General features: G+C 44.2%; 2 protein-coding genes and 1 long non-coding RNA gene across 3 annotated transcripts; all 3 read right to left on the bottom strand.

The window, feature by feature from the left end:
- Window positions 1-77,466: 77,466 nt before the first annotated feature.
- LOC310710378 lies at window positions 77,467-110,692 on the bottom strand. The gene is made up of 3 exons (XR_014528007.1): window positions 110,538-110,692; window positions 79,568-79,644; window positions 77,467-77,569 (listed from the first exon to the last, which is right to left on the bottom strand). It is a non-coding gene; the product is annotated as an uncharacterized lncRNA (long non-coding RNA).
- Window positions 110,693-112,413: 1,721 nt separating this feature from the next.
- LOC310710295 (pancreatic alpha-amylase) lies at window positions 112,414-121,489 on the bottom strand. The gene is made up of 10 exons (XM_083511158.1): window positions 120,996-121,489; window positions 119,079-119,225; window positions 117,499-117,696; window positions 116,933-117,163; window positions 116,621-116,754; window positions 116,387-116,509; window positions 116,163-116,262; window positions 113,316-113,437; window positions 113,031-113,156; window positions 112,414-112,710 (listed from the first exon to the last, which is right to left on the bottom strand). The coding sequence occupies exons 1-10, from the start codon at window positions 121,161-121,163 to the stop codon at window positions 112,521-112,523; spliced, it is 1,539 nt and encodes a 512-aa protein (XP_083367284.1). The 5' UTR covers window positions 121,164-121,489; the 3' UTR covers window positions 112,414-112,520.
- A 6,174-nt stretch (window positions 121,490-127,663) lies between these two features.
- LOC310710284 (pancreatic alpha-amylase-like) lies at window positions 127,664-143,835 on the bottom strand. Its single transcript, XM_083511126.1, is given in 12 exon segments — window positions 127,664-127,984; window positions 128,462-128,587; window positions 128,727-128,848; window positions 130,222-130,321; window positions 131,958-132,080; window positions 133,460-133,593; window positions 134,703-134,933; window positions 135,677-135,874; window positions 136,166-136,312; window positions 139,638-139,859; window positions 143,743-143,802; window positions 143,804-143,835. Coding segments are annotated over 12 exon segments (1,683 nt in total). The 5' UTR covers window positions 143,834-143,835; the 3' UTR covers window positions 127,664-127,794.
- Window positions 143,836-144,179: the final 344 nt, after the last annotated feature.

Raw genomic sequence — 144,179 nt, 5'->3', positions numbered from 1 at the left:
AAAGATAAAATAAATATCCAATTCTGCAAGGGAAGAAGCAGTAACATGTGAAAGTAGTGATCCAGAGACACAGAGGCCCATGGGTCTGTTTCCAAAACTTAATAGTCCATTTTTCTTGTCTACTGTGAAACAAGAGGGGCAGATATGTTAAGAAGGTAAACAACCCAAGCATGAGGACTGAGCATGTTCATTGGCTGCAAAAATACTGTGTGTCTGTTGTGGGTGGGCAGGGAGTTAAATTGAAAACCACTGTGATGGAGAATGAAATGGAGTTTCTTGGGGAAAGGCATGGCTGGTTGGCTGGATGTTTGCTGCAAGTCCCAGATCTACCTTTAAACTCAAATATATCAGCTTAACCTAGTAGAGCCTACACAATGCATTATAAAGGTCAGCAGGCACATTCAGCATTTCTTGAGATGGTTTAGAGTTGGAGTTTGGAGTAAGAACCAGCACCTGAATATTGTTACAAAAGTTAGGTGCCACCCCCCGCCAAGCTGCAGAAAGTATCCGTGGAGTTCCAGGCACTCACCCGGGATCTCTGGTCCTTTGGAGAACTGAGATACGGCGGAGACTGTCATAGCTAAGAAATAATATGGTTTATTCACCTATTTATACCTTCAGTCTGCACTGGACTCCAGACCTTACAGCGTGGTCATTTCAAGAGGAGCTTGTCCCCCATAGCAGTGCAGGCAGCCTTCAGCCAGCCTGCCCAAGATATCCATCCCAGTCCTTTCCTCCTCCCTCCTTCTTCCCAGCTACCCTTGCTTAGGACTCTCTTCCAATTACCGCACATCCAGTTACCATGGGTAGACAGAGACATCCTCTGTTCACACCTCAGGGCAGGGGAGAAGAACAGTTCACTTGCACTGCCAATGGTCTTCATTGATGAAATATACTTGGAGTCGAGAGTGGATTCCATGCTCTTTATTCAGCTCATACTGGTGAGGAGGAATGAAAGTTCCCCCAAAGTATCTGCTTTATATACATTATTTACACAATGGGCTGCATGTGATTGGCCAATTCCGGGATTTTCCTGTAGGCCAATCAGGTTGTGGATTCACTTCCATCTGGAGCTGGATTGGGTGGCTCCTGCGGACCAATCATACTGCTGCATTGTTCTAGGACCAATCAGACTGATGCATTTTGGATCCTATTGTTCTAGGACCAATCAGACTGATGCATTTTGGATCCTATTGTTCTAAGACCAATCAGACTGCTGCATTTTGGATCCTATTCAACTCAGTACATAACAATTGACCCTGTATTGTTTCTTAATTGCCCTCCCAAATCTATAATACCATGTTATGGGAGGTGTCAGATGACCCTTTGAACTTGTTCAAGGAATGTGTGAGGGGAGTTGCAAACAAAGACAGAGAGTGGGGGGAGACGGAGAAAGAGAAAAGAGAGAGAAATCCTGCTCCAGCACTGTCCACACCATCGATGGACTGTGAAGGGGCTCTCTGTGTTTTCCAACGGTGCATAAAGGTCCTCCAAACTGGTCAAATACACAATAGGGCGCATGGCCAACACACACACCAGCAGCAGATCATACAGCCACCATCAGTGCCCCACCCATCAGTACATAGGACCAGTGCTTTCTTTCTCGGGGGGGGGGCACAGGTTTACGCATACCCCTAAACATTTTGTGAAACCAAGTTTGGCCTCATTGAGGGGCAGTATTTCAATGAGTAGGAAAATGATAGTACAACTAAGCAATTAGTATAGGATCATAGGATTGTAGAGTTGGAAGGGACCCCAGGGATCATCTCGTCTAACCCCCTGCTCAAACCACCAGCCTTCTGGTTAACAGCCAGACGCATGGACCCATTGTGCCACTGGAGGCTCAATGGTGTTCTTGTGCGAACGACACCCTTACCATTAAATGAATGTGTAGCTCTGAATCTTTAAAGGCATAAATGATGTATGGCAATCTTTCCCTAGCCATATTTCAAATTTCAAGCCACTTCAACACATGACATCTCCAAAATGAAGAAACGTCACCTAGAAACGATGGCAAAATAAAAATGTATCATAATCATATGAGCTTATGGACATGGATGTATGTTTGATGTGCTTCTAAGGCAGAGAGACTAGGCAAGTTCATTGCAGATTTAGACAAGCAGAGGCTTGGGTTATTCATAATGGGTGGATGGGGCGGGGCTGGGGGTTGGAAAGGGTCTTTTCTGCCTTCATTTCTTCCAAGCCTACAGGAGGGGAAATGCCCTTTTCGTAATAATTTATGACATGTCAGTTTTCTCAGGGTTCAGATCTATCCCTGTTTCAATTCCTCGACAGTGGAGGACCTGGAAACAGCTGTTTTGCATGACAAATTACACTGCTATAGTGAGCCTTATAATTAGGCTAGAATGTAGATATGCTGGATCCACAGTTAGGATGGAGGAAGAAAGAATTACAAAAGATTAATGGCAGTCTATTAAAATTCCAAATTCATCATCCCTTGAAATTTCCTCCACTTTATGGCAGAATGGAAGATGCTTGATGCATATGTGAGACAAAAGCCAGTCGAGGCTAATCTGCAATGCTGACCTCATTGAAACTTAAGGAACCAAATACATTATAAATCATAATTACTTTTAGAGGGGGAAGAAACCCCTAACCCAAGATTTTAAGAGACCCATGCCTGTGAAATAAGAAACTGAAATTGTCATATATTATGTGTAAATAGGCAGTTGAATCAAGGTGATTCCAAATAAATAAAAAAATTCCTTCCAGATAGTATCTGAAGAAGTGTGCATGCACATGAAAGCTCATACCAAGAACTAACTTAGTTGGTCTTTAAGGTGCTACTGGAAGGGATTTTTTTATTTTGACTATGGCAGACCAACACGGCTACCTATCTGTAACTGGAACCAAATAAATAAGTCCCTGTTTTTCTCTTAAACAGCTTTGAGTAGCAAAACATGAAGAAGCAACTTTAGAGAATACACATTTATACTACATTTGAACATTACTAGTTCTTTCTTTTTTAAATTAATTTTAAGGTCCCCAGTGTTACGAAGGCTTCCATGTGTTTCAAGCTATGCATTTTTAATGCCTTTTATATTAGCTGGCCAATATCACAATGTTCAGTCTAATTACATAGGCAAACATGCAGCATTTGGGAAGAATGTTGAAACTTCTAGGTACCCACTATTTTTATTTTATTGTAACAATTTAATTGCATAAAAATCTACTTAACATTATTCCTATTTTTAAATAATAGTATGCCACTCACTAAGTACAGCAGATGACATAAAGGAGATACTAGTGCTCTCATAGGTGCACATGGTAGAGCATGAGACTCATAAACTTCAGGGTTGTGGGTTCAAGCCCCACATTGGGCAAAATGCTACCTGCACTGCAGAAGGTTGGACTTGTGGTCCCTTCCAACTCTACAGTTCTATGATTCTATGAAAACATTTTTGCTTCTGTGGTCCCAACTAGCATTGCATGGTTATGCAATGGTCCTACTAACAGCCTGTCCCTGCATTCATTCTAAGGGGTGAATTTTGCACATTCATCCAAACCCAGAATTTCCTTCTTGTGTACATTCAGTAGGGAACTGCAATCAGGCCCCCTGATGAATGCAATGCAAGAAAAAAGGGGCGAATAATAACCCCCCCAAAATAACTCAAAGCAGAAGCAAGAAACAATGTGATATATACAAGAGATATGTATTAATCCAACACATTTTGAACCCTACCGGTCCTTCTTCAGAGAATATTGGTTCAGTATTCAGATGTGCTGCCTCCTCTGTTTCTTAGTCATCTGAAACACGTTGGAGTGTGTGTGTGTGTGTCCCTCATTATTACTGTTTTTACCCTGGTGAATGTACCTGTATAATTACTCTTTACATTTTAGCTATATACTTAAAACATCTAGAAAATTTAACAACTTGTGAAGTAACTCTTCACACGATAATGACGCTCACCGGATGACATTAGAAAAGTCATCATATTTCTGCCAACCTCAAAAATTAAAATGTAAGAGAAATCAGCCATGCATCCTATGCTGATCTCTTTGGAAGAAAAGCAGGGTACAGTGGTACCTCGGGTTAAGTACTTAATTCGTTCCGGAGGTCCGTACTTAACCTGAAACTGTTCTTAACCTGAAGCACCACTTTAGCTAATGAGGCCTCCTGCTGCTGCCGCGCCGCCGGAGCACGATTTCTGTTCTCATCCTGAAGCAAAGTTCTTAACCTGAAGCACTATTTCTGGGTTAGCGGAGTCTGTAACCTGAAGCGTATGTAACCTGAAGCGTATGTAACCCAAGGTACCACTGTATAGTTATTTTTAACACATAGTGAAAAGTAGTAATACATGTATAATAAACTAAAAGATGTCAGGTGAGCCTAAGCTGGTCTGCAACTTATAACTATGTAGCTTCCTATACGACCACATTGACTTTTAAAACCAGCACTTAGTGAGAAACCAGGCTGATTGTGATCCTATGAATGATTCAGCACTCAAATAACAGGTCAATACAACTTTTTCAGGCTCCAAGAATCAAATTGGCTGAACTTGTGTAAGGCTTTGATTTATGAATGTGTGCCGATCGTATATGATGCTGATGAAAAATACTCTGCGAGTTTGTTCAAAAAGATGAAGACGAATGATACTAATCCTAGGAAAGCCCTAGATATACCTTTTGTAACCAACAGATTGAGGCTGGAGGTGCAACGTTCTTCCTGGGAACTGGACAATTCATGTTTACTTATCAGATACAAGTCAGAGTTGAGCTCAAAGTATGCCTGTGAAATATTCTTTCATGTCTCCTCTATGTACAGCCAATGTTAAAAAGAAAAGGAGGGGGGTTGCCAACCTCAGTGCATTGAATTTCTCTAATTCCCACAGCCTAATTTATCCTGAAGTGATTATAGCTTGATGATTGACTAATTAGGAATACTCATTATAATTTTCATCAGCTGTTTGTAAAGCATTATGTCTGAGCGATTTAATATAAATTGCTTGATGAACATTTGCTCAAAAGCAACATGCAAACAAAATGAGGAGGGAGAGGGAGAGGCACACGATATTTTTTTCCTCTCGTGATGATGCAAGTGCTTGTATTTTGTAACTATATTCATCTGGTTATATCTCTGTACAAGGAAATTTCAAAGGGAAGCTTTAAACTTCAAATACACATTATCTAGGTTTATGAATACATTGACGTCTTCCTCAATACCATTTCACCCTGCATATGTTCTTTGTCTCTGTGAAGTGTTAAGACTGTCTCGATTTGTTTTATGTGCAGAGAATTTACACAATGCAGAACTGACGCTGTGTGAATGATTTGTGGGGCAACTTAGAAAACATGAGCCCTGGTCTTCACAACATAGGTGCAGAGAAACAAGTTGAAAAGTGTGAAATATTTTTGAGTCAGATTAACACAGGGTCACTACTAGTTTCAGCTGGGCCAGGCAAATCGACCAAGAAAGGTTGTAGTCCCATGTCTGTGAATGAAGCAATGCATATTCAAGCCTTTTGCAGACTAGTCAAATCCAGAATCTGAAAAATGGTTCTGCCACACACTGATTCGTCAGGGAATAGGATGTGTTATTGCTAATCCACAAAAGGAAATCTCTTTTGCATGTTAGCATGGAAGTGGCCTCCACATCTCTAAATATATAGTGTATGAATATATAGATACTCTGTATCTCACTGTCTGCTTGTAAACAGCTCATGTCTCTGTAATTGCCATTCCAAAGCTGTTTCAAATTCAGTTTTTATACCAGGTTGGTGGAGGCCTTGAAACTATTTCTTTTAAAAAAGGTCTCTTTTACACATGAGACTTCAAGAGGGTCTTGCTTCCCTGGGTTTGTAATGCAAATGGCGACACTTCCTCTGGCATGATGGTCATTCATATTGCAAATACTTCAACCAATCAGACATTTGCATGAATAATGTGGGAAAGGCTCAAAGGTGAATCTATTGCATAGATACTTCCTTAAATTATCCTAAGAGGCGTTATACTTTTCTTTTTTTAAAAAAAAGCCACATTCCAGCTTTCTGGCACCCTGGGGATGCTTGAAAAATAGCACAAGGGCAGAGCGGATGGGTGGAAAGAGGGCTTAGAAGAAGCAGAAGCACCAGAAAGCTTTAGAGGCCAGCTCCTGCATTTCTTCAAGATCAAATTGTCAAAGAAAGTAAAAGTAGCTTGTTTTCAGAGCATTAGTTGATTGCTTTTTTAATACACCCCCCATGACAACTATAGCACTGTTACCAACACAGGTCAAACTCTTCCATCCTTCTATAAGCAGAAGGATCTGTTCCTTTGGCATGCTCAGGCCCATGCAGTAAATTATTTCAAGTCTCTGTGTGTACCATCTCAGACCCTCCAAGTGTCCTTACTTTCCAGGGACAGTCCTGGATTTACAGGAGCTGTCCCGGTTTCTGATTTGATCCCAGAATGTCCCACTTTTCCTTTGTTGTTGTTGTTTAGTCGTTTATTCGTGTCCGACTCTTCATGACCCCATGGACCAGAGCACACCAGGCACTCAGGTCTTCCATTGCCTCCCGCAGTTTGGTCAAACTCATGTTACTAGCTTCGAGAACACTGTCCAACCATCTCGTCCTCTGTCGTCTCCTTCTCCTTGTACCCTCAGTCTTTCCCAGCATCAGGGTCTTTTTCAGGGAGTCTTCTCTTCTCATGAGGTGGCCAAAGTATTGGAGCCTCAGCTTCAGGATCTGTCCTTCCATTTCTTCCCCTTCTATTTGCCAGGAGGTGATTGGATCAGTGGCCACGATCTTAATTTTTTTGATGTTGAGCTTCAGGCCATATTTTGCACTCTCCTCTTTCACCCTCATTAAAAGGTTTTTTAATTCTTCCTCACTTTCTGCCATCCAGGTTGTGTCATCTGCATATCTGAGGTTGTTGATATTTCTTCCGGCAATCTTAATTCCGGTTTGGGATTCATCCAATCCAGCCTTTTGCATGATGAATTCTGCATATAAGTTAAATAAGCAGGAGACAATATACAGCCTTGTCCACTTTTCCTTAGGACATCCCTATTTTCATCAGAGAAATGTTGGAGGGCATGGAATCTGCTGCAATCCTACACCCACTTTCCTGGGAGTAAGCACCATTAAACTTAATAGGGCTTACTTTTGAAAAGAAATGTCTAGGATTGCACTGTTAGTCTACTTGCCAAAAATAGAAGCACTCATGAGAAATAATCCTGCCAGGTATGCTTCTTGAAGGATAAACAGATGGACTCATAGGTTGAATGATATTCTAGAGCAGGACCTCTTTTTAAGAGGATCAGGAAAGCCAGGTGAGTAGTGCATCTCCCACTGTCTCATTCTCTGTCTCCCTGAACATTAATATATCATTCCTGGCAGAAATGACAGATCCCTGCAGCTCAAATGTATTTTTTGCAGAGCAAACTTTCCCGCCCCTATTGTTAATAGCCAACATGAAACCAACAGACTTGTAATTTTTTAACTCCCATCTAGTCTGGCCATGTGTCCTGCTTTGCAGGGGACAGTTTCCTATTAGGAAGGTTTCTCTGTTGTTGTTTTTTATGGCTATCCTGTCTGGTTTACAGATCAAGAATAGTAAAAAGGGAGAACAATGCCCTAGCCCCTAGACTTCCTACATGTCCTTTGAACCTAATCCTTGTTTGAATAAAAATGTCTTTGCCTGCTGGCAGTAGGTCACCACAGAAAGGTCTCTGTTGGTGCTGAGAGAAGCAGTCCTCTAGAATTACGGAAATATTCTTATAACTTCAGAATGGCACTAACGCATAATGGATATTAGTTTATCGTGAAATAACTTTACTAAAATCAGTGGGGATTTAGCCATATACAGCTGGTGTACAAACTAAAAGTGCTTTTTAGGCTGAAACTATTTAAACTCAGGCCTGCCCCCATATTGTAAGTGTGGGGAGGGTATGCTACTGTTTTTGAGAGCAAAGGAGTATGTGAATAAGGGGGATACCTCCAACCCCATCTGCCTCACCTCTGCATAGCCTGCCTCAATGTTCCCTACAACTGGGCTCCAAAACTGAAGTGAGCCCATGTGGAAGAAGAGCACCTGTGTGCAGTGATATCTGGTGCCTATTGGGATGGGTGGTTCAGAAAGTAAGGAGTCCAACAGTAGATGGAGCCAAAGCGAATGACAGGCAAAGGCAACTAATGCTAGTTTTGCTGCCATCTTCCTCCCTGCTGAGTTCTACAAGGGACAACACTGAGATAAAGAAAGAGGAAGCTGACCAGTTTGTAAACTTCTGGACCATTTGCAAAGGAGAAGACAGATGGGTGCGGACTGGTTGAGGTCAGGCCAGAGGTTGTTGGGCAGTAACCCACTGGCCCCAATAGAGCAGCCTTCACTGCTGGTTGGGAGCAGCTATGAGGAATTTAGCTGTAAGAGCAGGGAGGATGTCCATTCATACCATATGTTCTAAAAATTGTATGTGACTTGGGCAGACCTGAGTTTAAACAAGCAGTTCCCTGAACATCACATGTCCTTTGAGCCTAACCCTGCTGTAACTCTTTAATCAGTTTGAGATGGAGATGGAGATATATTTAATCAGTTTAAGATGGAGATATATATCTCCAGTGCTATCACAGTGCTATCAGAAGTAAGTCCCATTGATTTCACTTGGTGCTAACTCCCAAAGGTTAGTGAGCATAGGATCACAGCTTTAATCTACAAAAGTCATGTTTTACTAGGATGCTGGAAGAGAATATTTTATAATCTGTTGAGAGTGTTGAGAGCTGTTACGGAAACCAGTTTCATTAAATGCTACATTTCAGAATATTTTATTCTTCATTTGTACTGAATCTTGATTTAATACCATAATCAAAAAGAAATAAAGGGATTGGCTTCTTAAGCTGTGTGCCACTCTGAGAAATGGTTTGTTTCAAGCCAAGATGTTAAATTCCTAAAGCCAAGTTGAGACGAAGTCTCTCAAGGGCATATAGGGCAGGCTGCAGCATGAGCTATTTGACACTCTGGAGCTCATCCAACAGGATAAAATGAGGCAAAAAGAATATTCTGTACACTTTTGATCTGTACAGGATTTCCCATATATGTGTGGAGAAACAACTATTTCAGGATGTTGTATGAGAGGCTAAAAGGAGACTAGTTGAAGTGTTCCCACAAAATAATTTGTGAAGTCACTAGGGATCGGACTAAAATGATTTTTCTACTGTGGAGATGTAAATAGAGGTCTTGGTGCTAGGGTTTGCAATATAGATTTATAGGCAGACAGTTTCAATGCTCTAGAAAGCATCAGCATGATTCAGACAGCTTCCTGCTCTCCAACCTTGCATGTGTAGACTCCACAGATATGTACCTCTTAGACCAGTTTTCTTCAATCTGGTGTCCTCCAGATGTTTCAGACTACAACTCTCATCAGCACCAGACAGTATGGCCACTGGTCAAGGATTATGGGAGTTCTGTTCCCAAACATCTGGAGGGTGGGAAGGGGGAAAGCTGGCTTAGACAACTAACAACATTCTAGTTTATAAATGATGGCTGTGGTTCGGGGAAGCTGGCTTAGACAACTAACGAAATGCTAGTTTATGAATGATGACTGTGGCTTCCTTTACCAGGTGAGCCCTTTCAGAGAAGTCAGTTTCACTTTATTCCTACACTTTTTTGATAGCTAAAGCTCAACAGTTGGATTGAATTGATTGTCTGAATCCACTGAGTGTCTTTCTTATTTCTTCCTGGTAGACAGGAGTTTTCTTCAACTGGAACTTTCTGGAACTTAGTTCCAGAATGCCTCAGGTGGGCACCATTGCCATTCTAAGAGAACAAGGGAGGCGTTCGTGCTGAGTTCTGGCACCTATTTTTCTAGAAAAACAGCACTGCTGGTATAGATATTTTTAGCCTGGAGGTAACTTTCACTGTTCTAGATCCTAGTTTGGCTTTTCTACAGAAGATTACATGAATTAACTCTTTCCAACATACATTTCCACATTTGTTTTCTCTTGGAAATATCTTATAATGTGACCAAATGTAAAGCAGCAAGAAACATTCAAATATTGAAACTTGAAATTACATTTTGAAAATCTGTAAGACAAATTTCTCCCAGAAGTGCAAGGTTCCACCACTAACTACCTAGCAGTCTATTCTATATCAAAAGATACATTAATCTAGTTCAGTACAATCCAAATGAACATTGCAGTGAAGGTGCAAACAGCTCCCATTGAATATAAAACCAGAGAGGAAGGCCACAGTGTGTAATCCTGCAGCTGAGACAGGACATACATATGTCATATTTGTCCTGAATCTTTATAGCTTGAACTAGGTATTAATTGACTAGAGGCCACACCCCTGAATGCTATATCTGACCAATTAAAGGGATGGTAACTTTCTGAAATGTTTGACTTCTGCTAAGCCAGGCTTCCTCAACCTCGGTCCTCCAAATGTTTTGATACTACAATTCCTATCATCCCTGACCACTGGTCCTGCTACTATGGATCATGGGAGTTGTAGGCCAAAGACATTTGGAGGGCTGAGGTTGAGAAAGCCTGTGGTTTTTCAAGCTGTGGTGGTATGTCAGTCATCTTCTGATCCTCTGGGGAGTCTGTGGACCAGTCATCAGAGTCTGCTGGTAAAGGCATCTCTATGGGATTCAGACAAGCAGATGTAGGCTCTGGTACCCTCAGCTCCACATAGGATGAAGTGTGGTGGGCCCATCTCCTCCTCAGGGTTGCTATCATCGGAGGACTCTACCTCCAAGAAGTGGGCCTATGACAGTTTTGAGAATTAGGGAGGGCAAATGGGGAAATCGAGAGATGAAAGTCAGGAATTAAAGCTACAATCCCTATCTCAAGTCCATAATTGTTTGGAACTAAATATAATTGAAACCAATAGGACTTACTTCAAATTAAGCATGGATAGCATAAGGCTTTGAATCCTACAATGGATGTAACAAGTGGCTTTTCATTATTCTCTATCTGCTGCTATAGTGAGTTATCACTAGATATGGTTGTCCTTGGCAAATTGAAGGATGTATTTCTTTAAAAAAAAGATTATACTGAAGTATCTCCACTTAAAGCAATTATTATATTGGTCCCCCCTACACTGCATCAACCTTCAAAAGCACGTTTGAGCTCCTCATTTTGGAGTATATTGCAATTTAGTATCAAATGAAAGGTGCTTAATAGGCTTAGGCTCTGGAAAACACAGCGGGGTTTAAAAACCTTAAGGAGGGAAATCTCAGCTAAAGACCTAATTTAAGAAAATGTCATAACTAACAAATGAGTGTCTCACGTATTAAGTCTTGCCAAATGTGGTCTCAAGAGAGTAAATGAGGTTCTGCAGGATGCTCTGTGGCCATCATTTGCAAAACTTCAGGAGATGGGTAGTGTTAATACCCCCATGCTGCAATAGAGAGAAAGCATTGAGGTTTGCCAATGTTTATGAAATTTTCACAGATTTTACCATAAACAGACAACTGAGAGTAAACAATTTGTCACCCCGATCCAAATCTATCCCCTGCAGCAATACTACCTAGCGTGTCAGTTGCCCATTCAAGAAGCGAAATTGGGGTTTGAGCAAGCAGCGTTTGTGTCAATGGCAAGGATGATAGAGAGATTCTATTCCATCCACATTTAAATGGAAACTGACCTAATTTGCACCTTCCAAAACAATACCAGAACTGAAACACTGCCACCTTCACAATTTGCATGGCTCCAAATTTTGCAGTGCCAAAATAATGCATACAAAAAGGCAAATGCCAGGGGAAAGTGTACATAAAAATGCATATATTGGTAAAAAAGACATTTAAGCATGCATTAAATTCAGGAAAGCTGCTTTGCAGAAATGCATATTATGGGCAAAATTGCATACAAACATGTATATCCCTGATGAGTTGCATAAGGATGATGATGGTGGTGGTTGTTATTATTACAATGTGATGTGGAAATGTAGAACCTGACCTGATCTTGACCTGAACTCAAGATAGGAAAAAGAGCTGAGAGAAACCATAACTGACCTATGCTGGTCAGTGGTGATAAGGGGAGAGATGGCTTTGCCCTACTGTCCATCAGTTTCTCAACAAAGTGGTCAAGACAGCTTGCTAGTGCACACCATATTTTAGGGATATTTTTTATTAAAAAAAAATCCTAAATGATAAAAAGAAGAGGTATGTACTGCATTACAGCACAGTGAAGCTTCATTAAGCTATTTATATTTATTACGGGGGTAGAGAATGATGCCCCGTCAATTTTATTGACAGCAAAGATTTGGCAGTTATATATGTATGTGTAAATGGTGGAGTTCCCAGGGTGCGCAAGTGTTTGCTGCTAATGGTAAGTAAAAGATTCAGAACCTCATTTTGCTTGATTGACAAGGCAGATCAGAAAGGGAAAGCACAGGATGCTACAGGAAAGGAGCGAGGATGCTGAAATGGAAATAATGTTTCCTGAATGCATCTCTTTCATCTATAAGAGCTGGTTCAAAGTAAGGGAGGCTGTGAGGAGGAAGTCAAAGGATCATGCCAGACTTTGAAATGCAGTCATTAGCCTCTTGCAAATTTTGATTTATGAGAGGGAAAAGAGAGGGACTCCTTTTTAATAGGTCAGTCTTCCTCTCTTAGTGCAGGGTGTATGTGTGTTAGCAACTTTGCTTTTATTACTTATTGGCGACAGGCTTGAATGACAGTGCTCACTGGTACATTTAATCAAGCGATTCAGTTCTTAGCATAGGATCTAGTAGTTATAAATAAGTAGTCAAGTGTGCTCCCCTGCCGCGAGAGTGCTAAGGAGAGAAATGGTAGTCTGTTTACACACACTCTCATACTGGTTTGTGAAGTGCTATAATTTGCTGCTCATATAGAACTGTGTATGATTTCATTTCATTACCTTAGACCGGGGTAGGCAACCTAAGGCCCAGGGGCCAGATATGGCCCAATCACCTTCTCAGTCCAGCCCACAGACAGCGTGTTTTTACAGTGGTACCTCAGGTTAAGAACTATATTCATCCTGGAGGTCCGTTCTTAACCTGAAACTGTTCTTAACCTGAGGTACCACTTTAGCTAATGGGGCAACCCGCTGTCGCTGCGCCGCCGCCACACGATTTCTGTTCTCATCCTGAAGCAAAGTTCTTAACCCGAGGTACTATTTCTGGGTTAGTGGAGTCTGTAACCTGAAGCGTCTGTAACCTGAGGTACCACTGTACATGAGTAGAATGTGTCCTTTTATTTAAAATGCATCTCTGGGTTATTTGTGGGGCATAGGAATTCATTCCTCCCCCCCCCAATATAATCTGGCCCACCACATGGTCTGAGGGACGGTGGACCGGCCCATGGCTGAAAAAGGTTGCTGACCCCTGCCTTAGACTCACATCTCCATCTGCAGAAAACATGCAATTCACTTCATGACAGTGTTGGATCCGTATTGGACTCACTTCATAGAATAGCCATAGAATCATAGAATTGTAGAGCTGGAAGGGACCGCAAGGAACATCTAGTCCAACGCCCTAGATGTAGGAATCTTTGGCCAATGTGGGGCTGAAACCCAGAACCCTGAGTTTAAGAGTCTCATGTACCAGCTGAGCTAGGTTGAAGAGCCAATGAAAGTAGTGCCCCTCTTTCAGCAATGTAGGAGTTGGGGGCAAGTGACGTATGCCTTCACCCCCAAAAAAGGTTTTTATATTTGCATTTCTGTGGTCCCTTCTCTTGGATGTGTGATTATAGCACATTGTAGCAGTAAACTCCTGTGCCTCGAACCAGTTTCTGCTTATTGATGTAAATGCTGAGGCGGAGGCACGATTTCAGGCTGAAGTGAGAACTGGTAGTCTACAAGGGGGAGGCTTAACTCTCTTCCAATTTGTTGTTGTTGTTGTTGTTGTTGTTGTTGTTGTTAACAACGTATTAAAAACACAATATAATATTAACAATCAATAACTTCCCTGTACAAGGCTGCCTTCAGATGTCTTCTAAAAGTCAAATATAGTGGTACCTCAGTTTCCAAACATCTTGGAAGCTGAACAATTCGGTTTTCAAACGCCGAAAACCCGGAAGTAGTTGCTTCCATTTTCGAACGCTTTTCGGAAGTCGAACGGCTTCTGCTGAGGTTTTTTTTAAGTTTCCCCACTGAAATTGCAAACCGCCCTCTGTGCCTCGGTTGTCAAAAGTTTCGGAAGTCGAACAGTCTTCTGGAACGGATTGCGTTCGGAAACCGGGGTACCACTGTAGTTGTTTACCTGTTTGATGGGAGGGCATTCCAGAGGGCGGGCGCCACTACCAAGAAGGCCCTCTGCCTGATTCCCTGTAGCTTCAAGTCTCGCAGTGAGAAAACTTTGAGAAGGCCCTCGGAGCTGGACTTCATTGTCCGGGTTGAACGTTGTAGGTGGAGACACTCCTTCAGATATACAGGGTCGAGACCGTTTAGGGCTTTAAATATCAGACCAACACTTTGATTTGTGCTCAGAAATGTAGTGGGAGCCAGTGTAGATCCTTTAGGACCAGTGTTATATGGTGCCTTATAAATTATCCCTTATCTGTTCCAGCTCCTATAGCTGGGATTTTTCTTATCTCAGAGCCTGACTGGGGAGGGAACAGGTTTTTTTATTTTAAAAAATCCAGAGTACAGTTGCAAAAGTGTTGGCTGTGGGAAGGATTAAGCATGCACTCCTGTTCACTGATTCTTTCGTACAAATCACCTCTCCTGACCTCTGCATAACCGTTAAAAGGCAAACACAAGGTTGGGAACTTGATGCCTGCTTTGAAACATGTAATTTTTACCCTTTAAGCATGTCGTGCCTATGCTGTTCAGTTGAATGATAAGCCTGTGATAAGAGGAAAAAAAGGATTCAGCCAGCCGTTTAATTTTTGTCTTGCCTTGGGGTGGATTCAGAATACCCATTGACAAACTCAGGAGGGGCAAATGAATGGTTTTCCTCCTGACGTGACACAATGAAAACCTCCCAATGCCTAGATGATGATGTGAAGATTGTAATGATCAAGTGTGAAAACACGGCCATGCAAATATACTCTTTGAGTTATCTTGGGAGAGTCTTAATCTTTTTGTTTCTCCTGCAGTTAAAAAACAACACTACTTCTGGAATTCTTTGGCCATAAGGTGTGATGCCCACTGGCTTAGACGGCTTCTTTAAAAGATTTGCCGAATGATTCCCTGCTGGACAACTTTCTGGGGGCCACATGGCAGTGCTGTGTGGGGCCAGAGGCAAAAAAATAGAGACAAAAGAGGACAGAGCAGCAAATGCTAGTTTCTACACACCTGCATATCCCTCTCTGTATCCTGTAGCCAGGCAAAGAAGAAGCCTGATCAGAGACACAACCCAGCCAAGCAAAGAGCCATCAAGGAGAGAGCAGTATGATGTGTGGGGTCAGGAAGGTGTGTGGCCTGGGGGAGAATCTCGAAGGTCAGATAGAGAGGCCCTGATCTGCATCAGTGGACCTCACCTATCATTGGCATAGAGCAGAGCTTTCCAAACTCTGTCGCGATACATTAGTGTGTCGGCTACAGTGTGTAGATGTGTCGAGTGAACGCTCCCTGTGCTCCTCCCAGGGCTGGATAGGGGCTGATTTAACCTCCGGTTTGCGAATAAAACTGTGTTGCGAATTGATGCATGCCTAAAAAATGTATCACCAACATGAAAAGTTTGGAAAGCTCTGGCATAGAGGGAAAGCTCCCATGGATTGAGGTGGCAGAGCAGCTTACAATGAGTAAAAACCCTTAAACCAGGGGTGAAACTAGGCTTTATTTCACCTGGGTCAGAGGGCCAGTTTGGCACATGTACACACACACACAGGTTGTGAGCCTCAGTGGTGCCCCCTCTGGAGGCTTCACCCAGGCCAAAGCCCCCGGCTAGTGCCCCTTTAGCTACAGCACTGATTACCCCCCACCCATGTGAGGGTTCCAGGGTGGATCAAGGACCACCACTGGTGATTTGTGAAGGAAAAATCCTGCGCTTAGGGATTTAGCATCACATGCCATTTGGCCCTGGCACATAGCTAATGAGAGTGGCAAATATGTGGATGTCTCAGCCCTGGGGCAATTCTGCCTTTTTAAAAATTCTGCATGTGCCTCACAAGACTTCCGTGTTGATTATTACATCTATTTTCCCCCACCCCCAACAAGGACAGACATATTTATTTAATGAGATTATCACGTCTCCAGTTCTTTCCCTCCCCCTACACACACACACACAATTTGTAGCTTTTATTGTGCTCAAATTCTCCCCGTATGGCTGCTGTCTGTGTCGAGAAGCACAACTGGTGGCAGTCATTTTTAACAACGAGAAACTCCTTCATCTGTCATTGCAGATGGGTCTGGTGCAAAACCTCCGCTTTTATCAAATGCTATGGCAAAGCTTTAATATCCCTTGCACAGGTTTAGAGCTGAATTGCTGAAATTCCTTGACGTGCTACAAAAAATGTATTCATTTTATTTTAAATGTGGAAGGAAGGGACAGATTTTTCTTTTCTTCTTTCATTTTTTAAGGCTATGTTCTTGATAGGTTCTCTCCAGGAAAAGAAAAGGGGAAAAAATTAAATATGCAGCTCCAATTAATATGGCACTGTCTGTGTTAATGAAACTTCATTAACGACTGATGCTGATATAATATACATCATACATTTTCACTGAAGGAGAGAAGTGTGTGTAATAGCTATCTATTAACTGATAATTTAAACTGACTCCAGAAAAGCACTCAAGAGCCAGAGCTTCAGTGATATCTTCCTTCCCTGTCAGCTGTGCCAGGCTCTTCGTTGCTTGCAATGGACATTTAATTGGAGAAATACAACTCCCAGCATGGAAGGATTATCTCTCTAATCTTCCTTAAGGCTTCTCTTTGATATCCTACCAATGTGAGTTTGTGGGTAAGAGCAAAGTTAAAATAAGCCTGTTGGAAATTCTGGGGTTCGGAACTGGAACATGGGAAGGTAGGTTTCATGAACCATGTTGCATTAGAGAAAGGGATGTGACATACATGCACCAACAGTGAACTAGACCAATACTGGCAATCAGAAGAGCAGAAGAAGAATCATAGAATTGTGGCGTTGGAAGGGACCCAAAGGTCATCTAGTCCAACCCCTTGCAATGCAGGAATCTCAGCTAAAGCATCAATGACAGATGGCCATCCAACCTCTGCTTAGAAACCTCCAAGGAAGAAGAGTCCACAACCTCGCAGTGGAGTCTGATCCACTGTTGAACAGCTCTTACTCTTACTGTATGTTTAATCGGAATCTCCTTTCTTTTAACTTGAAGCCATTGGCTTGAGTCCTATCCTCTGGAGCAGGAGAAAACAAGCTTGTTCCCTCTTCCATGTGAGAGCCCTTGAGATATTTGAAGATGGCTGACGCAGGTGGTACTGTGGTCTAAACCACAGAGCCTAGGGCTTGCCGATCGGAAGGTCAGCAGTTCAAATCCCCACGATGGGGTGAGCTCCCATTGTTCGGTCCCAGCTCCTGCCCACCTAGCAATTCACAAGCACATCAAGTGCAAGTAGATAAACAGGTACCGCTCCGGCAGGAAGGTAAATGGCATTTCTGTGCGCTGCTCTGGTTCGCCAGAAGCAGCTTAGTCATGCTGGCCACATGACCCAGAAGCTGTCTGCGGACAAATGCTGGCTCCCTCGGCCTACAGAGCGAGATGAGCGTGCAACCCCAGAGTCGTCCGTGACTGGACCTAACGGTCAGGAGTACCTTTACCTTTATCATATCAGACCGCCTCTCCTGGTATGCCCCACAGAGGAACTTACGGTCTTCAAACAAAAACATCCTGAAGGTCCCAGGTCTCAGAGAGGTTAGGCTGGCCTCAACTAGAGCCAGGGCTTTCTCGGCTGCGGCTCCAATCTGGTGGAACGCTCTGTCACAAGAGACTAGGGCCCTGTGGGACTTGACATCTTTCCGCAGGGCCTGTAAGACAGAGCTGTTCCACCAGGCTTTTGGTCAGGGCGCAGCCTGACTCCCTCCTTTGGCAATCTCCACAGAATTTTAGCTTAATGGTTGCCAACAATTTGATTTTAATTAATTTTTATAATGAAATTTTTTATAATGAAATGTTTTTAGAATCTTGTACTATTTTATTGTTGTTAGCCGCCCTGAGCCCAGCTTCAGCGGGATATAAATAAAATTTATTTTTTATTATTCTCTGTCTCCTGACTAAACATACCTAGCTCCTTCAACTGTTCCTTGTAAGGGTTGGTTTCCAGACCCTTCATCATCTTGGTTGCCCTCCTCTGCACACATTCCAGCCTGTCAACAACCTTCTTAAATTGTGATGCCCAGAATTGGACACAGTATTCCAGGTGTGGTCCAACCAAGAGCCCTGCTGGATCAAGCCAATGGCTCATCTGGTTGGGTATCCTATACTCACAGTGGCCAACCAGATGCTTGTTTGAAGCTCTCAAGCAGGACCTGAGGGCAACCAACTCTGCCCACCTGCATACCATTCCCAGCAACTGATATTTAGAGGCATACAGTAATGTGTTCAACAGTGGCGGTAGAACATAGCCATTGTGGCTACTAGTCATGGTCACTACTAATTTGTACGATTCTCTCTTAAATCCTTCCAAGGTGGTGGCCATCACTGCAGTTCCATAACTGAAGCAATTCCATAATTGCAGTACTCCTGGATCCTTTGCTGTCGCTTGAGGCTCAGGTGGCCTCAGTGGCCCAGAGTGCCTTCCATCAGCTTTGGTTGGTGGCCCAGCTATGCCCTTATCTGGACAGGGATAGCTTAACTACTCTTGTCTATGCTCTGGTAACCTCAAGGTTAGATTACTACACTGTGTGATATGTAGGGCTGCCTCTGAAGACAGTTCAGAAATTTCAGCTGGTGCAGAATTCAGCAGCCAGGTTGCTCACTGCAGCAAGAGGTTTTGAGCATATTACACCAATCCTGGTACAACTGCACTGGCTACCAGTTAGTTTCCGGGCCCAATTCAAAGTGCTGGTTTTGACCTATAAAGCCTTAAATGGTTCAGGACCACAATACCTCAAGGACCACCTTTTCCCATATTAACCCACCTGGACCCTGAGATCATCTTCTGAGGCCCTTCTTTGTGTGCCTCCTCAAGATGTTAGGAGGGTGCCAACACGAGAACAGGCCTTCTCTGCAGCGGCTCCCCATCTGTGGAATGCTCTCCCCAGGGAAGTTTGCCTGGCACCTTCATTATACACCTTTAGGCGCCAGGCAAAAACATTCCTTTTTAACCAGGCCTTTGCCTGACCTGATCTACATCCTATACCCTTTTTAAAATGCTGTCTCTTTGGGGTTTTTTCATTGGGTTGTTGTTTGTATTTTGATTTTATGTATGTGATCCTTTATGTGAACCACCTTGAGACATTCAGGTATAGGGCAGTATAGAAATTAAATGAAGAAGAAGAAGAAGAAGAAGTTTATTCAAAAGTACATCCCATTAAATTCAGTGGGACATACTCTCAGGTAAGGCTGCAATCCTAACCCCAGTTACCTGGGCGTAAGATCCATTGAATTAAATGGGACTTCTATGTATACATAGTTAGGATTGCAGCCTATGTGGGTATAGGATTGCAGTCTTATAAGGCTCTTTCCCTCTTATAATTTAGAGCCATATTTGCTACAGGTGTCTGTATTATTCTACCCCAAAAAAGTGCTATTACATATCCTTTCAATTGCTTATTTTTAATTCCTTTTGAGTACTCCCAGGCTGCTATCATGCCATCCTTTATTTCTATAATGTAACTTGATCTGGCACTTCAAAGTCTTTTCACAAAGTTGCTCTTATTTGACATCCTGCCATTTCATTCTTGCTTCCCAGAATCTGATGTCCAGCTCTAGCAGTGTTACTTATATCCCAGAGCCCAAGATTTCATTGCTTGTTTTTCTTAACTTTTTTTTTTTTGTCCTGCTGTGGAGACTAGGACCCGAACCAATCGATCCAAGTTACAAGAAAGGAGATTCCTACTAAACATCAGGAAGAACTTTCTGACAGTAAGAGCTGTTTGATACTGGAACAGACTCCCTTGACAGGTGGTGGACTCTCCTTCCTTGGAGGTTTAGAGGTTGGATGATCGTCTTTCATAGATGATCAAGTTGAGATTCCTGAATTGCAGGGTGTTGGACTAGATGGCCCTTGGGGTTCCTTCTAACTACCATTCTATGATTCTGTGATTTATATGCTGCCTTTCAATGCAAATATTTTCAGTTCAGCTCACAACAAAATGTACTAGAAAGATACTACAAAATGCAAAAAGTTAAAAATGAAGGAATTAAAAGCCTGGGGTGAGGAGGCCTTTACCTGGTGGCAAAATGGCCTCAGAGAAGGAGGAAGACAAATCTTTTGGAGAGAACTCCACAATCAGGGCACCACATCTGGAAAGATCAGTCTCCAGTTGCCACCACCTCACCTCTGATGGTGAGGGCGGCCAGAGAAATCCCTCCAGTGACAATGAAGATTCCCCAAGGGGTTGAACCCCAACCCACATCAGGTCAGTAAACTCTTGTGCATGATTGGCCTAGACATACTCTTACACAAGCCTCTCAGCACTGAAGGGAAGCTGTACAAGAGCACTGCCATTACTACAGTACAGTGGAACCTCATGTTACGTACCATCCTCCTTACCAATGCTTCGGGTTACGAGCTCCGCTAACCCGGAAGCAGATGCTCCCGGTTGTGAACTTTGCCCCGTGATGCGAGTGGAAGTCGCGCACCGGTGGTGCGGCAGCAGCAGGAGGCGCCATTAGCGAAAGAGCGCCTCATGTTAAGAATGGTTTCGGGTTACAAACAGACCTCTGGAACGAATTCAGTTCATAACCGGAGGTACCACTGTATGTTAATGGTTTAATTCACAGAGAAAAGAAATGAAAAGTGTATGTGTATTAATGAAGGTTTAAAATGGAAAATGACTATATGTGTATTACTAACATTGTTTTTTCCCACAAGAGTTTTTCTAAAGGATTCTGAGTATGATTAACTGACTGACTGCTGTTCTCTGGTAGCTAAAATGTGAGGGTTGTAAACCTGGGATCATGTGAGAAGTATTGGGTTGCGATCTCCATTTTGGAAGGAGTTGTCTTTGTTTTTTTGCCTCCCAAACTTGATGGAGTGAAGATGCAAATGGAGTTAAGTTGTCTCTCTGAATGGCACAGGGAGAGCAATGCAAGTAAATGGCTCAGCTGAAGGGAGAGTAAGCAGCCTGGAGGCTGAAAAGTAGGCCTGAGGGAAAGAGACCTTTGCTTATAGGTCTGTTCAGATGGTTTCATATTTTGTAAGATGCTGGACAGCGCAAGATACAGTAAGGATGTTTTTGATGTTTTAATTTTGTTTTGAAGGGACGTTCTGCCAGGAAAAGTTTAAATGATATTTTCTATGGGCCTGAAGAATGTTTCATTTCCAAATGAGTCCGTTCTTATGCTTCCAGTCACTTCAAACTGTGCAGTGTTTAAGATCTGCGACACAGTACATTCACAATCAAGCTGGTGCAGGAGAACAATCCAGATGGACCATGTCCATTATCAGTTAGGAGACTACCTTTGACACTGCTACTACCATAGCCTTATCCAGACATCATGATAGAACAGAGAAAGGAAACAGGAGTAGGGGGCACCAACACAAGTCTTCATCCAATGCCGTTGCATATGCTGGTCCCTGCATGTTTTATCCCCCACCATCCCACATGTGTTGACTGAATACATTTAGAAGCCTTGACCTGACTGGGAACACTGCTTCTCCGGGGCTCCTGACTATGCAGATTCTTTTAAGCATACATGCTTCCCCACTCCCTATTCATCCTTACGTTCCCTGATCATGTATAAAACCTGAAGGACGCTTATAAGAGAACAGGAAGTGTCAAAAGCTCCTAATTCTCAATGAGTTATCAAGTGAAGGGAAAGTGTTATTTAAGTTGACCATTATTCTTTTCTTCTTCTTTGCATTCATATATCACATTTCTGCCATACTCCAGGTTCTGCTTGCATACTTGCCATAGACATCTGGCTGGGCACTGTGAGAATAGGATGCTGGACTAGATCATAGAAGCATAGAATAGAATCATAGAATAGAAGGATCAAGGCAGGAATCTCACCAGATGGGCCTTTGGTCTGATCCAGTAGAACTCTTCTTATTTCTTATGCTCTGGGTGGCCCCTGTTGATGGCTTTCAAATGGATTTATCTTCAGTCTTCCCTTGGGGCAAACAGGTCTTAAGTATCCCCCAAAATGGTGCATCTCAGGCTTACGTCATTTGCAATCAGTAGTGCACAGCATGGCAGGTGGGAGGTCACATGACCTACTGACAGCTGAGTCACTGCTGCTTGCTGGGAAGGGTGAGGTAGTGGGGAGGTTCATGCAGTGCAAGTGCGCTGGCAGAGCAAATGTGATGCTCCTCCCAGTGTGTTTGCACCGTGCTGACCTTCTACCACCTCCCCCACTCTCTCTTCTAATAGGGAGGTCAGGCAAGTGGCATTGCCCCACCATGTCATCTGCTACTGTTTGTGATCTACCAACCCACAAGGGATTGGATAGAGCTGGTTTTGCCGGCTGGCTGGGACTGCAAAAATAGGAGACAGGAGGGTGCTGTGAATAAGTCGACGCATCACAATTTGTGGGTGGTGGGCTGCAATGAGATCAGAGGGTCACAGGTTCTCCATCTCTGAACTGAGTAGCTTTTGAACAACAACTTATTTTTAAAATATCATCACATTATTTTGGTACCCAGCATAACATTCCTCCGGTATAATTGTTTTCTGGACCCTAAGCTCTCCTTCAATGTACACCACCATGGCTATAACCTGACACTCTGTATTGTGCTCAGACTCTGCAGAAACTGAGCACAATACACATAATGTCATGTCTTGTTACCTGATGAATGCATCACTTTCCAAAACAAAAGCCTTCCCTAAATACAGGTGAAATGACTGAGTATACAACCAAGTTTCCACTTGAAAGAGTAAACAGATTTGGAGTTGGAATTAAATAGGTCTATCAATGTACGGTCTAGACAAAAAACCTACAGCAGATAAAGCCTTATTCTGCTTTTAAATGGAAAATGGGGGATGCTTACATTTGTATACTTTATTTGTGCAACCTATTTTCTTTTTTAAAAAAGCAAACATTTTCAAACATATGTATTCAAGGTTGCTGAAAATAAAGGGGAAAGATAATTCATATAAATATATAAAACTTTAATTAAGGGCAGCTGTAGAAGGTAAGCATTTCTGCAAAAAATTATTCAATGTTGCCACCTATAGGCCTTAGCCTATACTCGCATTTTTATAAATGGTAGCATTTTGAGAAAAGCAGCCTGCAAGAATTGTTGCATAATTCAATTTTTATTTGAAAGCTTCAGGTTTAAAAGAGAAAGGGGGGGCGATCTATTCATACAACTGTGCATATATATTTTCTTCTTCTCCCAGACTTGTATAAAGAAATTAAACAGCTGATTTGATTATATCATCAGTTAATTTTACAGTAACCCCTTCTATATTAACTGTATATCTGAAGTGCGTTGCTGCAAATCTTTGTGGTTTGTATGCATCAGATTTCGGTGGGTGAAGAGGTCAAAAAGTTGCTAGGCACCCGAGCCTTGCGGAAGGCCTGCTATACCAACAGTTCTTCCTCCCTTCTCACTTTATACAGAACACCAAAAAATGTCCGAGACAGCATGAGAAAAGTATCTCCCAGAATAGAGGGGTCCATTGAAGATGCTTTGCCCGAAGAACACCCCCCTCCTGCCACAATCTTGAAGTTGGCACTGTGCATTTACATCTTCCGTTAACTCATTACACTTTGCCGAACAGATGTCAAAACCATGACAGGTTTTCATCAAATTCTCTACCCTGAGGTAGTAGCAAGCCAGTACAACTTCAAATGAATAGAATTAGTTTTACCGAAGCTTGGAGGATTGTGAAGATGGAACTTATAATGAGAAACTAGCCACAGTCCTAACGGTATGGAGACGGAAACACTGTGCCTCTTGGAAATTGCATTGTCTTAAGAGTAATTTCCAGTTCCAGCTAGAATGCTGATTATTGCACAATGTTGGCTCAGCCTTATTAAATAAATAATAAAAAACTCCACCATGATCGATGAAGTGATATAAATAAAGGGGTGAGTACGCATCAGAGGTAAACACAAGGAACAATTATTCAAGTGTCCCACTTTGAGAGGCTTAGAGGTGGTTTTCAAGTGGGGATGGGATGAGGCAGATTATTTCTGGGTCCATGTCAATTTTATGTGTGTTCATTCATAAACCTGTTCCCCCTTTCCCTTTAATAGGTGGCTCTTGTTTGTTTGTTTTTAGCAAAAAGCAAAGCATAAAAAATCCATATTTAATTCATATTCTAAAACAAAATACATTTATTCCAATTTCTAAATGTATTTTGTACTAAAATGCAAGTTTTAATGCATCTTGGTACATTGTTTTGAGCTGAAAATTACAGGCGGCAACCATTTTATGTGGCACATGATCGTAGACGCATGGGTCCCTTTGGACCTGGAAGGTGATGGGTTGGGCACACTCATGCATGCTCCGCTGATGCACATGGGGGCTGGGAACGGAACCCCTACACAAAATAGTCACCGCCTGTATATTGCAAAATTAGGAGTGGAAAATCCACAGGATGGTTGTGTTCTGATTCCTTTATTAATCTGGGAGCTGCAGAGTATGGGATTTAACTAGAATTGTGGACTAAATGAATCCCACCCCACCTACTTACAAGTCACCATTCCCACATCACTGTCATTTGAAAACTCCATTGGATTCCATAACATCTCCAGAAGTGGCTTTGTGTCATGTGAAAGATTATATAAAACATGGAAATTACCAGAGAAGGAAACATTGGAAGAAAGTGCTGTTTGAATGCAAACCTAGTTTGACCTTCAGGAAAAGGAGGCATGAAGTCCTCACTGTCTTGACTTTGGGCAGGGGTAACCTATGTAGTGCCATCCAGATGTTGGTGGACTAACAGTCTCCATCATCCCTGACCATTGCACAGGCTGGCTGATGTAGCAAAACAACTTCTGCAGGGCACCACATTGGCGACCCCTGCCATAAGAAGACTTGCTGCTTCATAATTTGAGAATTCGTGCTTCCTGAAACAATATGCTAACCGAAACACAGCTGTCCATCACTGTTTGCAGCTCCCTGAATGTTGTGGTGTAGTTCTTCAGCCAAAAGATGGGTACAAAGATGTGTAGGTTGAAGGAAAGTCGGGAGCAAGAGTCAGGGTAGGTTAGCAATAAAACACCTGGTGCCACCGAAGTTAGCTCTTTATTCAAAGAAACCAAAAGAGTGCAGGCCTAGTGATCACAGCAACACTTCCCAGTAGGTCTTGCCCCAATGAGGCAGTTGCAAGGACAGAAGGTCTCTGCCTTCCTACTGCTCCTCCCCCCGCTCCTCCCCCAGCATCCTAAGGCTCCATTGTCTTATCTCTCTTTGCTCCACCCTCTTTATTCCTCTTTGTGTTCTGGGAAACCAGGGGGAAGGGAAGCTGGCCGCAGCAGGAGTGGGAGACCCCCTGTCTTTAGCAGCCTGCCACATCTCTGCCTCTTGGCACCCCTCCTCTCCAGCCTCCACTTCCACCTCTTGATTCTGGACTGCCCTCTGTCACAGCCTCCTCCTGCTCACTAAACCCTGTCAGCTCTTCAGCCTCCAACATCTCCTCCTCCCAGTCTGCTCCCTCTTCTCCCTCTGACCCCTCATTGTCATCCCACCATTCCTCTAAACATTCATCCCTTAGGGGGTCCCATTGGGGGTTCCCCAGCGGCTGCCTCCCACCATTCCTCTGCATCCAGCCAGTCCAGGACAACACATTAATAAAGACAGCATAAACACACACACACATACATACATTATATTAGGGAAACTGCTTGCAAACGTGTAGATTAGACAAAACGTCATACAAAAATATTATATTACATGTGTAGTAAAATGCTGATTATTTTTGTGATTATGTATATATGTCACTGACAGAGGTGGAACTGCAGTGAACTGAACTCCCTGAACAAGAGAAGGGACACAACATTTTAAGTAGGGCCTTTCCTTTGCTGCTACGTGAGTTAGGGTTTAGGTTGTTGGGTGGAAAGTGTGAAGTCATTTCACCTACCACATGCTAAAATAAGCTTTCTGAGATGTAGTACCAGACTAACACTGCCTTCCAGCAAAAGGGGAAAAGAAATCATGTGTCAACAGCACCAGTAGCAAACTTTCCTCATGGACCCTGGCCTTACACTTTGCTTGAGGCATAAACAGTTGTGCAGCATTGCACTAAAGAACTTGCGTGTCACATTCACATTTCGGTGATGGGTGAAAGTGGTGCTCATTTAAATTCTTGTCCTATGAGAATTTTGTTTTTAGTTAACTGACTCCAACAGCTTCAACCACAATTGAAGGCGACACCTGGCTTCCACTGCTGTAGCACATAGGAATTCACCCACACCAAGTATCAGCAAATTAAAAAACTTGGGAATAATAAAGACCAATAGGCTGAACTGCACAGTACAGATAATTAGAAATGTTAGAATGGCAGTGTTCTCCTTTCTAAAACTATCCTCTGAGGTTTGGCCTTGGTCAGCCATTTGCTTATTTGGGGCCGGTGACTGAACTATGGAAACCTTTCTAGGCTTCATTTTGGAAATAATGTCAGCTGTATGCAAAACAGAAGATTGTACAAACTGAATGACTATAAGAAAAACCTCAGAGATGGTGCACAGGAAGTTGAAGAAAAGACTGAAATTATTTAAGAAAATCTACAGTTCATTACTGAAGTTGCTGAAATGGTCTTGATCATTGCTCCCCTAGTCCATAGGGTAAATATATTTTTTCCAAACTGTATGTTACAAGTCTGGATTTAAAAATTGTGCACCAATGTATCACCATCTTAAGCAACACTCCATTTGTCACTAATTGCACCCCCATTAAGTACCTGCCAATATCTCCCTGATTAACTAGCAGTCACCACCATTTATTGCCATCTGTTTCCTTCATGATAACCCCATAATGCTGCCGTCCCAGTTCCACGTTGTCCAATTAAGTGCAGCCTGCCAATATATAACATTTTGATGGACTGCCTTCTGAGCTATAATCCTAGCAAGATTATATAGAGCTCAGAGAGGTAACCATGCTGATGAGCAGATCACTTATGCCACCTGGATGAACTGCATCATGTTCTGGAAGCAAGGTTTAGAACAGGAACAGTCAGACCAAAAGGTGTGTTATTTCCATTTTGATCGGCATACTTCTGTTTCTTCCCCTTTATTATGTATACTCCTTTTGAACAAACTGTTGAGCTAGATTTCTGGGCTTTCTTGGTTTCTGGACACACTCAAGGACTAGTTGTTCTCCCATGTTGCTCAAATGAGTTGGGCTGTGCTACTGGTTGTTAAAGTGCCTGTGAGAGCAGTGGGGAGACAGGTTGGAGTTGTCAAGCAGGAGATCTGGAATCCCTGTTTCCAGGGAGATCACTGCAGGGCAGTGGAAATTCCACAGCCAGTGCTCTAGGTGACGTATCAGTGGATAGTGGTAGCAGAAAGAACAAGAAACACAGTGGGACATCCTTTCTTACAAGCCTACCCCATATAGTTGGCACTGGAGCAAGCAGTTTCCTTCCATTACAGACCACACATATAGAAACATAGATTCGTAGAATTGTAGAGTTGGAAGGGACCCCAAGGGTCATCTAGTCCAACCCCTGCAAAGCATGAGAGATGGCCACCCAACCTCTGCTTCAAAACCTCCAAGGAAGGAGAGTCCGCCACTTACTCAGGGAGACGGTTCCATTGTTAAGCAGGTCTTACTCTCAGAAAGTTCTTCCTAATGTTTAGTCAGAATCTTTTTGTAACCATTGGATTGAGTCCTACCCTTCAGAGCAGGGGAGAACAAGCTTGCTCCATCTTCCATGTGACAGCCCTTGAGATATTTGAAGATGGCCATCACATCTCCTCTCAGTCTCCTCTTTAAGGAGCTGGGTCTGTTTAGCCTGGAAACTGCTCCTCACAAGGCTTGGTTTCCAGACCCTTGATCATCTTAGTTGCCCTCTTCTGCACACATTCCAGGTTGTCAATATCCTCCTTAGGTTTTGTTACCCGGAACTCTGCTTAAAAACCAATCTCTGCTTAAAAACCTCCAAGGAGAACTAAAATTTTCAGAAGTTAGACTGCAGCAATATCTCTCCCCAGCTCTAATAGCACAACCCTTTGTGTGTTTTCTCAGAAGTAAATCCAACTGAATTCCAGGTAAATGCACATAGGATTGCTCCCCGAATAACCTTCAGGATAGCCAGATATTCATCTCTATTTTTCTACATAATGAAAAGCATTGATACTATTTTTACATCCAAATTAGCTTGGTCTGCTAAATTGTAATGATTCTTACCTACTTTCTGCCCAGATTAAGTTCTTTGAAATTGCATTCCTCTTGATTTACATCGGAAGGCTGAATTTGGCTCAGTGAATTTAGCAGCTCCCAGCCTCTTAGAACATTAACAACAAACAACTTGGTTCTGGACCATTAGACAACAGACTGCTTGTTAGTGGCGGGTAGCAATCAGTTTTCATCGGCTTGTTAATTTATTGCATTTCACGTGATGGATGCGGCAAACTTGTGATTAGTTTTGTTTTCTCTGCATTTTTTAATGCTGAAGAATGGGATACAAGGGATGTTTAGATGATCGGTGGATATGGGATCACAATTCTTGGCTCTTCCCACCCTTTTGTTAACTGCAGAATGGTAGAAAATATATGTTCCCATTATTTTAGAAGTAGGGGATAAACAAAGGAGATTTCAACAAACAAAAAAACCACTGCCACAATGAATAGGTGAAAAATACAGAAGTACTGGGGTAATTCACTGCTGCTACATAAAGGCATGGAGTTAGAGCAACTTGTGCATGTCTGCTCAGAAATATGGGATGCATGACACTCCGAAATCAGTAAGCATTTCTCACTGAAATCAATGGAGGTAATTTAGGCTGGGTCTCAATATAATAATAATAATAATAATAATAATAATAATAATAATAATACAGTGGTGCCCTGGTTACGAACTTAATTTGTTCCGGAGCTCCACTTTAGCTAACCACCGCACAATTTCTGTTCTCATCCTGGGGCAAAGTTCTCAACCTGAGGTACTACTTCCGGGTTAGTGGAGTCTGTAACCCAAAGTGTTTGTAACCCGAGGTGTTTCTAACCCAAGGTACCACTGTAGTAGTAGTAGTAGTAGTAGTAATAATAATAATAATAATAATAATCCAGTGAAGTTCCTCAGCAAGTATATTTTTCTGGAACTCCACAGCAGACTTGAGTGGGGCATTGGGGGGAGGAGAGAGGGGGAAAGTTCTGTTGTGCAGATGAAAGTTTGGGATGTACACATATTTATTAGATGGACAGTGCGTATGCTTACAGTTTATGCCCAGTTCACTCTGTTGGGAGATCTAGGACCTCATTTTATTTCAAGAGTTCAGATTTCTCATCCCGCAGATTAGCCCGTGGCACTATTCATAGGAGGTTTCCTCAGAATTCCCACCAAATTTCAATGAAGTGAAATCTTGAGGCTCGCATTGAGGTCCCTCAGTAAAAACAGCAACGTGAGAGTGATGCTCAGGGAAGAGAGGCAGGTTAATTTTGATGAGATTTATAACATTTATCAGCAGAGTCTTAATACTTGGGGCACTCAGAAGATCTTGATGAAGCCCCGCTAATCTACCTCTTACCTACCATGGATATCCTGCTGAGTGTCTGGGGCTGGCGTAGAAACTTGCCTTGCACTCAGAAGAGCTGATACAATCTGGGATTAAAGTTGTCAGTGATATTCACTTAAAAGCAAAATGTCGAGGCTAATCTGGGCTTTCTGCTCAGGAGGGGAAAAGAAGAGCTCTGACCTGACTATCAAAATTTATCGGGGCAGGGAGGGGGGGCAGGTTCCGTACATCCAAAGATTTACTGAAGGGTGAAGGGCATAGAAACAGAAATGACTGCAGCACTTTCAAGTATGCTTTATGTGCTTTTTAGGATGGCACATGTTTCATCTAATAAGAATAATAATAAAAATTGTTGTTACCCTAACTCTGAGGAATAAGCTATTAGAAATGTGAATACACAAGCGGCTATGGCCATCGTAAAGCTTATTCATGGCGTATGTAAATCACAAATCACCTGGAGAATTATAAAGGGAAGGAAATCAGCCGCTTGAAACGTACTCAATAGTTTTCTTTCAAGCCATTTGCTTCTACTGTTAACAAAAAATATTTGGAGCATTAAAAAATTTTTATTGTTATTTGCCCAGTAGACCGTAGCAGCTCTGAAGCCAGTTGCACTGTTTATTCAATATACCAGCTCTGTTCTTTCAGTTTATCGTGTTAAATAGTTGTCTGAGCAATCCTTACAGGGCATATTTTGTGTAACCGCCTATAGTAGTTCTTTCAGAACCAGTTAGGTTGTTGAAGAGGGTGTGTGTGTGTGTGTGTGTGTGTATCATTGTGTAGTACGGTGGTTTCAAAACTTCCCCCCACCCTTCAGACCACTTGAAAATTGCTGAAAGTCTTAGCAGGCCACTTAGTGATTTTTCTGCCTGTTATAGCAATTGCAGTGCACTGTGCTAGATGCTGTATGGTTTTCCATTGCTTCTTTTATTTCTTGTATAGTGTATTTTATTGTGTTGCAATTAGAATACCATAGAATACAAGACAAAAATGCAATAACAATAAAAAGGAGTAAAAGAAGCAATAAAAATAAAATTAAAAATCAATGTGAAAGCTGTACTTAATGCAGTTTATGTGCTGCCTCCCGTCATCAGCCACAAATCCACAGACATGCCATAGGTAACCTGAATGAAACTCTTGCACAACTGGTGGTCCATGGCAGAGGCAGTTTTAGGCTAGCATAACCAGTGCAAGAGGTGAAATACCAATGCTGTAGAATGGAGTGTGAGAAGAGGGGGGTGTCGAATTTTAGAGTGCCACAGATATTGAGAGCCCAAAGTCTTCCACTGCCTATGGATCACAGTTTCGGAACCCTTGTAATCATGACTATATATAGCAGTTTAGAATTGTAAAAGTACTTCACATATATTACCTGTAATCCTTACTGTCTGCTGTTCACTCCTGTATCCATTCCACCCTCCTCCTCAGTTGTTTCCCTGTATCTTAGCTTGCAAATCTCTTAGGACCAGAACCGATCAAACCTCTTCTTTGTAAAGCAATGTAGATCAATGGTGCTGTGTGAATAATAATGTCCCCATGTGAATGATGGGGCACGAGGCCCAAAACCTGGGAAGAAACAAGATAGGGAGCTGCCTCATACCAAGTTAACCTGATTAGACCATCTAGCTCAATACTGTCTGCACTGATTGGCAACTGCTCTCTGGGATTTCAATTAAGACATCTTTCCCATATCTGTTGTGAGATGCTGGGGACCGAACCTGGAAAATTCTGTATGCGATGCATGGGCTCCACAACTCTGTTACAGCCCTTCCTCAGTAGAAGATGGTGACTTGCCTAAGCCCATCCTAATATGTACAGGCCCCTCCTATTTTGCATGCATTCAAAGCACACACAATTGTGCATGCGTGGGCAGTTTTCAGACCTGGAGGCAGAGCGGGCTTATACATGCCAACGTGTGAAATAACCAGGAACATAATCCCCACAAAAGTTGGGGGGGTTGCCTGCCCATGGCAAGATTTGAACGGTGGCAATTCCATGGCTTAGTACTATATTATAGCTGTGCTCTGTTACCTGATGGTTTCCTGGCATTAAAAAACAGAAAGAAGGGCAGAAAGTGGTGGCAGATTCACGTAGCTTACTCAGCATTGCTTCGGTTGCAACGCTTTTCCTGCGACTACTGCAAAGCCATGTGCATTGGACCTGGTACATATTCCATGGCTGTACAAAGGAGAGAAATTCAGTTCCTGAATCTAAATACATCTGCTGGCCTTGTAAACTGCCTGGATTAGGTGTTGGGGAACTGTGGCTCCACAAACGTTCTTGGGATTCCAGCTCCCATCAGCCCCAGCCAGCATGGTCAATGGTCCAGGTTGATCAGAGTTGTATGTCCACCAAGGTCTGAAGAATTTAATGTTCCACATCCATTCCTGGATTGAAGCCTACCCGGAAGCCACGTGGAAGCTTATTTGAGCTCTTTGGAGGAAGAACTAGCCATAAGGGCCAAACTAGCAGCAACAGAAAGACAAGGACCTGAATCAGCTCAGGAAATGGCACTGAGTAAGAAGATACTTCATTCATCCCACTTCCATCGTGCTGTTTCCCCAGCCTAAATCATCCCCATCTCCTGGAGCTGCTACTTTGCATCACAAGGAAATAATATCCTGTTGGAACCTAACATCTACCCCTCCCTCTTCTCTGTCTAATTCCTTCCACATGTCCAGAATTGGTCTCTTAAATTTCAAAGTGCAATAAAGCACCTCCGCAATTAACAAAGTTACGCTTCTCTCTTTTTTCCCCATCAGTGCAATGAGGAGAAGAGTATGGTCCTAAACGCTTGCAATATTTTCAGGAATGTAGTTCTGGCTGATTGCTGTAATAAAGATGTTCATGGGGAGTTTCTTGCTGCATAAGATTTACTATACGTGACTCAGTTTAACAACAAAAAGCTAAAACAGCTGCTTTGATACAAGACTACAAATTAATTTAGCTACAAGTCCAATTTTCTCTTTCTTCCTGTTGCCTCCCAGTCACTGCAGTAATATGAAACCATTTCTAACCAAGGATCGCTCTTGAGAGCCAATCCAGTTTAAGGGATTGGTAGCTTATGCTATGATCCAGTGGACCTAATTAATAAACATTGCCTCCTCCAGGAGAAACATTCACATTGCTTATTTACGGAGCCAGGATGGTGTCTTTCTGACAGCTGCAGCACATTTTTTCCTGAATTAAATGTGGAGATTGTTAGAATTCCTGCTCCATGATTGTTACCATGGGATTGTTGTCTATCACATGATGGTGTGTGTTTTGACTCCACAGAGTGAAAAGTGACGAAGACAGGATGTTTGTGTTACTGTGTTCCGTGAAGTGGGACTATTGTCCTTTGTTCTTTTTCTCTTTGCTGTCTGATGCTAGAGAGAGAGGGAGCCATGTTGCAGTGCTCCGTGTGTATTTATATGTAAATAAAGTAGATTAGCCAAAATGCTGAGTTACTGAGGTCTGTCACGCAAGCTGCAAAGACTTTGTGGATCCCTAAGTGTGCTGATGTCTGTTGGCATCAGTCGCTGTGATGTCCAGGCAGAAGAAAGCTTATGAAGCTCCCAAACGAAAGACCAGGAGGGAGAGAACATGCCAGTCGGGCATGTGTCTCTGCCAGAGCCTTACTCGAGTGTAGCACAAGCTCCTGACAGAGATGTGCTTTGGAAGGAGCCAAGTCCAGAACAGGAACTCATGCAGAGATTCACTGAAAAGCTTCCTCTGTGGGTAATTCTGCTCAGACCTTCACAAGCAGCAACTCAGTGAACAGATCACACTCTGCAGAATTGGCAAAGTTAACAGCTAAAAATAAGACGACCTAATGGCGAAGGTTTTGTGGAAGAATGGAAACCCCCTTTCAGATTATTTAAAGAAATAGTATCATACGATGAACAGGCAAGCAGGATTTGAACTATGAACAACAGAAGGGATTAAAGATTACAGTAGTTTTGTTAAGCTTTAAGAGATAGAAGACAGGGTGCAGCAGAAACAGAAACACCATGGAAAAGGAGGTGGGAAGTTAGTGGGTTTTTAAAAAGTTTTTATATATTGAAATATATGTGTGAAATTTTGGAAAACTTAATTTTAAAAAAACTTTGAAAAAATGAACGAATCATACACAATTGCACAAATGCAGAAGAAATTATCTTCAGGGAGGCCACTTGAAGTGCGTAGAACAAATCATGCCGATACATAGTGGGCAGACTTCTGTGGGTGGATGCTTTCAGGATAAGGCACCACTGATTTATTTAGTCCATAAATTCTTAGCAGTTCTTTCGTGACAGACTTTCTATACTCTGGCACAGTTTAGAAATTACTCAGAAAAAGTATTGGACTTGAATCCCTGCTCAGGCATAGGTGACCCTGGGTGAGTCTTTCTCTCTCTCTCTCTCTGCTTCACATCCCTTGTTATGAGCATAAAATAGGAGAGCCGCTGTGTATGAACCTGAGAATGCTCCTCTGCTTTGGAAGAAGGGCAAGTGAGGCCATTCCAAGACATTTTGCTGCCTGAGGCAAAGAATAAGACAATGTCCACTTCCACATAGAGAATACAAATGGGCTGGCAATTGAACTGGGAAGAATTCAAATGGGATAAACCGATCTGTGAGCTAACTTGCGGAGGACACTGGTTTTACAACTTTTTGTGAGTGGTAACAGCTTGATTCTGGAGGTCCCAGGCCACTGTGAGGCAAGTTTATGTACTGTATGTGCCACTCCATTTGGTTATTTTATTCAATTTGTGCACATTTATGAACAGATAAACTGGTAAAACTGCAGTGTTTTCTCTCCACCTCCTCACACCTTAGTATTTAATTTGAGGTGAAATAGATGGTTTGAGGTCAAATTTAGGAAGCAGTGACATTCCTTCTGGCAGATGATGGTTGAGAACCGCTGGACATGTGTTGGATGAAGTACAGGCCCCTCCAGCCCATTTGAGTTAGGAGCCTCTGTACGAGAGAGTCGACTCCAGCAAAAGTTCCAAGTGCAAAATGGCCACCGGCATGTCAGACAACATCAACGAAAATGGCAGTGGCAATGCTCTGACCTCATCGTCTGGCTCTAATGATTCTAATCTTTGACTACAGCTTTCACTTATCATCTCGAGTTCAGCCTCAAAACATGCTGAATAATTTAACAAGTACAATATGTTCCAACTCGGCAGCTTGCAAAAAGTTGCAACCCCTACTTTTGTTCAGAGGAGTCGCCAAATGGTGGAAATGTCATGCTCTTCTTAAAGCACATCTTCCCCTGGATTCCCTTGGTAGACGGCACTGATTCCCCCACCCCCAGTTTTTTTCCTAAAGATGTTTTGTTTTTCTCCTTTTCATCAGGGTGGGGTTGCCATGGCAATAAAGTAGGCTGCCTTAGTGGATTTCACCTTTGCTGTCTTGCCTCATATGGCTCCGTCTCCTCAGAGCAAATATGGTGGATGCAATGTACATACAGATGGCTGATTTCAGACCTCTTCCTTGACTGCGCTTGGCAGTCACTCTCCTGAGACTCCAAAGGCAGCACTTCACAAACTAGCATTCATCCTTCCTCCCTTTAATGACCGCCATCACATGTCTCAATTGCTTTATGAACTCGCTTTTAAGATGGACAAAGCTTTTCATGAAAGGCTCCCTCTTAGTACAAACAGACGCATTTCGATTAAGGAAATTGTCAGGCTGTCTCTACTTTTCTCTTGGCATGACTTTGGGCTAAATGAACAATGAAGTTGCTACAAGAAAAGGATTAGGCACCCAGAACTTTCAAGGCAAATGCCTTGGAAATGCCATCACAGAAGTCCTCTTACACAACTCTAAGGTCTTCTTTCGGGTTACGCCTAAAGTGACTCTCCTTTAGATGTGATTAACTTGTGTAAATGGGGACAAAGTGAGGACAGTGGATAACTTCATAGACACAGGAACTCATCAGTACATGATCTGACCTTAGAACATCACCTGGCCTCCCCAAAACAGCATTCCACAGGTAAACCTCCATGATCCACACTACAGTGCACAACAAAGAGAGATCAAGTGTCAGGATAGTGCAGCAGATCAAAGAGTTCTTCTGGAGGAACTATATTTTTCTGAGGGCTGGCTCACATCTGAATGTTCACCATCTGCTATGTCATTGATTACAGGTGGGTCTTCTCCCAAGTAGACTCTTTCGCCGAAGGAGATGCCTGCCAGCCCAGTGGAGACTGCTATGCCAACTCTATGATTCTGCCATGGAGAGACCTGGTCTGAACAGAGACATTGGATTCTTATCTCATTATACATGACTAAGCCATTTTTCACCTTCTCACCCCTTGCCTTTTCCTGTAAGACCTATTGCAGTCGTTAAGAGTCGTCAACAGGCTCATCTCAGCTATCTGCCAATCACCCATTCCCACCACCCTTCTGAGTAATACCCCTCCCCACCTTCTCACTATATAGAAGGATCTGGCAACTTCTGTTTCAGTGTAGCTGAAGAAGTGTGCATGCACACGAAAGCTCATACCTAGAACTAACTTAGTTGGTCTTTAAGGTGCTACTGAAAGGAATTTTTTTTATTTTGACTATGGCAGACCAACACGGCTACCTATCTGTAACTGGATCTATGATTCTTAGTGGGTCCCACTGCCACCTCTTTCCAATTTCTTGTTTTTAGTCTTCTTAAAAAAAATAAAAATAAAATCCTTGCAGCTCAAAAAAGCAGCTCTTCCTATAATAACACAGAAGTAGGAACTCCCCTGAGAACTTTGCTGAAATTACCTCAGAATATCTCAGCTGTATTGCATGAAGGAAAGCCTATTTCCTTACTTTACTTTGCAATTTGCTTCCCCGTGAAACATTACTGGCACAACCCTGCACAGGAAAAACTGGCCCTTGCTTGAAGTTGTGAGGAGATTTTATATCATGGTAGCCTGAGAGACCCAGAATGCCCACACTTGCTTGCTTTGAAGTACTGACCCAAGCCTGGAGGGAGGACCCTAAATCTATCATTCTGAATTTTTCAAATGCTGGCAGGGCTTTTTAACAAATGGAAGCTTGATTTGGCAGCCACAAGGCATCCTGCTTCACCTTGAAATCAACCATATCTCCGTAGCCTTAGGCCCCAGTCCAGCAAAGCATTATAAACCCACGCTTAACATTTCACTGTTCCATTTGGGACTGTGGAGGCATTGAGCGGCTGAAAACTCAGTACACAGTGAAGTGTTTTAATGGATCGAAATACCGGTTTCCACATCTAAAGAAAAGGGTAATGATAGGCCCAGAGTAGTGCTTAGCATCGCACAAAGGAGGCGTGAGGATAACGTCTTAATGACATTCTTTGAGAATCTTGGATAGAAGGCAGCACAGGAATGCAAACTAAACTCCTATTCCTACAAGCAGAAAGTTATGTGGGCAGAAAATTATGTGCTCAAAGGTGAAAGCTCCATTAAAAAGCAAGGGTAGCATTAGGGTTTGACAACCTGACCATTTACACTGTATTACATAATTTTAATGTGACATGCATGGACTACAAGCTCCCACTTTCCTACTGGCCACAAATGAGGTGTTTGGGCAGCTGCCTTGTCTTGCTTGGCCTTGGAGACATTACAGGTCCTAGCGTACCATTCGCTCATACCTCCCATGTGTCCGGACTACCTATTTTTAGGCATCTCTCCATAGTAGATTACTGTCTCACTTTCCCCCCTCTTTTCCCCTTTTGGGAGTGCTTTGTTAAAATGATGTTTGTGGCTATATTTGTTACCCTTTGATGTTCTACTTCCTGCCCAAGATCTCTGGACAAAAGCGGGGTGATACGTATTGTTTCTAGAGGCTGATGAAGAGGCTAATGCCATTCAACAAAATGGATGGCATCCATATCAGGGATGGCATACCTCTGATCCTAGGGTGATATTTAACTTACAAGGCTGTTTCCACCAGAACCACACACATCTGCCCCACACCTGGTGTCATTATATATGATCAGCTGATCTAGGGGGAGTTCAGTTCTGCTTGATACAGAAAGCTGGATGGAACCCTTGCTCAGCATAAGTGTTTGTTCAGACTATGTTGAAATAGGCTGCTTTAATTTTAAAAGTCTGGATTTTATTTCTTTGCTTCTGTACTCATTTTAGTCCTTACATCTAAATTACATTTCCTTCTTGGTTTCTTGCTTTTGTTTTTTAAGAAGCATTACGGTCTCTTTCATCACTGTAACATTTGCCACCTAAGTCCTATCATTGCCTTTCCAACCTTTTTCTCATTATGGGTGAGGCACTCAGCTGATTGACCCAACTTGCTAAGGCATAAAAGCTTTCTGTTTTACTGAACTTTGATTTATTGTCTGTCTACTGATAATAGCAATGACATCCCAACTTGTTCTAGCCTCTTGTTGTAAATGGCTTGCCTGCTTTGTAATAGGTGAATAGGTTACATTTAGTTAACTATTGAGATATATATATATTCTCTAATCTGATGAAGTTGGAGAAATTGAAGGCTTGCTCACTCTTTTGTTTGGCCTAATAAAGGTATTTATTTTGGTTGGCCTAATAAAGGTATTGCCCTAATATGAATTATGGGCTTTTGTGTTCTTCACTCAAGGAATCCTAGTATAATTTGATGTCTGTAGAATTATGAAAAATGAGTCCCAGGCTGCATTCTGTTTCACTTTTATGAAGTTTTATGTGTGGCTCTTGTTGTACACCACCCTGATATTTTGCATGAGGGGCAGTCTAGACATAATTTTATATATAATTAAGAATAAGAAAATTCTATGCCCATTTATCTGGGGATGCGCTTCTGCATAGTCAACATATAATTGTGATGGTCGACGTGTGCCAATTCCAATAAGCTACTCAAAATATATCTGAAAACTGCTGTTTTAAGCTGTAGTGGGATAAAAGCTGAGAAGTCAAAATATATAATAGGTTTTAATGCAGTAGACAATAAATATCCATGTTGTAAGCATTTCCCCCCCTTTTACTACTTCTCCAGCTCACAAACAGCCAGTTCACATGTGCAAGTGTATCACTTTACCTTTTGAGAGCTTTTAGATGAATGTAGGCTCTGACTCCCTTTTGTGTTTGAGAGGAAGTGAGGTGAAAGGAAGCCTGCCATGTATGCAGTTAGACCTATGATGGGCATCAGGTGTATTGACCATACATGTGTGAAACAGAGTCATCATGGTGTGGTGGCAAAACATCTCCCTTACATGCAGAAGGTCCCAAGTTCAACCCAACCTTCTCCAGGTAGGACTGGGAATGTCCCCTGCCTGGAGCCTTAGAGAGCCACTTCCAGTTGATGTAGAAATACTGAGTTAGATGGACCAATGGTCTGACTCAGTTGAAGGCAGAGGGTAAGAGTCAGGAGCTTAGCCTGTGACTTAGGACTTGAGAGCCCAGAGGTCAAATCCCTGCTCAGCCATGAAACTCACCAAGTGACCTTGGACCAACTGCTGTCTTTCCATCTAACCTCCCTGTGATGATAAAATGGACAGGGGAAGAGTCATGTTCATCATCTTAAACTCGTGAAGGAAAAGTGGGACATAGATTAAATAATAATAATAAATCCTAATGCTCTGTGTATGGTCCTAGACATAGAATCTGTGGCTATAGCTACAGATGAGGAATACAATGTTTTTGTTTCTTTACTTCCATGTTGGGATTTAGATGTGCCTCCATTATTCATCTTTCCTTTTCTTTGGATGCATAGAAGAAGATATGGCTGCTGGAAAATGCCTCCCTTTTCGGTAATCTAATGAGGTTTATCACTTTGCTGAAATATGCTTGTGAGTATTTTAATCATTATTGCTCATTTGACGGCTGTGTGCAATCAATAAACAAGCTCAAACATCTGTTGCCCCGAAAAATGGATCAGATTAATTAAATGATGTTCCATATACATTTATTAAGGGAATGCTGTCAGAGAACCTTCACTAATAATTGGGAGGTGTCGAGGGTGGAGAATGCTGATGGAAAATAATGCCAGTCAACTCTCAAATGAAATAAAGAGAAAGCCCACACTCCCACTCTTTTGTTGTAGTATTTTAATATGCATGCAGGCATGCATATGCTCTTAGGCTGAAACCATTATGCCCCCACCCAGAAAAAAACACCCCACCCCTATGGATTTTGTAGTTTTCTGCATATTCTTCCATGTGTGAAAGCTGGCAAATGTTTGGTATCAAGCAGCGTTTGACATCCAAGGATTTTTCAGAAGCATGCAACATTTGACTGCATCAGGCTTGCAACAGAATTTAGATGACTGTTGTCTAAACTTGTGTGATTAGGCTTTCAAATTTTCTGCAAAGCCTGTACTTGTACTTCAGGCTCCCTGCCTCAGACCTCTCCTGCCTCTTACCCACCACATGAATGACAGTGGGAGATGCAGGCCAGATTACTTGAAGGCACTAAAACCTCAGAAGAGGAGGGAGGGAATGCGAAAATAGGGCTGAACTGGCTGAGACATGGGGAAAACCCTTCTCAGCCCTGCCTCTATAGATCACTGTCTGTTAAACGAGATGAGGTGAAGATTCAGGTTCCTGAAGCTTTGCGGTAGGGTGGAATGTTGTGGATTGAGGACCCTGAGCTGGCAGAGATGATGAGCACCTAGAAGATCTTCCTGCTTTCATTAGAAATTCAGTCCTATCCAATAGGCCACCTGTGAGCACCATGCTTACGCCACAGAGGAATAGAGCAATAGTGAGAGCTGGGTTTGATGGCTTATGAAGGGTGGTTTACATCTAGGTCTGCCATGTGGCTGCCAGTTTCAAGAACTGTTGATGGGATCACAGTTTCTGGAACAAATGGTGCTTAGAAGTCCTCCTCTTAAGGGGCTTTGGCAAAGGTCTCTGCATAGGATTCCTCCCATGGAGGTGTCCTGAATCCCTGCTTATCTCAGAGATAAGAAACCTCAGGCCTTGGGGCCACACTCTTTCCATAACACCATGTAGGATCATAGAGAGCTAGAGAGTTGCATTGAGTTAGTCCATTGGTCCACCTGCCCCAGTGGACCAGGGGTAGATGGACTTCAACCTTGTGGGAGCTACTTACCACCACCACCATGACCCCAAATACCTCCCTGAGGTCCATCATCTAGCCCCAAGTGTAAAATAGAAGAAGGGGCAGATATGCATGGTCATTTGTGTATCTCAGCCAAGATTGCTATCCTTGCACAAAAAAATCCATTTCTGGGTTCCCCTCTCTGTCGTAGCAAAGATGGGGGTAGTGAGTTGTTGCTGAAAAGGAAGAGTCAGAAATGCTTCCTGATCTTCTGCAAATGTGAGTGTTTGTGTCAAGGTTTATTCACAGGAATATTCACAGCAGCGCAGACCTTTGTCCCCCATGGCAAAATCTGTAGATCCAGCACTGCAACAGCTCCCATTGCTCCTGACCATTGACCATACTGGCAGTGGCTGATGGTCCAACACCATCTACAAGGTACTGCCTTGGCTATCATGGCATAATATGTGCAAAATGTGATGTGTGCCTATTTGGGAAACACATGCATTTTAAACCGGGAGATCGTTTTAAATGAACAATTTAAATGAATGATGTAGAGACAGGCCTCAAGGCATAAATTTTTTGCGGGGGGGGGGGTATTGTATGCTCTTAATTATTGTTTGATGTTTGTGTTTGTGCAGCAGAGCTGCTGTGATAAAATCTCTCTCTTTCATATACAGATGGGAAATAATAATAATAATCTCAGTAGCCCCTGCTTCTGAAATTATTTTGGGAGGTGTTACAGTGGGAGAGGCAATCGTTCCAGACCGTATATCTAAAATACCCACAAGTCTAATGCATGCAAAAGGGCACCTTGGGTTGAATTTATTATGGATTCAGAGCTGTCATCACTCTCCCTGTGATTGCTTCTTCACTTGCTTATATAGAAAGACAAGCAGAACACAAGGTGTACTCACCAGGAGTTAAATTAAGAAGTGGATATAGCGGGGATGGAGCCCTTATTTATTTATTTTAAAAAAGAATCTTGACTCACTCCTCATTCCCCTTCTCACCCAGCCGCCTATAGAAATCAGGTAATTTAAATTCAGGGGCTCAAATCTTTATTTAGAATGGTAAATGGCTACCTTTTATCCCATGGGCCGGGTGCTTTTTACTGTGATTTCCCTCATCTTTTACGGCAAAGAAATGATGAGCCCTTTTCCATTGATACACCAAAAAGAGCCACATGAAAGGCTTAGCATACCTCAGAAAGTATTCTGGAACATCTAATGTCTGGAATATATGCAGAATAGCAAAGAGAGGGGGGTAGTGCTGGGGACCCTGTTAAAAGCTGTTCTCCTGTGTATTTAAGAGGAACAGATATAACAGTGCAGGCAGCCCTGGAGCAAGAGTGACTCACTGCATAATTTCAACAGATAATGTAAAAAATTCTGTACTATATTATCCAGCCATACACAGGTGCTGTACTTTACCTCATGATTTGGTGATATACTCCCCTCTTTTCCGACATGTCAATTCCAGATTTGTTCCTGCCCCTTTTTATTCTTAATCAGTTGACTATCCTGCTGCATCATTTCACCATTTTGTAATGAAATGTGGAAACTTTTGCAGGGTTGCCAGATTTCCAGTACAGTGGTGCCTCGCAAGACGAAAAGAATCCGTTCTGTGATTCTCTTCGTCTAGCGGTTTTTTCGTCTTGCGAAGCAAGCCCATTGACGGATTAGAGGATTAGCGCTATTAGCGCTATTAGCGGCTTTTAGCGGCTTATCTGCTGATCGGATCAGCTGATAAGTGGCTTAGCGGCTTAGGAAAAGGGGGGGGAGGAAAAAAAAACAGCAGGAACTCGCAAGACATTGTCGTCTTGCGAAGCAAGCCCATAGGAGATTCGTTTCGCGAAGCACCTCCAAAACGGAAAACTCTTTCATCTAGCGAGTTTTCCGTCTTGCGAGGCATTCATCTTGCGGGGCACCACTGTATCTAATGTGCAGGGCTTGGTGCATACCCTCCAACATCCTGCTGAGGCAAATTGGGACACGAATTTGATGGAGACCCTGCCCCTCTCACTCAGGCCTGCCCCTTCTTATTTGTGTCCCCCTCTCTCTTGGCTCCTCCTCCCTCTCTCAGGGCTCACCACTCCCCCCCCCCCACTGCACTATCCTGCCGGCACCATTTCTGGAAAGAGCAAGAGGAGGGGGCAGTGCGCGGGCACAAGGTGAGAGTGTGGCACCCAAAAATGTGCATGTTTTGGTCTTGCATTCTTGTGGGAACCAACTGACCTGCACCAGAGCATGGGACCCAAAAGCACATGTCTTTTAGTCCTGTACTCTGGTGCAGCCAGAACATAGGAGCCCAAGTGGGACATCCTAGAATACAATCAGAAGCCGGGAAAGCTCCTGTAATTCTGGGATATTCTGCTTAAGACAGGACAGCTGTGCAGTATGTTGATGGTGTCTGTCACATGGCAAGGCTTAATGATATAATGCCATGAGGTATGGCCTGGCAATATTGAATTACCTACATTGGCTCCCAGTATGTTTCCGAGCACAATTCAAAGTCTTGGTGTTGACCTTTAAAGCCCTAAACGGCCTCAGCACAGTATACCTGAAGGAGTGTCTCCACCCCCATCTGCCTGGACGCTGAGATCCAGCGCCGAGGGCCTTCTGGCGGTTCCCTCGCTGCAAGAAGCCAAGTTACAGGGAACCAGGCAGAGGGCCTTCTCGGTAGTGGCGCCCGCCCTGTGGAACACCCTCCCATCAGATGTCAAAGAGATAAAGAACTACCTGACATTTAGAAGACATCTGGAGGCAGCCCTGTTCAGGGAAGTTTTTAATGTGTGACATTTTAATGTATTTTTAATCTTTGTTGGAAGCCGCCCAGAGTGGCTGGGGAAACCCAGCCAAATGGGCGAGGTACAAATAATAAATTAGTATTAGTATTATTGCCAGTTCTCAAAATACCTGATATGTGGGTTGAACCCGGAAGAATAATCCAGTGGTAAAAGGACAGAAGTGTGAAGGCCTAGAAAAATAGGGAAAATCAAGAAAGTAGCTGTGGCCGGGGGACAGAGGGGTGTGGTTTAGAAAGATTTATAAGAGCCAGATAGGGAGACTTTGAAGGGCTGCACTGGCCCCCCAGACCTGAGGTTCCTCACCCCTGCAACAGATCTTGTATCCAGCCTAGACATTTTGACATATGCCAGATACAGGAAACAGCATCCTGCAAAGCTTTCCTGGATTGAATGTTAAATGCCTTTTGCCAACTTCACCTCACGCTATGAAGATGAAGAAGCAAATTGTTCTTTCTCTCTCACTTTTCTATTTCCTTACTTGGGAGCGGAGACGTGCTAATGTTAGTGTATGGGTTGGTGCAACAGTTGAGCAAATACAACATTTTTGAGGTAAAACTTAGACTGTTTCAATGCATCCTTTATGCAGCATATTACAAGAAATACAAATACAAATAAATCGGAAAACAAGAGGGAAATATACTTAGAGGAAGGCACAAAACAAATATTTAAATGATTTGTGACTTCATTCTTGCCTGAAGGGCTGCTGTATCTTTTTTAGAATTCATAAAGGAAGTCCCCCAGGATATTTCACAGTGTGACGGTACACAGCCTACTTTCGTGACAGGTCATTATTGCATATCATGCTGGGATCCGGTACCTGGCATGTGAGTCGCTGCTCCACCTGCCTCTGTCTCGGTGTCCTCTGTAAATACAAGTAGAGGACATTGCCTTTGGAATCCTAAAAGTCCAAGAGAGCTCAAAAGCTGGCGAGTGATTGATTTGCCCTATAGGACTCATGAAAAGTTAAGTTTGGGCTCAGATTCCTTGCCAAAAACTAAGCAAGGGTCCAAGGACTACCACACAACATACCACTGCAATCCTTTCTGTTTTTTATTCAAGTAATATTCATACTATGTCATTTTCCCTCCATATGTAAGTACTCTGCTTAATTTTAAAACAATGCAAACACAACAGGGGCCCTGCTCATAGCTATGGAAATAGAGTTTGGAACGGCATCTTCATACTAGTCTATAAGTCCCATACAAATTTGGATTTATCACATGGGTCATGAGCAGGCATAGGCAAACTCGGCCCTCCAGATGTTTTGGGACTACAACTCCCATCATCCCTAGCTAACAGGACCAGTGGTCAGGGATGATGGGAGTTGTAGTTCAAAACATCTGGAGGGCCGAGTTTGCCTGTGCCTGGTCGTGAGGATTGAACACTGACGTTTTCTTCAGGAACACGTATGCATTGGACTCTCCATGAGCTACTAGTCATGGTTCCTACATGCTTCACCCAAAATCAGAGGCAATGTGCCTCTTGAGACTTACTGGGCTGCAACTTGGGAGGTGGCTATTGTTCTCATGTCCCGCTCATGGGCTTCTCAAAGGCATCTTGTTGGCTGCTGTGGGAAAAGGGAAGCTGGGGTAGATTTTTGTTTTTACACAGCAAAATTGCAACTATACAAAAAAGATGCAGGTTCAATCCCCGTATGGGAGACCTGCATTTTCCTGCATCGCAGGGGGTTGGACTAAATGATCCTCAGGGTCCCGTCCAACTCTACAGTTCTTTGATTCTGCGATTCTAAGATTAACACGGGTATTGTACAAGGCTGACAAAGAAACTCCCGATCTGTGCAGTAGTTTTCAGCGGCAGGTGATATCACTCTGGTTTAACAGTCAATCATTTTTCCTATAGCACTTGGGGAATTGTAACTGTAGAGAGTCTCAACAACTCTCACCACCCCTAACAAACTACAGTTCCCAGGATTCTTTGAGGAAACCCACGACTGTTTATAGAGGTATGGTGCTGCTTTGCATCTATGGTATGGAAGGGCCTCAGATACAGCTCAAAATGCAATCATCCTTTGGATTCTGCACTTCAACAGAATTTTGTGATAAAGTTCTCAGCTCATAAAGCATGCCAAAAATTAATAGTCCAGGAGGTGTGAATTAAGTTGCTTCGTCTCCTGTTTCCCTTCTCTATAATATGCCAAAACACCAGAAAACCAGGGCAGACTCGGATGTCACATTCTTTTGTTTTCTTTGTACCAGTTAATTTATACTGGATAGAAAGGAGATAATTATTTGCTAGCATTCCAGGCAGAAAGAAGAATGAAGAAACCTGGGACTGTTTTAATCCTTTTCTTGCATGAATGCATATAAGCAAAAGAAGCTCTTTTTTATGAATTAGTAGGTTAAGGACTCCTTGGTCCATCATCAAAACAGGAGGCATGGCAAACACAACCTTAGCTTGACCATAGTCACAATCAGAATCAGTGGGCTGTAATCATAATGTGATAAGTGGTCATTATGTAAAAAGTGAAAACGAGGTAAAATGGGACTTCACCCAAGCAGATTCCTCCCACACAGCTGACTAATGTTCTTCTGTGTCTCTTTTGTGGGAATGTATCTGTGTTAAGAGCCAGCATTCTCTTTCATCCCCTCCACGCTTACACGGCTTAGCTGTGGGTAGATCTGACTCCACATTGTGCTCAGAATAACTACAGTTTTGTACCCGTTTACTGACCTGACACAATTAGTGTTCAGAGTAATCTCTGTTCTCGGATAACCAATGCACAACAAATAACACTGATCTGGTAAGAAGCTAAAAGGTTACACTGAAAATACTTCACTTCTGATCGAACATAGTAGGAGAATTGTCACGATTAAAGATATGAAATTCACACTTTTAAAACAGAGCATTGAATCTCTGTTGAGATGTGTGAATAATGCAGTATATCAGCCTCAAAATTTCCCACACCCACCCTTGAAACACAGAATAAATTGTCAATGAATTCACAAGTAAGTTTGCTTTTAAAAGTTCCAAGGGTGTGCTTCACCTAATTAAAGATATTTGGGTTGTGTGTTTTTTTTTGTTGCTGAGGTGATTTTTCTTGACTAGGCCTTGCAGATGTGCAATACATAAAAATCATGACAATGAGAGCATAAATCATATGATAAAAATACCTGCTTGATTGTTAAGAGGATAAGAGGCATAGTACGTTACGGTGCCCAAATAAAAACACCTTTCTGTGTGACTGACAGGGCTGGCCTCTTTTCAACAATCTGCAGAAATAAATGCAACCTTCAGCTCTCATTGCAGAGTATAGATGCATGTTTTAAAAAGTTAAATCATTTCGCTCTCTTAGGAACATGTAATGAAAACAATCGATAAATTAGTGGTATGCTATTTTACACAATTTCAGAACAGCAAATGAGTTTAAAAGCATTCTCGGGGCTGTCTTGTGGATGTCACCGATCTGCCTTCTGAAATCTTCACCTCTGCCCCCTCCGTCTTTCTTAGTAATAGCTTCAGTCATTTTATTGATTTGTTTTTACCCCCGGATGTTAAAGCAGTAAAAGTAGCTGTGACTCTCAATTTGACCAAGCAGCATCATGCTGACAGCACAGTGAGGCTTGAATCACAACATCCTGCTAAGTTTTAAAGTCCTTATGCTACCAAGGTAATCGGTAGGAATGATGGCACAAGGAAGAGTCGCAATTATCTTTGCAATATACATTTGCAAGACAACAGGGCAGACCAGTGGGATTTGAAACTGCCATCATTATCCGACACAGAGTGGATGCAGCTCCCACTGAATGTCGGAGCCCTCCAGGTAACAAAGTTCCGTTTTCACTACTAGGGGTGAGTTTACAACAATGAGCTCCTCACAGAATGATAGCAAGATGCATGGTTAGGTCTAGGGGTTAGCAAGATAGGGCAGGTGCAAGGGTCCTGAGTGTCTCAGGACAGCTACCGACTCACTTAGGAGGTTTATGAAAACTAGACCAAACCTTCATGCAGACTCTCTGTGTGGTCTTTGCTGTCCTCTCAATTTTCACTTTCCTTATAATTAAAGACATCACCGGCGTGCTAAAGCTTGGAAGCTGATATTTTTATTTTTAATATTTTAATGACACATGGCTTGGCTTGCTTGCGCTGGAGCTCCTCCACACTTCCGTTTGCCCTGTCACGTTCCCCTGGGGAAAACCCGATCACTAGCACTGATTCAGAGCAAACATCAGGGACGCGGCTGGCGCTGTGGGTTAAACCACAGAGCCTAGGACTTGCCAATTAGAAGGTCGGCGGTTCGAATCCCCGCAATGGGGTGAGCTCCTGTTGCTTGGTCCCTGCTCCTGCCAACCTAGCAGTACGAAAACACGTCAAAGTGGAAGGAGATAAATAGGTACCACTCTGGCAGGAAGGTAAATGGCATTTCCGTGTGCTGCTCTGGTTCGCCAGAAGCGGCTTAGTCATGCTGGCCACATGACCCAGAAGCTGTACGCCGGCTCCCTTGGCCAATAAAGCAAGATGAGCACCGCAACCCCAGTGTCGGTCACGACTGGACCTACCTTTACCAGAGCAAAATTCTATCGGGTTTTCTCCAGATGGGCATTTGCTCCAATTTAGTGCTACAGACTGGGTTTCCAAGGGGGAAGCTGCAAATCCGCTCAGACACATGCCTAGAAATCACAGGATGGGTGGAAAACTGTTTAGACCCATGCACGGAGCAAGTATGAATGAGTCCCTTGTCACCTTACTTTTCAAAGGTGGTATGCTGTCAAAACTCTGCTGGATGTATCAAAAATGACTGTGCCAGGGGGAAATAGCAAACTGGAGGCTGCAATCTTATACCCACTTCCCTGGGAATAAGCGCCATTGAAATCAATGGGACTTACTCCTGAACAAAGACGAATAGGATTGCACTGTAATATAAATTCTCCTGAACAGCTTGTACAGGTGAAGGTCTGCAGCTGAGCGGTAGCTTTGTATGCAAAGGGTCCCACGTTCAATCCTCAGCATCCAGGTGTTGACTCAATCCATGGGTTGACTCCTGTCTGAAATCATTGTGGACAGTGCTGCGTTAAATGGGTCAATACCTTCCTTTGTTCCTATATACTTACTTCAAGTAATGATCATGCTATTGTTTCCATAACCACCAGTCCTTAAGCGAAGCAGCAATCTCTCTGGAACCCCTTGTTATCCAATGATATGTTTCCTGACTTTCAGCTTGCTTCAGCATCATATTAACCTTAATGATGTTAATGGAATGCACTTGCTGCATTTCTCCACCTTCCCCCCCCCCCATACTAGAACCAAATAGAAACCACATTTTGTCTCTCTTTTGTCCCACGTACCTGTGAGTAAACCCCACACTTACGTCTGAGTAGACATGGTTAGGACTGTGCTGTAAGTCAACCACATCTTTGTAAACTGGGACACTTTACATGGAACTGTTGGAAATCTCTGTGGACTCCATATAGGCTGCAAGGGTTGGTAAGTGGATATTGCCCCTGGAAGCAAATGCAAGAGTCATCTGCATTTGAAAGATGCTCTTGGGCTCCATGTTGCCTTTTCTAATCACCAGGCAAGGATCTGGTGGAAAGCATTTCAGATGCTTATCAACACTGTTGAACTCTGCCCAGAAGTCTGATGTCTTATCAGTAGTCTGGAGAAGGTTGCCTTCCATATCTACCTCCTGCCTAGAAATAGTAACATGTAGGTGAAAACAAAAAATGCAATGCAACAAAATAGGGAAGCTTTTAATGTTTGATGCATCACTGTATTTTAATATTTTGTTGGAAGCTGCCCAGAGTGGCTGGGGAAGCTCAGCCAGATGGGCAGGGTATAAATAATAAATTGTTGTTGTTGTTGTTGTTGTTGTTGTTGTTGTTGTTATGCACCTGGTGGTGGTTATTGTGGTGGTTGTTTAAAAGAAAGGTACTGCTATCTGCAGCAGCCATGACACCCTTCCAATTTTGTTGCTTAACAATGGGATTACTAAACAGATTTGCTGACATACTTTGTAAACCTTGTGCCATCACATCATTTAACAAGATTATGAACAGCAAATTCTTGCAATCAGTGGCAGCCAATAACAGTTTCCTATGTGAACCTGCTGGCAGCTCCTGCCTGGTGGGAGAGAGGAAGGGGTGGAATTCCTATCATTATTAAGTGCCAGGGCAGATTGTTGTGGTGGGTCTGCTACAGCTGGCACCATCTATGTACCTAGCTAGTTGCTGAGTTGATACATCAGCAGTCTGTTCTCCCAGACCATGCCAACTACTCACTTAACAGCTGCTGACTATAGTAGCGCCATCCCTGCCTCCACTGCAGCTCCTGGCATCTAAGTAAATTGCCCTACCTACTCTATCACTACACAGTGGCTTCTGGTGGTTTGACCCAGTAGACCTCCTCACTATCTGTCACTACCTAGAAGTGCCTAGAGAATTCTTTCAAAAGATGGGGGTCACTAGGATTGCCAGTAGTACATGTGAAAAGGATCTAGGGGTCTTAGTAGACCACAAGCTTAACATGAGTCAACAGTGTGATGCAACAGCAAAACAAAAAACAAAAAATCCCAAAGCTATTCAAGGCTGCATCAACAGAAGTATAGTGTCCAGACCAAGGTATGTATTAGTACCTCTCTATTCTGCCTCAGTCAGACTACCACTGGAGTACTGTGTCCGGTTCTGGGTACCACAATTTAAGAAGGTTATTGACAAGCTGGAATGTATGCAGAAAAGGGTAACCAAGATGATCAAGGGTCTGAAAACCAAGCCTTACTATGAGGAACAATGGAAGGGTTGGGTATGTTTAGCCTAGTAAGGAAGAGATTGAGAGGAGATATGATAGCTATCTTCAAATATCTCAAGAGCTGTCACATGGAAGATGGAACAAGCTTGTTTTCTCCTGCTCCAGAGGCTAAGACCCAAACTAATGGATTCAGTTTCAAGAAAGGAAATTCTAACTAAACATCAGGAAGAACCTTCTGACAATAGAGAAGCCCCCATTTTGGCACACTGTTCCTCTGTGTTGGACTGGGTGAACTCAAAGCATTGGTGGGAGATTCTCTCCCCGCCCCACTTTCTCCCTCCAACCTCATGAAGTCTATAACAATATTGTCTCATACCGAATGTAAACAAACTGTGAAAAAAACTATGAATCAAAAATAGAGACCCTGAAGGAATGGGTTTCTGTGCAGTAAGTTTAAAACTGACCCAACCCCCCTTTTGTTCTTTTTTTATTATTCGAAATCAAAAAATTTGATTTTGTTAGCCCCACCTAACAAAAAATGCTTTCTATAGAGCTGTTCCATCACAAGATCGTTGATCCGATAATGAAGGTTTCCTGAAATTTAGGAACTACATCATAATTATCCAAGTGAACTAAAAAACACAGCAAGGATTTCCTACAAATGCTGAACACATCCTGAGAGTTTTGTCTTGCTTCACCAAGAGACACTTGCTTGTCTACCCCTGTTGTGTATGAAAGAAAAGCTGGAATTAATGGTGTCTGTTTTGGGGGGGGGGGGTTTAAGAATAATGTTTGCCTTGTAAAATATTGTGTGTGAGAGTGTGTGTGTGTGTGTGTTTGCAGCTTCTCTCTCAGTGGTGTAGTCACTTCATTTCAAATGACTTTTTGGGCAGCAGGCTGACAGGATGAGAAAACACACCATCTTGGGAGAGAAGAGACTTCAGCGTGTGTTGAGCCAAGTGAGTTCAGGATCATTTAATTCAAAATCTCCACATAATTTCCTGTTATTTAAACCATTATTAAGAGATATCCTTCAGCTTATCGCATGTGAAGCGTAAGCTTCCCTCGGTATTAACTTTGACACATACTGTGCACTTCAGGGATTATATTAATTTAGGCAGCAGTACCTGGTAGTGAGCATTTGATTGCACACGACACAGACGGATTTACTCTTGTTATTGATTTGTTGGCAAATATATTGGGTGAAAATCCCTCGGTATTGCTGCAAGCTCTGCCTTCCACATATTATTGGATTCGAGAGCTATTTTCCTCTGTGTTTAAACTTGGCGATATCTTTCCAGAAAAAGAAGGGCCCAGGTGGAAGATGGAAAGGGAATGTTTGCGAGGAGCTTGATGAAATGGAAAGCTCTGTTTGTTTTTTATGGTCCCATTTACAAAGAGATTTTTATTGCATTAGCTTGGTTTTAATGTGGGCACATGACCTCTTTTTCTTCCCATTTCCAGAGACCAAAGCAGAAGACATAGAAATGCTTTGCTAAAAAAAATACAGGAAGTCCCTCTAACCCTATTAAGTTCATGCAATAGAAGAAATGGGGGGCAGACAAACATTCTTAAAGCCCGAGCACAATTAAAAGGTAATGTTTGGTTTTAAAGAAGAGATGAGTCCCCATCAATCCCTTGGTTTTCAAATGCTCAAAATTGGCACTCCTGCCATTTTCCTTCCTTCCAGATGGTTTATATTTTTCTACAGCCATCTGCTTCTCATTTGTAGCACTTTTCTTACGACTTAGTCATATGTGCCTCAGTTGGCCTTTACCTGTTTAAAGTTAACCTGAATGATTCAATTACACATTTCTCCCTGCTGCTTTAAAGCAGATTTTGCTCTTCTCCAGAGGTTGCCAGAACATTACAGACTCTAGTCAACTAAGCTTCAACTACTTCCCTCATCTGTAGAACAGATTACTCCTCTGCCTTTTTTTTTTATCTTGCTGGCTATGAATGTTTCTTGTCAATTTAGCTATTTGCGAAGGAAATGGCAAACATCTGTCCTCCTAGCACACACCACATTGCATGACAGTTTTGTGGTTCTTCACGCCATGCTGCATGATGCTTCTACAGCCTCCTGGACTCAGCAAGGAGCACACTTGCACAGCTGCTGGTGCCCCAGTACTTCAACAGCGCACACCAACAACCCATACCTGCCTCTGCCCCTTACCTGCCTCTTCATTCACACCGAGTCAGCTTTTGCAACCCTCTGGTGCATGCATGCCTGGCACTGGTGGGTCACACTCTGCCTCTGCTTACCACTTCCACCATCCATTACAGGCTGACTGCTGCTGGTGTTTAAATACAGTGGTACCTCGGGTTATGGACGCTTCAGGTTACAGACTCCGCTAACCCAGAAATAGTACCTTGGGTTAAGAACTTTGAGAACAGAATTTGTACTGCGGCAGCACAGCGGCAGTGGGAGGCCCCATTAGCTAAAGTGGCACCTCAGGTTAAGAACAGTTTCATGTTAAGAACGGACCTCCAGAACGAATTACCGTATTTTTCGCCCTATAGGACGCACTTTTTCCCCTCCAAAAATGAAGGGGAAATCTGGGTGCATCCTATGGGGCGAATGCAGGCTTTTGCTGAAGCTTGGAGAGCGAGAGGGGTCGGTGCGCACCGACCCCTCTCGCTCTCCAGGCTTCGGGAACACATCCACAGCCTAGACAGCCCTGCGGGACCACCAGAACGGACCTCCAGAACGAATTACCGTATTTTCCACCCTATAGGACGCACTTTTTCCCCTCCAAAAATGAAGGGGAAATCTGGGTGCGTCCTATGGGGCGAATGCAGGCTTTTGCTGAAGCTTGGAGAGCGAGAGGGGTCGGTGCGCACCAACCCCTCTCGCTCTCCAGGCTTCGGGAACACATCCGCAGCCTAGACAGCCCTGCGGGAGGTCCCACAGGGATGTCTAGGCTGCGGATAGCAGCCTGCTTCCCGGAGCGTCGGCGCCCTGAAAGCAGAGCTCCCGATGCTTCGGGAACACATCCGCAGCCTAGGCAGCCCTGTGGGAGGTCCCCGCAGGGCTCCCCATGCTGTGGATAGCAGCCTCCCGCCCGGCGGGGCGCCCTAAAACAAAGCACCCTGCGCGCTGGACAGACATCCGCAGCGTCGGGAGCCCTGCAGGAGTTCCCCGCAGGGCTCCCCACACTGCGGATAGCAGCCTGCCCCCCGGCGGGCGGGGTGCCCTGAAGCAGGGCGCCCCTCATGCCGGGCAGACATTGGCCAGCCCCACAAGCTCGGGGAACAGCAGGGAGGCGCAGCGCCGCCATCCCACTGTTCCTCGACCTGGTTCGGCTTTTGGGGGGGAAATAAAGGAAATTTTTTTTTACTTTATTTCCCCCCAAAAAAACTAGGTGTGTCCTATGGGACGGAGCGTCCTATGGGACAAAAAATACGGTAAGTTCTTAACCCAAGGTACCACTGTATATGGTATTAAATATACCAGTACTTTGAGTATTAAATAAAATATCAAAGTTGTTCTGTCTGATGTTTAAAGTATTGATTTCTTAATTTGGGGTCCAGAAAAACAAGAGTCGTCTTAAACATGGAAGCATCCATGAGCCCTTGCAAAGGGGGGAGGGGAAAGCCTTTGTAAAGCCGCTTTCCATGGAGTTCAGGGCCATTTTGCCTTGAGAGCTTCCCGCCAGCCCACCCTCTGGTTAGAGCCTTCACTGAGCCATTTTAGCTCGCTGACTGACAGGGCCAGAAAGAATTTATTCTTCTCTCAACCTGATTGGCACTTGGTTGGGTTTTTTTCCTGATTTTCCCTCAGTATAATTATGGCCTTCCTTTGTTAGGTGGAAGAATAGAAGGATCAACATAGCATAGCGGGGACCCGATAAGGGGCCGGAGTGGAGGATTGACTGAGAGGCCTAGCTCAGTGGTACAGTATCTGCCTTGCATGCAGAAGGTCTCAGGTTCAATCCCTGGCATCTCCAGTAGTCAATCCTCCCAACCCTGGGATATCTGCCTGTTTGGAATCTGCACCCTGGTTGCCTAGTGAGACCTTGCTTGCTTGGCTTGTACCATGGCAAGGTTCAACACTAGCCGACTCCCATGGAACAGGTTTAGGCTGGTCCAAACCCGGCAGATCCATTCCACCAATAATAATAATAATAATAATAATAATAATAATAATAATAATAATAATAATAAATTTATTATTTATACCCCACCCATCTGGCTGGGTTTCCCCAGCCACTCTGGGCTGCTTCCAACTGAATATTAAAAACAATACAGCGTCAGACATTAAAAACTTCCCTAAAAAGGGCTGCCTTCAGTTGTCTTTTAAAAATAAAATAGTTGTTTATTGCCTTGACATCTGCTGGGAGGGCGTTCCACAGGGCAGGCACCACTACAGAGAAGGCCCTCTGCCTGGTTCCCTGTAACCTCACTTCTCGCAGCGAGGGAACCGCCAGAAGGCCCTCGGTGCTGGATCTCAGTGTCCGGGCTGAACGATGGGGGTGGAGACGCTCCTTCAGGTATACAGGACCGAGGCCTTTTAGGGCTTTAAAAGACAGCACCAACACTTTGAATTGTGCTCGGAAACGTACTGGGAGCCAATGAAGATCTTTCAGGACCGGTGTTATAAGGTCTCGGCGGTCACTCCCAGTCACCAGTCTAGCTGCCGCATTCTGGATTAATTGCAGGTTAATTGCATCAACGTGGGGCTTGGGGAATAATGAACTGATCCTGGGACCCAATGCCATGCCAACCCTTGCCCTGCCTGCTGCTGTCAGTAAAGATTTGGCCTGAATTTATGCCATCACTGTTGTACAGTCTGGTTATTTTGCTGCACTCATGGGTCATATAATGCGCCTGCCCAGGCAAAAGGATTGCTTTTGGCTGCCTACAGGATAGAACATGTGCCAAAGAACTAGGCTTGGCAGTGGCTCCATCCCCAATCCCATATGTACAAAGTGTGGGGAAACTAGGCAGTGGTTGCTACATATGTGAATTGGCCCTGAATAGCTGGAGAGTACCTTGTTATGTCACTAATGAGATGTCCTTCATATTGTCATTTTATGGTTCCAATCACATTAAGACGTTTTTCACTTGAAACTAGATGTTTAGCTTCTTCACAACAAGAAGGATGTCACACACACACACACAAACACATATCTGACTGTGGTAACGCTGGATTTTTAGAACTTTTCATATGGAAACTATTGGACCTCTACTCTGTGGAGGGCAGGGTTCATAAGTCAATCAACAAATAAGTGTTTCAGCATGTCGTATGTCTTTGCAGCGTCCTGCTCTGAAGCACATGCCTGGATTAGCAGATAAGATATATATTAATCTGCGTATTTATGAGTGTTTGGAAAACACTGCAGAAACAACAGGCGTGTTGTTCAACATAGAGCAATCCGAGATTAACACCTACCAGGGGAAATGTAAACATTAATTCTCTTTTGCTTTCTCCAAGTGTCTTATGACATTTCTTTATTGTGTGTAGAATAAACAATTAGGAGAAGATAAGATGGAGCAACAGTCTATGGATGTGTGCTTATGAATTTAGCTGTTGGGAGCAAAACACCCAGTTAGTAAGCCTACTGTCACCAAGCATAAATAGAACGGATAATATTCAGAATTATTTCCAAAATTATTTTTGCATGTTGTGCTTTGGATGGGACCATGGTCAATCGTTGTGTGGCTGTGAATTTTGACCCACACATGGCTAGCCCTTCCTCCTGAACAAGGGCAACTGAATTCCAAGGACAGAATTACTATTAGCCAACTAGGTGGTGCTATTTTTCTGTGATCTTTCTCAAATTATGCAAATTGCAGATGGGTACAATGTTTCTTATATGGTGTTCTTCATTGACTGGCTTCAAAAAGCCTTGGTTACTTTTGCAACCATTTTTATGATAATGGCTTGTTTGTTTTATAACCTTGCCAGATGAGCCTCTTTGGGGGGAATTTATGTTTCTTTAATGTATTCTGTTTGATTTTATTTGTTACTTTTTGGTGTGTGTGTGTGTGTGTGTGTGTGTGTATGGGTCATATCTGCAACAGCAAAACAGCTCTGAGAACCAAGTAATAAGGCTTGTGCTCATAATATCCACATAGTGTCTATTGGACCAAGCAAGAGATGATTTACCTGCACTTCTTGTTTACAGTATGGTAGCCATGAGGATATTCACATGAAACTGAGCCTCCTCCTTTTTTGTTTTGAAAAAGTTCAACGTGTGTTAGGCATCCAAGTCATCATGTAAACAGTAGCACTCCAAATCCAGAAAAAGCTTTTTTGCATGAATCACCCGTAGCTTCGTGTGCGCCTGGGAGAGAGGTATGTGCCACAAACAATAGTGAAGAGAAGACATCTGTCCATGTTCTTTTATGCCAATGAATATTAAAATCCCATTTAGCACTGGTATCCTGTTATATAGTATGGTGGTACCTCTAGTTACGGACTCGATCTGTTCCAGGGTGCTTTTCACACCCCGAAAAGTCCGCAACTAGAGTACCGCTTCTGCGCATGGCGCGATAGAGTGCTTCTGTGCACATGCGAGGTGCACATGTTTCTGTGCATGTGCAAGATGCGCAGAGCACTTCTGTGCATGCGTGCATGGTGAAACCTGGAAGTATACACTTCCGGATTTGCCGCGTTCATATCCTGAAAAAATGCAGCTGGAGACTGACGTAACAAGAGGTACGACTATACAAAATAGTACATTAGGGAAGAGCAAGGGTCTCAGCTTCTCTGGTGCATAGAGTTAGGCTTGGCAAATATCAGCTGTTTGGTGGTTCCTCTTGAAATTGTGGTTCATTTATGTTGTTTGAGAAAATGTTTTTGTAGGAAAAATTACAGAATTGCACATGGAAAGTAACTGGTGAAGTGGTTAAGGTTGCAAGCTGTCTACCTTGGGAATGGTGCACAGTCGCTTTTTTTGGAAAAGATGCATTTCAAAGATATCGAGATCTGTGATCAGTGCCACCGCCAGGTTTGGATTGTGTTTTAGGGCGCTATCTATGGTTGAAGAGAAAATAATGGGCCTTCAAATTGAAACACAGAAAAAGAAGTGAAGTTTGGATTTGATATCCTGCTTTATCACTACTGTAAGGAGTCTCAAAGCGGCTAACATTCTCCTTTCCCTTCCTCCCCCACAACAAACACTTTGTGAGGTGAGTGGGGCTGAGAGACTTCAAAGAAGTGTGACTGGTCCAAGGTCACCCAGCAGCTGCATGTGGAGGAGCGGAGATGCGAACCCGGTTCACCAGATTACGAGTCTACCGCTCTTAACCAATACACCACACTACTACACAGGTTTGCAAGGACACGTGGCAGTGCTGCAATATCCCCTCACTATTGGATAAATTCAAAGTAAGGACAAACACTGAACCCAGGCTACAGGCTGTGAAAGTTTCATAGCTATTGAGAGTTAGAATTCTAGTTTCAGTTGACTGAAATGAGCCATCGCTATTCATTGGCTCAGCTATTGAGATATTACAGAATGTTTTATAAATAACGGGGTGGGGGGACAAAGGACAGGCTAGAGAAGGTGACAGCACTGTGATGACAAATTATCAGGGCAAAACTAGGCAACATAGTGGAAGATCTCTCATAATATTTTAAAAGGGTGAATGGGAGGGGTGAGCAAGGGCTTTGTGTACCTGGCAAATTATAGCTAAATTTTGCATGGTGGTCCCTGTGATCAAGGAGTAGGTTTTCACTGAAGTTTGGATATAATAGGAAGCCATTTTGAATCAAGCAGAACCTTTCAGAACTGCATAAATTTTAACCATTTGAAAGTAGCATTGATTTTTCAGTTTCTTAGAATTCCTGAGCAGCACTGGTTATGAGACTGTTAGCGTGTGTAGTTTTCCACTCTAATGTATGCACATTGTTTTCATTGGTACAAAATCCAGTATGTTTTATGTGATACACACTATTTATTTTTAAGATTTCTCTCCCTCCTTCCCTTCCATTTTTACAATCCCGCACCCACTTCTAATACTTGCATTATGTAAATATATGCCCTTTGATTACACTCTACATTTCTTGGCAGCAAGTCCAAGCTGTCTCCCCCTCATCCTAGCAATATTATTTGTCTTTGTGTAAAACATGTTATGCAAAAGAAATTTCCACCCATCTAAAATTTCCTTGCAGACACAGGAACAAAAGTGTACTCACCATCAAAGTGTATTCAGATACATGGTGGGACGTGGGGGCAAATCCTAAGCAAATGGAAGGAAGCTCACATTCTGGAAAGAAAGCTTATCTGATCTCAAGCCTTGTATTCTTCCTATTCAATAAGAATGCTGTTTTTCTTTTTAACACAGACAGTTGCTTTTACAGTATGAGGAATCCAGCACAATAGAAACTAGGTTTAGTTAAAAAAAAGAAAAGGGTGGGAAAGCCCATTATACTGGCAATATATATCCATGAGAGCCAGCAATAATTATTAGAGTTGTGTGTTGGATGCAAACTTTTCACTGAGCAAATCAAGCACCCAAACTTATGAAGACAAAATATCTGATTCATCACTTTGTGCTAGTAGAAGAAACTTGCTGTCCACCCGCCCAGTTCTTGGACACATGGAAATAAAACCTACAGCAGACTTTGTGGCCTGAATAATTTCCCCAGTCTTTCTATTGGCAAGTAATGGCAGTACTTGCTTCAGGAGTGGGAAACCTCCGGCCTGCAGCCCAAACTGGGCCCTCCAACCCTCTCCATTTGGGCTGAACAACCTGTTCAGGGAAAGTCAGGCCTACCCATTCTGTACATGACATCAGGACATATATGGGCTGCATAAGGCCAAAGCTTCAAAGGAATAAGCATAGAATTGTACAATTGGAAGTGACCCTGGGGGTCATCTCGTCCCTACAACGCAGGAATCTCAGCTAAAGCATCCATGACAGGTGGCCTTCCAGCCTCTGCTTAAAAACCTTCAAGGAAGGAGAGACTACTACCTACTGAGGCAGACGGTTCCACTGTCAAACAATCTCTTACTGTCAGAATGTTCTTCCTGATCTTTAGTCGGAATCTCCTTTCTTGTAACCATTGGCCTTCTTATTCAAATAAAAGAACAACTGAGGAAGTGTTGAAACACGCTCATCAATTGCCTGTGCCTCTTTCCAGCTGACAGTAAATTGCTAGAAGGAAAGTTTCTAGAAAAGTAATCTGTTCTACTTTTCTGTACCACTATAGAATGCCCAGTTAAGCTTTGAATCAGGCCTAACATCAGCAGCTTAAAATCAGCTCCCAATTGTTTTTTCACTGGAGCAAATGGATTGTGACCCATTTAGTAAATAGTGGTGATCCTTGCAACATAGATGAAACATTCATTTTGCAGTGATGATAATTAACTAGTGATATGTTCTTGGCATGCAGCCAAAATCCTAACTACTACTACAACTATTTATTTAAAATGTTGGCTTAAATATCTTGTATTTGATAGAGATTTAGAGCTAGTTTGATAAGAAATTTGAAATTTCATTCTCAAAATTTGAGTGGCAAAATTAGCAAATTCATAAAACTCATTTTTGCACATGTGCATTTTCAGTGCTTAAATAGTTTTTGACCAATTTCCTCATAAAAAAAGGTAAAGGACCCCTGACAGTTAAGTCCAGTCACAGACGACTCTGGGTTGCGGCGCTCATCTCGCTTTACAGGCCGAGGGAGCCGGCATTTGTCCACAGACAGTTTTTCCAGGTCATGTGGCCAGCATGACTAAGCCGTTTCTGCTGCAACGGAACACCCAAACCACAGCAGTGCATGGAAACGCCATTTACCTTCCCACCAGAGCAGTACCTGTTTATCTACTTACACTTTGGGAGGGCATGCTTTCGAACTGCGAGGTTGGCAGGAGCTGGGACCAAGCAACGGGAGCTCACCCCGTAGTGGAGATTCGAACCGCTGACCTTCTGATTGGCAAGCCCAAGAGGCTCAGTGGTTTAGACCACAGTACCACCCACATCCCTAATTTCCTCATAACAGCTTTTAATATCTGTACCAACCACTGTGAATTCTGTGCTTCAGACATGGACTGAACAAACACATTTAGGAGGAAACAGGGCAGCTCAGAAACACAGAGCTCATACAGCTGCTGTGGGATTGTAAGAATTGTACATTGCACATCCATCACATCCAAATTCTGTCTTGCTTTTCTTTATCCCCTTTCCCCCCTCTGAGCTTTCATTGCGAGTGATAGTTCTGAAAAGACCAAAGGGGCTGATAGTTATCTGTTTTCCCCAGGACATTCTCTTTCGCTGAACAATAGCCCTCTTATGACAAAGCATAGCAAGGAGAGATGCAAACAGATACCCTTTCCCTTACACAGATTGTATTGATTTCTCAGTCCATGTTTATGTTTCGTAATATTTTGTGAAAGTAAATTCCGTGCAAAGGAAGAGGGTTGACAGCGAGGCAAAAAGAAAGAAAGACATGAACAGGGATCAATCTAAGATGGCTGAACAATGGCATACCCTCCAACATCTTGCAGAGGAAAATTGGAATGCACATCTTTCCGGGCTGTGCTCTTGCAGGAACCACGTGATTTGCCAGAGTGTACGGTCCCCCAAAGGGGGCACCTTTCGGGACTGCACTCTCGCAGGAGCCAAAATTGGACAATCTGGGATCCAATCAGAAGCCAGGGTGGCCTCTACAATTCTGGGACAGTTGACAGAAATGCAACGGGGTGGACAGGCTTCAGGTTTACGGAATAAACTTTGTTTTAAAGAAGAACCATGAGAACCACCGACTTGCATGCCCTTAGAATTAAAAAATTCTGTTCCCTGAAGTTTATTTTGGGTACCGACACACAGTCCTCTGACACAAAAATTGCCTCCTGTTTACTCCAAAGTTTCCTCAGTTCAATAGTATAATTTGCAGGGGGGGCACATTTTGACGCTGTTGTTGTTAAACAATTAGAATCAGAAATCCTTGCCAATCTACTACCAATCATTTAGAGATGATCCGGTGCTTTTTTCTGGGCGTACTCAAGGGTACACATTACCGGCACCTTTTCCAAATGTCAGAAGTGTGGCAATTACTGTAAGAACTTCATGGTGACTACCAGCTCCCCTTTTTCTTAAAAACCAACCAACCAAACAAACAAACAAACAAAAACCACCACTGTAAAGCTCTACCAATCCAGGTCCTCTTTCTGCTCATGTTGCCTAACAAAACAATCAACTCAAACCTAGTTCCTTTGGCTGGAGAAATAATAATTCCCTGGGAAAGGAGGAGTTCCATTACCAAATTTTTGGTTAGTGAGCATTTCTGTAGCACTTTTCAGAGCTCTTTTAGCTATGGTGACCACAAATATTTGAGGTTGCCATGATATGGGACAGTAGGGCCATTTTGTAGGATTCACACCTGATCAGGTGTGGCTTCCTATGAACAAGTAGTTGTTTAGATTCAGCTTCCCATGTGAGTCAGCCAGGCAGGTAAGTGGCCACATGAATCACAGAACCATAAAATTGTAGAGTTGGAGGATCCTGAGGATCATCTAGTCCAAGCTCCTGCAATGCAAGAACATGCAGCTGCCCCATACGGGGATCGAATCTTCAACCTTGGTGTTATCAGCACCACACTCTAACCAACGGAGCTGGTTAAGTACTGCCAACGTCTAGAAATATGCCCTCAATGTCTTTCTAAATTGCTGTCTACCAAGGATATTCTCAGCCAGATCAAATTTTAAAACAGTCATACAAAGAAACTTTTGTTGGGTATATATACCTTCTTTTCCCCTAGCTTCTTAACCAAAAAAAGGTTCATGATGTAGCTTGCAACATGCAGTGCTTTTTTTCTTAAAAAAATGTTTAGGGGTACTCTCATTTTGACTCAAGAAAATCACCATTTTATAGTTCAAATGGGGGGGGGGAGATAAATACAGTGAATAGACAAAAGTACAAAGATTCACAAAATGTTTAGGGCTCTGCATAAAGGTAAAGGGACCCCTGACCATTAGGTCCAGTCGTGGATGACTCTGGGGTTGCAGCGCTCATCTCGCTTTATTGGCCAAGGGAGCCGGTGTACAGCTTCCGGGTCATGTGGCCAGCATGACTAACCCGCTTCGGGCAAACCAGAGCAGTGCATGGAAATGCCGTTTACCTTCCCGCCGGAGCGGTACCTATTTATTTACTTGCACTGGTGTGCTTTCGAACTGCTAGGTGGGCAGGAGCTGGGACCGAACAATGGGAGCTCACCCCGTCGTGGGGATTTGAACCACCGACCTTCTGATTGGCAAGCCCTAGGCTCTGTGGTTTAGACCACAGCACCACCCGCATCCCACTGTACCCTTGCGTACCCCCAGAATAAAAGCACTGGCAACATGTAAAAGATTCTTCAAAACTCACATTTGGCCATTAGATTCACAATACAAAAAGCAATAAGCAGACAGGTAAAATAAATAAAAAAAACAGGTAAACAGCAGACTCAAGTTGTGTTAAAAGTAGTGGTGTGGGAACAGTGTATATATGTTCTTCCTAAAATACATCAAAGTTAAGGCTTGATAAAGAAGCAGAAGGAGGGTGTTCTGGAGGAGAGGCATCCTGACTAGGAAGCCCTAGTTGCTCATTACGAGCCATTTGACTTCAAAATGTGCAGGTACCCTGAGCAAAGTCTTTGATGATCTTTTAAAAGCCAGGCAGGCTCATGCAGGAACCAGCAGTCCTCCAAGGAATCTGATTCCAAGCCATTTAGCACTTTAAAGGTTAAAATCAGCACTTTGAACTGTGCCCAGAAACAAATTTTGGGCACAGTGTAGTTCTTTTTAAACTGGCAAGATGTGTCCTTTATTCTTTGTACCAGTTAGCAGCCTAGCTGCTGTGTTCTGTACCGACCGTAGCTTCTGAACAGTCTCCAAAGGCAACCTCATGGGGAGCACATTGTGGTCATTTAATTTACCCATCAGAACATAGAATCATGGAATTGTGGAGTTGGAAGGAATTCTGAGGGTCATCTAGTCTAACCTCCTGAAATGCAGGGGAATACCTACAGCCAGGTTCTCTCTTTCTGTCTTTTTCTTAAGGTGTAATTGCAGGTGTAATTCTTAAGGTGTAATTTGGCTGGCAAACAAGCCAAATTGTATAAAAAAGCACTACAATTCACAGAGGATACATTAGACTCCATCCACAAGTTTCATGATACACAAGGTCATCTGTCTCTTCCTCCTTAACAGTAAAAGTACAGTAATAATAAATTAAGCCGCTAACAATTGCTTCCTTTTCATGATCCCTAAAATCAGCCATGCATGTTCTGCCCTCCCACTCTGCTTCTCAGATTCTCAAGAGAAGCTATTAAGCCATTCATAACAATGTACAGTAATTGTCCCAGCATTAGATTTTGCCATTTGGCTCTTCTCCACCCCCTACTTCTGCATGAATTTACTGTCACGGCCAAGCCAATCCGATGGGTGGCCATATCTGAATCTAGATCTGAGCACTTGGAGAAACCAGTAACACATGGGCAAGTTTCCTACATTTCCAGCTTGTAGTAAGGCATGGAACAGTTTTCCATACCATGTGGAGGTGACTGGCTTCCCATGTGGCTGCAACCACTACACACAAAATTGCCAAGAAGCACATTCCCACTCTACATCCAGTGCACTCTCATCGTACCTATGGGACCGCCTCTTCTGATATGCCCCACGGAGCACCTTACGGTCTGCTAACAACAACACCTTGAAGATCCTGGGCCCCAGGGAAATTAGACTGGCCTCGACTAGAGCCAGGGCCTTTTCGGCTGTGGCCCCAGCCTGGTGGAACGCTCTCCCACAAGAGACCAAGGCCCTGCGGGATTTGACATCTTTCTGCAGGGCCTGCAAGATGGAGCTGTTCTACCTGGCCTTTGGATAGGATGCAGTTTGACTTACATTCCTTTTACAAGCCCAAAGGAGGCCCCCAACCCACTCAGGTGTCCTTGTATGATCAATGGAAACAGTTGGTCCTGGCAAGTTTTAACCACTCTCAATTCCAACCAGATAATTGCCGCCTGTCCACATTTTAACTTGTCTGAATTAATTTTAAGATGTATTTTAATTAATTGATGTCTGTTTTTATGCATATTATGTTGTTTTTATGATGTTAGCCGCTCTGAGCCTGGCCTTGGCAGGGGAGGGCGGGATACAAATAATTTTTATATATTATTATTATTATTATTATTATTATTATTATTATTATTATCGCTGGTTTGGGAAGTGGTGTACACGTGACATTATCTGCAACCCATATTTGAAAGGTAAAGGGACGCCTGACCATTAGGTCCAGTCGTGACCGACTCTGGGGTTGCGGCGCTCATCTCGCTTTATTGGCCGAGGGAGCTGGCGTACGGCTTCCAGGTCATGTGGCCAGCATGACTAAGCCACTTCTGGCGAACCAGAGCAGCACACAGAAACGCCGTTGACCTTCCCGCCGGAGCAGTACCTATTTATCTACTTGCACTTTGATGTGCTTTCAAACTGCTAGGTTGGCAGGAGCAGGGACTGAGCAATGGGAGCTTACCCCGTCGTGGGGATTCGAACCACCGACCTTCTGATCAGCAAAGTCCTAGGCTCTGTGGTTTAACCCACAGCGCCACCCGTGTCCCGCAACCCATATTTATTCAGGGGGTAAACCTCCCTGAGTCCTCCGGGTATAGGGTGGGATATAAATTCAATAAATAAATAGCAAGTTTTCCATAGGAAAGTGATGGAACAAGTGGAGGTGTGGATGAGCCACTGAAACTAGTGCACTTAAGTTAGTAAGGTTCATTAATTTCATCAATTCCAAGGGTCTACTCTTAATATGGCTAACATTGGAAACAACCCATCTCATATTATTCATGTTGTGGTGTCTAAACACCCAAGAGCCCAAAGATAAATATTGAGGGCCCAAAAACAAATACACTTTTCATGACAATGTGGACTTGATGACTATTTTCTTTTTCTTTTTTAATGCTAAATTATTTGTTATCAGTTTCTTGAGATGATTGAGATGATAGTTACCCCAGGACAGGAATTTCCATTACTGTGAACTACAGGGGAGTGGAGTGAGATCCCATTGTGGGGGTACCATTTTGGGCAGCAAGCCTGTGTGGTAGATAACCTATAGTTCTGCCTTTAAACTTTTGGGCAAGCGCTATTGTCGTAGCGTACTGGAAAGGTCCCAGCAGAATGTTGCTTTGTTGTGTTTTCATCCTCATTTTCATATGGGGCTGTGTAAGAAGTCCTTTTGGGGCGCTGTAAAGAAAAGAGTCTTTGCAGCAAAGGAGCGAACTTACAACTGAAGAAAGAGCATATGCCATCTACCATCTGCGCTTTGTTGCTTCATGAAATTTCTATGAGGCGTCCTTACAGGCCTTTGTTTTGATGATGCAAGCAGGATTTTGTGGTGCGCAAGCCACACATGAGAACTCAGACAAGCGCAAGGGTAGAGCTCTTCAGCTCAACAAATGAAATAGTCTCCATGACCTACTTACTAAATATAGCTCTGCTACTCTGCCTCTCTAGATATTATCCCAATATATGGAAGCCTGGAGGAAAGGAAAAGAAAGAAAGAAAAAGGAAAGATAGGAACTTTTCCGTTTCTATTCCTTGAGATGAACTTTTCCTCTCCTACCTCCTGTGGCTCTGGAATTCAAATGTCAGTTTCCCAGAAATGCATGCATTATATTTTGTTTAATTGAATTAAATAAGCTGGATCAAGTATTGTTAGCAGCAGAGGTGGCTGGTGAAGTCAGAACTGCTGGCTGCCACCATGGATTACAATTGAGGGAATTGCTGTACATACCAGAAATGATGAGGGCGGAAGCAGTGAATACCTCACTCATCACACTCAAGCTTAGGGCTCCTTAAGGCTGTTTTACTTGTTTGCAGTGCTATTTTTCTAGAAAAAGAGGTGCCAGAACCCAACATATTTTCTTATAATGGCAAAGGTGCCCATCTGAAAGGTGCCAGAACTGAGTTCCAGTGAGTTCCAGCTGAAAAACAGCCATGCTTGTTTGTTAAATTTCTGTCACTCCTTTCCTTCCTACAGAGCCTAGAGCAGCAAGCACTTCTTTGATAAAGCAGTAACATTAAAAATAAAATAAACATTTTGAAAGCATTGTAATTTGAAAAAAAATAAAAGCACCTGAAAACATTTAAGAATAATTCAACACAATAAAACAGTAAAACAAATTTTAAAAACTTATGTAGCCAAATCATGTCTTTGAACAGGTCTGTGAAGAGTATGTGGGGTGCCTCTTTTTGAAAATAATTTATTTTTTAAAAAGAGTTTAAACAACAAAAATGCAGGAGCTTTGAGGGCCACCAAAACCTTTTAACATCAAGGCATCACAGTGGGGAACACACAGGAGCAGTCAATGCTTTTTTTAAAAAAAAAAAGAAAAATATTGTGGGTCATTGAGGCCCACAAAAAAGGATTACTGGGGACTGGAGGCAGCACATGGGTCATTGGTTACCCACCTCTTCATTTAATGATCCCAAAATTTATCCAAGGAGCATTTTTCTCACTAAGGGGGCAAGACAAGAAGATTTGAACCTTTTGGAAGCTCCATTTCCAAAGTCTTCCATAGACCTCTATTGGATCTAACCCAAATCAAATTCTCGGGAAGGCAAAAGGGTGTGTTTTTTGTTTGCTTTTCCTGCTGTCATTGTTGCTATTTGATTTGTTGCATTGTTTTTATCTTGATGATCCGACATGGGACTCTTTTATTTCCTTTGTAATTCTAGCAATTATTTTAAAAATAGTATCTGTGCACATAACTCAGGGTGTGCAAATTTCATTCCTCACCCCATCCCCCAAACACATACACGCATGATAGCACAGCAACAAATCAGAAACAAACGATTTATCGGTCCTTCCCCAACTACATTGCATTTTCCTTTGGATTTCATTTTCAAACAAGGAGTTGGGGGAGGTTTTATCTTTAAAAGAAATGCTGTGCCATTAGGAGCATTAAATATGTCAAAGAGACATAGAGAGCTCTTCCCCTCAGTGTAAACCTGAAGTGCTGAAATTTTGGCTTTATTATATTTAAGTGGTAAAACTGCCAAGGCAGATTTCTCAAGTTCCATAAAATTCAAAGCAGTTTCAATTAAGGCTGGGAAAGAACTGGGTTACAAGCCCAACTTTCAGCAGCTGTTGCATCTTTATCCCAGAATCCTAGGTGTGTAAGATATAGGTCGTGCACCCCAGAAAGGGGGATCACAGACAAATGTCCCCTGAATTTTCTGCAGTGAGAAGATAGAGTCACTGAGGAAGGGAGCCAGTGGAGGGTATCTTGTACAACAACCCTCTAAAATTCTGAAGCCCAACAAACCCTGTGGCTTTGGCCTGCGTTGAGTCACAACAAGGATCCATCATCTCCCTCTGAAGAAGAAGGAGGAGGAGGAGAAGGAGAAGGAGAAGGAGGAGACACCATTATTTATACAGTGGTACCTCGGGTTACAGACGCTTCAGGTTACAGACGCTTCAGGTTACAGACGCTTCAGGTTACAGACTCCGCTAACCCAGAAATAGTACCTCGGGTTAAGAACTTTGCTTCAGGATGAGAACAGAAATCGTGTGGCGGCAGCAGGAGGCCCCATTAACTAAAGTGGTACCTCAGGTTAAGAACAATTTCAGGTTAAGAACGGACCTCCAGAACAAATTAAGTTCTTAACCTGAGGTACCATTGTATGCCGCCCATCTGAATGGGTTGCTCCAGCCACTCTAGGTGGCTCCCAACAAAAACAATAAAAACAAAATTCAACATCAAATACTAAAAACTTCCTTGAACAGGGCTGCCTTCAGATGTCTTTTAAAATAACATAGCTGTTCATCTGTTTGACATCTGCTGGGAAGGTGTCCCACAGAGCAGGCGTGACTACTGAGAAGGCCCTTTGCCTGGTTCCTTGTAACTTCATTTCTCACAATGAGGGAACCACCAGAAGGCCCTCGGAGGTGGACCTCAATATCTGGGCTGAATAATGGGGGTGGAGACGCTCCTTCAGGTATACAGAGCAAAAGCCGTTTAGGGCTTTAAAGGTCAGCACCAACACTGACCAATTGTGCTCAGAAATGTCTACACAAAACATTCACAGAATTCACAGAATCCAGGAAAGAAAGAATGCTCAGTCTAATTTTCCATCTTCTGATGTAACAAAAGTGGTGAAAACCTCATAAGTAGTCATGTCTAGGGCTAAGTCTTGTCATCAGTGAGGGTGATTGTCCTGCAACTTAATATTTATTCCTAGACTACATTATTGTGGGGGTAAGCCAATGGAAAGTGTCACAAGCAACTTGCCCAGGAAATATTTCCTCCCTTAGAATGACCAGGTTATGAGAAGCCAGGTTGTCAAAGCATTAGCTAGGAAGAAAGTAGTGGGGTGCCTTGAATTACCTATCACTGCTGATTCCTCCTTTAATGTAGCAAGTTTCCAAAATAAAGCTAATTGCTTTAACATATAATTATTTATTATTTTTAAGAATAAGAGCATCAAGCACTAATTTCCATCAGGAAGGGCAGACTGATCTAGTTCCAGTCAACGGCAACTTTGCATTTATTCATTCATGAATCCGTTCCACCCTGTTTCTGAATTAATCTGTGAATTTTTGTTACTAATACTCTGCAGCAAAAACAAAAATATTTAAATTCATATTTAAATAATATTCTATCAAAAATTATGCATTTAACAACTTTTCAAACAGGATTTTCCCAATGGAGTCATCCCACGCGTGTGTCTGTGAGTCATTGAGTAACCATGGCAGACATGCTTGTTCAAGGAAAGCCCAAATTAAAGATTATCTGCTGTTTGGCAGATAATGGATGAGTTAATTTTGATCTCATCTAAGCCCTGAGGGCTTCTAGAAAGGTCCCTCTTTTATAATATGACGTGCCTTGTTCTTTGAAAGTCTATTGCATTTGCAGAACCAGATTTACACCAACTAGGATGGACTAGGAGAAACTCAGTACAGAGCTACGACAAAATTGCAGAAACAGAAAGAGAATCAGATATAAATTCAGAAGGAGAAAGCATCCATTTGTGTCATTCTTGCCATGGGGGGATTTTTCTATCACTAACACACAGTGCTGGCTTTCTGCTAGCTAGAAAAGTTTTCTTTCTTTTTTTAAAAGTCGCCTCTGGGGAGGAAAAAAAGTGATTTTGCAGATGAATAAAAGAAGCAGGGTTGAAAGAGCTCTGCTGTTTTATTTGGGGCAGGATACTCTGTCTCATTTAACTCTAGCTGTCAACATTTTAAAACAGTTCAAACATTTAAGCTCTATATTTTTATTCTTCATGGCAAGCAGGTGTTACCTTCACTTTTCCATGGAGGAAAGGAGAAGGGCCAGAGGTCAGTAGCATCTGCTTGGAGTGCAGCAGCTTCCGATCCCCAGCATCTCTAGGCGCCCATAACCAAAACTGTCGGACTTGCATTCGGCCGAGCTACTCCTCCGGTCGAGCCCTCCGACGTTGATTAACAACCTGAGCCTTTGGTGAGGCTCCAGGCACGTTCCCTCATTACGCAGAGTATGCAGCAGCAGAAGAAGACAAGAAATATGAGCTACATGCTAAGAGTTTTATTTCTAACTACACATACAGAAAAGAAATATACATCCTCTCTCTGTGAAACCCGAGAGGCAACTGGTGCAAAGAAAACAAGAAACCAGTAATATCAACATCCGTCTCCCGTGAGACTTCCAACAGTCTGGAATGTAAACAGAGTCTTGTGACTCCAAGCACTGCACAATGGCAATAAACAGAAACCTAACAGAAAGACCCCTTGTCTGAACCCCTGGAAATTCACTGCCACTCAGTGTGAACAATACTGGACTAGATAGGCCAGGAAGAGAAATTCATCCTGTGAGCTCCACCTGCAGTTTATAGAATCAGTGCATGAATTATGGGTCATGGTCCAGTGGCAGAGCATTTGCTCTGCATACAGAAGGTCCCAGGTTTGATTCTTGGCATCTCCAGGTGGGACAAAGAAAGACCCCTTGAGAGCACTGCTAATCAAGGTAGACAGGGCTAAGCTAGACGAATAAATAGTCTGGCGTGGTATAAGGCAGCTTCCTAATGTTAAGTTTCCTTTTTTTAAAAAAAACCCCCAGATACTGAAGAAACATGAAAGCGTGCTCTCCTTCATGGAGAGCATGTGTTGCAGTGGGGGCAAACAAGACATCCCTCTGTTGCTGGGCGGGTTAGGTTGGATGGCCACAAATCTTATTGGGCACCTCTTGGTCGTTGGGGAGAATTTGATGTTGCAATTTATGATTGACAGCCAAGGGGCTATTTATTCCCTGCGCGTAGTGTTGAGCTGCCTCTTTTTGCTGCATGCATCGGATCACCCTCCCTATATTTAGGACTGTTTGTGTTGACCTTGCTATGACTGTCATGGGGTCGTCTGCTTTGGGGCAGGGGCCTGGTAGGAACTTTTCTATTTGGCTGATTGGCTGGTGCCATTTGGTTTTGGCCTACTGCGTAGCAAACTTGTAAGGTTGTGGTTAGGCATTGGTTAAATTTGGTTGATAGAGGGGGTACGGTTGGCTGTTCCTGCCCCTCCAATGTTGCTGCTGCAAGAGTATTCTGTTAAAGGAATCCAGGGGCTCACCATGCTCTTGTCTGAACCCCTGTCAAGGGGCTAGGGCCATGCAAGAGCCCCTGGGGGCATTTGGGGAGAGGTGAGGGCCTGGCACCCAGCTCTATTCTCTTCAGATACCTGAAGATATTTGAAGAAGTGTGCATGCACACCATAGCTCATACCAATAACAAACTTAGTTGGTCTCTCAGGTGCTACTGGAAGGAATTCTTTTATTATGGTTTTAAAAGTGAGTCCATAAGTTACTGTGGAGGCCAATTCTGGATCCACATGTCCTTCCACAGTGGGGACATAGGTTTCCAGGCAGGAGTTGATCACGGTGAGGGTTTGCCAAGTGTGCCTTCCTCTTAGCGCATTTCTCCCTTTCGTCCTGAGTTCAAGCCTCTTCAAAACCCATGACACCTTTAGTAAAGGCTGTTCTCCAATTGGAGTGTTCACAGGCCAGTGTTTCCCATTTGTTGGTGTTTATACTACGTTTTTAAAGATTTGCCTTGAGACAGTCTTTGAACCTCTTTTGTTGACCACCAGCATTACGCTTTCCACTTTTAAGTTCAGAATAGAGTAGTTGCTTTGGAAGACGATAATCAGGCATCACACAACATGGCCAGTCCAACAAAGTTGATGTTGAAGAATCATTGCTTTGACACTGGTGATCTTTTCTTCTTCCAGTACCCTGGTATTAGTTTGCCTGTCCTCCCAGGTAATGCGTAAAATTTTCCAGAGACAGGTGTTTGGCCAGGTGTGTGTCCCTGCCCTCCCCCCCGCACTTAAAGTACGATTCAGCCTTGCTTACCTGTTTTCATTAAGGAATACCAAAATGAAATTTCAAAACAATCCCTCTTCATTACAGGAATGCTGACCAGAGAACTGATACAAGCAGAAACAGCAGAATCACTGTGTGTGCCACACAAAGCAGGCTTATGCCAAAATTTGGGCTGCCAGCTGAAATAAGAGTGAGCTGTACCCAACAATGTTATATTCAGAGTAGATCTGCTGAAATTATTGGACCTAATTTAGGATTATCAATTCATTCCAGTTGGCCTACTGTGGGGAAGATTAATATTGGATGCAATGCCTCATCATTTGCTTTTTAGCTAGATACCAAAAAAAGGAAGGAAGGAAGGAAGGGAAGACAGACAAGAACAATGGCTCGTTTCTCTCTCTCAGATATTGTTGCACATTACCAGCTGACTAGACAAGGTTTTTCTGTGCCAAAAATTGTTGGATCTTAGAGTCACTGGTAGGAAGTGCATACTCTTCTCTCCTCCAGTTCCTCCCTGTGTATCAATATTCATAAATCGAGGGAAATTTCCCTAAACATAGAACCATTTTGATAGAAGGAAAGGGGTCCTCCCTAAGAAAAATAAGCAAGCAGGTATTTTTTAATGTATATTTTTTAAAACAAGATTTGTATACCTCTTGCTTGATAAAGCAAATGCTTGATTCAGGCAATTTAAAATTGACAGTGCTTCCAATCACTGCATCAAGGGCTCCTCTGTGTCCTAGACCAAGTGAGGAGAGGAGCTTCCTGCCTGTACACATTCAACTGAAGAATTCTTCCCCCAAAGAATCCTGGGAAGTACAGTTTGTTGAGGGTATCCAATCAGAATTCTCTGCTAGAAATCACTATCCCCTCCCATGACTTTGCGGGCGTCAAGGTTAAATGCCTGTGATATAGATGTGTCCCCAGCAGCATTGCTTCATTTGGATATAGCCTGGATGCGATTTAAATCAAAAGCCCATCTTAAGAGAGTTTAATTTTCTTTGATCAAGGGTTGAATGGAGATTTGATCCAATTATGGATCAGCTTGTTGCCCGTCGTCGTCCCCCATTCGCCATCTTGACCAGCATAACTTCAGGCAGTCTCATTTGACATACGTAATTTCCCAAAGGACGGCTCCTGACAAGCAATCTTTCCTGGAATGACAGTACGACTTTAGGCAATCAGCAAATCCCGAAATAGCAATATCTTTTCCTGACAGCTTTAATTCGGATGCTGATTTTAAAACTACACATAACATAAGATGGTTATAGATGGGAGTCGGTCTCAATTTCTTGCACGGTCCTCCTTATAAAGATGTAAGCTCTGCTGCTGCACAAAGGCACCGAGAAAGGGGACAATTTGCAGTAGAAACATAGCCACATGTGCTTTTTGTACTAGTTATAAAGCCTGGAGCTGTGCACAGAGGATTGATGCATCTAGCTTAGTACTGCCCACACTGGCGGCCACCCATGATTTCAGGCAGGGTTCTCTCCCAGCTTTATCTGGAGATGCCGTTGTGACTGAACTCAGGACTTTCTGCATGCAAAACAGGTACTCTGCCACCAAGTTACAGCCCTTTCCCTCCATGTAACTCAGTGTTTCCCAAATGTGGGTCTCCAGTTGTGTTTGGACTACAATTCCCATCATGCCCCAAATACTGAAACTGCTTCCCTAGTTATCCTTAACCATCTTCTTTAGCATCCCCTTTCTTAAAAACGTGGTCTTCATTAGGCATTATTACACTTTGTGGTTAATTTTTACAATATACTACCAATAGTAAACATCCTTGCCGTTTTTCATTGCTGGTTAGGATGTATTAATATTGCTGTTAATAATAAAGAAAAGCACCATCGGCAAGTAATTAAAGGAGTATGTTGTTCAATCATTCATCACTGTAACTATTTCTTATGCCACCCTTCAGTTACATTCCCTGGGCAGTTTACAAGAAAAGGGAGGAAAAAATACAACAACTGAAATGTGAATACAAAAAACAAAATGAGCTAAATGTCACAAATCCTTAATTATGGTTTACTAAAGCCAGCCTCCTTCAACCCATCATTTATCAAACTGTTCTATTTAAGTTAATCAGTTAAGATTAGTCATTAGTCACTAAACTGTGGTTAGTAAAAAACAGAAGCAAAAGCTCTAATATTATACCCTCCAGTATACCCTAATATCATACCCTCCAACGATGAATATAGGGACATCCCATTCCATCATGATAATTTTTATTATTTATACCGCACACATCTCACTGGGCTGCCCCAGCACTCTGGGCAGCTTCCAACATTTATTAAAAACATAATAAACTATTAAACATTTTTAAAAACTTCCCTGTACAGGATTGCCTTCGGACGGTTCAGGGGGTGGACAACTCTATACCCTCCAACATTCCTCTAATGAAAATAGAGACATCCTAAGGAAAAGTGGAACATTCCAGGATCAAATCAGAAACTGGGACGGCTTCTCCAAAGCAGGGACATCCCTGGAAAATAGGGACACCTGGAGGGTCTGTAATATCTTAGCAGCGGTGCTGAAGAAGAGATGGAGGAAAAGAGAGCCCAAAGCTTGCCTTGTTGATGATGGTTGATGATGATCAACCATTGTTTACAGTTGTATCCAAATGCTTATTGAGTATAGGGCAGGATTTAAGGAACAGAACAGGAAAGCAACCTGTGGTGTTAAAAATATGCTGACTGGGGTAACTTTGTGGTTTTCCAACACAAGTACACAACAGGGAAGGCTGGAGTTCAGAGGCTCTGGTTAGTAAGGCAGAGGTCTGAGGAATGCAATCTTTGTGTCTTGTTCATCACATAGAAGAGGGGAAATATGGAGGGTATTTGCATATATTTTTTAGGAGGAAAAAGAGAAGGGAACACTAAAAACAGGTGAATAAACAAGAAGACCAAGCCTCAAAATGGTACTGAAATATAATCAAAGAAACAAAATACACAATCTGTTTCAGATGACCAGATGTGGGTTGTTGTAGTATTTGTAACCAGCTACAGCATCCTTTGTTCCTGAGGAAGGTTGAAACCACAATGTGTTAGGCGTTTTGTATATTTGTTTTAACTTCATACCTCAGCACCAATTTGAGGAATAGACTTGTTTTCCAGTCATGTTTCTTTGGGGGAGAGTTTGGCTGACTGTGGATTATTTAGAAGTTGTTGAGCAACTAGGGCTTGTGGCAACATCGGCGTAGAGTTAGTCTTGTGATTGCACCAGCATCAGCAGTCTAGTTCACATCCAGTTGTAGGGAGGAGAAAAAGCAGCCAAATCATTTTAGAAGTTCTTATGGGAAAGAGTGATAATCTAGGGTGTACTAGATTGTGGTAGGGTAAGAGGACTATACCACATAAGAGGAGGAGCTCAGATTAGAATTGTGTACTTTCCATCTGTTATGACCCAGTCTTGCCGAGCAGCAAAACATAAGGGTTTCTTTGAAACTGTCATCAGAAACAGAGAGATAGAAGCAAACACCATCAATCTGTGAACCTTCAAAAGAGGAATTCAGTGATTTGGAAGAAATTTTCAATATGTAAAGACAGTAGAGAAAAACAGATGAGGAAGGCTAGAAACAGCTATTCCCAGGATCATGCCGAGTATCCTTATCTCTGCACAAAACTTTCATTGAATGTAATGTTAGATTTTCTCCAATATTTATATTTTATTGCTTGATCTGGTTTGAATATCTTCCTCCTGCAATCTATTGGCATACTTGAAACAAAGAAAAATTCACTCTTTGAGACCGTAGTCTCCCCTCTGCCAAATTCAAGTATTAAGCATTTATTTATTTATTTAAAAATGGAAGCTTTGGGTAATGAAAGCATTAGCACAGGACATAGTGAATTCATTTTTCTGAAACAGCACTTGCAAAATTACATGAACCACAACTCTCAGCTTGTGTGGCAATCCCTATGTTCAAACATCAAGGATTTTATCATTATTTGACTTCCTTCTCTATATGCTTTTTCACCACCCATCTCCAGAGACAGAAATGGTGGAGTGACAAGCCACCTAGATGTTTTTAATGTGAAATGAAATGTGCTGCTTTTTGTTGCTTGTGTGTATTAAATTTTTTATTTTAATGGCATGTCAACCTAAAATATATACACGAAAATGACTTAATACATTTGAACTTAGGAGAACATCACTCTGCAGGTCACTTTATTTATTATTTAGCTACAGCTCCCTTGCACACCGTCTTGTCACAAGAAGCAGAGCATGATGATGGCTGTTTATTTATTAGGATGAGGAGGAGAAGGCAACATCCTTTGTAACGATTGATCTGAGCGTGCCCGGAAACAGTTTGGAGTCATTTGAAGTTTCTGATATTTTTGTCTATGGGTTAATCTGTTGCAAAGGCTGTGCTGTTTAGGACTACAAGGGTGCATATAGTATTTTCCTCATAACTACAGAATGCCATTGCATTAAAGACCTATCAAAGCTTAAGGGCTGATACATCCAACCAGAGATACATTCACTCTGCAGAGGTGCAGTGTTGGTTTCACAATTCTATCCAGATCAAGATGTATAAAAGCATGTCAAATAAATGCTGGGAATGTATGCAGATAGATAGGACATTCTTCCCTAAAAAGTCAGGAAATGCAGCAGTATAAATTTTAGGATTTGGTTGCTCAGCATACAAGAAATATAAACTTCAAGGCATGATTACAAGGAAAGGGTACTGGGGAAATTGAACTGATGGCAGAACTATACCGTACACTTAAAGGACACTGAATACTTCTGCCAAAGAATTCTGGGAATGGTAGTTTTCCCTCCTCTCACAGACCCATAATTCCCAGGTATCAAACTACCATTCCCAGAATTCTTTTGGGGAAGTAATGTGCTTCAAATTTGCACCAAGTGTCCTTTAAATGTATGGTATGGCTCTGCCCTCAGCCTAGGCTTACTCTATGAAAAGGATGGAATAGTAATATATGTTCAGTTCTAGCTATTCCTTGTCAACCGGTTGTTTTCAGATTACACAGCACAAAGACTCAAATAGACCTGCGTTAATACCAGGGCTATTTTTTCACACACCCTTTTTCTTCTACTGAGATCATGTAGCACTCAAACAAAATTTAGAGGTTGCCGTGCCTCCCACCTCAGCTTCTTGTTGCATAGATGTTTTGTCCTGGAAGGATTCGTTTTTAATTTTGCAGACAATAATAATGAATAATGCAGATGAACAACTAGTGCAGCAGAGCTGCGTATGACAGAGAGCTGGTGTTCACACAGGAGAATGGGGTATCATTTCATCTAGCTGCTTTGAGTGGCGCTGTGTATGCATTGCACAGTTTTTATTGTTATTTGCTGTCGTCTTCTGCCACCATCAACATTTCCAGATTAAAACACCGCAACGTTCATCTGCTCTCCGTCTTTGGCTTGAAAGTGACAGTAATTATTATTACATGATAGCTAATCAACAAACATCATTGTCACACGCTACTTAATGATTGTAGATCGCTTGCGAGCATTAATGGGGAGATGTATAAAGAGAATATGAACCTACGGTACAAGAGAACATGAACAGACAATTTGATTCTCAACTGCAATACAGCTCTTTTCTTTCTCTCCTTATTATTTTTTTCCCCAGTTCAGGTTTGGAATTCAGTAGCATATATTTATGAAAGCATGATCAGCATTGTAAGTTTATCATTGTGTTTGTCCTAAACAGGATAAAGGCACCCCTTACAGGGTATGCTAAAGTGGAAATCATTCCCCATAGTCCTTGACTTGTCATTCTATGAGAGAGAGAGAGAATTGGATAGGTACTGTTCTTTATATGACTGGTCACAATGTTTGGGTCATACTTAATCAAGCAAATAGAATCTATTTCAGGTAATGCCTTTATATTTTAATCGTTATTGCCACCTTGTGGCAAAAACAAATTCTGCCTCATGGGTAATTTAGTGCATTGGCCACACAGTCTTACAAACCCATATCCTCCCACATTTCTCTGATGAAAATAGGGATGTCCTATTCCATCACCACCACCACCACCATCATCGTTTTATTATTTATACCCTGCCCATCTGACTGCGTTGCTCCAGGCATTCTGGGTGGCTTCCAACATACATAAAACATAATAAAACATCAAACATTTTTTTAAAAACTTCCCTTCAGATGTTTTCTAAAAGTTGTATAGTTACTTGTTTCCTTGGCTTGGGGATCACATAACTCCATACCCTCCAACATTTCTCTGATGAAAATAGGGGTGTCCTAAGGAAAAGGGAGATATTCCAGGATCAAATCAGAAACAAGGATGGCTTCTGTAAATCCAGGACTGTCCCTGGAAAATAGAGGCACTTGCAGGGTCTGCAAACCATAAATGTGATTGCTGCATCATTCAAGAGTAAGGGATTATTCACTATGACCCCCAAAGCATTTGAATGATTTCTCAGAAGATTGAGGCTGTTTTATGCTAACACATGACCTCAATGAGCCACTGGTCAAGGGGGGGGGGAGTTAAAACAAATTACTTGGGTCAGGAAGTATGGTCAGGTGATCAGAGTTCTACATATTGTGAGCAGAATCAATATGCAGCTACAAAATGGTTGCTAATTGTTGGCAACTGTCACAAGATCAGCAGCATTTTATCAAGCTGGGGGATTTCAAACTGTCTACCTTCTGGGAATCCTCTCCACATTTACCTGCATAAAATATCTGAGAAGTCTGGAGTCTGTGCTAAAGTTCCTAGCCAGTTCGTTGGTCAAGTCTATTGGATCATCATCACCACCCACAACAACTAACAGTGTGATCATGATTATGTTGAATCAGAACAGAAGTAAATTCAGTAGAACCAACTCCCACTAACAGGACTACAGCCTAAGAGCAATTGCACCCTCTTCTCTGGGCTATGGGGACATCAGTAATGAAGAGCAAGCTGTCTTTTCAGGAAGCTTCCTGGCATCACTGATCTTCTCATTGAGGAACCAATGATAGGCTTCCAAGGAATCTCAGAGAGCTTTAAAGTCACTGTGATGTGTTAATGCCAGGATGATGTGTCCTCTCCCTCTTCTACTGCAACAGCCTAAGTAGTGAAGTGATAACAGACTCAAACTTGCCCCAAATATGAGTCTTCCTTCTGACCTTATGGACCTGTAATGGATTTAGGGGTTGCTTGTGCGTAAGTTGCCGCCACTGCTGGTGAGGTTACCTGGTTAAACCCTTTCTGACTGAACAGCCGCCAGCATCGTGACTGTCTCAGTCACTGGCAGAATCCGTCAGTGGGCGTTTCTTGAACCTTTTCCAGCATAAAAGTTGTTTGACGCCAAGTCTCCTACTCTCCCTGCGCGGAAGTCTTCTGTACCCGTACTCTCTCTGCTGGTCTCTGGCGAGGAGTCTTGGAGCCTCCTCTCCGATTCCCCCATCTGCCCCCCTTCTCCACTGGTGTTACGCTGATTTCCTTCCCCAGCAGATGGGCTGCCTCTCTCCCTACTGGGACCCTCTCCGGCATCCCTCTGGAGCCTTCCCTCCGCCTCTAGCTCCGATGGCAGTTCCCTGACAGGACCGTAGTCTGGTTCCGTGTTCCAGCTTTTTTTGAATGCAGCAGGAGTGATGCAGCTGTTGAAAACTCACAGAAAGAACACATCTGGATTTTTTTTTAACCTAGAGAGAGAACATCACAAAGAATTTGTAGCAGATTCCATCATGCACAGAAAAAGCTGTAGGGAACTCTGAGATGGATGGGGAAAGAGCCATCCACCTAGCTGGCTGATCAATGTGAAATGCTGATCAAAAAAACCTGAAAACTATAAAACAGAAGAAACTTGCATACATCACACATGTGCTGCAATCTCTGGCAAGGAAAAGCAAAACAGATAAAACAATTTCAGAACAAAGAGAAACGGCAAGAATGCAGAACGGCTCTTCTTGCTTCAAGAAAAGTTATGCTGACCATACTGTTTAGAATAAGCCCACCATATTCTGTATAATCTGCTTTGGAATAGATATTCAAAGGTTCCATCTTAAATGGGTTTGGCTTGCTCACTGCGTATTTTACTTGTGTATACTATATCACCTTTCCCTTGCGCCCAAGAGTCCAGATTGCAGAGTTAACCAATAAGGATTAGTTCTATTTATGCACGGATGTAAGCAAACATCTGCCCAATTCTATCTGGTTATTTTAATTTTCTTCCCCCCTGCCCTGCAACAAAGATGACCATCTGTTCTGTCATCAGCACTGATCTCGCTCTAGAAGCGAAATCAAAAGATCACCTGCCTAGCCACGCATTGTTCTCCCTTAAGCGCAAGCGAAACTTTAGTGGCATTCATCTATAGCTGTGAGTGCTGACCTGAAAGACAAAAATGTTTAGCTGGTCACAGAGCAGCCAGAGGTGCACCTGGAGATGGGGGGGGGGAGGACAATTAAAATGTTTTACATGTATTCTAAATTAGAAGGTGTGGGGAGGAGGAAGTACTCTGTCAAACGTTCATTCCACTCCATGAACAACGACGCGTTCATGTAAAAATGAATAGTAATACAAATAAGAGTACACTTCTTTTATGTAAAGTAAATGTGACAATTTCAACATGTAAATAAGCAGCTGGTCATATGTTAACATTGGTTCTGGACTCTACCATTTCAGACTAAGAGGTGGGGATGGCATGGTAGAATTCTCTCTCTGAAAACATGCATAGAAAACCAGATATCAGGAAATAGGTGTCTGAGCTAGTTTTCTTCCTGAAGAGTTTTTTCCCTCTCACGAAGGAGCATTGAAAGACATGATCCCCTCAAAGTCATCTGAGGTGCTAGAGTCCTAGAAGACTTTTGCTACGCAATAATGCTGATAATCTGCTAATTTTCTAGAAAACGTGGTGATGGAACTCACCATGAACGCCTCCCTCATTCTCTTATAATGGCAATGGCGCCCACCTGAGAGATGCCAGAACTGAGTTCCTGTGAGTCCCAACTGAAAAAAGCCCTGCTGATAACGCTGCTTTCATAGACCGGGAGCAAAACCTTTAACTATGTTGGTGAGCTTAAGAATGTAGTTTTTGATTCAATTCGAAAACTATAATATGATGGATTGAGGAAATATAAATGTAAATGTATGGGGAAGAAATGGTGTTTGCTTTGGTACATCTGTGTTGTAATGTAATATGTGAAAACAAATAAATAAATTGTAAAAAAAAATAAAAAATGTATTTTTGGTGGGCTGGTTCACACATGCGAATTCATTGAGTGAGGTGTCACGCAATGACCAGATATGTGGCTTTGCTATCGCAGGAAGCATTTATTTTTATCACCTACTGTCATCTCCTCTACAATATGAGATGAGATCTCTCTCCTCGCTTGATCAATTAACACTGAATAACTCTTAGCCATATGTGTGAACTGCCTCCATTTAAAAAGTATTCTCTCTGTGTATGCATTTCTGTGCGGCAAAAATGATAATTGCCAGTAAGCTGTAGATCTCTGCATAAGTGCCAACATATTTAACATTGTTGTTGTTGTTGTTGTTGTTGTTGTTGTTGTTGTTGTTGTTATATTATTATTATTATTTACAAAGCACCATTCAAGGATTACCCAGCCCTCTCTCTGCAGATGGAGAATGGGTAAGTGGCTGTTAATCTCAGTTCCCTCTATCTCACATCTCCCTCTGCTGCAGCCAGGTGGAATGGCTGCTGACAGGTGAGTTATTGGCACAATGCAGCAGCAAAACCCTCCTGTGCAGTTTCATATTTTCTAATATGCTGGCATAGTCACTGCCACACGTTTTTCCAAGGTAGATTTTATTTATATATTTTTAAATTTCTCTTCCACCATTTCTCCAGTATAAGGGCAACTTACAACAATATAAATATCCAAGACCGTCACAGAGAACAATAAAATGCATTAAATTTAAGGTTCTCACAAGAGTTTAGAACAGTGGTTCTCAAACTTTTTTCTCTGGGCCACACTTTCAGAATAAAAATTTGCTCACACTGCACTGATTTTTTAATTGATAAGAAATGTATTGGAAAACAAAGAGAAGCAACTCCTAGTCGTGCTTGATTTATAACACAGAACACGACTACTTTATAACATGATCATGAGACATCCAGAAAATGTAAAACCATGCGGCTTCTGTACATAATAACATGAATCATTCCCCAAAAATAAAATTGATTGTCCTTGAATCTTCCTTTTTTTAAAAAAAAAATATTTAATCATTTTTTCAATACAAGCAACAACAAAAAAACCATATACAACAAAAACCACAATAACACTAATAACACAATTTAACACTTCAGATTTGAGTACTGATATACCTATACTTACACCTTTTTAACAATATTTCCCCACCTCTCCTCCCCTACTTCCCACCACTGTCCACCTTATCGCTTAAGTATTCCTTCCAGATTTCTTCATATTTATCCATTCTTAATTTGCATTGATATGCAGTTCATTCATAGGTAACTAGTCTGTCCATATTGTCAATCCATGTGCTCAATGGGATCTTTTTGCGGCTCTTCCAATTCATCAAGACAAGTTTTTTTGCTTCTAATATGGCACGATACATCCATTTTTTTTGACCCCTTGTAATGTCCCACGTTTCCAGTATATAATTTAGAATTAAATTCAAATCCCCTAAATAACCATTTCTTTTTATTACTCTTGCTATATATATCCTCACCTCACACCAAAATGATGTTATCATTGGGCAGTTAATCATCATATGTACTAAGTTCGCATTTTTACTTCCACATCTCCAGCAGTTGTCTGCATTTGTTATTTTTTTCTGGTAAAGTTTTGCCACACTTCCTGCCACACTTGTCTTCCCTGCTTCTGATTTGATCCTGGAATGTCCCTATTTCCCCCACTAGTGCCTCTGCTAAACTTGGAGAGGAGGGTGACCTGATGTTTCTCCTGTGCAGTGGCAGTTGTAAGGGAGCATTCTGTTGCTTCTCCATGGCCGCTGCTGCCAGCATCCTCCGTTGTGCAGCTCGTAGCAGCTGCTAGAGAGTGGGCAAGGAGGAAGAGAGGTTGCTACTGTTGCGGCCCAGCCTCGCACAATGTGCCAGCTCTGAGGCAGGCACACCTTGAGTGGGAAGAAAGGGGGAGCGGAGTGGAGTGCATTGAGTTTTGATTTTTTGAATTAAAAAATGGAATTAAGGGGTTTTCTCAGGATGGTGGTGTGTGTGTTGTGTTCCATTAGTGTAGTACTGGTGGCCCACCCCTTCTTCTGAAAAGAAATACTCTGGGGAGGTACAAAAAATGGGGGCCAAGGAGGGTCACTTGTAGAGAAGTGAGAAATGTCCCTCTTTTCATCTGAGGAATGTTGGAGGGTATCCTAGTACTGACCCTGTATTATTTGCCAATTCTCTTAAGGCCCTGGTATTTATATTTCATTTGTCACAAGGAGATTTGTGTTCTGCTACATTTTTCTTTGGAACAGAAACCCAAGGAACTATTTATTATGTCAAGTAATCCATTCCCTGTTCCAGTCGGTGACTGAACTCCCATTGACTTGAATCCATCTCGGTTGCAAGCACCCTCACTTTTGTCTTCCTAAAGAGTTTGGCTCCGTGTGCCTATATTTAGTTTATGTCACACCGTCAGAGATCTTCTGTCTGGAAGAGACTGCCTGGGCTATCCAGACTGTTCTGTTATTACAAGCTTATCATTTCTTCTAATCTCTTAAGTGTCTTATTTTGTCATCCTGAGAACATTGTGGTTGGCACCTCTGTAACCTTCCTCCTTTGACAAACTAGTCTAGTGGGTAATATGCCTTAAAAACAGGATTTTTCCACTTCTGGCGTTCAAGTTAAATTTGCAGTGGTTATATTACACTTCATTAATCTTAAACCCCCTTATCGCTTCCTTGTTACTCTTCGTATTTGAGCAAATGTGTATATTGTGCAAAAACATTTATCACAGCCATCCAGCAGGCAGGAGACTGGATGTAAGGGTGGGTTAAATTAAGTGTTCTTTCTCAGGAAGAATGGGCCGTTGTTTTGGTTCTATCTTCTTGCTTTTGGAACTGGATCAATTGAAGGGCAACTCCCGTGTCAGCAGGGGGAAAGTTCTAGCTCCAGTAACATAATTTAAGAGTATTGCAGTAATAATTATAATCTGGGCTTTTTTTTTTCAGATGGAACTCTCTGGAACTCAGTTCCGGCACCTCTCAGGTGAGCGTCATTGCCATTCTGTGAGACTGAGGGAGGTGTTCATGGTGAGTTCTAGCACCTCTTTTTATATAAAAATGACACTGATTATAATCTTGTTCTGTAAGGTAAAGGGACCCCTGATCATTAGGTCCAGTCGTGACCGACTCTGGGATTGCGGTGCTCATCTCACTTTATTGGCCGAGGGAGCCGGTGTACAGCTTCCAGGTCATGTGGCCAGCATGACTAAGCCGCTTCTGGCGAACCAGAGCAGCGCACGGAAATGGCGTTTACCTTCCCGCCGGAGCGGTGCCTATTTATCTACTTGCACTTTGACGTGCTTTCAAACTGCTAGGTGGGCAGGAGCAGCGGGAGCTCACCCCGTCACAGGGATTCGAACCGCCGACCTTTTGATCGGCAAGTCCTAGGCTCTGTTGTTCTGTAGAGGCAAACAAATCGGTTTCTACCTCACCCTTTGTTACATGGCACAACTCCAAAGGAGGGACATATCCCCATGACTCTTAGCAACCATTGCAGCAGCATTGACACCTAAAGGCTGTGGAGAGGACAAGCTTACATCACCCTGTGCTTCCATTAGTCACCACTGGAGCTGGGAAGAAGTGGGAGCAACAAACACTGCAGCTACCTGGATGAGAAGCCCTGCTTCCTAAATCCATAGGGACTGGTCCATTAGAATAAATGGAGCCCTGTCCCACCAACCCCAGTCTGTCCTCAGCCAACCCTCCACCTGTAATTGCCTTCTTGCTGACATCCAGCCCAGGGGGTGGCCCTGCCTATCAGCTTCCCCTTCCTTTGTCTTAGTTCTAGTAACAGGTAGGTAGCCGTGTTGGTCTGCCATGGTCGAAACAAAATTAAAAAATTCCTTCCAGTAGTACCTAGAGACCAACTAAGTTTGTTCTTAGGGACGTGGGTGGCACTGTGGGTAAAACCTCAGTGCCTAGGACTTGCTGATCGCATGGTCGGCGGTTTGAATCCCCGCAGCGGGGTGCACTCCCGTTGCTCAGTCCCAGCGCCTGCCAACCTAGCAGTTCAAAAGCACCCCCGGGTGCAAGTAGATAAATAGGGACCGCTTACTAGCGGGAAGGTAAACGGCGTTTCCGTGTGCGGCTCTGGCTCACCAGAGCAGTTTCGTCACGCTGGCCATGTGACCCGGAAGTGTCTGCGGACAGCGCTGGCTCCCGGCCTCTAGAGTGAGATGAGCGCACAACCCTAGAGTCTGTCAAGACTGGCCCGTACGGGCAGGGGTACCTTTACCTTTTACCTAAGTTTGTTCTTGGTATGAGCTTTCGTATGCATGCACACTTCTTCAGATACACGTCTTAGTGTTACCCCTTGTAGAACTCAGCAGGGAGGAGGATATGGGTAAGAGTGAGCATTAGATAGATGGTTCTGGCCCCTCCTTGTGTTGTCTGCTTTTCACCCCACCAGACCCAAATGGGCACCAGCCACCATTGCTGCCCATGAATGAAAACGCCAAGTGTTGCACACGCCTGATGGAACTGCTACCAGCAGCTCACTGCTGTAAAGAATAACCCTACAGCAGTGGATCTCAACCTTGGGTCCCCAGATGTTTTTGGCCTACAACTCCCATGATCCCTAGCTCACAGGACCAGTGGTCAGGGATGATAGGAGTTGTAGGCCAAAAACATCTGGGGACTCAAGGTTGAGAAAGGCTGCCCTAGAGGGTGCCTTACCTTTATGGTAAATTCTAACCTTGGGGTTGGAACAAGGAGAATCCCTGCCTCTATTGAAGGAGGGATTAGCCCCTTCATTGGGAGTGGCATGAAGGATGTGCCGTACAGTTATCACAAAGCAGGGATGCACTGCTGGCTATGCTCCTACATGTGAACACTCATGCATTGGTGTGGAGTAGACATCTCGACTGCACCGGACTAGGCATGAGAAGCTGCTTCTATGCAGCCAGCAGTCGTGGTCAACTGGCTTCACCCCAGCATTGGCCCCCACGCTCTTGGCCCCACCCCCTGGGGACCCATGCGGAAGTCTGAACTGCCTGCTACTAAGAACAGCCTCAAGGAGACCTATAATATTCCTTGGGCAATATGTGTGGGCTAAATCCACAGCAAAGTACTGTACTCTTTGCCGTTAACATGTGCAACCTGAGGAGATGGAGGCTGGCTCTCTTGAGCAGCTTCTTCTTGTGAAAAGATTTCTTTATTTTTACAGGCCTGAGGAAGGGGCCAGACCCCAGAATCATTCTAGTGTGCATGTGAACACACTAACAAAATGTTCAAAAGGCATCCCTGACAACTCCCCCAATGGCAAAATAGGGACAGAGGGTTTTTGTTTACAAGAGACAAGGAGAAAGGTAAATAGGAATAGCTGTGTATTTATTTTACAATTGGATTTTTATTGGTGCAGGTATCTGGGGAGCACCTAGATTTTTAAGTGCCAGATTCTTTCCTTTTTTTCAGATCTGAATTTTGGTAGTGCGTATTGCAGCATGATAAGATTTGCCGGGTATGGAATGGAATTGAAATAGATAGCTTGGGCTCTTGAGCCTCATTGAAATGCTCAGCAAACTGTTGGCGAGGAAGTGCTTTGCACCACAGTTTATAACAACTTCAGAAGATTTGTGGTTGTGCTCTGATTGCATCCCATTATACTTAATATAACCTTCAGAATTACTTTTTACCATTACTCTGGACAATTTTAGGTGCAGAGAAAAGTGGCTCGTTCAGATACAGTATGCTAATATTATATATCTCCGCATTTGAGATATTCAAACAAGCCATTTCACATATAAAGTGAAAATTGCAGCAAGTATTTATTAAATATCAAGGCTTAGTTTACGGGATGCTCAAGTTGGGACAATTTCGCTGAAGAAGATGTGCAAGGAAATAGAAGGATGCCTTAATAAGGGGATGTTGAAATGGCAGTAGAGTTAGTCAAGCTACAGTCATGGGGCACCTTATCTAATAATACCTTTGACCTGTGGAGAAAAGGGAAATGAAGGATTATGTGATAGCCAACACCCTTCTTAGACTTCATCTATGCTTAAAAACAGAGGCCTTCACTGTGGACGTACAGTGGTACCTCGGCTTAAGTACTTAATTCGTTCTGGAGGTCTCTTCTTAACCTGAAACTGTTCTTAACCTGAAGCACCACTTTAGCTAATGGGGCCTCCTCCTGCTGCTGCGCCATCGCTGCACGATTTCTGTTCTCATCCTGATGCAAAGTTCTTAACCCGAGGTACTATTTCTGGGTTAGCGGAGTCTGTAACCTGAAGCGTATGTAACCTGAAGCATATGTAACCCAAGGTACCACTGTACGGTTACATGCCACCCCAATCTCCACATGGTGAGAGACTACAGGGGTGTCTGCATTTAGGATTAGGTTTCCTTGGAGAGATTGTGGTGTCTTCAGGATATATGGTTTTATTTCCACAAGTATACAGCTTGAACGTAAGATGGAATGGCTCACCGTGTTAACACCCCGCAAATCTTGCTTCTCTATTGAGGGGAGCCCTGACCTCTAGGGCAGAGAAAGCATGTCCCCGTGTCTCCAGCTTCCATGCTGCTTCCAATTTCGCTCACATGCAGCTCTGGCTGTTGTCCTATCTACTACATCAGCGGTTCTCAACCTGTGGGCCCCCAGATGTTGTTGGACTACAACTCCCATCATCCTTGAGCTCTGGCCTTGCTAGCTAGGGGTGACAGGAGCTGTAGTTCAACAACATCTGGGGACCCACAGGTTGAGAAAGCCTGTACTAGATGGAAAAGCAGCAGTAGCTGCCACCACATACCGTTTTACTTGCTTGGACACTCAGCATGGGGTGGCAGGAGAAGAGAGGGGGCAGCAGATGCTGTGGCATGCTTGCTGGCCTGTCCTGCCCTGACAGTGCAGGGCCCATAGAGGCAGGAATGGACTTTGGTACTATGGCACCCTGAGCGAGGACAAAGTTTGGCAACCCTCCCAATTTTGAGTAGGTACCCTTATAAATATAGGCTTTTAAATTATTGTTATTTTGTATCCCCTCAGCTCCTGTTCAGGGAAGCCTCCCGCAACGCTCTAAATCTGTTATGTACTGAGTTATGTACTGCTATGTACTGAGTTGAATGCAGCAGTCTGATTGGTCATAGAACAATAGGATCCAAAATGCAGCAGTATGATTGGTCCTAGAACAATAGGTTTCGGAATGCAGCAGTTTGATTGGTCCTAGAACAATGCAGCAGTATGATTGGTCCACAGGAGCCACCCAATCCAGCTCCAGATGGAAGTGAATCCACAACCTGATTGGCCTACAGGAGAATCCCGGAATTAGCCAATCACGTGCAGCCCATTGTGTAAATAATGTATACAAAGCAGATACTGTGGGGGAACTTCCATTCCTCCTCACCACTATGAGCTGAATAAAGAGCATGAAATCCACTCTCGACTCAGAGTATATTTCAAAATCCTGCACTGCTTTGAGTGGGTGGGGGCACCTGAGCGGAGGTCCAGTTCCTCACATTTTGAGAGTTCTGGGTGTGTCTTGCCTGAGGGTCTCCTGGAGCTGGTATTGCAATGGAAAGAGAATTACATTGAAAGGAGTTCTTTCCAGTCCTCTCATGAGCATAAGCGGAGTATGTAACAACATTCTTATTTTAGTTCTGGGTTTGCTTGTTTTTCAATGCTTATGAAGGATGAAATTTCCTAACATACTCAAAATTCCCTGTTGACATAAACCAACAGGAGATACAATCATGCTATTATCTAGCTGTTGGCCATACTAAAAATGAAATGCTGTTTCCATTAGCTTACCTGTTCTATATTCAAATGGTCCAGATTCAATCCTTGGTGTGTCCAGGTAGGTCTGGGAGGAACCCTTACCTAAAACTCTCCTATGACAGGTGGATCAATAGTTTGATTTAGTAAATGGCAACTGCCACCTCTGTACCGACTTACTTTCCAATGTTGCTTCTTTGGAGCTATATTATTTATTATTATATTGTTCATTATTGTATTATTAGGTAAGCTTCTATCTATCAGTCCTAGAGAGCTCATAAAGAAGTAGTAAGGGGAGAGGGGAAGCTTTTTCTTCCACCTCTATCCTGCAAGTATATTTTGTACATAATCACATGATTTCCATTTGTGAAGGAAAAATAATTCTTCCAATCTTGGTAAAGCAACCCGAAACGCAATACCTCAAACAAAAATTGCTTTGGCAGTCTCGTACTCTGCATCCAAATCTCCCGTTCCTGTTCTCTTGAAGGGAAAACAGGTGAAAATAATTCTCAGAAACTTAGATATAGGTGACACCTGTAAAATTAAATAAGAAGATTAATGGCTCTATTTCTTCAGGCTGTTGGGAAACCAGCCAGGGAAGCAGAACATTCATCCCTATGTGGTGCCATTGTCCTCATACTACCTGAATATTGGCTGAAGCCCAACAGGGTAATTTTAAACAGCACGGATCTAGTGCCTCCATTTGCTTCAGAAGTTTCTCTAGTAGTTAGGAGCGCTTCTTGAAAATTCCAGTAATTGGTTTTGACAAAGACTTATGGCTTATATAATCCTCCTGCAAATAATATTATTGCTGGAGCATAGAAATACAATTCTCCTCTCGTTGAAGCTAAGCAATTACAAAGAATGTGATAAATTTTTAGAGTGGGAAAGTTGTCCTTTAAAAAGAGGAAGAAAAATAAATAGCAGTGGTGAAATATCTGCAGTGTGGGGTCAGCCTGTGTGAATGCTCCATTTAGACCAGTATTCCGCACGGAAATACAGCACCTATTAATTATAATTTTGACGGCATCAATGAAGGGGTGAATGAATGCAGAGTGCAGTTAATTCCAGAGCATAGCAGCAGCTTTGCTAGAAAATCTTGTAAAACTGAACCATGGTTCAGGCCAAACAAGAGTTGGGACAGGATAGCCATGATTGGATCATAGAATCATAGAATCATAGAGTTGGAAGAGACCACAAGGGCCATTGAGTCCAACCCCCTGCCAAGCAGGAAACACCATCAGAGCACTCCTGACATATGGTTGTCAAGCCTCTGCTTAAAGACCTCCAAAGTAGGAGACTCCACCACACTCCTTGGCAGCAAATTCCACTGTCGAACAGCTCTTACTGTCAGGAGGTTCTTCCTAATGTTTAGGTGGAATCTTCTTTCTTGTAGTTTGGGTCCATTGCTCCATGTCCGCTTCTCTGGAGCAGCAGAAAACAACCTTTCTCCCTCCTCTATATGACATCCTTTTATATATTTGAACATGGCTAGCATATCACCCCTTAACCTCCTCTTCTCCAGGCTAAACATGCCCTTAGCCGTTCCTCATAAGGCATCGTTTCCAGGCCTTTGACCATTTTGGTTGCCCTCCTCTGGACACGTTCCAGTTTGTCAGTGTCCTTCTTGAACTGTGGTGCCCAGAACTGGACACAGTACTCCAGGTGAGGTCTGACCAGAGCAGAATACAGTGGCACTATTACTTCCGTTGATCTAGATGCTCACTTCACACAGTCTACTTTTACTAAGAATAGCTCCTGGATCAAGGTCATGAGGTAGAGGGAAGTCTTCCCAGCTTCCACATGCTCTGATTCATATATGTACAGTGGTACCTCTGGTTGCAAATGGGATCCATTCCGGAGGCCTGTTTGCAACATGAGCAGAACGCAACCCGCGTCTGCGTGTGTGCGGGTCGCAATTCGCCGCTTCTGCACATGCACGTGACGTCATTTTGCGCGTCTGTCCATGCGCTAGCGGCGAAACCCGGAAGTAACCTTTTCTGGTACTTCCGGGTCACCAAGGGACACAACCTGAAAACACTCAACCTGAAGCAAACGTAACATGAGGTATGACTATATTGGAATTTTTAAAAAAATAAAATAAATATTGGCCCAATTTATTTCGTCCTGCTAAATTTGCATGATTGTTTCCTCCAGCCTCCTATGACACTCTGTGGTGCAGCTGAAGTTCCTTTCTCTCTAACAAAGAGCTGGCAGTTCCCTTTGCAATTGCAGCTATTTGCAAATCTTACCTGGGGATCTCTGCAGGTTCCTGCTTCCATCAAGTGATCCAGAAGGGAATTGCCTCTATTCTACTGTTTGAGCTCTATCTTATCATGTATCATGTATTGGCCTTTTTATGTCAGCTATTTGTCAACAATAGTATTTATTTATTCTCTCTTATCAGCTACCTAATTGCTCTGCCGTGCTGTCTGTCTGTCACTCTGTTGTCACTGTCACCAGGGTGCCTTGTTTTGTCATGTCAGCTATCAAGAAGGGAACTCAAGGACCACTTGTAGATAGGTGGGAAGGGAAGCTGTGCCTTGAATTCAGCAAGATTAAAACTCTGTGGCTGAACTAGACAGAAGGGGAAGATGTCTGGAAGATTTTGGAGATACCATGTATGGGACTCCTGCAGATGTGGGTTGTTTCCCCCCCCCCCCCAATGTTTAAGAAAAGTTTAAGAAAAAAAGTTTAAGAAAAGACTCAAGAGTATACCCTGAACAAATCCAGAGTGGAGTCCATAACATAGCTGTCAACTTTTCCCTTTTCCTAAAAATTATGATATATGTAAACTGCTAAAGATGAGGTAAAATGAAAATCAGATAGGGGGGACTTGGGGAAGCCCACCTAACAATGTTTAGAAAAAATAAGGATAAGACAAGAATTTGTTTGTATTGTTTGTTTTTCTGTTTGTGTTGTTTAGTTACGTTATAAAATGAATTAAAAAATTGGGGGGGGGGCTTTTCCCTTTCCTTGCGAGGAATCATATTCGGAATAAGGGAATTTCCCTTAAAGAAAGGAAAACGTTGACAGCTATGGTCCATAAGATGATTGGGTGGCACCTTGTATGTCTCCTTCTGGTAACTCCTGCAGGCAAGCTTATGCCAGATGTATTGCTCTGCTTTCCTTTGGACCACATCAGTGAGTCTGAGAGGCGGATCTTGCCATCTGTGCAGCCCAGGACCTCTATACACACTGTCCAGGTATGCTCCCCAGGGAAGTCACTTCAGTGCTGCTAACGCTGTGGTTTGACTTCACCCCCGGAGGAGCACTCTATTGTATCTTGAGACAGACAGGTGCCTATAACAAAGTTTATTGCTACTGATAGGGAGTGATCATTCCCAGAAATTGGGAAACTTAGGCAGAGAATGGCTGTGGGAACGTGGTTTGGCATGTGATCTAATTTTACTTCTGAAAGTAAGCAGGTTTGGCCCTGTAAACTGCCAGGTTGGGGGAACCACCTGGAACACATGCAAATTGTTACTGGCACTCTGGCTGTGTCCACACTCTTACACTGAATTTCAAGTGCTGGGTTTTTCATCCAAGTTCATGTGGCATTATCCAAAATGCATATGTGTCAGGGGTTCAGGAGCAGAGGCGAGGGCAAGGGAGGAAACAGAGAGCGAGGGGGAGGAGTCCGAAGAAAAGATGAGTGATGACGACGACCCGAGATCTCTGAGTCTTTCCAGTGAATCAGAAGATTCACAGAAAGGAGCGCCAGTGGCCAGAGCAAGGGGGGAGCCTAGGGGGACACCCCAGGAAGAAGGGTCCAGAGGGGGTTCAGAGGGCAGCAGTTGGAAATCGGGGCCAGCATCCCCAACAGAGCGCAGTGGAGAGGAAGGGCGCCAGGTATCGAGCTCCGGCAGCTCGCCGCAGGGGGGAGGGCATGAGTCAGGAGTGGCCACACCTCCATCGGGGAGCGAAGAAACGGTCAAGCGGAAAGTGGAAGGTTGGGCGCGCGCGCCAAGTTCAAATGCACAGGAAGGCGGCGCAGTAAGCAGCCCGGAAAGGGAGCCAGGTCCTAAAGCCCGACGCAAGGAGACAGAAGGGTCCGGGGGGTCAGCGTCGGAAGAGTCCAGGAAGGAAGAGACCACGGGGGGCAGAGGGACCCAGAAAAGAACGGTCAGGTGGAAAAGGTGGAGTAAGGCTAGGGTATTAAGTTGGTGTACAGGAGGCGGGGACTCAGACAGAGCTACGCCGGTCTAGCTTATAAGACGTAGAGCTGCACACGGCAGCTTGGAAATGGAAACTGTAACTCAATAAAGACTTTTATAAAGTGAACGCTGGCTAGCGTGATCCTCTGGGAGCTAGGATCTGGGAGCAGCTCTGACAGTAAGCTCCGTCCCACAAGTTTTGGCACCTGAAGCCTCGCGGAGAGGAGAGAAGGCTGGTGCCTACTCGCGAGCTCACGAACGGCAGACAAGATGACGGCCGAACAGCAGATAGCGGATCTCAAAGAAGCAGTGACACAACTGAATGCCGAGATACTTGCATCCAGGAAGAGAGAGGGGGAAGCAGCTGCCGCCTACAGGGATCTCCAGATCAGGTTGGAAATGCTTACGAAGCAAGGGCAACTGACACCCAAACCGGAGGGGATTGGGTTGGGGAGAAGAGCAGGCGGCCTAGTATCTCACTTCGATGGGAATTTACAACAGTACCCCAACTTTAGAGCAGATGTACAGTGTGCCCTGCAACTGCTGGACAAGGACTTTAGAGATGAGCAAGAGAAGGTGGGGTTTATCATGTCCCATTTGCATGGAGATGCTAAAGCATGGCTGCACAATTTGTGGAGAGATAAGGATCCGGCGCTCCAAAGTGTGGATGCCTTCATTAAAGCGATGGATGGGTGCTTTTTATCAAGCATAGACGTGGATCTTGCCCGGAAGGAGATACATGGACTGAAGCAGGGGAGGGCCAGTGTAAGGCAGTATCATGCCCGCTTTTTTGCATTGGTCAGTGCCCTGGAATGGGACAGAGATTCGGCTCCAGTCAGAGACCTGTTTTGGGAAGGCTTGAGCGGCGCGGTTAAAGACAAAATTGCGAGGGGGGAGAGACCCCGGAGCACGCAGGAGATCGTTCAGAGGGTGCTGGCGGTTGGGGTGCGTCTGGAAGAACGTCCATGGAGCAGGGACGAAGGGCGTGGAGGGCGCGAACCAGCGAGAGGCTACTCCTTCGTTCCCAGAGAAGCAGCGCGTGCGCAATCCACGCCTCCGCCAGGAGGGGGAGCGGAACCTATGGAGGTTGGAGGTGCAAGGGCTCGGTCAGCAAACAGAGCCCTAGCACCGGGAGCAGTGAAAGCGAAGCCTCCTAGAGGGAACCGGAAGTGCTACATCTGCGACAGTCCCCAGCACATGGCGAAAGAGTGTCCCCAGAGGCTCCACAAGCACACTGCAGCCTCAGCAATGGTAACTGCAGCTACTCAGCAAGGAGAACCACAGCAGGGAAACGACGGAGTCTGGCTGGAGACAGAGGCACTGGGGCCCAGCCAGACGAGTCAGTGAAGCAGTCCCCAGAGATTTTGCAGCCCACAGACCCCCTCCCGCCCAAGCCAGTAGTGCGGCTCACCGCATCGCTCCAGCTACACAATGGACTCACCATGGACGTGCCAATCACCATTGACTCAGGAAGCAATGCGGACTTTATAGGGCAAGACTTTGTCGACCGGCACGCTATACAGTTGCTGCCTGCCACGCTACCCCTGCAGGTCGTCACGGTGGATGGCAGGGAGCTGCTTGGGGGGCAGGTGGTGAAGCAAACGCCACCAATGGTGATGCGACTTGGAAATCACAGGGAAGTCATCAGCTTTAATGTCACTCAACTATCGGACACGCCTATTGTATTGGGCATGAGTTGGCTGGACAAGCACAGCCCGACGCTGGCTTGGTACCAGAGGCAGCTGACCTTCGGCTCTTCCTATTGTGCTGAACACTGCATCCTGCCCCGGCAGGAAGGAGAGGAAGAGGAGTCACAGCTGCAGCTGGGGACGCTGCAAGCAGTTCCCCACAAGTACGCAGAATTTTTGGAGGTTTTCTGCGAGAAGGAGGCGGACAAGCTACCCCCCCACAGACCATACGACTGCAAGATTGACCTCCTGCCAGGGGCGGCGTTGCCAAAAGGGAAGCTGTATTCCATGTCTGAGGACGAACTACAGGAACTCAAAGAGTTCATAGATCACAATTTGGAGCGCGGTTTCATCCGAGAGTCCAAGGCAGTGGGGGGCAGTCCTGTATTCTTTGTCAAGAAGAAAGACACGCCCCAAAAAAGGCTCGTAGTGGACTATCGGACCTTAAACGCTATGACCAAGCCATCGGATTTCCCCATGCCCAGGATCGACGACCTCCTCGCGACGGTGCGCAAAGGCCGCGTGTTCACCAAGTTGGACCTGCGAGGGGCGTACAACCTCATTCGCATGCGGGAAGGCGATGAGTGGAAGACAGCCATGTTCACGCCCCTGGGCACCTACGAATACAGAGTTATGCCTTTTGGATTGCAAAATGGCTCCCACTGTTTTCAAGCTTTCATGCATCACGTGTTGGCGGGGCTCCTCTACAAGAAGTGTGTCTGTTTCCTGGATGACATACTGATCTTTTCTGAATCGCAGCAGGATCACGACAGAGACGTCAAGGAAGTGCTGAGCAGACTGCAGCAGCATAGGCTCTACGCCAAGCTGGAAAAGTGCCAGTTCGACGTGTCGAAGGTGGATTTCCTGGGCTACAGGTTGTCAGACAAGGGGCTCGCCATGGACAGCGCCACGGTTCGTGCGGTGTTGGATTGGAAAAGCCCGCGCAACCGGAAGGAGGTCCAGCGGTTTGTCGGCTTTGCGAACTTCTATCGCAAGTTTATCAAGGGGTTTGCAATGCAGACGGCGGCCATCACAGACACGCTCAGCTCCAAGAAGAAGAAGTTCATCTGGACGGAGCAGGCGGAGCAGTCCTTTCAGGCACTCAAGCGTCTCTTCGCGTCGGAGGAGCAGCTACTACACGTCAACCCCAGCAGACCGATGAGGGTGGAGACGGACGCTTCGGACAGAGCCGTGGGAGCAGTTCTGTTGCAGCAAGACCCGCAGGGGGCTTGGAGACCGGGAGCGTTCTACTCCAGGAAGCTCACCAAGTCGGAACAGAACTACACCATCTGGGACAGGGAGTTGTTGGCCATTCATGCAGCATTCAAGGCGTGGAGGCACTTCCTGATCGGAGCCAAGCACACAGTACAGGTCTGCATGGACCACAAGAATCTGGAGCACTGGCGCACGGCGCGGTTCCTGAACCAGAGGCAGATACGTTGGGCAGAGTTCTTTGCGGACTTCGACTTCCGTATAGAGTATGTCCCGGGGGACACCAACGTCATGGCGGACGCCCTATCCCGTAAACCGCAATACCTCGAGGAGGCGACGCCAGCGGCGGCCATGCACATCTTCGCACCGACAGCGTGGGCGTGCGCTTCGGCGACTGTTGACCTGGAGGCGGTACGGCGTGTGTTGCAGGACGACTCCTTCGCGCGAGCAAAAATGGCAGAGGTGCACAAGGGCACGGCGGCGAACGGCGAGTTCCAGGTGCGCGATGGATTACTCATCCGTAAAGGGGCCATCTACGTGCCCGGAGACGATCTTCGCGCCAAGGTACTGCAGCAGTTGCACGACGCGCCCACTGCCGGGCACTTTGGCACGAAGAAGACGATGGAATTAGTCGCTAGAGACTTCTGGTGGCCCAGAATGAGAGGGGAAGTCGCGGACTACGTGGCGAGGTGCGACACCTGCCAGAGGGCCAAACCAGTACACAGACCGCCGGCGGGACTGCTGGAACCGCTGCAAACCCCGTTCGAACCATGGGAGAGAGTGGCCCTGGTCTTTGTCATGGATCTGCCCAGCTCGAGGGGCAAGACAGCAGTGCTAGTGGTGGTGGACTTGTTCTCCAAGATGGCACATTTCATTCCGTGTGCGAAGGTGGCCACGGCGGAACAAACCGCCAAACTGTTCATAGATCACGTGTTCAAGGTTCACGGTCTGCCGCGGTTTATACTGTCCGACCGGGGGCGGCAGTTCATCTCGAACTTCTGGCAGAAGCTGATGGGCTTCCTGAACGTCAAGATCAACCTGGCGTCGGCTAGACACCCGCAGACCAACGGGCAAGCGGAGCGGGTCAATGCCATCATGCAGCAGTACCTGAGATGTTATGCGAATCAACAGCCTGCAACGTGGGTGGATTACCTGCCCCTCGCCGAGTTCGCCTACAACAACACGAAGCACGTGTCCACGGGGGTGACGCCGTTCTTCGCCAACAATGGAAGGCACCCCAGAACCTTCCCGGGACTGGAAAGAATGGGGGAGGGGGAGCCGCAGACAGCGGACGCGTTCGCGTCGGAGTTGCAGGAGGTCCACGATCAGCTCCGCCAGCACCTGGAGCTGGCTAAGCACGCATACAAGGTGCAAGCGGACAAACACAGGAGGGTTGGCGAAGAGATCCAAGTGGGAGACTGGGTCTGGTTGGCAGCCCACGCAGTGCCGGCCAGGTCGTTAGCGAAAAAGAAGCTAGGGCATAAACAACTAGGGCCCTACCAAGTCGAAGCGCAGGTCAACCCGGTGGCCTTCAGGCTGACGCTTCCGGAGGGATCCACGATGCATCCGGTGTTCCACAGATCGGTGCTCACTCCCTACAAGACACCTCACAGATTTCAGGAACCAGGAACGGCACCGAGTCCGCTCCGAGAGGGGACCGAGCAAGGGGGAGTGCCACAGGAGGAGCCCATCAACGAGGTCACAGAGATTTTGGACTCTAGATGGGGGAAGAGGGAGTAGAATACCTTCTCGCCAGGGAGGGCACCCCGGCCAGTGCTAATTGCTGGGTGCAAGGTTACACTTTGGAAGACCCTCTGCTCAAGGACGAATTTCATGCCCTCTTCCCACACAGGCCCATGCCAGCAGACTTTTTCGACGACTGGCTTTTCACACCGACGCTTTCAGCCAGCACGTTCCACGGGTTTGACTCGGACGTGGAACATTCACTGGACACACACTCCCCGGAAGAATCACCCTCGGGATCGGCCTCGGATGCCTCGTATTGGTGGGACGATAGACCAGAGGAACAGTGGCGCAGGAAGTGGCTGGAGGTTCCAGGTCGAGCGACGGACCCGGGAGCGACTGAGGCGGAGACTGACGTGGACATGTACGGGGAGGATCTTGGGTTTGAGCACGGAGGCACAGAGATGGAAGCGGAGGTGACCGTCGTCGACGAGCGCAGGGAGGAAGAACCGGAAGTCTTCAGTTGGAGGCCCGCCACGGGAAGCGAACTGTATCCGGCATTCGCCCCCATGACACTGCAGCACCCAGCACCCGCACCTGAAGGAGGGGAGAGGGGTAGGGGGGGCTTCGAGGGGGGATGGATGTCAGGGGTTCAGGAGCAGAGGCGAGGGCAAGGGAGGAAACAGAGAGCGAGGGGGAGGAGTCCGAAGAAAAGATGAGTGATGACGACGACCCGAGATCTCTGAGTCTTTCCAGTGAATCAGAAGATTCACAGAAAGGAGCGCCAGTGGCCAGAGCAAGGGGGGAGCCTAGGGGGACACCCCAGGAAGAAGGGTCCAGAGGGGGTTCAGAGGGCAGCAGTTGGAAATCGGGGCCAGCATCCCCAACAGAGCGCAGTGGAGAGGAAAGGCGCCAGGTATCGAGCTCCGGCAGCTCGCCGCAGGGGGGAGGGCATGAGTCAGGAGTGGCCACACCTCCATCGGGGAGCGAAGAAACGGTCAAGCGGAAAGTGGAAGGTTGGGCGCGCGCGCCAAGTTCAAATGCACAGGAAGGCGGCGCAGTAAGCAGCCCGGAAAGGGAGCCAGGTCCTAAAGCCCGACGCAAGGAGACAGGAGGGTCCGGAGGGTCAGCGTCAGAAGAGTCCAGGAAGGAAGAGACCACGGGGGGCAGAGGGACCCAGAGAAGAACAGTCAGGCGGAAAAGGTGGAGTAAGGCTAGGGTATTAAGTTGGTGTACAGGAGGCGGGGACTCAGACGGAGCTTCGCCGGTCTAGCTTATAAGACGTAGAGCTGCACGCGGCAGCTTGGAAATGGAAACTGTAACTCAATAAAGACTTTTATAAAGTGAACGCTGGCTAGCGTGATCCTCTGGGAGCTAGGATCTGGGAGCAGCTCTGACAATATGTTTCTGTACTTTGTTACAGAATGCATGGTTTCTCAAACCAGCTTCACACCAATTGGTTCCTGGTGTGTACACAAACGGAAATGTTTGAAGCCATGTTGATGTGAACAACTGACAGTGGGAGAGCTATGAAACACATGGAGGAGTGGGGAGACAACTGAGCTACAGTCTTCAGAGTGGTTTGGCAATCAATCCCTTTTAGCATGCAGGTACAAAATAGTGTGCAAACACCACTACATGCTAAATGTGTGCACAGTTTGTGTACCTATGTACACAACAGCTGAACTGTACAAATCAATAAGGGTATACTCTTTCACATAAACACTTGTAAATGTATAGAGATATTTTGAACCTGTGTTCACTGCAAAGTGTGAGCAAGCCTCAGTTGTTTGCTATTAAAAGCCTTGTCTCTTTTCTTTAAAAATAGGCAGCTCATATACTTGGGAAAATATTGCCACACTACAGTAATTTCAGTTTAGAATATTAATCTTTGCAATATTTCTACAGTGTGTGTGTGTGTGTGTGTGTGTGTGTGTAAAACAATTCATTGCAACAGCTTTGAATGGTTTGGGGGCAAGGAACTCCAGTGGTAAACGAGCATCATACCCTGACACGAGCAAGGTAAGTCCAAGATTAAGAGATCTCTGACATTCAGATAATTATGGCTTGAGTTAAAGAACAATACCGCTCACTGCTGGCTGCCTACAGTGAATCCATCGATTGGGTTTCAGCTGTTTAGATTGTACTCTAATTTACACATTGAATTTCAAGAGCTATAATACATTACAACCAATGCGAGACAGAAGAATCATTAAACTGACCAGATTAATAACCCTCTCCTATGTGGCAAAGGAAGGTAATTGTGTGGTTCCCCTGCCCTAACACAGCTGATATTGAAACCAATGGTGCATTGTAGAAATGGCTTGCTATCCTTCATTTAAGTATAAGCAGTGAAATAAACAAACTGGATTATTTATTAAATAGTTCAAGATTCATAGACTAGCCTATCACTCTACTGGTAGTGAGTGCGTTGTTCTGAGGCACCTATGCGCCTTTTCCATGGGCAAAAACATTGCTTTGTGTTCCCAGTTCCCCAGACAACTGGGAAATTCAGAGTAACCGTTATTCCTTTTGAGAAAGCAACCCTCCTGAGAAATTTCACTAATCTTATTGAAATTCATAGATCTCTCCTTGAAATTTGCAGGTGTTTTGCCTGTTCAGCTGTTACCATGTGTCCTTGCCTACCTACACATAGCCTCAGGTTCTGCAATGGGTCAGTGAGTTTGGCTGTTAACCACAAGGTTGGTTTGTTTGACCCACTCAAACAGGGATAGCTGTGGGCAGTATTCCTGCCTTGCAAGGGGTTTGACAAATGACCCTCAGGGTCCCTTTCAATTCTACAATTCTATGATTCTATGGAGGGATGCGGATGGCGCTGTGGGTTAAACCACAGAGCCTAGGACTTGCTGATCAGAAGGTCGGCAGTTCGAATCCCCGTGGTGGGGTGAGCTCCCGTTGCTCGGTCCCTACTCCTGCCAACCTAGCAGTTTGAAAGCACGTCAAAGTGCAAGTAGATAAATAGGTACCGCTCTGGCGGGAAGGTAAATGGCGTTTCTGTGCACGGCTCTGCTTCGCCAGAAGCGGCTTAGACATGCTGGCCACATGACCCGGAAGCTGTACGCCGGCTCACTTGGCCAATAAAGCGAGATGAGCGCCGCAACCCCAGAGTCAGCCACGACTGGACGTAATGGTCAGGGATCCCTTTACCTTTACCTTTTATGATTCTATGTGTACAGTCAAGGAATACACACCAGGTGATTCAACAAAATTCACAGCCTGCCATGGCAAAAGTCGTTTTCTTAAAGGGAAAATTAGCAACAAGACAGTAAGTTTTGGTATAGGATTACAAAAATAGAGTAAGGTCCCACAATATATTTAAAGCAGTATCACACCACTTTAAGCAGTCATGGCTTCCCCAAAGAATCCTGTATTTTGTTAGGGCTTCTGAGAGCTGTTAGGAGACCTCTGTTGCTCAGGCAGGCGCATTATGTGACCCATGAGTGCAGCAAAATAATCAGGCTGTACAATAGTGACGGAATAAAACCAGGCCAAATCTTTGTTGGCAGCAGCAGGCAGGACAAGGGTTGGCATGGCATTGGGTCCCAGGATCAGTTCACCATTCCACAAGCCCCATGTTGATGGAATGGATCTGCTGGGTTTGGGCCACTCCAAACCAGTGCCATGGGAGCCGGCTAGTGTTGAACCTTACCGTGGTGCAAGCCAACCAGGCAAGGCCTCACTGGATGACCAGGGTAGGGTAAAGGTAAAGGTACCCCTGCTCGTACGGGCCAGTCGTGTCTGACTCTGGGGTTGCACGCCCATCTCGCTTAAGAGGCCGGGGGCCAGCGCTGTCCGAGGACACTTCCGGGTCACGTGGCCAGCGTGACAAACTGCATCGGGCGAGCCAGCGCAGCACACGGAAACGCCGTTTACCTTCCTGCTAGTAAGCGGTCCCTATTTATCTACTTGCACCCGGGGGTGCTTTTGAACTGCTAGGTTGGCAGGCGCTGGGACCAAGCAACGGAAGCGCACCCCGCCGCGGGGATTCGAACCGCCGACCTGACGATCGGCAAGTCCTAGGCGCTGTGGTTTTACCCACAGTGCCACCCGCGTCCCACAGTGCCACCCGTGACCAGGGTACAGATTCCAAACAGGCAGATTCCGAACCCACGCTTGGGTTTGCCATGGTCATTCCTCCCCTCAGACTCCTTATGGTCTCCCTCATGTTATGTTGATCCTGACCAATGCCATTTCTGCCCTCATACAAACCATGTTCTTCCACCTAACAAAGGAAGGCCGTAATTTCACTGACAGAAAGGCAAAAAAAACCCCCAACCAAGTGCCAGTCAGGTTGAGAGAGAAAAATACATTTCCGGCTCTGTCAACCAGCGACCCAAAACTGCTCAGTGAAGGTTCTAACCCGACAGTGGGCAGGCAGGAAATTCTCAAATCAAAATGGCTGTGAGCACCAGGAGAAGCAGCCTTATATAGGCTTCCCCGTCCTCTCTGCAGCAAGGGCTCATGGGATAGCTTTTTCCCATGAGCCCATCACAAAGAGAGGATTCTGGGCAAAACCTTGCCCAGTATTTTGCTGCAATATATGGGTCACAGTACCACTGGTCAAAGTCGTCCCGTGCTCATTGAGAACAGAACGGGACTTCCCCTCATGCAGCTACAATTACCAGGGTGTCCTGAGAATTGTCTGTACCTGTGTTCAGCTGCTTGACCATCATCCTTGCCATTTTTCAAAGCGGACATAGATGTGGACCAAAGTGTTGTTTCCTGGCCAGTCTGGCATCAGTCCAAACCCTCAAACATTTCTCCGATGAAAATAGGGACATTCCATTCCATAATGATAATTTTACTATTTATACCCCACACATCTTACTGGGTTGCCCCAGCCACTCTGGGCAGCTTCCAACATATATTAAAAACATCATAAACAATTAAACATTTTTTTAAAAAAACTTCCCTATACAGGTTTACCTTCACATGGCTTGGGGGTCAGATAACTCCATACCCTCCAACATTTCTCCAATGAAAATAGGGACATCCTAAGGAAAAGCGGGACATTCTGGGATCAAATCAGAAACTGAGACGGCTTCTCTAAATCAGGGGTGTCCCTGGGAAATAGGGACACTTGGAGCGTCTGTCAGTCTGGCACCTGCTATGGCCATCCCCTAATTCACACCATACATTTCAAGAACTATGGTACCACTTTTAACAGTCATAGCTTCTCCCAAAGAATTCTGGGAGCTATAGGATGCTGAGAGTTGTTAGGAGTCTGCTATTAGTCTCCCAGAGATACAGTTTCCAGAGTTCCCTGTGAAGAGAGATAGATTATTAAACCACTCTGGGAACTTCTGCTTTTGTGAAACAAGCTTCCCAGGTAGATAGAATCGTACATTATAGATATAGATATAGATATAGATAGAAGGGACCCTGAAAAGCTTACCTAGATCAGCCCCCTGCCAATGCAAGAAATCTACTTCTGCAGCTTCCTTGATAGGTGGCCATCCAGACTTCACTTAAAAACCCTCCTTGATATGCTCTGCTTAAAAAACTCTAACAAGGAGAGTCTTACAATCTATCACATATGAATTTCTTCCCCCAGCCCCTTGTATTTTGAGCCCATTGGCTGCAATGATGTTGTCTATTGGTTTGAAATGTGCATTGTTTAGAGATTTACTTCTTTTTTAATGTGTGTATCTAAGTATAGAAGCTGTCCGCATGTGTCCACACCCCAGAAACAGCTTAGGGTCTCAAACCCTTGAAGACAGGCTCTCTGTGGATTGAGCAGATGAAACCAGTCGTGGGGCCAATGGTCAAGAAGGTGGCTACTGCTCATGCTTCAAAGGGAAGTGTGGGGCAGATAGGGCTCATCCACTTGGGAGAGTAGCCTACCTAGGAGAAGGAAACTCTGACTCTAAACCTCCACTGCCTTGTGTGGGATAGCTTCAGGAGAAGAAAAGGCTAAGGAGGAAAGCCTACACAAATCCAGAGTGGAGTCCCTAAGACGGTTGGATGGCACCTTGTCCACATTCTTCTGGCAATTCCTGCAGCCAGGCTGGTGACAAATGTATTGCTCTGCTTTCCTTTGGACCACATCAGCAAGGTCTGGGGTGGGGTAGGACCTTGTCATCTGGGCAAGCCAGGACCTCCATACACACTGCCCAGGCTTGCACCCCAGGGAAGTCACTTTGATGCTGTTACGCAGCTGCTTGACTTCACCCCCTCAGAGGTGCACTCCATTGTCTCTTCAGACAAATGGATGCCCTCAACAAACGAATAAACTTTTGTTCAGGGAGATTAGTCGCCTCTGGCTATTTCATTCATTCTGATTTGTTTGTGAGGAGTTCAGAGGATATTGCATCAACACAAGGGTTATCATACACTTTTCAGTGCGTTTTCCCACCGTTTTCCTTATCGCCCAAAGTCTTGGGAAAGTGGTTTTGTTGTGCAAGCAAGACCTCCCAATCACCCATAATTGTGCAACTTGAAACTACTGCTATGTGATTGAATCCTCCCACTGGAAAACAGAGACAGTCTAGAAGCTTTCACTGTTAAACTTGTGGTTTATTGATAAAACCCTTTGATCCTTTTCACATGTACTGCTGTCAACCCAGGTGTCCCCCAGTTTCCTCCCCAGCTGTTGACAATGCTTACTTTTAGATGGTTTATTATGAAGACTTTAAAGGCCTTGTGTTTATTTATTTATTTTGGATGATTGACCTTTCCTTTTTATCTAATCACAGCCTGGTTTTAATTGAAGTTCTGCTGCCTGTGCTGATTGAAAAGTACTGTGGTACCTCAGGTTAAGAACTTAATTCGTTCTGGAGGTCCATTCTTAACCTGAAACTGTTTTTAACCTGAGGTACCACATTAGCTTATGGGGCCTCCCGCCACCGCCGCTCGATTTCTGTTCTCATCCTGAAGCAAAATTCTTAACCCAAGGTACTATTTCTGGGTTTGTGGAGTTTGCAACCTGAAGCGTCTGTAACCTGAAGCATCTGTACCCCGAGGTACCACTGAAAATAAACTGAACCATTTTAGAATGTTTGGGTAGCAGAGTTGGTCCAAGACATTTTGGAAGCAGAGGCAAACCACACAAGGACATCCTACTCTGGTGAAAGTGATGGTGTGGAAGAAATTTTGCTTTGTGGGGGGGGGGTGCAATACCAGACTTCTAAAAACAACTCCAATACACACTACTCTGCAGCCTTCCTCTATCACAAAAAGAAGCTCACAAAAATAACTTAACCTGACCTGACTAGGACATCAAACACTTAACGGGTGCTAAATTGCCCCCATCATGCCTGTCCAAAGCACATAGTTACTCACTTACTCTGGCTGTGGAATACATTAAACTAGGGAAAACAAATATTTTTGGTCATTTCAACAGAACTGAGCACACACACACACACACACACACACACACAAACCAAGGGCACACATACAAACTGCAGCCAGAACCACAACAATAAGAAGTGCTTTGGGACCAGAGGGGAGGCCTGCATCCCAATTCTATCCATGTCTATACATACCCAAAGACAGGTTTTGACCTTATGCACTTTTATACCTGGAACCAGATTTCAGAGTAATTAGCTGGGCTTACTTCTGAGTAAAGGCAGTTTTTAAAAAAACGAACAAACCATCCAACTATAAATCCAGAAAACACTACACCCCCAGTTGCAAGCAGCTGGATTATTTCTGAGTAAATGCAGGTGTTTTTTTCACAAGCATCAAAACACCTGTACCTCTCAGTGTGGTGAAAAGTAACTCCTTGTTGCAGCAGTGAGCACAAGAGAAATGAAAGCCCGGGAATAAAGAACCAATCAGAAGAGCCAGGAGGCAGTGACGAACCAATCAGAAGAGCCGAAAGCCAGGAGAGCACTGAAGAAGATGTGGCTTGGTCTTTTGGCTGCTTCTGGTCCAGGTGCTGCTGAAGTCAGAGAAGGGTAGGCCGCAGACCTAGGCACTGGTGCCATTTTGGAGGTGATGACAACAGCTGCTTCGGTGCCAGAAGGAACTGGTGAAGCAGTCACCTTGGCCTCCCAAATTGGTACCGAGGCCACATGCTTCAGAAGCGGCAGGCATCTTTGGCAATGCAGCAGCAACCAGCAGGCACAGTGGCAGAATCTGCTGTTCCTGGATCCCACCAAGATTCTGCCACCTGAGGCAACTGCCTCAGACTGCCTAATGGTAACGCTGGCCCTGTTTAGTAATTCCAAGATAAAACCCTTTATTATACCTAATTTTTAAAGCACTCACTCTCTTTCTCTCTTTGAGTGTGTATTACACACATACACATCCTGGGCTGTTCACGTAAATTCTAACAACAACAAAAAAACGTCTCAATACAAGGGGTCCAAACAAAAATGAACAAAACACAGCAGCAAGAAAATGCCTCAGTTTTAAAACCCAGAAGAGTCAAATATATTTGCCTAACAACGTTGGCATCCGGGCAGCCTTCTCTGGGGAGGGAATTCCCCAGATGGGGCTGTACCACTGAGACGCCTTTCTCTCTGGTCACCACCCATCTTACCTCAGATGGCAGGGGATAAAGGAGAACTTCCAAAGGCAGATTGGTATGGGAGTAGGTCAGTCTTGTAAATAAGGCCGCCAAAATGACTAGCCTATAACTTCTTTTTAACAATCCCAGTTAGGAGCTGGCAGAGGGAGGACAGGAGCCACATTTCTGTGCTCAATCTCCTGCATGGAACCTGATTCACTCACCTGCATGCATTTTTTGGTCGTCTTTGTCTACCAGGCTAGAGCTTAAATTCACAGCTGGAGTAGGCATTCTTTCCCTATTTGTAAGTACTATAAAGTGCTGGCTCCAGGTTCTCTCTTTAGTCAAAGGAGAAAAATGCACACAACTATAATCGCAACTGGCAAAACCTGCAATGCTGGCAGCAGTCAGTCACAACAGCTGCAAAGCCAATGATATTTGCTTCTAAATCATGCTCTCTCTTTCCTTTCATTTGCAGCCCTGTTTTCTGTGGGGAAAGTGACTGTTCCGTCCTAGATTCTAGTTCATTCAAGCAAAGGGCTACTCTTTTTTCTACCTTGGCTCAATTAAAGCACCTTATTGCAGCATTTATTTGGGAAGCAAAGCATGCAGTTTTATTTACAGCACAATTAAACACCGGTACAATTACCAAAGTGGGGGAAGAAAGCTTATCATTGATACTAAATTATTCCTAATAGACTTTGTTAGTCAGTAAATTGTTGTTAAGTGGGTATAACACTTCATTCCAATTGCCACGATATGCAGATGTTCTCCATCTTTAATGCCTGGACTGCACCAATAAAACAACCCAGGATGGGGGGGAAGAGGGCAGGGAGCAACCAAATGAGTGACTCCCCCAAGTGTTTCGAATTTGAGCAGAACTACATTTAGTCCGAGGGACGCAGGTGGCACTGTAGGTTAAACCACAGAGCCTAGGACTTGCTGATCAGGTCGGTGGTTCGAATACCAGCGACGGGGTGAGCTCCCGTTGCTCGGTCCCTGCTCCTGCCAACCTAGCAGTTCGAAAGCACGTCAAAATGCAAGTAGATAAATAGGTACCGGTCTGGCAGGAAGGTAAATGGTGTTTCCGTGCACTGCTCTGGTTCGCCTGAAGAGGCTTAGTCATGCTGGCCACATGACCCGGAAACTGTACGCCGGCTCCCTTGGCCAATAAAGCAAGATGAGCGCCGCAACCCCAGAGTCAGCCACGACTTAGTCCCTGATATGTTTGTACCCTGTTTCACTCCCATCCAGCCATCCTACTCTTTATTTCCTTACATTTTGTGCTCTCCTGTTGCTCCATTCTTTCTTTAGGTCAGGCACTTATGTTATACAGGTGGCATGTATGCCTATTACACCAGAAATTAAATAGGCATAGTAATCAAAGATTATGCCTATGGGAGGTTGTCTCATTCTGTCTCATCTTCATCTTTGGATGGACTATCCTATGCCTGTTTCCCATGATGCCTCAGTAATTTTCGGAATAGAGAATCCACATAGGAACCACGATGTATCACACTAGCACGTCTCAGTAGTAGTTGTAAGGCTAAGGTGATGTGGGAACCATTTATGCCATCTTGCTTTCCTTGGAAGAAAGGTGTGTTATAAATAAAACAATGATTGTATTCAACTTCCCCCTTCACCTTCCCAAATCTGCTCCAGAGAGTTGAGAAGAAACCCATAACATATATGGAGACACATGGGCAGCAGAGCGGGGTGGGTGGATGGAATTCTGTTGTGCAATGTCAAGGAGCCAAGCGAACCACAGGGCAGGCACACACACGAGAAGCACGGAATGCAATTAGCTGTTTAGTAACAGAAAATAACAACAAAGCAGAATCCTCTGGTTCATATTAATCCAGCTGATGTTGCTGAAACTGACCACTAGCTCCACCTGCCTCTTTTAGCCTTTCATTCTGGATCCCTCCCAAGCAGATGAAGGCTGCATTGAGGGTGTGGACTTCTGCTCTGGACCTGTCTGGCCTGTTGCTCAGCAACATGCAGAACTCTCTGGAGTGGGTTGTCAGTGGGGTAGGAGAGCCAGCAGGACTGGGACTGTCTGCGCTCACATTGCACTCAACTCTCGGCCTCTAACCCTGTCCTGGAAGGCCCTCCTTCTCCTGACCCTTCTTGATTACTCAACCCCCCTTGTATCTAGCACCTCCCTTCTCCAGGCTGCTCCTCGGTGTCTCACCACCAGGATCTGGGACCTAAGTCACCATCTTTGGATCCCTCTCTTGGGGGCTCCTGGGCAGAGGGCTCCCACCACTCTTCCTTATCCAGCCAATTCCTGACATCCATGCAGAAGGCCTTGGGGCAATGGAACAACACTGCAGGTTACAACCATTAATTCTGGTTCTATGAATGCAGTTATTGTAAATTCCTTCTAAACTCCTTAGAAATACAAATCTGAGTTGGATGTTCCAAATTTGCATTGATTCCTGGAAATTCTGTGAATCCAAGCAAGCTATCTTAACTGGGGCAGAAATTTGGGTAAGACTCTTCCCACCCCATCTCCATTCTCTGAGCACGACTCTCCCCATTTAGTTGACAACTCAATGAAAAGGAGCTAACTTGAAAGGGGGACATTTTGGTACAATGCTGCCATGACATCACTATTCCTTTTACCAACACTTAAGGTTTCCTTCGTGGAGCGCTCAAATCTCTAAAACCTTCTACAAGCCCAGCGTATAGTTATCATTGCCAGTAACGGATGTATACAGTACTCACCATCTGGGTGGTATAAATCAAGGCATTCTCTCACACCTACACTCGAAATTAATTATCATATCATTGATCTTCCTTCTGTTCCGGACCAGTTCTCCCAAATGCCTCCATATGTTATATGGCACAAAACAAACCAAGCTTGAACAACATCTTAATATCTCCAGGATACTGATTCATCTGGGTTATGGCATCTATAAAATTTGCTCCCACCAACGCAACCACTACAATTGCACACATCTTTCACGTGAAGTTCTTTATTTAAGGACCACTACGTTCTCACATTTCAAATCCTGCTTTCTCCATACTAAGCTTATTCCCAGTCCCATCTGCTCCTTATCTTGTCTCTTTTTAAAAAATTTAAAAAAATATTTTATCCACTCACATATGTTGCACCAAGGTGGGGAAAATAACAGGAGAAAATAAAACGAACCAAAAAGGACGACGCTGTTAGGATTCTTACTGCAGGATGCAAGAATTAAGCTTTCAAGACACAGGGTGACTTTGTAGGGCTGACCCACCCATGAGGCAAGGTGAGGTGACTGCCTCAGGTGGCAGAATCTACAAGGGCAGCAGTTTCGGCTTTCAAGGAGTGCACTGCAGTAGCAGGCAATACATTCATTGGAGGCTGGATTTGCTGCCGCCTCAGTAGCCCCCTACCCCATGTTTTTGTCCCCTCAAAGAATTCTGAGCACTGTAGTTCACACACACACACACACACACACACACACGAGAGTTACAATTCCCAGAAACCCTTAACAGTGCCCAGAATTCTTTGAGTGGACAAGAGCAGTGCTTTTTTTCTTTAAAAATGTTTAGGGCAGTGTTTCCCAACCGGTGTTCCGCGGCACACTAGTGTGCCGCGAGATGTTGCCTGGTGTGCCGCGAGATGTTGCCTGGAGGGAGGCGGGCGAGTCCAAAAAAGGTTGGGAAACACTGGTTTCTCTTTCAAAAAGGAAACGTGGGTTAAAGCGGCGACGCCGCCTCCCACTCACATTCCTGCTCTGGCTTCCCTAACAGTTTTCCGAGTTGCGTCACTGGATCCAGCCCCCTTTTCCACATGTGACACGGGGCTGGAGGGAGGGAAAGAGGGCTTTACGTCGCGCACAAAGGCAGCCTCCTAGAAGCGCTCTGGGCCGGCGCCGTTTCGCCGAAGGCGCCGGAGGACCCCCACCCTCAGCTCCTTCAGAAAGGAAGCCCCGCCCCTCGGCTCCCTACGCCGCCAGGCAGCTCAGCTGACTGACGAGGACGTTCTGCGGCGGCCGCCGCCGCACAACCACCGCAGTTGCTGGCAGCGTCCGCAGCGCAATAAATAACAGCGCCTGGTGCTGCCAACTCTTTCTCTCTCTCTCCCGCCCCGCCCCCAAGGTCTCGCGCGCCCCGCATCAACATCGCCGTGCGCAGCTTCCCGAGCTCGAGGCCAGCCGCTGCACGCACGCGCCGGCTCGTCATCGGCTCCGGTTGTTGCCTTTCTCCGCCGAGGTCGGTGGACCCCGAGCCTAGGCTTCCTTCCCGCACCCCGCTTTCTGAAGACCGCACACCAGTTGGGCCAGTACATATTCCCCTCCCGTGACTGGAGCGGAATAGCCCTTTCTCTTCTTCCCCAACCCTTGTCGTTGGAGGAGTCCCTCAGTCCCTCGCTTTGCTGCCTCCTCCCCCCCCACCCCCAAAGCTTGGAGGTTCCCCGGCAAGGGGGAGGAAAAAAAAATGAAAGTTACACTTTCGTGTGTCCCTCCCGGCGTGACGCTGCGCGCTGACGTCACGGGGCTGTAATGGTGGTGTGCCTCGAGATTTTTTTCATCAAACAAGTGTGCCTTTGGCCAAAAAAGGTTGGGAAACACTGGTTTAGGGGTACTGTCATTTTCCTACTCATATTGAAATACTGCCCCTCAATGAGACCAGACTCAGATTCACAAAATGTTTAGGGGTATGTGTACCTCTGTGTCCCCCCAGAAAAAAAGCACTGGACAAAAGCATGCTTCAAATGTGCTTGAGAATTATAGGGTGTACACAGCCAAAGTGGTTCTACAATGCTGGGTCAAAATTGGCACAAACGATCAAGATTTAGACTATTATGAGGAGTTGACTAGTATGATGTACATCCACAAAAACATGAAATATAAAAAGAATGAACATCTGTGGCGATGAATCAGTACTGGGCACTTGGCACAATGAGGAAAACGTACTCTACACATCCTGTTTTGTTCCAGGAAATGTTCCAGTTACAAAGGTTTATTTTTTTAAAAAAATATATTAATGTGATGATTATTCAGTTGTATGGTGAAGTCTTTGGTCATTAGTACAGGCACAGAAACATTTATATTAAGATCCAAAGCTAGCATGTCAATTATTAACCTCTAACATTGCTGGGTAGCCTTCGATTTCTCGAAAGCGTTAGAAAAAATCTCACTCACATAGTGAAGGCATCAGGTGCTGTTGTTGTTTTAAATCAAAACCATAGAATTTCAGAACCCTGGTGATCATCTAGTCTAACCCACTGCAAATGCAGGAATATGCAGCTGGGATCAAACCTGCAACCTTGGTGTTATCTGCACCATGCTCTAACCAACTGAGCTACCCAGGCTCATCATTGTGGTTGCAATCTCTACACTGAGTACTTTGTACCTGTGCTTATTTGTCAGATACTATGTACCTCGTTCCAAAACAAGCTGACTGTTTCTGTGTGTGTCTCTCTCTCACACACACACACTTTCCCCCAGAATTCATACTCAAGGACAGATAGAACAAACAGACTGCAGGGTTTTCCCATCTGTCTGTTTCCTAACGAAATGGTCTTTGAAGGTCTTTTCTTATTTCTTTTCACTTTGAAAGGATGTGAGTGAGAAAGACAGAGAGAAAGAGAGAGGGAGAGAGATCCGATTAGGTTGGCTTAAAAAACAACCACCAGCCTCGCAAACCACTGGTGTGTCTTTCACAGCTGTACGATGCTAGGGGATGGTGGGGTTGAGAAAAAGTGTTTCAGGCTTAAACATTGCGTTTGTATTTCACCCCCTTTTGAACCAGCTTGGGCCTTTCTGTCTGAAAAGCATGGAAATAAATGATAGTTTAACAACTTCTGCGGGCAAAGTTTTTCTAGCACACAAGTACATGAATTCCCATAAATCTCCACTACAAAGTGACAATAAAAATGATGTTGTGGAAGGAAAAGGTTGCTGTCGATGGGACCACCAGTCCTTCACTGCAGCTCACCTCACCCACCCCAGATGGTGAGAAAGCACACTTTTGAATAGGACCTAAGCCAGCGCCCAGCTGACATTGGACTTGGTGCTGAGTTTTGAACCTAAAAAGAGCCTGCTGGATCAGGCCAATGGCCCATGTAGTCCAGCATCCTGTTCTCGCAGTGGCTGACCAGATGAATGTGGGAAGCCTGCAAGCAGGACTGGAGAGTAGCAGCATTCTCCCCTACTGTGGTTCCCAGCAACTGATATTCAGAAGCAAAATGGCTCCAATCCCAGCTTGGCTCCCATTCAAAAGTGCTGGAGACAGCAGGGCCAAACAACAGCCAATCAAGAAACAGGTCTGGGTTGAAAGTGGTGGTGGTCTCTGGTGGTGCACAGACTGGTGACAGATTAGATATGTTACATGATGCTGAGGGCAGATTCCATTTTGCAGACCCTCCCACCCATCCATGGACAGTGGGTGGCCAGCCGGTGGGAACACAGGAGAAACCTGGAAGCCAGCATAGGGCCAGTCCATACATTCTGATGCCACTATGAGGGCTTTTCAAAACAGCCTCTGCTTAGCAATCTCAGCATTCAATGCCTATACTATGCAGTGTGTAGTATGAAAGCACCCACTCTGCACTAGGAGATGGCCAGCTAGTTGCAGCTAGTCGGTGGGGTGGAAGCCACTGCTATGCTGGTATCATCCACATGGCGGAGGAGGAGGAGGAGGAGTTTGGACTTGATATCCCGCCTTTCACTCCCTTTAAGGAGTCTCAAAGCGGCTAACCATCTCCTTTCCCTTCCTCCCCCACAACAAACACTCTGTGAGGTGAGTGAGGCTGAGAGACTTCAAAGAAGTGTGACTGGCCCAAGGTCACCCAGCAGCTGCATGTGGAGGAGCGGAGACGCGAACCCAGTTCCCCAGATTACGAGTCCACCATTCTTAACCACTACACCACACTGACTCTCTTGGCGACTCCTCTATGCATTCTTGCTCTCCTTTAAAGAATGGCTACATGTGGGCTGTTTTAGATAGATGGGGGCTCTGTGTGTGTGTGTTGGTGGCAAGCATTGCTTTATCAGGGAAACAAATGGCAGATCCATGTGAGCATTGCAACTTTTTATTCTTTTGAGGGATTCCAAAATTACTCCATCATGCTCAGAAGTGCTTTAGGAAAGGAAAACCGAGGTGAGGACATTCCTCTCCCTGAGCTATAATTTAGCATCAACATGGATGGCGACAAAGGGGTCTTCGGCAGAGTTGCTGATCTGGAAATAAGCTGTGCCATCGCCATTGACTTGGATCTTAATTCCACTGCAGCCATTGCCTTCCTTCTGCCCAGAAATGACGTCACAGTAAGTGCCAGCAGGGAGGCCGGTTTGCAGAGTTTCAGACATGTTCCTGTTTTAAAAAGAGAGTCAAAAATAATGATAATGTAGTTAACTATCCTTTATCATCAAGCTTTGCACGCTGAGCTACCTTGGTGGGTCCATTCCTCTATGCAATTGCTAATAATAAAGTGAGATTTCAGTTTGACCCCATCCTGGCTTTTCTAAGGACTAAACTGATGATGCTCAATTGCCCACTGCATCCTTCCTTCTATGGAAGATTCTGGTGTGCTTTGCAAGGCTGGTTTAAACATTATTGCTAGATTCTGTATAGCTCTAGGTGCCAGCTAGACTGCTCTGCTTTAAACACATGAGAAATCTCTTCCTACTTACCAGTCGTCATTATTAAAGACAATGAATCCTTTGTTGCCACGGCCAAATGCCACTTGATTGCTGTTATTGTCCCACCAGTTGGTAAATGGCTGTCCGTCCACAACATTGCGGAAAATTACCATGTTCCTTTGGAGGGGGAAAAATGGGTTCATTGGTAATTGATGTACTGCAGAACAGAGTCAAACATGCCAAAGTGCAATAAAGAGATAAGCATGATTAAGGGGACTGAAAGAGTGCTAATCTATGTGTTGGCTTGTAGCCATTAAGCCATGTGCACATTCCAACCTTATTTGACGCCATCGATGTTCGCAGACCCAGTCATTGCCACAGGTTGTGTCTGGATTAATGGTAACAGATTTGGTAGACCCATCCCCACTGCTCGGTGGTCCAACCCAGTCATTTATATCCTGGTTGTCAAAGAATTGAGAAAACATAAATATTAGACCAGAGGTGAAAAATAATAACAGAACACATTTATTGGAATGTATAAACTAACCAAACTTGCAGATTATCATATTTCTGGGAGGCAAAGGCCTGGTCTACACATGTAACATAATGAGTTGAGAAGCTGCTAGGGTCCCAATATGTTAGAATGGATGATGCCACTTCAGATGGAGGATCGTATCATGATATTCCCTTATATCCCTACCAGTAGAAAGTTAGCACAGAAAGCAACAGTCATAGCTATAACCTCAATAACTAATACACTAGGGTTTTTTCTTGGTTTGGTTGAACTTTTGCTGTCTGTTTCAGGAAGGGTTTTTGTTTTATGTGGAGGAACATTCAAAACCGATAGGCTGAAATACTACAGCTATCTACCACCTTCCTTGACATTCTGCTGTATGCGCAAGACCACACACACATGACTTGGTCAATCTCTAGGATGTGTAGGATTGTTGGTTCTGTGGAGCAAGGTGCATATTAATGATGCCAATGAGTCTGAAGGACAGAGTTAGCACCTGCATTCCATAAGTAGTTCAAGTCAAATAAATAAAACCCAGTGGCAGACAGCATGGTTAGCCTGCACTGCTCACCTGACTTTCCTCTGGCTACATCTTTGGTTCATACCATCAGGTGAAAGAGCAAGGTTGGTGAGGTGCAGTTAGGCCAATGGAGTCTAATCTGGTGCTCCTGCCAGTCTGTTTGCACCGCGTCAACCTTGCTACCACCTCAGCCTCCCCCCATCCTGGTGTGAAGCAGCAACATTGCCAAAGGGAGGTCAGGTAAGCATTGCAAGCCCACCATACCTTCTCTGCAGGTGTGCTTCAGAGTGCAGATGATTATTCTTCAGGGACACCACATGCCCAATCATTACAAAGCAACCATACCAAAAGTGAAGTTAAGATAAATTGATTCTTTTTGGAGTATAACAGTGTAATCATAACCATGGGTAAAGGTAAAGGTAAAGGAACCCCTGACAGTTAGGTCCAGTCGTGGACGACTCTGGGGTTGCAGCGCTCATCTCGCTTTACTGGCCGAGGGAGTCATGTGGCCAGCATGACTAAGCCACTTCTGGCGAACCAGAGCAGCACACGGAAACGCCGTTTACCTTCCCGCCGGAGCAGTACCTATTATCTACTTGCACTTTGACATGTTTTCAAACTGCTAGGTTGGCAGGAGCAGGGACCGAGCAACAGGAGCTCACCCCATCGCAAGAATTCGAACCGCCGACCTTCTGATCGGCAAGCCCTAGGCTCTGTGGTTTAGACCACAGCGCCACCCGCGTCCCAACCATGTGTACTCAGAAATAAATCTCAATGAACTCAGTAGAAGTTACTCTCAAATCAATTGGATTAGGCTTGTGCCTTGAAAGATTTGAACCTCCCTGTGATATTCCTTCCTTCCACCACCCCGTTTCAATTTACTGAAAACTGAAATAGCCACCTATATAGAAGAAGAAGAGTTTGGATTTGATATCCCACTTTATCACTACCCTAAGGAGTCTCAAAGCGGCTAACAATCTCTTTTTCCCTTCCTCCCCCACAACAAACACTCCGTGAGGTGAGTGAGGCTGAGAGACTTCAGAGAAGTGTGACTGGCCCAAGGTCACCCAGCAGCTGCATGTGGAGGAGCGGGGACACGAACCCGGTTCACCAGATTATGAGTCCACCGCTCTTAACCACTACACCACACTGGCTCTCAGTACACAGCTCTTTGAAGATGTGGCACACATCTAGAAAAGTGGGGTGCACATCCTTTAAAACTACCGTATTTTTCGTCCCATAAGACGCACTTTTTCCCCTCCAAAAATGAAGGGGAAATGTGCCTGCGTCTTATGGGGCGAATGCAGGCATTCGCTGAAGCCTGGAGAGCGAGGGGGGTCGGTGTGCACCGACCCCTCTCGCTCTCCAGGCTTCAGGAAGCTCTGCGCAACCCTCGGGAGACCGGCTCCGAGGGTTGCGCAGAGCTGCCTGCAGTCCCGGGACCAGCGCAGCTCTGCATGGCCACCGGGAGCCGGGGGAGAAGCTCCGCCCCGCTCCCGGTGGCCGTGCAGAGCTGCCTGCGGTCCTGGGACCAGCGCAGCTCTGCGCTGCCATCCGGAGCGGGGCGCTAAGCTCCGCCCCGCTCCCGGTGGCCGTGCAGAGCTGCCTGCGGTCCTGGGACCAGCGCAGCTCTGCCCGGCCACCGGGAGCCGGGGGAGAAGCTCCGCCCCGCTCCCGGTGGCCGAGCAGAGCTGCCTGCGGTCCTGGGACCAGCGCAGCTCTGCGCCGCCATCCCGAGCGGGGCGCTAAGTCCCGCCCCGCTCTGGATGGCGGCACAGAGCTGCCTGCCGTCCCGGGACTGCAGGCAGGTCTACGCCGCCATCCCGAGCGGGGCGCTAAGTCCCGCCCCGCTCGGGATGGCGGCGCAGAGCTGCCTGCCCTCCCGGGACTGGTGCACTTCTCCCCATCGCCAGCCCCACAAGCTCGGGGAACAGCGGGGAGGCAGAGCGTGCCTTCCCACTGTTCCCCGACCTGGTTCTTCCAGCCCCGCACCTGGGGGGGGAAATAATTTTTTTTTCTTTATCCCCCCCCAAAAAAACTAGGTGCATCTTATGGGCCGGAGCGTCTTATGGGGCGCAAAATACGGTAAATAACGAATGCCCATTGCCAATTTATTTAGGCTCTTTGTTATCACACAATAGAAACTGACCTTTCCATTCTCAAAGTATCTTGGCCAGCGGAAACTTGACATCACACGGGTGAAACCATATGGGTGAGCGAGCATGAAGCCGACTGCCATTTTGTATTGCCTGAAGATATATTTTAAGAAAATGAACATGAAAGGGAGGATCAGAAATGGAGATTTCTATTTATTTCAGGGGTGGGGTGGGGAGGAGGAGCCAGTCAGGCTTTAAGTCTCAAAGTGTTCCTTACCTGGAATCCCAGAAAGTCAAAATGGCAGATCCACCAGCACCGTGCCCCCTCTGGTTATCATGATTGTCTACAAAGACAACGGCTTTGTCAGAAGGCATAAAACCCCAGCCTTCTCCCCAGTTCCTGAAGAAAAGAGAGAAAGGGCCAAATTTAGCTAAACACTGAATTTCAATATGTGCAAGGCTCTAAGCTTTGGTATTCAGTTTTGCTTTGAAGTATATAAAATTAAATTACTTTAAATAAGCCATCTTTTCTCCACTCCACTTGCGAATGACCGTTCCCAGTTTTGCACCATATTTGAATTCAGTTACCCGGCCATTTCCATAGTAGTCACTGGCTTTAATTGCCTCTCCACCCAAATCAATTACCTGTTGAGGGAAAAGAAGAAAAGTTATTACGATACAGCAACATATGAGTAGAAAATAAAGTGTTTTTTGTACGCTCTGAAATCAGCTCTACATCACAAATGTCTGCCCTTGCCGTCCTCTCAAGCTACCCTTATATGTGCTTAATGGTTGTCTTCAACATAATAGACAGTCAAAGTACCTCTTGGAAGATGAAAGGCCTTGTTCCTTCAGCAAACCAAGTCGTGTGCAGATTTTTCAACTTGTCTAAGAATGCTTTCATGTCCCCAGGCCACATATGCTTGGAAGCATCAATTCGAAATCCTGCTACTCCAATGTCAATCAGATGGTTCATATACTCGGCGACCTTGGAGCGCACATAGTCCTTTTCGAGCGCAAGGTCGAGAAGGCTAACGAGGCGACAGTCGCGGACCTGTTTCGAAAGGTTGTTTTGAGAAATCAATTTCATAGAATCATAGAACTGTAGAGTTGGAAGGGACCATGAGGGCCATCTAGGCCAATTCCCTGCAATGCAGGAATCTTTTGCCCAACTTGGGGCTCGAACCCTGAGATTAAGTCTCATGCTCTACCAGCTGAGCTATCCCAGATGCCTGGTTTATCATTAGTGGGTTGGGTGTCACATTTAAACCAACTTCTCCTATGCAGAAAAAGAATTGAAGAGGAACTGCATAAGGATGATGAAGAGAAGAAATATGCAAACGAAGAAAGGAGAAAGTGGGTAAAAAAAAATGAATGCAAGAGCTTCACCTGGTAAGGATCACCATAATTTTCAATCTCTCCACTTCCAGTTTTGCATTTCCAGTCGTTGAAATCCCAGCCGGAGTACGGGACAGCAGGGAAATCGTGGGTCTCTGAATTAAAATAGCTTCCACAAGTAGAGTGTGTGCCAGATCCAGCAGCAGCTCCACACATGTGGTTGACTACAGCGTCAACATAAATATATACCTGAGTACAGAAAAGGCATGACCAGGTTGTATTTATTGTCACTGATTTTTATTCTCTTCTAGGCATAATTCAAGGAGCTGGTTATATCCTATGAAAGCCCAACATACTTCCTCTCTTGGGTCCCTTCTCAAGCACTGGGTTCCATTGAGGATGCTCTCTTAATCATACCATCTGTGCTTAGTTACCAACTGAATGAAGAGAGATGTTCTTGGTGGCTGCCCTTCTCCCCAGTTTTCCTGCTGCAGATTTCCCAAAGTCTAAGCTCGAGGGCATTTTGGGATGGATCGTAGGACCTATCTGTTTGGGATGGCCTAGAGGGCTCAGAGTTAAGTTGGAGAATGGGGAGAAGTGTTATTAATGTAGGTGAAATATTAATTCTGTCTTGCAGGTGCTTGATCTGTTAACTACTCCAAATCTTAAGGATGGGGTTGACTAGAAATCTCAGTAAATTAAAACAAGGCACTTGGTGTCAGTGATGGAAGGTTTTCAAGCAGCACATTTCATGGGCCCATTCCTCTAGAGTCTGGGCCATTCCTCCTTTATTTACTTTTAAAATGTCTCCAGAGGAGACATCGAACATGCATATAAGTGAGAAACACAATTTAAAATTCATTAAGGGGTCTGTTTTGACCTTGCAGTAACCCTAGAGTTTTCCCTCCTGCTCCTCCTTCACAAAGTTACTGAAATGGCAATATTAGGTTCCAAGAGACAGCTGCTCATAATAAAAGAGCCTCACTATTTAGACCACACATGCTTATACAGCATTGTGTATAACTAACTTAACTAGAAGTTAAAGGAAAGGTAGTTCCCTATGCCTCCCAACATTCTTAGGAGAACATGCATAGTAGCTCTTGGGGGGCTCCCAGGAACCACAGCAAATGCCATTTCCATGGTTTCTGACCTTTCTGGACATTTCCCATAGCTTTTTGTGAGACCGGATGATTTTGTATATGCTTGCAGGATCCCTGAAAGTTAAACTGTGAAGCCCTACATATGGCAGAGTTACTCCTGGAGCAACTATCTTTAGTTAGTTTGGGAAAGGTAAAGGGAGAGCAGACAGGGCTCTCGGTGGCAAAGTGGTTCTAGATCCTGTTGCATTTTCAGAACTGATTCAGATTAGTGCTGCTTTTACATTTGATTAATTTAAGGGTGTCCAGGGGATGTCCTCCAAATTCATCCAACTGAAATGGGTCCATTCTGAATCGAGTTAGGCAGACTCCACCCATCCCTAGCTTGTTGGGGTGGCAGCAAGTGAATCTTACCAGCCCTCTCCCTGGAATAATTGGCTCCCTAATTGAATACATGTCACTGGCATAGAACCATAGCTGATTTGATCTGAAGTTCCCCACTACAGGTATAGACAGGATTTCCAAACCACTTACTCCAACATTGTTGCACCTGGTCACCATGTCTTTGAATTCATTCTCATTTCCAGATCGTGAACATAGCTTGTAACTGATGGGCTGGTATCTTTCCCACCATGGCCTCCATGGATTTGTAATAACGAGGTTTTCATTTGGAGGGGAGATCTGTGAATTAAGAGATATTAAAACACCACACACCAATAAATACCATTTCAACAATTTAGTAGAGAGCTGATGGTGCTGCTTAAGTTATTGTGGGCTGCGGTTGACATTGCCAGGATTTGTACAGACAATCCAAAATGAGTGATGAGTAAATTCTCCTCAGAAAGCTTTCCCAATCTTCCTCAGAGAGTCTTCAGAAGAACCAGATGTGAGTGGAACTGCCCCCAGGCCCCCCTGACAGCATCATTTCACCCAAAGCAACAGGGAGGCCTTGCAGGCATCTACTTGTTTGGAAATGACACTCATACAACAAAGTCAGGAGTGTCCTTGCCTTCTGGAATTCACAGGATTTTTAATGTTTCTATGCCCTTGATTCAAATGAATTGAACGCTACAAATCCCAAATATTCTGACAGAAAATGACTATGGCCAGGAACACCACTTCCTGCTAAGCAGAAGCCAGGGAAATCTCTCTTGGCTCCACTAGCAAGGTGTTCCTGCTGCCAATTCACCCATCCTTTCAGAAGGCAAACAGGAAAAACCAGGTTTCCAAAAGACTCCATGGATACAGAAGGTTCCATGTTGCATGTTGTAAAAGACAACAAAAACAGGCATGGAGTTACCTCTTGTTCTCTCTGTCCCTCCCTGATTTATATTGCCCTGAGGAGTAGGAATGAGGAGTAGAATGTTATCACTCTCCAATTGCACTGGACCACTCTGCTCTAATGGGGAAGTGTGATAAGATGTTCTTTATCACTTGGCTGGACAATAGCGATGTCTGGCTTGCCAGCTAATTATATACATTCCTTGCTAACTTAATTCTTGGCAAAATTGTGGTCTTGTGACTTAGCAAGTTGTAGAGTAGTTTTCATTATCCATTATCTCTATTAATATTAAAAGAATATCTCATTGTTATGCACAGAAGAATTACTAAAGATCATGAAGCCCATAGCAAAATGCTTCCATCTTCTTTCCCACACGCCATTATTCATGGAGTGGTTTGCTTAACTCTAAACCAGACCTATAAATAAAGCCTTAGCCAAAGTATTATTTGGGGTGTTTTTTCCTACCCCAAATTACATTGTTGGATGTTGCCAAGTTGGCTAAAGTCGTACCTCAGGTTACATACGCTTCAGGTTACATACGCTTCAGGTTACAGACTCCGCTAACCCAGAAATAGTGCTTCAGGTAAAGAACTTTGCTTCAGGATGAGAACAGAAATTGGGCTCTGGCGGTGTGGTGGCAGCAGGAGGTGCTTCAGGTTAAGAACAGTTTCGGGTTAAGTACAGACCTCCGGAACAAATTAAGTACTTAACCTGAGGTACCACTGTATGTGAACCTGTCCCACATTCTGAACAAATTTCAAAAGCTCCGGTTGTCACTTTGACATTGTATTTCAATAGTCTTATTGGTTCGGACACATTAATTAAACCAGGAGTAGCTAACATCCTAGCCTCCAGGTGGTGCTTGACTATACTGTAGTTCTCATCATCTTTGGCAAGGCTGTCTGGTGCTGATGTGAGTTTAAGAGTCCAGCAAAATTTGGAGGTTATGACATGGAGTTCAAGGGTATCATATTGGCTACCCCTGAATTAAACCATTAAGCATTAACTATATATTTGAGTCCTTCACCTTGGTCTGTTTCCAATGACTAGTCTAAGTACACTCCTGTAAGCATCTATTATTTCCAGTTGTTAGTTATATTGAAATTGCCACTTGTTGTCTTTGGTCCAAATAAACTGTGACAAGCAAATATTGAATAGAAGTTGCCTACCTGGACTCCGCCAAATCCATTAGGTGCTAAATAACGCTCACATTCCAGAGCAATGTCAGCCCAACGCCATTCGAAGAGATGGACTATTGATGTCCTTCCGGGTTTTGTATTTGGGTTATACTGAGCCCAAGAAAGCTCAAAGGCAACTAGGAGAAGAAAGACCCTCATGTTGTCTTGGACAATTGCCGTTGTTGAGTGCTCTGCTTTGCCTTTCTATTTATATTCTTGCTGCAGATCAAAGTACACTTCAGTCGTGATGCATTCAACACAATTGGCTATATTTAATCAAAGGTCATTCCATTTGGTGGTTTAAACAAAAGTAACAGGTGAAGATAACAGACCATATTCTCTGGCTAATAACTTCAAATCCACTGGATAAGGCTCCGTGTGATTATTCATGTCTGTGTTCGCAGCTAAATAGATTAGATAGTCCTGGGAACAGACATTCAGAGGCTGAATCCATGAACTTGTATGCACCGTGAAGAGTTTGCATGGACACACTCTCCTATTCCTTTCAACAGAAGGAGCCGTTCCACGCTTGCAAAGTGAAAATTATTATGTGCATGGAGTATATTTTAATGGGAACCTATCAATTGGAATCAGTGTCATTGCAAATACTGTGAATTGTAGTAGATGGTGCAAGTGACTCCTGGTGTCCTCATGTTTTTTCACAACACACACAGGTGTCAACACAATGCCAATCATACCTTTTTGTAGGTTACACTTGCCCTACTTTCTCAAAGGTGCAAGATGTTGCAGAGCCACAACGCTTACCCAAATTTGGTTTACTTTAGTAGGAGGTGACCGTAGGCTTAAGGATGCTCATATTTATTTAATAACACAATAATGGACTTTTTTTTGGGTGGTGGCTCCCTGCTTGTGGAATGCTCTCTCCAGGGAGGCCTCCCTAGAACCTTCATTAAATCATCATAATCAACAACATCATCAACAACATCAACATTATGTTGTACCCTGCCCATATGCAGCTACTTTGGCACCAGGCAAAAACATTCCTCTTTTCCCAGACCCTTGGCTAATTAAACCATCTATGCCATAGGCAAACTAAGGCCCAGGGGCTGGATCCGGCCCAATCGCCTTCTAAATCCGGCCTGCGGACAGTCCAGGAATCAGCATGTTTTTACATGAGTAGAATGTGTCCTTTTATTTAAAATGCATCTCTGGGTTATTTGTGGGGCATAGGAATTCGTTCATTTTTTTCCCTTCCAAAATATAGTTCGGCCCCCCACAAGGTCTGAGGGACAGTGGACCAGCCCCCTGCTGAAAAAGTTTGCTGACCCCTGATCTATGCCATTCTATACTGCGGTGTGGTATTGTTTTTGTTTGTTATTATGGTATGTATTTTTGTGGTTTTATAGTGTAACCCACCCTATGATCTTTGGACAAAGCGCAGTATAGAAATATAATTAATCAAGTAATTAATAATTGGGGTGGCATGCCCCACTAGTATATGCATTCAGTGATACAGCAACCAAAAGTTATAGGCATTGCAACCTCACTTCCACATATAATCAATTGCTCCCTATAGTCAAGACCTAACACTTCTGTACCTAAGCAAATTGTAGGTCAACTGTATTAATCAAGATGTGTCACAATTACCCATAAGAGTAGTGTCCCAGTCTGCCCTGGCTTCCAGGGATTGTACTGGTGTTAAACATTCAAATTAGGAGTCTGCAGAAACAGAGGCTCTTTGAAAACTCCTGTTATATTCCACAGAGTATATAAAAGTACATTGTATGAGAAGCATAACCTACATATACAAAGGGTGGTACATGACTAAGGCTGCTTACACACAATACCTTTAAAACACATTTCCCCTCTCAAAGAATTCTGGGCTCTTTTATTTGTTAAGGGTGAAGAGAATTGTCACTCTGTGAGGGGTAAACTACAGTGCCCAGAATTCTTTGATTTGAAAAAAAGTGCTTCGGATATTTTGCTCAAACTAGACCCAGTGAGATTAACAAGCATGACTTCACAAGATCCATTAATTTTAGAGGGTTTGCTCTGAGGAAAACCTAGCTGATTACTACCCATAGCCACAAAGTCTAGTACTTTCCTAAACAGCAATTCCCAACACACACACACACACACACACACACACACACACACACACACTCCCAAAGAGACAGACATATTTACCATATTTACCAGTTTTGTTGAAGAGCCAGAAGATTCTGATAAGTGAATGATAGGTTTAAAGGTAATTTTTCAGCAACAGATGACTTCAGATTCATATCTCCTTGATTATATTAACCTCTCTGAAAGTTTAGAATACACTTGTATTTCAAAGTTACTGTACCCTTAAGAGATTAGAACAAAGATTAAGTGGCTAGTGGCTAAACAGCTTCCTAGTAACATTTTATTACTTCATTGTTGCCTACTGTTTCTTAGGAATACTGAGTTAAGAAAAAAGAAGGAACTTGGTTAAGCTAGTATTGTTAATATATTAACATGACAAAATAAGCATGTGCTGAAGATATCTCAGGAGCTTCAAAGCAGTTGTATTGAGAGTCACTGGCAGTGTTTTGTTATAAACCTGAGTGGAAACTCATTAAGAAGAGCTGATATGTATGTCTGTGGTTCTCAAACTTCCCAGCCCCCTGCAGAGCATTGAAAATCGCTGAAAGGCCTGGTGGACCACTTAATGATTTTTCTGCCTATTTCAGCAATTGCAATGAGCTGTGCTAAATGCTGTGTGATCTTTAATTATATTTCTAATGCTTCTTCTACATTTTATATGTGTTTTGTACCTCATGTCTTTATTTTATTTCAGTTTTAATTCCGTAGAATATAGTAGAAACTACAATAATAGATAGAAAATGCAAGATAAGAAATAAAAGAGGCAATCAAAATACAATTAAAAAAACAGTATGGTCATTTAATGCACCCACTGTACTCATACTCTCCATGAAATAGAGACGTCCCTTTCAACATTTCTATGAAAACAGGGACATCCTACCATACCCTCCAACATTTTTCTGATGAAAATAGGGATGTTCTAAGGAAAAGCAGGACATTCCAGGATCAAATCAGAAAGCAGGACAGCTTCTGTAAATCCGGGACTGTCCCTGGAAAATGGGGACACTTGGAGGGTCTGTTCTTCACAGACACACCATGGACCACCTGAATGCAGCTCACAGATCACTGGTAGTCCATGATATTTTAGTGTTTTTTGGTTTCTGTGGAAGCTGCCCAGAGTGGCTGGGGAAACCCAGCCAGATGGGCGGGGTACAAATAATAAATTATTATTATTATTATTATTATTATTATTATTATTATTATTATTATTATCTCTGTTTGGGAACCCCTGATATAGATGATAAATTCAGGAATTATGTCCTGGAGAGCAAGGATAGTGAGAGAATGGTCTCTTGGTATTCCAGACAGATCCCATGGAGCAGATGACTTGCTCCAACAGATTTCTGACTCCAAACCTATATCCCAAACTCTGCCTCCTTCCCAAGGAGTGGAGAGACTTAAAGGGACAGCCCTGTGTCCCAGAACCAAGCACTTGCTTTTCTCAGCTAGTTCCAACTGGGTTTATTGCCTGGGGGGCAAGCAGGAGACCCCTGGTCAAGAGAGCTCTGGCCTCTGAAGGGATTGCAGAAGGGTCACATTCTCTTCTGGAGGCCACATGCAGAACCTCCAGGTGTCCCTATTGTCCAGGGAGAGTCCCGGATTTACAGAAGCCATCCCGATTTCTGATTTGATCCCAGAATGTCCCACTTAGGACGTCCCTATTTTTATTGGAGAAATGTTGGAGTGTGTGGAGTTATGCTGCCCCCGAGCCAAGGAGATAAGTAACTCTACAACCTTTAGAAGACATTCGAAGGCAGTCCTGTATAGTTGTGTAATGTTTATAATGTTTTATTATGTTTTTATCTATGATGGAAGCCATCCAGAGTGGATGTCAGTCGGATGGGTGGGATATAAATAATAAAACTGTCGTTATCGTTTAATAGGATGTCTGTTTACATTGGAGAAATATTGGAGGGTATGCACATGCCAGGGCTGGGCAAGGCCAGCGACAAAAGTGGGTGGAGCGGTTTATGTCAATTTTACCTCAGTACGGTAGGCACACTCACATATCCTTCATTCAAGGCAAACGAAAGCAGAGTTCAAGAGCACAGTCCAGCTGGGGGTGATGGACACTCAAGGAGGGTATGAAATGAGGCCAGGGTAGCCAGTGGGGTAGAAGGTGTGGCTTGAGGACAGCTTCTTGCACCAAATACAGAAGCCCTGGGCCTGAGGTTCTCCACCTCTTTTCTAGGGGGATCACAACTGGAGTCTGTAGCTCATGGGGGTTCAGTTCCAGTGCCCTCACAGCTTTTCTCATTGGCCTATCTGACCTGGCCACCATGGCCCTCTATGTCAATGTCCAGACCACTGCTCATTCTTTGGCTCGAGATGGTGTAGTGCTTAGAGTGTCAGATTGGTACCCGAGAGACCAAATTTTAAAGACCCACTCGAAGCACAAAGCTCACCAGGTGGCCTTAGGCAAATCATCATCTCTCAGCCCAACTTACCTCACAGGGCTGTTTTGAGGACAAATACTGCCTTGAGCTCCCTGTTGGAAAGGAAGAATACAATGAATGAATGAAGGTTAAGTGTAAGAAAAACGAAAGGGAAAGGAAAGGAGGCTTTATCACTACCATGGAACAGGACCTTTTGCTGAAATGTAATTGTACCAGGATTGCTGAAGATTTTAAAACGGTCAGGGAATTCATCAGTAGAGAACTAGTTGTGCCACCACCTGTCCCCATTTTTTTTTCTTTTTTAAAAAGGGCATAGTCTATGAAGAATTAAAGAAAATGCTCAGACAAACATTTCCCAAAAGACCAGAGGCCTTCTTACTGGGCATAATGACAATAAACATCTCAAGAGAAAACAAAAGAGTATTTTTTTTATGCAACAACTGCGGCTAGAGTGCCAAATACTGGAAAGGGGATTTGACTCCAACTAAGGAAGAATGGCAAAAGGAAGTGTAGTAGATAGGTAGCCGTGTTGGTCTGCCATAGTTAAAATAAAAAAAAATTCCTTCCAGTAGCACCTTAAAGACCAACTAAGTTAGTTCTTGGTATGAGCTTGTGTATGTCGAAGTAGCCAAAATGACAGAAGCAATAAGAAATCACTCGAGCTTAAGGATTAAAAAAGAATGGGTTTGTTTAAAAAACTATTTGTGTAAACAGGGTTCCCCAATCAAAACTTGGATGTGCCTAGAGTAAATTTCACAAAATTACAAAATATGTAGAGGAGTTATTATATATAAAGAGAAGGTTGATAGGATTTTGACACAGTACAAAAGAAAATGAAATAAAGAGAGAAGAAGAAGCTGTTAAGAGGTAGAAGGAAGTCAAAAATTATTATTTGCAGTATGCATATATATAAAAAATAAAGTATAAGATGTATGTTAATGTAAAGGAAAAGTTGATGTGTATCTGGAATTTTAAATTGCAATAAAAAAAGAGAGAATTTGTTGTGCCACCAACTAGGCAAATCACAGGAGGTGCTGCAAATATGGTCAGAGCTATTGCCAATCCACAATCAAAGGCCGATTCCTTTAATATAATCAGCTTTACAGTTCCTTGAAATAAAACGGCGTCAAAAATTAAGGTGGTCTTACAACACCTGCGTTTGAAAAGTCGATCAATGAAACCATGAGCAAAAGCAAGGTTGGCTGTTGATACGCACCAAAGGAAAACAAGCTTTCATATTTGCACAGGTGCAAAGATTTGGGTGGCAAAGCAAAAACAAAAGCTCCCTGCAGCATGTGAACCGTGAGAACTGCTTTCTAAGGTGCTTGAGGTCACCAGGAGTTGCCCAGAGCTAGATTTCTCTTCATGAAATTGTAACCTGTAACTGTTGCACAAATAAGCCCAAACAATATAATAAGAGTCAGTATGACCCTATCTCCAAACGTTAATCCCAATGGTTCATTTATCACGCTTAGTTGGGGAAGTTACTAGTTTCCTACAGGGTGTAGATCGCCAACTTTGCCTTGGGCAAAGCAATGAAGATTTCAAATGATGAATGATTATCAAGACACCTTGGTCATTCTGCTTGGACTCAGGGATCGATTCCCTTGTTTTTGTAGACACTCCTCCAGCAAACAGTTCTATGCAGGAATGGACTGCATTATTACACGACACATGGGACCTGCAGCAAAGTGTTTCAGCACGAAGCACTGCTGGCCAGAGTTCCAGTGGTTCCATTCCACTTCCACCCACCCCAAAGTCCATCACTGTTCAACGATGACTGAGCTTATTATTGTTGGTTGACTTGCATTTTTTAAATTAAAAAAACCTGCAAAACTTTGGGTTTTATTTATGCATACCGAAATATCTAACTATAAAGAAAAAGAAGTCTTCTTAGTGCACACAAAATCTGCATGAGATCAAAAGAAAAACAGCAAAGATCTGAAGAGCATAAAACTGGCAGGGGTAGCTTGTTTGGGAGACAAACAATGGTGGTGATGGAGAAAGGTGTCCCTCCTCATACTTCGTTTGTGAGGTTCCCAGAGGCATGTGGCTGGGTGATGCCAAGAACAAGATGGCACACTAAGATGGCACACTGCTCTCATCCAGCAGGACTTACCTTCTTTGAAGGACGAATGAGATAGGAATTCTAAAATTAATCAGAAAAGAAACAAATAAGCTGAGCCACAAGTGACTTTTATTCATCTAGAGATAATTTATGAGGCTTTGCATTTTACTTTAATTTAGCTTCATAAAGCTTAGAAGAACTAAGACCGAAAAACAAACAGAAAGAGATTCAGTGTGGATTACAGCTTGGCTTCGACATGAATTGCAATGAATGGATTTTCAGTTTGGCTGTTCAGTTGAAAATGAGCAGTGCCATTAGCAGCAACGTGGGTTTGCGTTCCAGTGCAGAGGTTGCCTTCCTTTCCTCCCGAAATAACATCGCAATAAGTGCCAGGGGGAAGACCGGTTGGTAATGTTACCGACAACGCCCTGTACAAAAGAAAACAAAAATAATAATTTTAATTTTTTTATGCCATTTTACACACTCAAGTTTACAGTGGTACCTCAGGTTAAGTACTTAATTCGTTCCGGAGGTCTGTTCTGAACCTGAAACTGTTCTTAACCTGAAGCACCACTTTAGCTAATGGGGCCTCCTACTGCTGCCGTGCCGCCGGAGCACAATTTCTGTTCTCATCCTGAAGCAAAGTTCTTAACCTGAAGCACTATTTCTGGGTTAGCAGAGTCTGTAACCTGAAGCGTATGTAACCTGAAGCGTATGTAACCCGAGGTACCACTGTATATGCTTCTGGTCACATTGTCATTCTGTACTTCTGGATCATTCGCTCCCCTGGGTGTACAAGCAGACATGCAAAAGACAAGCAGCAAAATTAATCTGCTATACAAATTTGGCAAATGACTTGCTACACATAATTTCTGAACGCCTTCATCTCTACATAAAAACATTACCTGTCATCATTATTAAACACAACGAATCCTTTGCCATCGCGTCCAAATGCTACCTGGTTGTTGTCATCATCCCACCACCTCGTAATAGGTTGGCCGTACACTACATTTCGGAATGTCACCATGTTCCTAGAAATGAGACACGTGTATCACTTCCTTATGCAAATGGCACAAGTCACTGGAATCCTAAACATCTGGAGAAACAGGCTTTCTCCATCTCAAGAAGGCTCCTGCAGGAACAGATGACACATCTGGCGGCTTCCATTACCTTATTTGATTCCAACGATGTTCGCAGACCCAGCCGTTACCACAGGTGCCATTTGTGTTAATCGTAACAGGTTTAATTGATCCATCACTGTTGCTCGGTGGTCCAACCCAGTCATTTAGGTCCTAGTTATGGAATATGACATTTAAAGCGATTAGACAACAAGAAATGACACTATCACATGGCGAATAAAATTGGCTGGCCGTGAGTCTCAACATGCTGGTTGATGTACCTTAAACCAGACCAGGTCTGTCGTAAGTCATGGCACCATGATAGACTAGATTATTCCCCAAATGAGTAGTCATGGCCTCCATTTAGAACAGGGGTAGCTAACCTGTGTCCCTCCAGCTCTCAGCCCCAACCAGCGTGGGCAATAGTCAGGTATGGTGGGAGTTGTAGTTGGGCCATGTGACTTATGACAGACCTGGCCTGATTTAAGGTACTACAACAAGGCTTCAAAATCTACTTGATTATACTGGTGAACCTTATAGCAAGCAAAGGTTCTGAGACTGGACTACACTGATGTGCTTGTCTGTCAGGGTTGGTTCTGATGCAGGTCAGCACTCAAGATGCAGAGACAGGCAGAAAAGTTCGCTCTTCATTCAAGAAAACAGCATACCAGGCAGCAATGCCTACAAACAGGACTGGCCCCTATGAAACTGTTGCCAGGACTGAAGGTCTTTGCCTTCTACTTCCCACTAAGTCTCCTCCCCAGCTGGATGTCTCCCCAGCAGCCTTAAACTATGTCAGGGACCTTGGAGACAAAGGGGAGAGGAGCTTACTACAGGAGGAAAGCCAAGCTGTGCTTATTCAGCCTCTGGCTCCTCCTTCTCTGCTTCATGTCTTGAGTCTGCACTGCTTTCTGCATCTGGCTCTTCTCTCTCGCTCAAACCTGTTGCTTCTTCAGCCTCCCACCATTCTGCCCTCCTCTTTCATCCTCTGACCTGTTCTCAGTGTCCCACCACCACTCCCCAGGCTCTGAGCCTTCCTTCTCTCAGGCTTCCCTTAAGGTTCCCCGGCTGTTGCCTCCCACCACTCCTCTTCATCTTGCCAGTCCCTGACATAACCCATCCTTGCACACTAGGTTTGATGGCCTGATACTTGTGACGCACAGCCTCAGGCTAAATTTATTGTGGAAACCTGCCTAAGTCTATTTTGTGTGTATGGGAGGGAGGAAGGCTTTGCAGTCAGTGATCTCAGTCAAAAACATGAATCCTGCTTAAATCTCACCAAAACTAATCAAGACAAAAGACTGCTATCCTATGACGGTTACATGAAATTAAGTCCCACTGAATCCAGTAAATCTTACTTCTGGGTGTAGACATGCACAGGATAACACTGCTAAGTTGGTAACAGCCAACTTAAAGCATAGATTTCAACGGTTGCTCTGGCTTTGGGGCCAAAAAACCTGTTTTCCAAGTGTCAATACTATCCCTTAAGACAGAACGCCTTTGATATGGAATTAACAAATAGCTGTTGTGAACTGGAAGAAAGTTACCTTTCCATGCTGGATAACTCTTGGCCACCTGTAACTTGACATTATTCGTGTAAATCCATAGGGGTGAGCAAGCATAAACCCAACTGCCATCTTATAGAGTCTGAAAAATGGATAAGAGGCACCTAGTTACCAAAAGTGTACCAGAGTACAGAAAATACGCAGGCCCAAGAATTTCATATTCTCTTCCAAAGCAACTCCCCATTCCTGATAGTACAGTTCTCAGGTGTCTTACATTCATGCTGTGTATACTGCCAAGGAAACCTGAATTCTGCACCACACTAATAATTCATTATAGGTAGTTTATGTACAAGTGCAGAAGCAGCCAACATGCTGCCCTCTAGACATTGATGGAGACCAACTCCCATCAGCTGCAGTCAGCATGGCCAATAGCCAAGGATGTTTGATGCTAGCACCATCCAGAGGGCATTCTGAGTCCTGCCACTTTCTCCAAATATGTGCATTTTTAAAACACTGAGACCAGCAAAAATCTCTTCAATAGGAAGATCATTCAAGCAGAGAATGTTCCAATTTATAGACAAATAATTACTTTGGCTAAATGTAATGATATTTGGAATGACTTTATATAGAATATATGAGGTTACTGATAAATAAATTAGTATTTGGATAATAAGACTATACACATTTTTATATATTAATGTATGGGAAGACATTTTTATATATTAATGTATGTCCAATAATCCACATTAGCCTAGGCTTCCTCAGTAGAACAGGCTCATATGTAATGTTACAGGATAGTGGATCTCATAGCATAGTAGTGGCGAAACAAGGCTAATATACCGGAAATCCTTATCTTAGACTCTGTGAAAGGATTCTGTGGAACTGTAACAACCCTTCATGTGGATTATTGGACTCTATGAATAGACAGGTGGAATCATAGACTCATAGAGTTGGAATAGACCACAAGGGCCATCGAGTCCAACCCCCTGCCAAGCAGGAAACACCATCAGAGCACTCCTGGCATATGATTGTCAAGCCTCTGCTTAAAGACCTCCAAAGTAGGAGACTCCACCACACTCCTTGGCAGCAAATTCCACTGTCGAACAGCTCTTACTGTCAGGAAGTTCTTCCTAATGTTTAGGTGGAATCTTCTTTCCTGTAGTTTGGATCCATTGCTCCATGTCCGCTTCTCTGGAGCAGCAGAAAACAACCTTTCTCCCTCCTCTATATGACATCCTTTTATATATTTGAACATGGCTATCATATCACCCCTTAACCTCCTCTTCTCCAGGCTAAACATGCCCAGCTCCCTTAGCCGTTCCTCATAAGGCATCGTTTCCAGGCCTTTGACCATTTTGGTTGCCCTCCTCTGGACACGTTCCAGTTTGTCAGTGTCCTTCTTGAACTGTGGTGCCCAGAACTGGAACAGATACTTATACTTGTACGGACCTTATGCATGAACTGACTAGCGAATGAACCGATCCACTGGGTCTTCTGCTTTTTTCGTTGAACTTTATGAGACTTCCGTTAAAATCTACAATTTGATACAATGAATAGTATACCTTATTTATGCAAAAGTGCAGCCGGTTACGTCTTGTGTGTTTATTGAGAATGTTTCACGTAACCATAGGGTTGTTGTTGTTGTTTTACCACTGGGTATCCAGCAGACCAATAGGATTCCTTCTCTTCTGAACTGCTTTTGATATCAACATGCCTGGATATTCAGACCTCAGGAAATAAACATTGTTGCTCAATAACCCTAAAAGGACACGCCTTACCTTGGGTTCCAGAAAGTAAGAATGGAGGCTCCTCCAGCACCATGGCCCCTCTGGTTGTCGTGGTTATCTACAAAGACAATGGCTTTGTCAGAAGGCATCAAACTCCAGTTTTCTCCCCAGCGCCTAAATTGTGAAGAAATAATCAAAACTTTATTCACAATTCACTTCGGTGCAAACTACTGTTTATTTACCAGGTATATTTTTTAAGCCCACTGCTCATTACAAGATCTCCGAGGAGGTGACAGCCAAACTGAAACAAAAACCATTCCAGACAGCTTAAGAGCAGGTAAAAGCACAGCTTTTGAAGTTTGGTGAAGATGATGATAATGATGAATTTGATTTATATACTGCCTTTTATCAAAAGATAAAACAAATTTTACAGATCACAATAATAATAACATAATAAAAAGCATGATGATAGATAGCATAATAAAAAACGATCATAATAATGGTCTGATAATCCCCACCTTTAACAGGCCATAGATTATTGAATGGCCAAAGTCCTTGGAAAAGAGGAATGGGTTGCTTGGCACCTAAAGACTTCTCTGGGGAGAGCATTCCACAGTCGAGGAACCACCACAGAAAAGGCCAATTCTTATGTTCAGAGACAGTTTTTAGAAATAATGTTATTATTTCTTGTTGGTGTCCTTGTTTCTCAATTTGATCATTTTACATGGTTTTGTACGTTTTGCTGTATTCTATATGAAAGCACGTCAAAGTGCAAGTAGATAAATAGGTACCGGCGGGAAGGTAAACGGCATTTCGGTGCACTACTCTGGTTTGCCAGAGTCATGCTGGCCACATGACCCGGAAGCTGTATGCTGGCTCCCTCGGCCAATCAAGCGAGATGAGCGCCGCAACCCCAGAGTCAGTCACGACTGGTCAGGAGTCTGGACCTCTCAGGGAGGGGGAACATCGAGAAGGGTCTCAGGTGACAAGTACAGAGTCTGGGTTGGTTCTTATGGAGAGAAGTGGTTTTTACATTATTGAGGTCCTGAGCTGCCTAAGAATTTATAGGTCAACACCAGCACTTTGAATTGGACCTGGAAACTAACTGACAGTCAGCAAAGCCAGGTCAGGATTGGGGTTATAAAAGCACCCAGTATCTTGTCATAAAACAGGTAATAAAATACTCAGAATTGCAGTGGCAGCTAATGCTCCATAACCTCTTGGGCAAATGGACCAAAATGCCAAAAGCGTTGGATCCATTTGGGTTTCCAGGGGGAAGAAATTCCAGTCAGGGAACCACTACACATTTTTGCATTTTTATTTTTAAAAAAAGGTGGGGGGGGATGAATAATCCTGTCCTTCCGATTATAGGCTGAAAAGCACACCTGTGGAGTTTCGTATACAAACCCCACTCCTGTTGTAGGCCATGACTGTATTATTGCGCTACTGGGGGGGTGGGACATCTGCAGTGTTTGGCTTCCATCTGCATGCAGTGGACCCCCTCTGCACCCCACCCTCAGTGTGTGGGCCCCTGGGCATGGATTGAGTCTTACTTTAAATTTGCCATCTTTTCTCCGTTCCATTTGCGGAGGACTGTCCCGAGTTCTGCGCCATATTTAAACTCAGTCACCCGGCCGTTTCTGAAGTATTCAGAGCTGTGGACCGCTTCACCGCCCAAGTCAATTACCTGGAAAAAGCCGGGGGAAGACACAGAGAAAAGGGATACACGATATTGATTTCAATTTGCTGCAGAAACCAACATCACTGAGAGAAGGTAGGCTACGGCAGGAATAGTCGGCGAGCTGAACTAAGATGTAAATATATTGTGGTACGTACTGTGTTACATCTAGTGGTATCAATTTCGACTTATCTCCAATATGACCAGAGAAATGGTTTCGTCTATTATGGCCATTACCTTATGGAGCTGGTTTCCTCTGGCCCCTAGCATCTTACACTTTTGAAGCGAGAACAATGGAAATATATCAGGACGTGAAGCAGATGACCTGAAGCACTTTGAAGTCGCGCCAATTTCAATGCACTAAAATTAACGGATCTTACAAAGGGCTCCACATGGAACAGCAAACTCCTTCCCAACCCAATATTTGCACTAGCAGCAGTTGTGCCCAAGTGTATCAGTTCTTCCATTCTTTTAAGCAATGTCTAAGGGCTGACCTGGAGAAAATAACTGCCTTGTTGGGTGAGACCAAAGCTCCATGAGGTCTAGCATGTTGTCGGGGACCGTGTTGAGGAGGGCTGCACTGAGGAGGAATGGTGGGAGCCACCCCTCCCCCTGCTCCTACATCTTCCCAGGAGGAGGAGGACAGTATAGATTTGGAACAGTGGTTTGCAGAGGGGCCTAGTTCAGAAGGCAGAAGCTGGGAAATACTGGATGGGGAACAGCTAGGAGAAGAAACTCTGGAAGAGAGAGGGTTAACAGATTCACAGTCTCTGGACAGCCCAAGGTCAAGAAGAGCTCAGAAAGTGGCAGAACAGAAAGCATAGAGGGTACAAGCTCAGATTACAAGGCGTAGGAGTGACGTAGATTAATAGGAATGGAAGGGGGTGTAATCCTTAATTGGCAACACCGCCATTTCTAGGAGATGTGTTCTTTGTTCTCGCGCTGTGATTATTAAAGTTTCGAACAGGTAAGGTGTTCCTTTCTTTGATCTTCTTATCTACTGCCACAGGGGGAGGAAGCCAATTCCCCGAAGCCTCACACATAAGTAAGTACGGCATGCAGAACAGTTTGAACACTGGAAAGTGCTAGACAAAATGCTTAGAATCCCTGTTACTTACCTCCTGATAGACGAAAGGCCGTGAACCTTTAGGAAACCACCGTGTGTTGAGGTCATGTGCTTTGCTTAAAATAGCAGCGATGTCCTCAGGCCACATGTGCTTGGAAGCATCGATTCGGAACCCTGCTACACCAATATCAATCAGGTGGTTGAGGTAGTTGGCCATTTTTGAACGCACATCATCCCTTCTTTGCGTGAGGTCAACGAGACCAGACAGGCGACAGTTGCGAACCTGTGCATGTGGGGAAAACCGCCATTGGTTTAGCGGCCAAAGCATAAACACGCAATAACCAAAGTACTTGTGACAGCTGCCCAACACCCATCCTGAACAAAAGCTCTTAGGATCTACTGACCCCACCAATTTATTCATCTCCACCGCCATCATTCAGCCCATCCAGCGCTGAGGGCCTTCTGGTGGTTCCCTCGCTGTGAGAAGTGAGGTTACAGGGAACCAGGCAGAGGGCCTTCTCGGTAGTGGCACCTGCCCTGTGGAACGCCCTCCCAGCAGATGTCAAGGCAATAAACAACTATTTTACTTTTAAAAGACAACTGAAGGCGGCCCTGTTTAGGGAAGTTTTTAAAGTCTGACACTATATTGTTTTTAATATTCGGTTGGAAGCCACCCAGAGCGGCTGGGGAAACCCAGCCAGATGGGCGGTGAATGAATAAATAAATAAATAAATAAATAAATAAATAAATAAATATAATAATAATTTGCCATTTAAAGAACAAAAAATACATTTGGAACACAATTTCAAACCTAAGACCCAATAAGATCCCGAGAAGGAAATAAATGGTATTGGTAGAAGCTTAGCTATATTGTAAGAGGGGAAGCTGGAATCTTCCAGGTATCACTGGGCTCCAGCTCCCATGATGCCTTAACCAATGGCCACATTGCTGAGGCTGATGGGAAATGAAGTCCAACAGCATCTTAAGAGAGCCAGGGATATCAGGTATCAATAGTGTAAAGCTTACCTGAACAGGATCACTGTAATTCTCAATATCCCCACTGTGTGTTTTGCATATCTTGTCATTGAAATCAAAGCTTGAATATGGGACGGCTGGGAAATCTCGGGTCCCTGCATTGAAATAACTGCCACAAGTCCCCCGGTTCCCAGAGCCAGCCCCAGAGCCACACATATGGTTGATTACAACGTCAACATAGATATACACCTGCGGAAGATACAAGCAGCAGAGTTGGATGGTGGTTAGCGAGCCACTTATTTTCAGTAATCTGTTTTAGCATCTTCTAGCACCTCTCTATGTTTGTTCAGGTTTCTAGTCCTTAGCGTTCAGGATGTAGCCTTCCCAATCTTCCAGCTTGGGAAGGCTTCCCATCATTTTCGTCTCAGAATTTTGCAGTCTTACCATTTTAATCGATTGTTGGTTTATTATGCTCTTCAACGTTCTTTGGGTTGAAAAGCGGGACTGTCCAAAAATAAATAGCCACTGAAAGCCACTTACTCCGACATTGTTGCACCTGGCCACCATGTCTCTAAATTCATTTTCATTTCCAGAACGCGAACATAACTTGTAACTGATTGGTTGATATCTTTCCCACCACGGCCTCCAGGGACTCGTAACAACCAGGTTTTCATTCGGAGGAGAAACCTATATAATTCAAAAATGTAGTAAGCAAGTAGGAGATAAAAACGTAATTGAACTCTTCCTATCAGTCTGATGTTTGAAGGTAGATAGGCCCCTTTTAAATCATAGTTTGAACTAAAGAATGTGACGGATGTGACAATAAATACAGCAGTGCAAACATTAGCAATTATGTTAAGGATGGTTAGTTTTGGTAGATGTGTGTGTGTGTGTGTGTGTGTGTGTGTATGGGGTTTGTAATGCCCCCTCCAAGATAATTTCTGTGGGATCACAGACCCTGCACCCCTTACTCATACACTTTTATTTACCTTCAAGTATTCTTAACTGACGCATAACAATAGCTATCCCGAATGCTTTTCTCCATATGGGTTCATTTCAAATGCCAACACCTTGGCTATGTAGCATTTTATGTAATCCAGAAGTGGCCCATGGGAAAGCTCACTGGAATAACGTTACCATCTTTTCTTCCCATCTGAAGCTGGGAGGCCAGGCCTCAGCTTCCACTATCTGGGCACCATGGACCACAATGTCCCCTCTCTAGTGTCTGACTGCTACATTTCAGATAGATGGGGAGCATGAAAAATGGCTTCCCAAGCGAAAGGGGAAAAAATGTATCATATGGTATGGGAAGAAAGTGGGATTTTGCAAGATAATAAGCATCCCACAATCCAACTGCAAAAACTCAGGTATTAGTATTGGATGCAGGGATTTGTGAGGTATGTTCCGGTTTGGCCTTAGGACAGGCATAGGCAAACTCGGCCCTCCAGATGTTTTGGGACTACAACTCCCATCATTCCTGACCACCGGTCCTGTTAGCTAGGGATGATGGGAGTTGTAGTCCCAAAACATCTGGAGGGCCGAGTTTGCCTATGCCTGCCTTAGGAGGTATATTCTGGTTTGGCCTCAGCTTTACTTTCAAAAGCTAATTTCTAGCTCTTGTGATTGCAAAGGGAGTTTTAAAGGCATGCAACTGGTGTTTGCAATGTCTTAAAAGTCGTGATGGGAGAGGATTTGCTGAGTGGGATTTCCAGTTCTTAGGGCGCAGAGTTTCAGTAGCCTGCTTAGCTCTTTTATCATTTATTCCGCAGAACCAGAATAAATGATTAAACGGATATATATATATATATATATATATATATATATATAGTTATTCATTCATTCCATTTTACAGCAGCAGTTTCCCAAGAAGTTTGCAGTGGTATATAAGGTTCTCCCTTGCCAACAAAGGTCCGTATAGTTAAAGCCATGGTTTCCCCAGTAGTGATGTATGGAAGTGAGAGCTGGACCATCAAGAAGGCTGATTGCCGAAGAATTGATGCTTTTGAATTATGGTGCTGGAGGAGACTCTTGAGTGGACTGCAAGAAGATCAAACCTATCCATTCTTAAGGAAATCAGCCCTGAGTGCTCACTGGAAGGACAGATCCTGAAGCTGAGGCTCCAATACTTTGGCCACCTCATGAGAAGAGAAGACTCCCTGGAAAAGAGCCTGATGTTGGGAAAGATGGAGGGCACAAGGAGAAGGGGACGGCAGAGGATGAGATGGTTGGGCAGTGTTCTCGAAGCTACAAACATGAGCCTGACCAAACTGCGGGACCATGGGGTCACGAAGAGTCGGACACGACTAAACGACTAAACAACAACCTCCACAGCAATTTTATCCTCAAAACAACCCTGTAAAGTAGGACAGGGATGTGACTGGTCAGCCCCAGTGAACTTGATGCCTGATTCCCACCCGCTAGCTCTTAAATACGTGGCAAGTGTCTCCATTTGTATAACATATCCTGGTCCAGCCTCTGTGAGACACATTTTGTTACTATCTCAGTACGGAGCATTCACAAACCCTGCTACTAAAGTTCATTGACTAGGACTTCTTTTTCTAAACTCTATTAATATTTAACCTAGTGCAAATCCTCAATAAATGGTATTCTGGTCAACTGAGGGAAAGTCCACACAATTCACCTGCTGGGAATTGTTGCTTTATAGTGGACAGAACAGGCAAATACACTCCTCCCCATTAGGCATATTTAGGTACCGTGTAAGTCAGTCGCCCCAAGACTAGGTCTACAAGTGGAGAAGACCGATTTGTGTGATTCTTCCTCTCTTTAAGGGGGGAGAAAAATATTACATTAAATCCAACAGTGGAGGTAGAAGATAGCCTTCCTAGGCATGAATTTGTCAAACTACACACTACATGTTATGTGAAGCAAGACGTTCTTTCGTCTGACCTGAACCTTCAAACATGGCCCCAGATTCTAGTATTTCTAACATTCATTGGAAGGCTGCAAGTTCTATTATTACGACAGAAGAGAAAACCTTCTCCCTATTTGCTTTCTCCAGATCAGGCATCATTTTATCAAGCTCTGTCACATCCTTCTTTGTTTTAAGCGAAGAAACTCCAGCACAATAGCCATATGAGAGGCCATTTTCCTCAACCTTTTCCAGCTCCACAATATCCTTTGTGAGGTGAGGCCCAGACAAACATGGGTTTATCAGTGGACCATCCATCTCATTACATGCATGGTGAGAAGACTATGAGTGTATTAATTGGGTGCTACGAACTGGATGGTTTGAAGCTCAACATCAAAAAAAGAAAGATCATGGCCACTGGTCCCATCACCTCCTCTCAAATAGAAGGGGAAGAAATGGAGGCAGTGAGAGATTTTACTTTCTTGGGCTCCATGATCACTGCAGATGATGACAGCAGCCATGAAATTAAAAGACGCCTGCTTCTTGGGAGAAAAGCAATGACAAACCTGGACAGCATCTTAAAAAGCAGAGACATCACCTTGGCAACAAAGGTCTGTATAGTTAAAGCTATGGTTTTCCCAGTAGTGATGTATGGAAGTGAGAGCTGGACCATAAAGAAGGCTGATCGCCGAAGAATTGATGCTTTTGAATTATGGTGCTGGAGGAGACTCTTGAGAGTCCCGTGGACTGCAAGAAGATCAAACCTATCCATTCCTAAGGAAATCAGCCCTGAGTGCTCACTGGAAGGACAGATCCTGAAGCTATGACTCCAATACTTTGGCCACCTCATGAGAAGAGAAGACTCCCTGGAAAAGACCCTGATGTTGGGAAAGATGGAGGGCACAAGGAGAAGGGGATGACAGAGGATGAGATGGTTGGATAGTTTTCTCAAAGCTACCAGCATGAGTTTGACCAAACTGCGGGAGGCAGTGGAAGACAGGAGTGCCTGTCGTGCTCTGGTCCATGGGGTCACGAAGAGTCAGACACGACTAAACGACAACAACAACATGAACTGGATGGTAGAAACTCATCCAGAATCTACCAGATAGTTATTTTGCCTTCAGCAAACGAGAGAGTACTAACCTGGACACCTGCAAATCCATTTTGGGCTAAGTAACGTTCACATTCAAGAGCAATGTCAATCCAGCGCCACTCAAAGAGGTGGACAATAGATGTCCTTACAGGCTTCGGATTGGTTTTGTATTGGGTCCAGCAAAGTCCAAAGGCCGCCAGGAGAAGAAGAAACAGGTTCTTCATGTTGTCCTTGACACTCGGCGACATCCTTCTCAACAGCCTTTTGCACTTCTGAAGGGAGAGCAAAGCACAGTTTAACAATTGCACCCCGACACTCCACTTTGTTAGTAGCATGTAGTTTTAAAGTATAGACAACTGTGGGGAATCTGTGGCACAGGCTGCTACCAATAATATAAATCTCAGTGGGGTGAAAGAGACAGTGCTTGTTGGTTTAATGTGGTCAACATGTTGGACAAGTTCAGCAATTTATAGTGAGTCTCTGAATTCAGTCCCAATCACAGACCTTCCAAGTTTCCCTATTTTCCAATGACAGTTCTGGATTTACAGAAGCCGTCCCGGTTTCTGATTTGATCCCGGAATGTCCTGCTATTGTCACTATTTTCATCGGAGAAATGTCAGAGGGTATGGAGTTATGTGACCCTTGAGCTAAGGAGATAAATAACTATGCAACCTTTAGAAGACATCTAAAGGCAGCCCTGTATTGGGAAGTTTTTTTAACGTTTAATGTTTTATTATGTTTCTATATATGCTGGGGCAACGCACTCAGATGGGTGAAGTATAAATAATAAAAGTAATATTATTATGGAATAGGACATCACTGTTTTCAGTGGAGAAATGCTGGAGCGTATGCAAACACACACACAGAGACTGTGATAAACACAGATAAAATCAGGATTAGGGTCATGCGTGTGGCTATACCAAATCGAAGCATGGAGAGTGTGCATTCACCTCAGCATTCATGAACTTAGGAGTCTAGAATAAGGGAAGTTCTGTCAACCACAGAAGGGCAAAAACCCATGTGCAATACCCACCCTAGCTCATGTTTCTTCAGAATAATAATTTTAGAAATCCTGAATTTTGTCTCAGGCCAGGGCATGAGATGAGAGTTTCACCTGGCTTAAATTTGCTGTTGCAAAGATCCTCGTTTTAAATTCTGTATTTTAGCTCTCTGTTTTGAATATGTTATTATCTCACACTGAGCCCCGATAGAGAGAGAGAATGGTTTTGCATGTTGCTGCAGGCACTGCTTTTTCGGCACAGGAATGTGACTCGTTTAAAAACATTAAATAATAATAAATATAAATCCATCGCATTGCTCAGGCATCGTATCAAACTGGAAAGGGCACAACGCTGCTATTTGAGGTGGCGTGCATGTGGGCACCTGCATTCAATCCTCCCCGATTCCTGATCCAATGATCTGACCTATGTTCTAAGCATTCACTTTTGCCAAAGTTCCCTAGGTGATATTGAATAGCACAGCTTCATTTCCCCTAACTGAGCTTGCTTAATCAAAGAAAAGAACTTGTCAAACGAATTCCAGTTAAAGCTTTGCCCAACCCCAGCTGCCAGACCAACGAGAACTCTTTACAAAGCTCTCAGCACGTTAGCAACACTTCAAACTGGATTTAACATTTTAAATTTTAAACCAATTTTTTTTAAAAAAACAACAACAAAAAACCTCGAGCTGTTAGAAAGCCCAGATGTAACACCGTGCAAGTTGGCGTTAGAATACCTTAGTTACTCTGGCAACAAAACAAATTGGAGAATTGACAGATGTGACTGCTGAAGGCTGAGATTACAAACTACGATGATGGGGAACATCTTTTCTTTCCACTTTTGGTGTTCGTTTAGGATCCCGGATCTATTTAGCAGAAATGTTCATTAAAAGATCATTCTGCTTTTTTCTTGGATTTTTCCATCAGAAGTCAAACTGTAGAGCCATGACATGGGTGGGGGCCTCAATCTTCCCCTCCTTGATTTTCAAAGCCTGCTGGTTTATACAACAGCAGTGACAAAAGTGGCACCATCACCACCTCACTGCAGGTACTGGCTATCTGTGCCAGCTAACCATAATAATAATAATAATAATAATAATAATAATAATAATAATTTATTATTTATACCCCGCCCATCTGGCTGGGCTTCCCCAGCCACTCTGGGCGGCTTCCAAAAGAATATTAAAATACTATAATACATCAAACATTAAAAGCTTCCCGAAACAGGGCTGCCTTCAGATGTCTTCTAAAAGCCTGGTAGTTGTTGTTCTCTTTGACATCTGGTGGGAGGGTGTTCCACAGGGAAGGCGCCACTACCGAGAAGGCCCTCTGCCTGGTTCCCTGTAACTTGGCTTCTCGCAGTGAGGGAACTGCCAGAAGGCCCTCGGTGCTGGACCTCAGTGTCCGGGTAGAACGAGGGGGGGGCGGAGACGCTCCTTCAGATATACTGGACCAAGGCCGTTTAGGGCTTTAAAGGTCAGCACCAACACTTTGAATTGTGCTCGGAAATAAGGAAGGAAGGGACCAAATTATGAGTTCAGCTTGCATTAGTGACTCAGAGCTCTAAGCACTACACACACCAGCTCTATCTGTGGCACAGTTCTGTAGCAGACCAGCCTTTCACTCAGGTATTTTCCTTTGGGGGGGGCATCTAAGCCTATAAAAACAGACTCATTGCCTTGTATGATCAGGCAACGGTCCAGATTCTGTTTGTATCAGAAGTCCCCACTATGTCTCATACTAAGCAAGCCCCTTGGCTAATTCCCACATATATAATGGAACAGTGGTACCTCGGCTTACAGACGCTTCATGTTACAGACTCCGCTAACCCAGAAATAGTACCTCGGGTTAAGAACTTTGCTTCAGGATGAGAAGAGAAATTGTGCTCCAGCGGCGCGGCAGCAGCAGGAGGCCCCATTAGCTAAAGTGGTGCTTCAGGTTAAGAACAGTTTCAGGTTAAGAACAGACCTCCGGAACTAATTAAGTTCTTAACCCAAGGTAATACTGTAAAAGCAAAGCCATCTCCCTAAACAGGGTCAGTCTGGAATTTGAATCTATAGTATGTTTGGTGTTCTATCATGTTTTTATATGTGCTGGAAGCCGCCCAGAGTGGCTGGGGCAACCCAACCAAATGGGTGGGATATAAATAAAATTGTTGTTGTTGTTGACTCTTCCAAAACAAGAGTCATGCCCTCTAGTGCAGTGGTCCCCAGTGAGCTAAGTATTGCAGACCCCTTGTTTTTCAAAAGCCAAGCTATGGGCCCCCTACTTTAGAAAGAAAGAAAAAAGTTACATCTCCATGGTAGCTTTTGTTATGTGAATGGTGCCACAGACCCACTGGGCAGGTTGCCACCAACTGGGAAGGCGACTAGTCCAGCTGAAGGGCTACAGGCTCACCAACCTCTGCTATGTACCCAAAGACTGAAAAGGTCTTTTGTTAGTTCATCACTCTGCTCTGTACCAACAGATCAGGCTGTAACCTTTCTCTTCCCTTTGTCTTACAATAATATATATGCTTAAAACAGCCATAAAAACACAATTCTCTTAATGTATGCAGTGGGAGGAAGTTGGTCCCATTTCACGCTCAATTCCATGTGCCTGGGTAGCTCAGCTGGTTACAACGTGGTGCTGATAATGCTGGGGTTGCAGGTTCGGTGCCCGTACAGGACAGTTTCATAGTACTGCATTGCAGGGCGGCTGACTAGATCAGGGGTCAGCAAACTTTTTCAGCAGGGGGCCGGTTCACTGTCCCTCAAGACCTTGTGGGGGGCTGGATTATACTTGGGGGGGTGAATGAATTCCTATGCCCCACAAATAACCCAGAGATGCATTTTAAATAAAAGCACACATTCTGCTCATGTAAAAATACCAGGCAGGCCCCATAAATAACCCAGAGATGCATTTTAAATAAAAGGTCACATTCTACTCATGTAAAAACACGCTGATTCCCAGACCGTCAGTGGGCCAGATTTAGAAGGCAATTGGGCCGGATCCAGCCCCCGGGCCTTAGTTTGCCTACCCATGGACTAGATGATTCTCTAGTCACTTCCAACTCCACGATTCTATTACTCTTATGTTGCTCAAGAAACCTTTAAAATGATCCCCCCTACCGCATATCACCTCAGTAGTTTGAAAGGCATACAAACTGGCTGAAATACCTCGGGGAAAAGTGTGCGCGGTCTTTTCACCAAATGCAGCCAAGTCACTCCTTGCAACGCAGGCCGAGGTCGCTTGCACTCCAGCATTCATAGTAAGCTGCCAGGAAGCGGATTTTGCAACGGTGACTATTAGGCAGCAAGGGCATGAAGATTCATCCCCCCCACACACACACCCCGCAACTCTGAAATGCAGGGGGGTTGGACTAGATGCCTCGTGTGGTCCCTTCCAACATTACAATTCTATTATTCTACGTTCTAGGCCAGGGGTCTGCAACCCGCGGCTCCGGAGCCGCATGTGGCTCTTTTACACCTTTGCCGCGGCTCCAGGGCGGATACTAACAATGGGAGGAGGCGCATTGTGCGCCCCAACACTCCCCACTGTGGCGGGCGCTGTACTGGCTGTGACATCGCATGGGGGCGGTGCGTGTGTTAGTCAC

The sequence above is a fragment of the Podarcis liolepis genome, assembly GCF_965112155.1.
Source record: "Podarcis liolepis genome assembly, chromosome: 6".
Lineage (NCBI taxonomy): Eukaryota > Metazoa > Chordata > Lepidosauria > Squamata > Lacertidae > Podarcis > Podarcis liolepis.
This window is presented reverse-complemented; position numbering and strand designations above follow the sequence as displayed.

Bases quoted from the DNA above. Each gene is read 5' to 3' on its own strand.
- LOC310710295 (XM_083511158.1), bottom strand. From the start codon at position 121,163: ATGAGGGTCTTTCTTCTCCTAGTTGCCTTTGAGCTTTCTTGGGCTCAG. The intron at 119,226-120,995 runs GTAGGCAACTTC...CTTAATTCACAG, and splicing joins ATGGATTTGGCGGAGTCCAG to ATCTCCCCTCCAAATGAAAA. The intron at 113,157-113,315 runs GTTGGAATGTGC...CCCCCTCCAAAG, and splicing joins CATCGATGGCGTCAAATAAG to GAACATGGTAATTTTCCGCA.